This window comes from Ctenopharyngodon idella, chromosome 12 (genome assembly GCF_019924925.1).
Source record: "Ctenopharyngodon idella isolate HZGC_01 chromosome 12, HZGC01, whole genome shotgun sequence".
NCBI lineage: Eukaryota > Metazoa > Chordata > Actinopteri > Cypriniformes > Xenocyprididae > Ctenopharyngodon > Ctenopharyngodon idella.
In genome coordinates this window covers 23219043-23336525 of record NC_067231.1, presented here as the reverse complement: position 1 = coordinate 23336525, position 117483 = coordinate 23219043, and the positions used below count along the sequence as shown (strand labels likewise).

The window sequence follows — 117483 nt, the reverse complement described above, 5'->3', positions numbered from 1 at the left end:
TCGTATTGGTTTAAGTTTTGGAAATAGTTTAATAAAATCAAAATCTTAGTAGCCTATGGTTCACTTAAGTAGTCGTTTTGAATTATGAGTTGCCCAAAAATGCAACAGTAGGCCTACTAGAGAAAATCACAAACATTCAATAGTAATCAGAATAAGCAATTCTTCCTCCAAGTTGTTGTTTATTATTTAACTTACTACAGTTTGCGTTTACCTGTCAACGTAAAAACTTGGCGTAATAGTTACCGTTCAATTAAAGTAACGATCTGCGTTTATTGGTTGTTGTACGTCATCTTCAAACGTAGTTCATCCAATCAGAGCTCAAAGTCGAAAATATCCGTTTTATAATAAGCAATTATACAAGAATCCAGCTGTTTCCCCAGTACTCAAAAGTTGTGAATCATAATACAGTTCCGCGAATTGCAATGTACCAAAGAAAAGAATAATTTCGTTAAATATTAGCGTCAGTCACAGCTGCGCTTGTGGCGCAATCTCCTCCCCTCAGCGGATTCCAGCAGAATCAGTCAGCCTGAGATTCTGTGGTGGAATCGCAACGAGCAAGATGGCGCTGTGTCGTTCAGCACTGAACAGCTCCAATCAGGCTTATTAACAGACAATTCCACTGGGTTTAGATCATTCCAAGGAAACGAATGACAAAATTTGTCTCGGTTTTTCTTCTTCAGTCGGAGACATAAAGGTATGCTCCATAGGTCGCGCGCGCGCGTCGTTTGGTGCAGAGAAGCAGAAGAACCAACCGCAGAGACCCTCTCCTCGAGAATGACCAGAGAAGATTCAAATGAACACAGCAATGGCTTGCGGTGAGACACATCCATAATGGACTGCATAACCAGTGGATTTGTCCGGCTATTCCCCTATTCTAGCTCTATAACATGGAGGAGCGAGGGAATGACACGTTTGAACAGAAAATAAACTCTTTATTTTAACATCATAGACATCGTTGTTGGACTTCACGTTATCTTCAGCATGTCAGGCACTGTAACACTGCTGGTCATGTCTGCGTCGTTTTTCAACCCAAGTTTCGCGCTGAGCTCTCATTTTGACTCAGGTAGGCTTTTTATTTATGAATGTATCTATATTTTGTATTATTTATGCACGTAGTATCATATTGCATTCAGTAAAACCAGTTTCTGTGGAGATGCGCAAAATGCTCAGCAGCATCTGAAGGGCTGCTAGAATGAGATCTTCTAAAAGAAGCGTTTTGAATGAATGCTCGTTGCAGTTGTACACGGAAAACTCGTAATTTGACCGTTTTATTGTTTTTTAATGATCGATATCAGATTGTATTCTTATTTCAGAGCATAAGCCATATAGGTGAAGGCAAACAAAATGACTCAATTTGCCTCTCCACACGTCCACTGATTCACATGCCAGAGGTGAGAGGTGGAGGTGTAAGACTGGGAGATTGATGCACAGGTAGCCAATTCTGATTGGACAAGCAGGACACTATCAGCCTCAAGGGAGGTGTTTGTGTGTGTGTAGTAAGTGAGGAGCTAATTAAGAATATAATGACTGCTAATGAGGAAGAGAATAACCTTTGTGTCATGACAAGGTCAATTAATGGAATTAACGGGTTGTTTTAGACAAATACACACAGATATAGAATCGTATTTAAAATTACACTTAAAAACAATTAAATATGTGCATGAAGCATCTTCCACATATGCATATGTTTATGTATCATGTTTTGCTGATTTCTTGAGACATTTAAAAAGTTCTGTCATGAAACTCTAGATGGCACAGCTAGCGATTACATCATTCTCTAGGGCACAGCTGATTGGCTCCTGCTGTATCAGTAGCCAATGAGCTCGCTGCTCAACCTTCAAATACTGGTCAGTATTTTCTGTAGCAGTTGCAGCACACTTTCAGAAACCCTCCACCTTCCCCAGCTCCACATGTATAGATCTGCTACAGGTTATTAATGTATGCTATTTTGTACAGCAGCAGCATGTCTTACTTGCTCACAGCAGCAATAACCAACAGCAGCAGCAACATACTGTATCAACATTGTCATATCCATTGCCATGCCAAACACTCCGAGAATTATAATTCACCCAAATTCTGTTATTATTTACACACTTTGGTTGCATCAGATTAGAGAGCCCTTGCGTAAAGCCACATCATATAGCTGCAAAAAGGAAAAAAATAGCCTGAAATTGTTCATGACATTTATTTAGGGGCAGGGTTTCCCAATTCCAGTCCTCACGCCACCATACTCTGCACAGTTTGTATGTCTCTCTTATCTAACACAGCTGTTTCAGATCATCAGCTCGTTAGAAGAGAGCTCCATGAACTCGTGTGCGTCCAGATTGACAGGGTCCCTACAAAGTGTTCACTGCTCCCTACTCCCTGAGCACAGGTTATCTGTTAAAGTTCTCTTCATTTGACAAAATTTGTTTATTCGCAACATCCTGAAGTGTCAAACACGAAACTCAACTTGCACATATTAGAGGAGTTTATGGTTTGATGCAATAATATAGATACTTCTGTACATAAATATAAATTACCATACTTTCATTTAATATACATGTGTATTATACATCCATTTAAATATTAATTAATTATAAATTTCACTTAATCTAATCTGTCCAATTCAAAAGCCCTAAACTGAACGATAAATGTACGTTGCGATGTTTAATATGAAAATAAACGTATTTTGAAAATAAACATTACGTAATAAACGTAACATGTCCTTTTATCTTATTTAACCTGTTAGCATGATATTTGACTTGTAACTGTCGCGTCTCATTAATTTTACACCCGCATACAAACACACCTGCTTCGGATTGGAATCTCCCTTCAGATGGCGATATATCAACATGTCCTCCAACCAATACAGCCATATAGGTCACTTCCCTGAAATACGACCCATAGGAGCGTTTGCTAAAGTTGCACCCCTATCGACAACAGGACACTTTCATTTTAATGTATTGTACCCTTTTATCTGTGTCATATTTCAGGTTTCACGTAGCTCAGTTGGTAGAGCATTGCAATATGCAACAATATGCAATCGTGGGTTCGATCCCAGGGAACGCATGTGCTCATAAAGTGTATATGCACTATAAATCACTAAGGGTATGTTTAGGGTTGGGGTAGGTGTAGTTAAAAAATAAAAAAATGACTTATAGGGTTGTTTTTTTTTAGGAGGACAGTCTCCGATATATCCTTTTAAGTCCACTTCGTAGCACACATATGGTCGAATGGAACCCACCCCTCAACTGAGCATGCCAGATAATGGAGAGACATACAAAATGTGTAGAGCGGGTAGGCGCGAGGACTGGAATTGGGAACCCCTAATTTAGGGTGTGTTTTAAATAGGTTAAGATTAAGTTATTGCTTAATTGTAATGGAAAAATATACAGTACAGATGATGGTAAATGCCAAATGATCCCGCTTTAACAGTTATGCACATTACTTGTATTCACACTGTTTATTTTTTTAAATGAAATAAAATAATAATATCTCTAAATAAAATCTCGGCTGGCACTCATTGAAGCTCCACTACAAACCCTGATGTTGTTCCAAACCTTTATTTATTTTATTTATTTATGAAGAATTTTCAGAAAAAGATGTTGAAACAACAATTCAAAGTCTGTCAGGCTCCAGAAAGGACGAAAAAACATCATAGAAGTGGTGCACTATAATCCAAGTCTCCTGAAACCATTCAATAGTTTTGTGAGGACCAAACCTAAATTATTATTATTTTTTTCTGAAAATCTTGCCCTCCATTTTGCTGTCAAATCAATTGCTGTCTGTAGAGGCATGGTATATGGTTGGACATCAATGTTGTTCGGTCCCGAGACATTTGATGTCATTGACATCCATCTAAAGGCACCATATTCGTTCTCCACACAAAGCTATACCTTTGCGTTTCACTGGATTAAAAAACAACAGCATATGGGTTTGGAACAACATGAGGTAAAGTAAATGATGCAAATTTTGGGTGAACTATTTCTTTAAAGCCTCCCTATGGTGTGAAAATGAGCCATCATGTGGGTTGTTGCCAATGGTGAATGGTATTCCCTTCCTTCTATATTAGGACTCAGCTGTGTGTTTGTTGCCTCCTCACATGGTTCCTATGGTTACCAAGAGGGTCTGCACTCTGCAGACCTGGATTAAGGAATCTAAGCAGTGATTCCATTTCTCTGCATTTTTATTATTACCTTTTATGAGATATGCTATTCTTAACTATATCAAAGCCTATTTCCAGTATTTTTCAAAGTCTCCATATTAACTTGGAAAATGGAATTTCCGTGTTTTACAATTTTACATTTTCAATTTGGAGTCGCAGACCTCTTCCCCTCCTCCGAATTTAATTATGTCCGTCAGCGGCGATGAAGAGGGGAACAAGCTCTATCTGTCAAAGTGATGAATGGAAGTAGGACTCATCCTGGAGAGGCTGGGAATGATTAGAGGGAGATAAAGGAAACAAAATCTGCTCTTATAGTCCTGCTGGGCTTGTTTAAGTCCTGGGTACTGAAGTCTGATTCAAATTGATTCATTCGTATTCTTTCATTGAATCTGTGCGACATACTTGTAGACTGTCTGTCTTTCCAATAAATGTAATGCTGTTTTGTGTTAACCCTCTGGTGCTGCTAGCGTGGCAGTCAAAATTTTTTCATTTATTATAATTTCAATGAAATGAATGTACTATATTTTAGTTTGATAATGTTTTTTATTTATTTTTTTATTTTTTTTTTTTTAGGGGATTTTATGGTATTAAATTATATTTATGGAATAGAATAAAAAAAAAAAGGTGAAATGAAAATGAAAAGTTTATCCGCTTGTTAAGTCGTGACGTAAGCAACACCGTTTCTGGGTCCAAGCCTCGACTCATTTCACTTGAGAATGCCATCTTGACGGCCATTTATGAGCACTATTTATTCATATTAAACATTTAACATTTTAAAAAGTTAAACATTTAAAATACTTACAGTCTACACAACAGTCTCTGTGCTCACAGCTTCACAGACATTAATATTTTAACGATTTATAAAAGATGAATCACTGTCTGGCCGTCTGGGATTTTGGTATGGAGATAAAGGTTATGATTATAATTTTTTGGTAGTATTACACTACATCGTGTGTGTATATTAGCACCGTTTGTTGTTTTCTTGTGGTATGAGATAGAGCGTTTGACGTTTGAGGTGACGTCAGACTTAACAACCGTATTATTATAAAAAATGCATAAAAATACTCTTTTTTAAAAAAAATTATATGAAATATATATTTTACAAAACATGTTTTACTCTAAAACTGTGAGAAAATCAAAGCCATACATCTAAACAAGTTGTGTTCCAAATTTGAGGTTGATCTCTCAAAAAATTAGCTTTCAGTAAGATTTTGTTTGGGCGCAGTACCAAACATTTCCACTAGATGAAATTTGCTTCCCATTAGTTTCCAACGCGAACAGTACAAGAGTGACTATTTTTTTCAAGACCATTTAACCTTTTCTAATCATGTCCATGATTTTTTGTGTTTTCACATAGCAAGTGCCAAAACCTTTACCAAGTTTTGTACCATTCCAATAAAGTAAAAAAATCTAAAAAAAAACAAAACGTACAACACCAAAGGGGTTAAAAATGCAAATGCTGTCACACTGCTGTCTAAAATTTAAGGTCAAAGTTATCTGGGAAGATCCATCTTCTTTCCCCCCTCGCATTTGCATTTTAATTGCCTTTTTGTTTGTGTTTTACTAGAAGGTGAATGACTCACGATGACTAAGTAAGTCAACAGTTTTGACCATGAATCATGGTGATGCAGCACCGAGCATCATTACAGCTGGATCTTAATGGATTCTAAAATTAGTGGCTGTTAAAAATGCTATCATGATTTAAAAAACAAAACAGCATGGCTCTAGATAGACAGTTGTTCCTGAGGGTATGTTGAGATTTACTGCGACTTCTCAGTAATATAAAAACTGGAACGAATGAGAGGCTTGGCTATTGTAATGATGACATCATCTTTCTGGAAGCAGTGTTTGTTGGGTAATTGCTGGTGGTATTGGCGGCCATCCCATGCCAGCCTCCAGAGCTCAAGTTTCCTGACCGCCAGACAATCAGACTGTCCTGTAGCACTGGGCTCTTCCTGAAAGACCATTTGCTGTTCATTCCCTGCCTGTGAATCCCGCACACAAGATCTGACCAGAGACAGAAGGATCGGTAAGAAAACGTTACAGTGGATTATAGCAGATTATAGGCAAATTGAGATATGCTAATGGAGAAAAAGAAAACGGCGAAACATGACATTGACCATAATGAGATTTTATGTACATTGACAAATTCCTCAAACCATCTGAAAGAGTGTTTAGAATGTGTTTGAGATTGAGAAGAGAGGCTTATTTGTGCTCAGTTGTGTTTATGAAAGACGTAGCTGTTACAGGATGCTTAAGTGATGGTGAAATGGCATCGGATGTAATGTAAACAAGCTGGGATAGGTCAGAGTGTGGTGCGTGGCGCTTTGGTTTTAATGCAGTTTTGATTTATTTCAGGTTAACTGAATTATTTGGTACATAATGTACTGTTAAAAAGTTGTATATGTTCTTGAAAGAAGTCTCTTATGCTCAACAAGGCTGCATTTATTTGATCAAGAATACAGTAAAAAGTGTAATATTGTGAAATATTATTACAATTTAAAATAACTTTTGTCGTATTCAATATATTTTATTCCTGTGATGATAAAGCTACATTTTCAGCATCATTATTCCAGTCTTCAGTGTCACATGATCCTTCAGAAATCATTCTGATATGCTGATTTGCTGCTCAAGAAACATTTTTTATTATTATCAGTTTTGAAAACAGTTGTGCTGCTTACTATTTTTCTGGACACCATTGTATTTTTTTCAGGATTCTTTGAATAGAAAGTTCAAAAGTACAACATTTATTTAAAGACAATTTAGAATCAATTCAATGCAGTCTTGCTGAATAAAATTTAGCAAATTCCCCTCAGGTGTTCAGGATTCAGGTCTGGGCTTTGTGCAGAAGTGCGTTGTGTTGCTGGAACACAAGATGTTGGTCTAAGGATATTGCATGGCTGTTTGCTTGATTTTATGTACCATGCTGTTGAAAAAAGCCAAAGCTGCTAATTATAAGGGGGTGTCCACATGCTTTACCAAGCTTTCACTTTTCATTTGCTCTCATCAGTTCTATTCTAAGCAAAGCTCTCCACACCTACTCTTTGGCTCCAAGCTCAGTCATTTGTTCCTTCAGGTTCAGTTACAAACAAGCTCCCATGATTGTTGCTAATGGCCTGTGCCATTGCTGCAGAACTACTTTGTGCATGTGAATGCGTGTGTTTTTGGAGTGAGGAAATAGGAGTGCAGGAGATGGTGGAAGATAATCGATCCTGATTGAAAGTACGAGACTAGAGCAGAAAAAAATGGCATCCATTAATAGATGCCACTCTGCATGATGGAGTCTGCATGATAGTATTTTCTTGCTTTTTGTATTGAACTCTTTATTGATTAAGAATCATCATAATGGGTATGATTGCACCCAATCTTGGCTTTTAAAAACAGTCGACAGTCTATGCCAATCCAGTGCAACACTATTTTAAATGGTAATTAAAAATAAGAGGTATATGTTTGCTTTGACTCGGGGTAATTCATTGAAAATATTCAGACTCAAGGGAGAGTTTTCTAATCTGTTTGTTGTGTTTGTGTGTGTGTGTGTTGCCAGTAAATTTGAATGCTTTTCCTGCACTATCAAACTATATTATAAAATCTTTGAGAAAACAAGGCCAAGTGCAAGACAAGAAGACTATTTCAGGGACCTGCAATAATGCCCTGAGTGGAGCTATTCAGTCTAAGAGAAAAGGAGGATGGTGACCTAGAACAGCAATAAAGTACCCAAGATTTTTCCCCCTTGATGAGATGCAGTATAATCGTAGCGTTAAACAATTATGATTAATAATGATAAAAAAAAAAATGAATAAATATGTGCAGGCGGCATCCCACTAAACAATGTTAAATGCCATTTTATGCACAGAACATTAAGAGGGCTTTGAAAATCCCTTATGTATTTATGGGATTATTTCTGTTATCTATGATTAAGGCAGATGTTGCTACAACTTCAGTGATGAAACTGGCAGCAGTTTTGCAAACATATTAAACGAATCCCTCTAGATGGGTCATGACCCCCTGTAACCCCCTCCTGTTACTCAGTTTCTCCCTCTCGAGGTCTACAGGGCATCACAGCAGTAAAGGGGCTGATGGCCCTTAGTGTCTGGTTGAGAGAATTTGCTTGCCGTCACACTCAATGCAGGCTGCAGTGACCCAGAAAATACAGATGGATTGCACAGCAAAATCACTCACACAAGGTAGAACAAAATGCTGAAAGGGCATACTGTTGAGAAAAGACGTTTGACTGTAGGAGTATACAAGTAAAAAATGACAAATTGGCTGAGTTTGTACCCAAAGGTTAGAATGGGCTTGTTTTAAATCTTGGTTTGAGATTGTACCGAGGTGCACTGTGTATCTTGTGTATTGAACTATATGTATCAGATTTTTAATGCACTTTTACTTCTGTATCAGCACCATGGAGAGCTCCGGAGAGAGAAACAGAGGCCATTACGTTGCTCCCATCTCATGTTGAAGGACATCAAGGCTAAGATGCAAGCTCAATATAGAATCCATTATGATCGTTCTCTCTCTTTCTCCTGCTAGCATTCTCAAAGCATATTGTAGAATACAGACAGATATTGAATAAGATACAGGAAAACCCTAACAGCATAAAGGTTTTCTTGAAAGTCATGAATCTGAAAGAACAATAGGTTTTGAGAAATAGCATTCACCAGAGGTGATGGCTTTCTACTTTGGATTGATGTTGATCAGTTGATTTCCTGCTAATGACTCTTTCAAGAAATAGTTTTTTTTAAAACAATAATTGCTTAATGACCTTAAGAAAATGTTGATCATCAGCTTCAGGAGGTCAATAGGAGGTCAATAAATATTATATGAGCTTTTTTATTATTATAATTTTTGCAACTCTGATATCACAATTTTGGACATGCCTAAATGCAGTTTAAAATCCCATTTTTTCTGTTTTCCAGAATTAAGCTTAATTTATCTAATAGTATTAATAATATAACAATTATTATTATTATTAAGAGGTTTAAGAGGGTTGAATAGTTGTACATTGTTAAGTTGTTTATGTTAAGTTGTAGTTCTAGTTTTAGTTTTTTTAGTTGAGGTAAAATTATTTGGGACACAAATAAAAATCTAAAAATAGTTTTGCTACATTGAATCACAGTAAATGCCTTTTCAACAGATTATATCAAATTATGTTGATTTTGTGATTTTATTTGTTAGAAACATACAGGGTACAGACACTTGATTTGTTTAAAGGGTTAGTTCACCCAAAAATGAAAATAATGTCATTAATTACTCACCCTCATGTCGTTCTACACCCGTAAGACCTTCGTTCATCTTCAGAACACAAATTAAGATATTTTTGATGAAATCTGATGGCTCAGTGAGGCCTCTATTGCCAGCAAGTTAATTTACACTTTCAGATGCCCATATTTAAAACAGTTCATGTGAGTACAGTGGTTCAACCTTAATATTATACCAAAAAAACAAAATAACGACTTTTTAACAATATCTAGTGATGGCCGATTTCAAAACACTGCTTCGGAGCTTTACAAATCTTTTGTTTCGAATCAGTGGTTTGGATCGCTTATCAAACTGCCAAAGTCAAGTGAACTATTGAAATTGCAAAACACTTATGACGTAACGAAGCCTCGTTTATTGAAATCACGTGACTTTTGTGCTCTGGGCCACTGATTTGAAACAAAAGATTCATAAAGCTTCGAAGCTTTTGAAATCGGCCATCAATAGATATTGTTGAAAAGTCGTTATTTTGTTTTTTTGCCGCACAAAAAGTATTCTCGTCACTTTATAACATTAAGGTTGAACCACTGTAGTCACATGAACTGTTTTAAATATGTTTTTAGTACCCTTCTGGGCATCTGAATGTGTTAATTATCTTGCTGGCAATGGAGGCCTCACTGAGCCATAAGATTTCTTCAAAAATATCTTAATTTGTTTTCCGAAAATGAATGAAGGTCTTAGAACGACATTAGGGTGATTAATTAATGACATAATTTTCATTTTTGGGTGAACTAACCCTTTAAGGGTGTGTTCACACTTGTAAATCGGTTCTCTTGGTTCTTTAGATTCAGAACAAAAAATAAAATATACATTTATTCCTGGTTCATTTAGCATTCACACTGTCATGTTTAAGACCGAACCTAATCTAAACCTAATCTAAAAAAACTACTTTTATGATGTATATTTTTCAACAGAACTTACCTAAAATCCCAAAAAATGCTGTGTACTGGGCTAAATGCACTCGTTGTGTGTGCGTACATATGTTGGATTTTTTGAAACTCATGAAAAGATTATAAAATGTGTAAAGGAGTCAAAAAAGCACCAGGAGACCCTCCATTGCACACAAACGAAGATCTGCTGCAGGGAGATGGCGGTTCTTCTGACGCCTTTACCAAACTGTAATAAGCAACAGGTCTTTTATGATGAGAAAAAACATGTATGCTTGAGTATTCTGTCCTTTTTAGGGTTGCACCTTGTGACATCACATCCTGTTTTTGGTTCAATACACTTATTCAAATAAACCACACTAACAAAGCACCAGAGATCAATTTAAACGAACCAAATCTGCCAACTGTGAACACAGCACTTACCTTTTCTGCTTGGTAATTTTATATTACAATTTATCAAACATAAGTAACGCCTAAAAATATAAGTGCCTACTAACTGCCATTTTACATCCTGGCAGGCAGCGTAATACTTCTAATGATTTCTATGATTATGAAAGCTTGTCATAGAGTTTGGTAGAATGCTGAGAAATACCCAGAATTAATTTGCTGCATGCGATTAATGCGTGTGAGTGTATTTGTAATGAAAACACATGTAAGTGTCCGTTAGTATTTCTCCGTCTCACAGTAATTGTGTGATGAAGAAGTGTAAGACAGAAGCGTCACTGGTGAGTTTACACAGCAGATGCTCGTTTCTCTATTTCCATAGCAACTTGTGACACAGATGTCACACCATCCCATCATTTCAGTCTCATTAATCAAACTCTGATTGGCTTAGCCTGGAGCATTCATTCACCGGATGCTGAATCACCTCTGTCACCTCTGTCACTTCTGTCGCCCTGGGCAATTAAGGGTTGTTTATGATTTCTAGCTTATGAGAAGGTCAAATGAGGATGTTGGTGCTGGTAGTTACATAAGTAGTCATATTTTTTATACTTGTCGCATTTTATTTCTTCCCTGAAGTCACTATAATCTACATCAGATAAACCCACTGCAGATGGCAGTGTCTTTTCTTTTCTAATGCGCATTTTTAGTCAAAAATCTGTCTGCATGAGATATATAGTCCCTTTAAAGATAAGAGTATGGTTTGTGCATGAGAGAGATTAAAAAGGCAAAACGAAGAAAGCAAGAATGTACGTGGCAATCATGAGATTCCTTCATCTTTCCAGTTTTTCCTGATGATTTAAACATTCTTTTATGAAATATTCAGCCCATTACTTCACATAAAGACACACAGATATGCCCTATACTACCCTGCAGGCAAAAAACCTTCCAGGAAACATTTTTTTTTCTAGTAACAGCACCCAAAGTACAGGAATGAAAATAAACAGATTGTTTAGACTTACTGTATGTACAAAAATAGTCAAAGAGAGAGCATGAGTCGGTAAATTGAAACAAATAGTCAATATAGAATTCTATATACTTGGAATAATTTGAATAATTTTGTTAGGATTATCCCACAGATGTGTGTATACACAGTGGGATTTAAAAAATAAAAATAAAATCTGAGATCAGTTTTAGGATTTTGAACATTTGAACACTAATTAAGAGATTATGGGCCAGATTTACTAAACGGGGCAAATTAGCATGAGAGCGCAATTCCACAAATGCCATGATGGGAGTGGCAAGTTTTGCGCGTGATCTGCTGACGCGCAAATTAAAGAACACAGACGCAGTCAAATGATTTACATAATGTCCAACGCAATCTAACAAGAGCAGTGCAAATAAGCGTTGGGTCGCAAATAAGCAGAGCTGATGCTCATCAGGTGCGGGTCGACACAGGCGCAACTTGTTACATGTAATCTGACAAACACGTACACATATATAGGCCAACATAGCTTGGCAAACGATATGTTCGGATAACGTCTTCCTCTGGCATTCCAAAGAAATTGATATGAGTGGAAAATATTTTCTCCCTTCTACCACGTGCTCTCTGTTCTCTGCAGTGTCTCCTTCTAGCAGCGACAATTGCAGCCATGTCGCAAAATGGGTTAAGACATTCTTTTTTGGGCGTTAAATAATGGCGCAAATACCAGTAAATTGACTAGCACAAACATTAGTAAATCGCATTAAAAATGTACACACTCTCCTCCCATAAATATTGTGTCTGAAAGGAAAACTCCTATAAATGCATATGCAATAAGGTCAGCCACAAAAAACAACTCAGTCCACGCCTTTTCAGCGCTAATTTTGCACTGTGTCTTTAGTAAATCCCCACAGTAGTTTTTTAACAACAAAAGAGGGTTTGCGCTGACACAAGCTGTTAGTAAATCTGGCCCTATGATATTAATTTCAGTTATCCAATTAAACTTTTATTGTTATGCTAATAATATAATTTGTAATTAAACATTTTGTATTAAAGTGCCCCTATTATGCTACTTTAAAGGTTCATAATTTAGTTTTGGGGATCTCCTACAATAGATTCACATGGATCCAAAGTCAAAAAACACTTTATTTTTCTGACAATATACATTGCTGCATCGCTTCTTTTCTCACAACTCAATCAAGGATCCTCCTTTCTGAGAGCCTACTCTACTCTGATTGGTCAGATGGCCCAGTCTGTTGTGATTGGTCTACCGCTATCTGAATTTCAGCTCCGGAGGCTTCCTTAGCACTTGATACACAGTGATAAGAACAGTAACGATGGCATCAGTTTTACCATATCAATTCGAGCACAGGTTCTCAACCTTTGGAAGTGCATGCAAAGTGGATTTGCTTTTGCAGCGCATATCGACTACACAAACCAAACACTAACAGGCCAGTGTTTGAGGGAAAAAGAAGACCATAGGCGATCATTATGCAAATTTATTACAAACGTTTTAGGCAGTTCAGAATAGAATCTTTCTTTTCTGACGCAATAACTCCATTTGTCAAGGACTTTGATCTTTGAAACCTTGCAAATCTTTTGCATTCACAAACAGCTATATTACTACAGCATAATAGGGCACTTTAAAAGAGAAAAAATAGAAGCCATTTTATTGGTGGTCTCAGATTTAGACTGCACTGTTTGCTGTCACACGTGTAGCACATGTTCTGGTGAATTGAAGGAATGGTTACGTAAAGCTGCCGATCCAATCAACCAGGCTGGACGATTCTAGATCTGTTTCACTGTTGCTAGAACTGAACCTGCTATTTATGGATAATTGAGCCCTGACCTTCAAAGCCCACATCATGTGATATGCATTGAAATTAATGAAACATATGTAGCCTCCCTGTCTCCATGGCAACCCCTCTTCAGCATCCATGGCACAGTATGAGCACACTTAAGCTTTCGGTTCTCAGTGTGTAATCACACTGTGGCCATCTATAACCACGGCAACAGCAGGAAGACCAATTCAGGCTTTAAAGGAATTAGAGGCACTGCCTGAATTCAGGTCTTGTAAGTCCTTTATTCAGAGGGGAAGCAAATTTTTTCATTTTGCTTGAATTACATTGTTATTCTCCACCAGGTTGCACAAAGACCTTCCATGCTGTAGTCAGCATTCTAATATTATCATTTGGGATACTTATACTGCTGATTAGTGTGTTGGTAACTAGTATTGGACATTTCTGCTCTGTGGTTTGTTTGCTCCTTGGTAACTGTCAACTTAGAATCTTATCCAAGGTTTCTTGCACCAAAAACATTATTTATGTGTTTAAGACTATTTTTCACCAAGATTTACATTTATTCATTTACCTTTTTTCTGACCATTTTTGCTGCTATTGCTTTCAGACTACAATGTAAAACCTCTTTGCATTTGAAAAGAGAAACAGCACTTTCTACAACTTTTTGCAAATTTGTTGTTCAGCCCATTGTATAGTAGTAAAAAGCAATCTGCACTGAAATGTGTGTATGGTCCTTTGGTCCTTGTTTTATTATGAACAATTAATGGGTGCACGTTATTCTTAAAAAATGTGTATTTGTCTTTGCAATCTTTCTTCGAAATGTAAATTGTATTTGTAAATGTAAAATTACATTTTTCGTCACCACCCTTCCAGCCACCTTTCGTTTAGAGATAATTTTTCACAATCCAATTAATTCATATTCCTAGATAATATCAAGTATTGACCTAAATTTTTATTTCAAACCACATAGCAGATTTAATTTTGACAGCCATTTTGATTAGTTTTAGTCTTCATCTTCAGATGAATTAGTCTAGCTTATTAGACTTAGTCACATTTTAGACATTTTTGTCTTTCATAGTTTTAGTCGACGAAAAGTCATTGCATTTTTGTCAACTTTTAGTCATTACTTTTAGTCAAACTGCAGTTACCAACATTAAGTTTGGTAGCTATTTTATATGTATATGAAAACCAGGGTTTTCCAAACTCGGTCCTGGAGGGCAGAGTTTAGCTCCAACTTGCCTCAGGTCACCTGTCTGGAAATTTGCCTAGTAAGATCTTGATTAGCTGGTTCAGGTGTGTTTAATTGGGGTTGGAGCTAAATTATGCAGGACAGTGGCCCTCCAAGAGCAGGATTGGACACCCTGCTTTAGACCAATTCAAATAAGCTTATAAGAAATTTGAATCAAGGTTGGATTCTTATTTCTATCCCTTTTCCTTAGTTGGATATCAGCCTGCACTTTGATCGCACGTTTAGTCACAGCAAACAGCGCCAGCGGCTCATGACAGAAGACAGACTGACTGAATGACACTTTCATTTAAGCAGAAAATCTCAAATAAAGATCACTGAACTTCAGCTTACTTGTTTGTCTGTGTTTTCAGATCATCCGCACTTTTTCCGCAGCGTAGAGAGCGTGCGCTTGGGTAGAAAACATGTTCTTTTAACAGAAGAGCTCTGATTGGGGGATTTAAATTCTTGAAATCTGGCAACCGTAAGCATGAAAGCTAGTAAAAACGTTCTGTAATGTTTTGTCTCCTCCTTTATTCAACAAAAACAAAGAGTGATTTTGGTCAAGTTTTAATTTTTTAACCACATTTCAGTCTCGTCCTTTTTCGTTAAGGATATTGCATATCGATATAGTCACAGTTACTGTTTAATGACATTGGTGTCATCTCGTCATAATCTTAGTCACGGAAAAAAAGGTCATCAACGAACATTTTTCTTCATAGACTTTGTTAACGAAATTAACATTGCTACATAATTTTTCTCAAATACATCACATTACAGAAGTAAAATATGTTGTGAACACATATATATATATATATATATAAACTCAAGTATATGGCAGTTTAGGATGTTAGATTCTGTCCTTGATTACTTCTGATGACCTCTTTAAACTGGTTGATAAATACAAAGTTCTGTCATGAAACTCTATATGGCGCAGGCTGATAGGTCCTTAACTCAACCTGCTAGCAAACACATCATTCTCTATAGGGCACAGCTGATTGGTTCCTGCTGTGTCAGTAGCCAATAAGCTCGCTGCTCAACGTGCTTTCAGAAACCCTACCCCTTCCCCAGCTCCTCTTGTATAGATCTGCTACGGGTAATTCATGCACGCTATATTGTACAGCAGCAGCATATCTTACTTGCTCACAGCAGCGTGTCTGTGCATGTTGGCAGTAGCAAATCCCGTACTTGCTGAACAAAGCTGGACGATGACACCACTGTTTTCTGCAGAACTGCTTATATATATATTAAATGAACTAATTTAATAATCTATGATCATTCCAACAGAACTGAATCAACACTGAACTGACTTTAGCTGAACAACAGCTAAAATGTACCATTTTCCTGTTATCACTGTAAAGCTGCTTTGAAACAATCTGTATTGTATAAAATGCTATATAAATGAAGGTGACTTGACTTGCTCTGCAGCAGATCTATTCCGCCAAGACCAACATATTAACGTAGTCATTCATTACCATGCTAAACACTTCAAGCGTTGTCATGACAGAAATGTATGTGCTTAACTTCCAAGAGATATGGATGCATTGCAATTTATTAGAAATCTAACTAACTTTTAGTCAGACACAAATAACTCTTAGCCTGTGTTTATAATACAAATATTTGAATAAGAGAAATGGCTTGAGGCTGAGATAGTACATCTGCATATATTCCAGCTCCTAATATGAAGAAAATCAGGGAAAAGATGCAATTAAACTCTAACACAGAGTCTATCTCAGATACTCTTTGTCCTCATTTTATATTGTCTGTTTTTTATTTCTTCATCATTCTTTTATCAAGCTGCCTGATGCTGCAGCAGCTCTCGGGAAGCTTGTTACATAGCGCCATTATCTCCTACTTCACTCGTGTGTGTTTAAAATTTAATGTCATGTTCTTGTCCTCAGAGTTTGAGTATCCTCTCCAGATATGAGCATCCTGACCTAAACCAGCTAGGAGTGCATGGAAAGACATCAAAAGAGGCCTAGCAACGTTTGTTTTTAGTGCAAGTTACGTAACTTGAGTGGCACGTAACCATGCAGAGATCTGCGTCTCTGAGAGGAGATGATGTGGTGGGTGTCTAGCAGGATCAGACCAGGAATAAGGCATTTAGATTCCCAAGGGCCCAGCAGCTGGTTCCCACTACATAGACGGAGAAGATCAGAGGGAGAGAGTGTCAGTGCTGAATGACAGTGAGGTTGATGGATGAGAGATAAAAATCAGGCGCTAGTGAGCTGACTATATATGCAGCATTTTAAGTACCTCCTGTCTCCTGACTGACAAGGGCTGTTCCAGATGTTTCTGGATTCCTTTTGGACAAATTCTAAGGCAGTATTGCGTGTGTCCTTCACGAAGAAGGCAATCCCATTAAGCACTCTAGCAAGCTTAGTGAAAAAAATCTATCCAATATAACAGACACAGTGAAAGCAATGTTCATTATAAATATGCATGGGTAGTTACCATGTCCTGTGCTATGAAATATTGAACTATTATTTAAAGATTTAAGATTGATAAGATTTTTTGTTTGTTTATTATTGAAAAAATCTCTTATGCTCACCAAAGCTGTATTTACTGGATCAAAAATACATTAAAAAAAGTAATATTGTGAAATAATTTTCAGCATCATTACTCCAGTCTTCAGTGTCACATGATCCTTCAGAAATCATTCTAATATGCTGATTTGCTGCTCAAGAAACATTTGTTATTATTATTGATGTTGAAAACGGTTGTGCTGCTTATATTTTTGTGGAAACTATAATACATTTTTCTCAAGGATTCTTTAATGAATAGAAAGTAAAAGAAAAAACAGCATTTATTTGAAATAGAAATCTTTTGTAACATTATAAATTATCAATTTAATGCATCCTTGCTGAATGAAAGTATTAATTTCTTTACTTTTGAATGCCAGTTATGTACTGTAATTCTATATGATTAAATAAAAAATAGTAAAACAAAAAAACAAATACAAATTGTTAAATCCAATTAAAATTAGATTGTTTTACCCAATATTTGTGTTATTTTTGATGCTATTTTATAGTATCATGTAATTAGCAAAATTCTTTAAATGTTGAAATTAATTGTAAGTCAAGTTTCCTGTGTGCTTTTTTATGTTTAATGTTGTTGCTGCCTACGTAGAATGTTAAAAAACAGTCACTTATTTCAGTTGTGATGCTCCATACCACATAGATGCGTTTGAAGACAGTTAAACAACAAGACGGTCACTAGATTTTGGAACAGAGCCATTAAGTGACCGGAGGAGGGAAAGACAGAGCAAGGTGATTGATCCATATGTTGGGTTTATCTATTGATTTTGCATTTCTCTATCCATCGCTGACTCTTTTAGTAGCCGTACGATGTGTCCTCGCTGCAGGTGAGCTTAGAGAACGCACAGAGATGCTATTCCTGTCACAAGCATCATGTAGACCCGCTGACTTAAGGGGGTTTATTGATTAGACAGGCTTCTTACTGTGCACAGATAGGAAAAGCAGTATTCATGTGTGCACACATTCCTGTGCTATGACTGAACAGGAAGTCCAAGTCATCTTTTTCATCATCGTACCCTGCATATCAGTATTCTGAAGCTGAAAGATACATTTTGAGATCAAACAAAGTTCTAAAACTCTGTTAAAATGCTAATGCTGTTCATAGTGTTTGAGGGAGGAGGCTTCAGCCTCAGATGGAACACCCACAACCGCCCACAGTCCATTCACTGACCGTCTGATGCAAATTACATACAAAACTGGCAGAACTAGCAGAAAATGACAATTGCAGTCTGATTGGCTGAGCAACTTCTGGGAGTCTGGGGGTGCAGAATTCCGCCTAGAAACAAGGTTTATGCAACAAGCAACTTTGAGGAACAACAAATCACCGGATTAGCTAAAGTTTGCCAGGTAGTGGCATCAAATCATTTGAAAGATACTGACTTTTATTTGAGGCATTTAGTGTCTGTGAAATTAACTGTAACTGTAAGTAACTGCTTTGTTTTCTAAATATATTTCTGTAAAATAATGCATACTTATCACTTGCAGATGGACATAAACTATGTGTTTTCTGTTCAGTCATTCTTGGCATGGTTCTGTTGGTTTCAGCCTAGAGGGAAAAAACTGTTCCAACTAAATGAACAGCGTTTAATAGATCAGACAGGTCCATGAATCATATATCATAGATATATACTACATAGAGATTTGCTTTGCCTTGCCAATTTTTCCTTGTTTGCTCAGGAATTATATCGCTAGTCTTATTTGAAGAGAAAGATCTGGACTGTGGGGGAATCATGGGTCTTTGATCCATATAAACCATTCCATTATTCAAAACTTTAATATTAGTTTGCTTTGCTGAGCCTTAATCAAGAGCTTCTTGGATCTAGGTAAATTCAGGATATGCCGTAGCTTTTGAAAGAACACTTACTTTAAATGAGGCCTACAAAAAGTAAACATTAGGCGTAGATGAGTCTCAAGTCTTAATGAGAAAGTTAAGAAAATGAGATTCAGCTCAAAGGGCACGGTGGGAAAAACTTGATAGATTTTCTCTCTCTCTCCTTCTTTATATCATGCAGATGGCAAAGTGCCAACTAATAAAATAAATTAACTGTATTTTAAAGTAGGTGTAAAAGGATCAAGGGAATGGGAAGGACTTGCGGGTCATTGAGTTGTTGATTTAGCATAACACAAGCTACCAGTAAACCCCAAATGTGTTTCTGACAAATACACACACACACACACACACACACGTCTCTGCTGTATATCCGGCCTTCCAGTGCTGAAGTAAGCCAATCTGTGTCCCTGCTGTAAAAATGTGTCACACTAACTAGTGGTGACTGTACAAAAAGAAGGCCGTGAGTATTTGGGTCAGAGTTTCTACAAAGTAGGATAAATGACTTTGACTTGCACATGCTTTTTGCTTTTCGGGTTTTTCCCCCCAATCCATTTTATTTGTAAATTGGTTTAGAATAACTCTGATACTCTCTGAAAATTGTAAACCTGGAAAACAAATGTTACCCATTACATAGCATCATTTATCCTCAGCTATTCAGTTGCTGTATGGCAGATTTATTTGTTGAAATGAAAGCAAACTATGGCTAAAAGTTAGATTTATATTAATAAACTGTTTTTTTTTTTTAATTTGTTCAAAGCTGCATTTTCATGTGTAAATATATCGTATAAATATATTTTGGATTTTTTGTTGTATAAGTTTGTAATCTTCAAAAAGGGAATCATGAAATTTTGTGCACATTTTAATGGACTTAACGGTAAAAGATTGATCCTAGAGCTGTTTGAGAAGGAGTTAAACATGCAGGTGTACATTACAATTTTAAAGTGGTGGTGAAGTAAGGGATTTTAAGAAAGGATTGACTTTCAATTACTACACTTTTCAGTTTTCATTGAAGGTGGCATATTTCACTGGGAGTTACATAATCTCTACATTTGTGAGCCCAGCACGACTTCAAGAACTTCAAGCTTTAATGAAGACAGGGGCAACACGGGGCACAGACTTCACTGCAGCTACACAGATGCTAACGGACATGCTTAAGTGTGTGTGCATTAATAGATGCATGCAGCTTCTTAAAAATAGATACTTGAATAATTCCCTCATTAAAACCTATTTTGAAACTTAGTTCTTAAAGACGATGGGAAAACTGGAAATTTTGTCTTTGCTTGTCTAAGATAGCATGGCAGCACAGTGTTAAAATCAGCGTATCATCAAAAAGGATCATGGTTTCCACAAAATATTAAGCAGCACAACTGTTTTCAACATTTATAATGTTATAACTATATGATTTAGTGTAGTCTAAACCTGGCATAACATGGCAGCCTCTCAGTTTTAATTGCTGTAGATGTACGTAAGGAATGGCGTAAGGACTGGCTCCTCCATCACAATGGCTTGTGTGTGTATGTTTTTTATTTACTTCCTGTGAGTGCATTTGAGAAGAGTCGAAATAATTAGTGCTTTCAGTGATTAGAGACAGAGACTGTTTTTGAGAGTCGCCATGGAGACTAGATTTTGTGACAGCATGTTATTACTGTAATGCTCAAAACAGTGAGTACTGTAAGTAGCAACCCTCACTGGGCCTGAAAAAATCTTTAGCTTTTGAAATAAAGCACCAATCAGAGACTTCCATAAAGAAAATAGTAATTGTTTTGTATATTTAATTTGACTTTATAGAAAGCAATGACTGAGTATCATAAAACAGTAGTTTTAAACTGGTTTGGACATGGGACACACATTTTCACATTTTTTTGAGAATTTTTAGGAATTTGTAAGATTATCACTAGCACTGATGAATAAACAGTAAGATAAGACTATTAAATAGCAGCCCCAAACTAGTTTTTGTTAATACAATAAAGTTAGTAAGTTGGTATGAGCCACCACAGTCATCAAAAATATAGAAAACTACATAAAGTGAAAATAAAATGGTATTTTGGCTTAAGGTTATGGAAATTACAGTTATCATGGTAAATACACAATACTAACATGAACTGTTAATAAAACATATGGACACTGATCCTGATGAATAGAATTAGCATCATACCTGCACGCAAATCCTTCCCATTTTTCTCAGGCGCTTCACTTAAAATGCATCTGACAGAAAAATCAACAGCTATATATAAATAAAAACTATATATATATATATTCATTTTTTAAAATATTTTTCTAGTTCATAGGCAAAAAGTTTTATCCAATTTCATCAAATATTTATGGCAGCGGCTATTTACACTAAGTGAAAATAGCAATATATTCTATTTACTCTATATAAGAGTAGCAGTTCTTTGCAATTATATTTATTAAAATTATTAATTGGATGCCACCTTATTGGGACAGTAAAGCTCTCCCTACACCTACCCCTAACCCTACCTGATAAATACTTTATTATTAAAAACTCGTTAAGCACTTTATTTCCACTTTTCAAATAATTCTTTGTTTTTATTGAAAATAAATGCCTTTCGAGTTCGGTAAAAGCCGGATTCGAACTCTGGTCGATCGCGTCAAAAACTACTTTCATGCACCATACTCTCTACGGCCTATGCCACTGCAGACATTGAGTATTGCATGTGTTTTTTAATCTTGTGTAGCCCAACCAGACATTGGTGGGTGGAGTTAGTGTAAATAGCCTTTGCCAACAAGACAGGCTATTTACACTTAGTGTAAATAGTGTAAGTGTTTACACTTAGTGTAAATAGACACTCCGAATAATTATATTTTCTTTAATTTCAGCTTTATTTCAATGAATGAAAACATTTTAATAGTAGTATTAGTAAACAATAACAACACTACTGATTTGAGATAAAGAGGCAAACTTTATGATAACGTGTTTGTCTAATATTATTGGTGATTTGATGCCGAATTGAAACGTAAGTGGCAAAACCTCTGCAAATGATCTGCTTGGGGGTGTCACAAAGATGGCCGCCGATTCAGGACACATTTGAAACTGAATCTTGTCCTGGATGGAGCCAGTCTGTTTGCTTTGATGTGCTGATGTCTCCAGGGTACTGTGTTTCTCATGCACTCAGGCTGTATTTGGGGTCAGTCTGACAGAGTGAGCAGCTCTTTGGCCATATGTGCATTATGTCTATGTCCATTTCCAGTTTGTCTGTCATGGGCCGTGGTCCAGCTCCACCTCTCCACCCCTCCACCCGTCCCTCCATTCGCCTTCTGTTCTTACATTCTGTCTCTTCATCAATATTAGGCTTCAGCTTATTAGATTAATCGCCCGATCATATTTGAACAGACTGTCTCTCTCTCATTTCTCTGAGCATGTTTGGCATTCAGCCTCTACTATCCCTCATTTTTTTAGTCTCTCGCTTTTTGTCTGCTTTCGTGCTGACTGCCTAAAGCTGTTGGAGATAGTCGAGTGAGGGATGTAAGTAATGCCAGCACATTAAAACTACCTGAGAAGCAGTGTAAGGATAAGTATGTGTCATTTAGAGAGTTCTCTCAGCACAGTGTTTAAGCTGATGTACTGTCTTTGCAGCATTTTCTATCGCACTATTGTTTCTGCAGTAGCATTGAATTGCTTACTGTAGCACATGGGTTCCCTTCCCAATCCTGGTCCTGGGCTGTGTCCGAAACCATTCCCTATACCCTTATTCTCTATTCCCTACATTAGTCCACTAATACAGTTCACTTGAGGGAATGAATGAAAACGACTGAGCGAATTCGGACACTGAGTGTGTCGGAAGGGTTGCCCCTTTTGCATTGTTTGTGCTTGCTGTTTAATTATTTGAAACTTAGCAAACTGGCAGCTCCAGTATAAGATAAAAAGATTTAACTCTGTCATGGAAAGTATATAAACCTTAATTAAACAATTTAATAATCAATTAAAAAGGAATTTATACTTGTATGATATTATGCTGTAGCCACATTGGACCAGCGGTTTGGAAAAATGATGTATGGATGATTCAGATGCGGGCGCCATCTTCTGGCGAGAAGCAGGAATTCATTCAGCGTGTGACTATCACAGTGCATTATGGGTATTCTCTAGCTGTTGAGCATACATCAGTTGGGATTGAATTTGAAATGTGAATGTAGAAAAGTGCTTTGGTATATGTCAGTTCACGCTGTCTGATTTCGGCAAACAGACCTGTCACTCAGAGAAAAATCTGTGTGTGTGTGTGCTGACATGACTAGAGGCCCATTAATGCTGTTCTGGCATTTTAGTCATAAGTGAAAGTGCATGACCTGTAAGCACCAGACTGTGCCATTTAAATCGCCTGTCAATCATCTCCATGGAAACGAAATCCAGCCTTATGATTGGTTAACAGTTTGGGCTTAGTTTATGTTAAAGGTTCTGCTTGGGCTCTTTTGTCAAGCTAAAGTGGCTTCCCACCGGCAACAGGGTACACTTTTCCTCTATTTCTCATGGCTGTGCTCTGCTCTGGTTCACCCCCACCCATCTCTCATCATTTAGTCATTAGAGCTGCTCCTGCTCTCTAGCTGAGCTGACTGAAAATGGGTACCAACCCCTGAGCTCCTCTGGAGGAGAGAGAGAGCAAACAGCAGTCAGAACTTCATCTTATTTTTTTATTTTTTGTAACACTAGAGCAGATCATTACTCTAGTCTTCAGTGTCACATGATCCTTTAGAAATCATTCTAATATGCTGATTTGCTGTTCAAGAAACATTTCTTATTGTTGATAACAGCTACTTAATATTTTCTTTGTGAAAACTATGATATTTTTGTCTTTGTTACATTATGAATGCACTGTCATCAATCAATTTAATTTGTTCTTGCTGAATACAAGTATTAATTTCCTTTTAATATAAAAAAAAATCAATTGGTGTTCATTTAAATCATTATTTTAGCACATTTTATTATTTGTTAAATTTACCTTTGTAAACTAGGTTTTTTTATTTCAAAGAAACCAGCAGAAAAAGATTTCATGGAGTTACTAATTATTCTTTTATAGAATATCCTAATTAGGTCACTAATTATTAAAATAGAGAAAAAACTACCCAGTTTTCAGAAAACTATATTTAAAGTTTGAGTCCAAGCAGGCATGTAAAATTTGGCATTTAAAAAACATGAAAATGGCTGTATTTGTGGTCAACTGTCAATTGTGAAATTTATGGTGCATTGTCTCTGTCTTATAGGCACTAACTAGCTTTCTGTTTATTTTCAGCTTTCAAGCTTATTATCTAAAAATAGAGGCTCCAAGGTGCTTCAATCTGATGATTGCTGCTCATTTAGATGTTTTGTTTAGATTCTTGTTCTCTCATGGGTTCATTGTGAGCTATAAAACACTTTTAAGATGGAAATTCACTGTTAGTTCCAGCAAACACTTTAGACTAAAGTTTGATGGCAAATTGAGAGTTTGATTGGGCCAAATCAAACCTCAAAGACAAAAAAATTTGAGAGCACCTGAATCTGAAAGCTTTCTAATGGCTCGATGATACTGGAATGAGTCACCACGGCAGTCGCACTTTAAAAAGACAGTCTGGAATTTGAGCTCACAGGATCCAGACAGTGTGTTTCAGAGAATGTGTTAAAATGAAGATGGCCATCTCAGAAATAGCTTGTGTTGCGTGACTAATTTGACTATGTTAATGGGAATGCTGAATTCTAAGAACGAATAGTGACAGATATGCGCCTATAGTTCACACATCTATTCGTTGTTCAGTGTTCACTTGAGCAGAGAGAGGCAGAATCATTAGTTGATTGTAATGACTGTACAGCAAAGGTCTTTAGATTCTTGACTATTAGCACTTAAACCAGATCTTCTAGATCATTGTCTGTAGGTTTAAATGTAAACATCATTAGTTATTGATACTTTTTGCTTCACAAATATAAGGTTGTTTGTAGCAACTATTGACAATCATTTGGTATCTGAAATTGTGTCACTTTAGTCAGTGTACACTGGTTTGTACTGTGTTCTGCACATGACAGGTTTATGCACTCACTTATGTAACCAGTCATTATTTATTTAGTAGTACTTTTAGATGGCACTTTGCTATCCCCTGTTTCTTTTAGTACAATTGCCCCAAAAGAATTTAGACACTTGGATCACATTTGCATCATTATGAAAACATCATCAGCAATCTGCAATTAATGCTATTAATAGCCAACTCTGGCTATTTTTGTTATTACATTTAACCAAGTGGTACCAAGATGATTTTTACATGATATATGAAGTCACTTCCTCTGCAAGTTCACACATGTATTAAACTTTTAAAATGTTTTTGTAAGAAGTCTCTTATGCTCACCAAGGCTGCATTTATTTGATCAAAAATACAGTAAAACAGTAAAATTGTGAAATGTTATTATAGTTTAAAATAACAGTTTTCTATTTTAGTATATTTTAAAATGTAATGTAATCATGTGACTGCAAAGCTGGATTTTCAGCATCATTACTCCAGTCTTCAGGGTCACATGATCCTTCAGAAATCATTCTAATATGCTGATTTTCTGCTCAAGAAACATTTCATATTATTATCAATGGTGAAAACTGCTGTGCTGCTTAATGTTTTTGTGGAAACCGTTATGTATTGTTTTCAGGATTTTGGATGAATAGATGGCATTTTTTTTAATATGAAATGGAATTTTTTTAAACATATCTTTATTTTCACTTTTGATCAGTTTATTGCATCCTTCAATAAAATTGAATGAATTAGTGGACTAAAAGTAATGTAAATTTTAACCTTCTGTTACTGTTTTGTTGCTGCAACTCAAATACTTTAAGTAAAGGAGTACAAATGAATTGAGGGATCAGATCATAAAATGCATGTCATAATAGATGTAAACGTGTGGGGCTCTGTCGTATTTCAGTTTTGAAGTGTATGTGAGGCCTTCGGTTAGTAATATCTGTTCTCATTAAGAGTGGAAGGCTCTCGGGCCCTCTCAATGTCTTCATTAACACAGGACTCAATAGCATTGATCTAACAGTGAAGAGTATGTGGTTGTATGCATAGGTTTGGCAATACTTTTTTAAAAACATCCTCACAAATGTAGTGAAACATGTCAAAAACCTGATTTTGAGGACATTCAAAGTGGTTCTTACTATTTGACATTTTCATTAATGGGTGTGTGTAATTTTATCCCTCACCCTGGAACAACAGAGTCACTATATTTTTTCTTCCAAACAACCTTTTCTAATGAAGGGCGCTTGAAAGGGTCTTTGTCACTTCCCTTCTGTGTTTCATCACTGCATGTGATTTGATTCATGAATACTAATTTCAGCATTCATACTGAGCACTGTGAATCGTTCTTCAAAATATCCACATATGCTTATGCTCAGAACAAGACTAGATGGCTGTTAAATTCATTCTTGATTACCTGCTTTACCGAGCACAAAAGATGTAACCCAACCGCTATTCATTAGTGCAGGATCTCTATAGTAGTGGTTTAGCTGTATTTCTGGTGTCTCTCTGCTGGTTTAAACTTAATGATTTACATCTGATTGTAATGCAGCTGCAGTGAGCGGTTCAGCACCCAGAAAAACCTCCCAGCACCAGAGGGAATGAAATATAGATGAATGCATTTCATGAGACCTCACAACATATTGCTTATGGAATGTGCTAAGTACAAACACACTCACACAAAACCCTAATTATCCATATCTTTGCCTTGTTTTAGATAGACAGACAGACTGATAGACAGATAGATAGATAGCATGGATTGAGCGTTTTGAAGCCAACTGCAGATTTTACACTCATCCTATCCATTCCAGTTTCCACGGCAACTACTGAAGCTGAATTTTGAGTGAAAATGAGACCCTGCAAGTCTAATAAATAAATAAAGCTAGCAAATGCGGCATCACTGACAATAACAATCTGTCTTGATGTTGTTATTTTGTTGTCCTAGATGAAGAATTTGATTACATATTCCTTGTATTAATTATTAATTAATTATGCTCTTTATTACTTTATGTGCTTGCTCTAGCACTTCTTCAATAATATATGCGCCCCTGGCCTGCATATCGCAATATTAGATCAGACAGTTTAAAAAGTGAGGGAAAACAGTAGAATGTTATGTTACCTTCATTCAGCCCATGTTGTTTCTTTTGGCTACAGCATTTTAATTTGTTACCTGCCTGTTTTGCTTATTCCGAATACACTGTAATCAGAAGAAACTCAATGGTAAATTAAATTCAGTTTGTGAGGCCAAAAGTTTCTCATACAGAACCGTCTGCTCTCTAATCGCCCTTGCGGTACTTTGATGTTATACAGTATTTCTTACGTTTTATGTTAAAGAATAATGATCAATTTATCTCAATTCTATCATGCAGTTTTAAAGGATTAGTTCTAGGGCTGGGTATTGACACAATTTTTACGATTCGATTCGATTTCTATTCACATGCTTGCGATTCGATTCGATTACGATTTCGATTTCGATTCGATTTCTTCCTTTTCTAGAGGAAAAAAATCTCTCAACTAATGCTGTAAACTACACATGGGAGTCAGTTGGTACTACTTTACTATAATATTAAAGGTTAAAATGAACTTATTTATACACAAACACTTAAATTACACTCAATGATGTTTTTTTTTTATAATAAATAAAGTTTAGAATTACATAATTATATTTCTACTCCAATTAGTTTTTTTGAAATATAAACATTTAAATCGTGGCTGTCATAACTGATTTATTCAAACATGCATTAAATATTGAAGAACATTATAATGAATATGTAACGGTGCATAGCTATATTTATCAGAAGCTGCTTTCTAGACTTCACTTTTCTAGCTGACTAATGAGTTTATGGTCACTGAATATGTTTTTCTGAGGTAAATGTGACGTTACGTGACATTGTTTACAAGCTGTATTATTGATGTCTTTCCGAGGTTGAAACACTGATTGAGCTATTACACAAGACATGATATGGATTTCGGTAAGTTGTACTGTGTATTTTAACATACCTTCAGATGTTTAGTCATGTTTATTTCGCGCTGTAACTGGTATTAAAGCGGAGGAGAGGATGTTCACATTCGCTCCGTGCTGCTGCTTCTCTTTAACTGAGGCGCTAAAGCGATCTGTCACGTCACATTAAACAGCCCCAAAACTGTATTTTTTTTTTGAATCTCATAATAAGATGGACGTCATTTGAAATCTGAGACTTTGCTTCATATCAAAAGTATCAAAGCACAAAGATTATTGCGATTTATTGGATGTGAGGCGCTACATGTTCTGTTCATTCATCAAATGAAAACAGACTAGACTAATCAATTCTTGGGATTTAAGAATCGATATCGGTTCGTAAAAATGAGAATCGATTAAAATCGAGAAATCGATATTTTTTACCCAGCCCTAATTAGTTCACTTTAAAATGAAAATTACCCCATGATTTACTCACCCTCAAGCCATCCTAGGTGTATATGACTTTCTTCTTTCTGTCGAATACAAACAGAGTTATATTAATAAACACTTTATAATGGCAGTGAACAGGGGTCACGAGTTTGACCCTCAAAAAAGTGCATCCATCCGTCATAATGTACTCCACACGGCTCCAGGGGGTTAATAAAGGGCTTTTGAAGTGAAGCGTTGTGTTTGTGTAAGAAAAATGTCCATTGACTTATTACGCTACGCATAAGTTACGCTTTAGACGTGAGTAGAATCCGTATACCAGTTTGGCCAGAAGCTAGATATTTTACTTTATATAGTGTTAAATATGGATATTTTTCTTACACAAACACATCACTTCACTTCAGAAGGCCTTTATTAACCCCCCGGAGCCGTGTGCAGTACGTTTATGATGGATGGATGCGCTTTCTTGAGCTTCAAACTCGTGACCCCAGTTCACTGCCATTATAAAGCTTGAATGCATCAGGGTGTTTATTAATATATCTCTGATTGTGTTCATCTGAAAGAAGATAGTCATATACACCTAGGATGGCTTGAGGGTGAGTAAATCATGGGGTAATTTTCATTTTAAAGTGAACTAATCCTATAAGAGAAATAATAAAATACAGCTTTCCATACTATGTCCCCAGTATTACATTTATAATTATTAATAAAATCCATAAAATTCAGAATTAAATGAATAATTATTTTGTTAAAATGAAATACTGTATAAAAGCATAATTTCATAAAAGTTGTTTGACTTAAGAAACATATAAATATAATTAATTAAAAATTATAGGTAGTTGTTCCCAATCTTTTTGGCGCACCTATTGAATTTGACTTGGGACATACAATAAGCCAGGAAGTCCAGGACAATTCTAAAAAAAAACATCAGTAAAAAGTTATATTTTGCTTTTCATACTATTTAAACAAACTTAACAGCTTTAATGTAATGGCCAACCAGTTCAAATAGTTTAAATTCCATTTAAAACTACTTTAATCAGCATTCATATTGTATTATGATCATTGTTCATGCAGTTTTTATGGCCTTGTATTAATTTAGATTAATTTTGAATTCACATTTCAAACCAACTACTGAAATTAAAAGATTGGTTAAAGCAGTGAATGGTGACCAGTTACAGCATCTAAAAACACAAACTTATAGCATCATATACATTCCTTGATGTTGAAAAAACACGTCCCTTTGTCAACAACCTTTTTGCATTATGTTGTTGCATCTATGTGATCGGTCAGAATCATCAAAACAAAACAAAAAAAAACTAGCTCCCTCATCCTGTATTGTGATATTTGCAGTTAGTTAGTTTGTCTAATGTTGTATCTGTCCTGCAGATGGCGCTCCACTGAGTGAGCTGTCCTGGTCGTCCTCTCTGGCTGTGGTGGCTGTGTCTTTCTCTGGACTCTTTACCTTCATCTTCCTCATGCTGGCTTGCCTTTGCTGTAAACGAGGTGACATTGGCTTTAAGGTGAGACCCTCTTTCATAAATTCAAACATGATTTATAGGACCCAATCTTTAAAGTAAGCTGACTCGGTAAATGTCAGTCCAAATCAGAATATTCATATTCACAAGTTCGCCTGCCCATTCAGTCTGAATGGTTAATGGTAAAACAAACTTGGCTTGCTGTCCTCGAAGGAGGCTTGAACCCGAGGCTCGGCTCGAGCTCCGAGTTAAACCCCTGTATAACAGTAGTGCATGGAGGGAGAATAAGAGAAATAGAGAAGGAGAAAGGGAGGAGGAGGGATGCTGGAAGAATTGTCGCTGGGATGACACAGTGACTGCTGTATATATAAGCTCGTAATGATGATTGACAGGACTGAATGTTTAGGCTCCTCCCGAACCTACGTTTGGAACTACATATAAAATAAACAGAGTTAGTCTCAGGCCAATGAAATGTTTTTTTTTTGTTTGTTTGTTTGTTTTTTTTACAAATAATTAAAATAACAAAAAATCTTATTTTTTCAAGCTAGATTTATTCATGGTCATTGTTGAGTAAAAATGTAGAAAAAGACAGATGCATTCTAATAAAAAGTAGCTTTGTTTCTCAGCTAAATTTATCTTGTTTTAAAGATTTTTAAATATTTTTTCCTGGAAAACAAACAATATTCATTATGAATAGGATTTTCTGCAGTGATAAAACAACAATATTCTATATTGTACAGTAATTGCCCTGACTTTCTTAAGCTACTGTCTATGAATATGTAAAGCATAATGTGCATTAATAATGTGACGCATGACCTGTAGGCAAAGATTTTATTATACTTACCAAATAAGTAAATAAGTGAGTATGAAATATTAATTTAATTTGAAATCATTATATGAGGAGAAAGAGAGCATGGAGTGAAATGTGAGCCATGAAACTAGCTATGTAGGAATCAGTTATATCATTTAGCCATACGAAAAAAAAAATTCATTGTACAATTCCATGACTGACCAATCAAATACACTGATATAAATGCCACATCTATTCAGATTTAATCACGGTCATTGAAAGGTTTCTGGCTTCGGGAGATTTTAATCAAACTTTCCAGTCTTTTCAGCAATGAATTAACACAAAAACATCTCTCTCTATTGCAATTTCTTGGCCTGTTGCCATCCTGCAGTTATGAATGAAATTGTCAAAAGCATCATTCATGAATCACTTCTTGAGCCTGTTTCAGATCTGTAGGAATGCTTTGATCAGCTACTTGAAAAGTAGCACAATGCATATCCTCTTGCCCTTTTGAAGTTACAAGTCCAAGAGTTTCAGAGAAAAGCAATTTCTGCAGAGCAAACCACTTAGTCCTGTCTCATAAGGTTAGAGGAAACGCGGCAGAGAGAGCACAGGGACACAATCACTTTCCTGTAGACGTGTTTTTGTAGTGAGCAGCGGAGGCCTTCAAACGGCATATGGCCATAGATCTCGACGCGCACTGTGCATTTTTCAGCAGCAACTTTAAAGTGGGTCAAGGCACAGGAGAAATGAGACTCGTGTAAGTATGTGAGAGAGAAGAGGATAGCTCTTTCATGCTTCTAAGCACATGGTCTCCAGTAAAGACCAAATATTTGTAATTACAATACCTCAGTGGAACTACAGCTCAGCGCTTAAACAGCTGCTGAAAACGGACTCTTCCTTCTCTCTCTCTCTCTCTGTCTGTCTATTAGCTAACATAATTCCTGTCTCTACTTAACAACCTTTCATTCTTCTACACAAGCTGGAAGTCTGACAGGCCTGAAGATAATTGATTCATTCCCCTTTAGCATTCTCGAGGCTTCACACGCACGCTTACACAATATGTGAGCGCTGCAAAAAATTGTGTTGGTTAGGTTGAGGTGAGACTGTAATACACAAAGTGCAAGTGTGTTTTTATGCTAATATGTTGGGTGCTGTATACGCAGGGTCATTAATAAAAAATCTTCAAGTTACTCATTTGTTGTCTAGTAACTTTATCAGGTACTGCAAAATAAGATGCTTAAAATTAATTTTATAAATGATAATCGGACCTTTTTTGATGTAAGTGATGTCCACAATTCAAAGTTTTTAGACCCTATGTATAAACCTGCAGATTCAGTGTGGTTATCATTGTTCATTGATGTCAATCTGTTTTATGCAGTTTTGTTTATTTGTCTATTCTATTCCAGGGTACTGTTCAAAAGTTTAGGGTCAGTAAGATTTTTAAAAAGTTTTTGGAAGAAGCAGAAACAGTAATATTTATAAAAAAAATAAATAAATAAATAATAAAAAAAGCTTTCTCTTATATATTTTAATGTATTTTAACACCTTAACTGTCACCGTTCCGCTAGTAGGATGCTTGGCGCTCTTTTTTTTTAGCGATTTTTTTCATATCACATATTTTAGTAATCATCATAATTAGGTATCAATCGAAAGCTTACGAATTCAAAATTCATCCTGTGAAAACCGTTTTGAAATTGGACGTTGTTTCATGGAAATGGTACTCTAAATTCTTTTAGCGGGCTCCTCCCCTAAACTTTTTCTAATCTTGACAAAACACATATCATTGGAAAGGTCTGAGTCTCAAGGTTCCATATTTGGTGATTGTTTTGTGATAGAAGTGATATTTGGAAAGAAATTCATAAATTTGTTACAGGTGAGTGCATCAAAAAGATTTCAATGGAATGTGGGTGACACCCGGTGGATATTTTTGGTGCAGCGCCTAAACAAAACTTCAATTTTTGTGATATCAACTTCAAATTTAGAACACAACTTGGCTTTGATTTGATAGCAATTTTATAGTAAAAAATATTTGATGAAATATATATTTTATATAAAAAAATAATAAAAAATTTTTTTTAGTACAGTACATTTGATTCAAAGTAAATATCCATAACTTTTTCATACTTTTTTTTTTTTTTTTTTTTAAGTGCCTTCACTTCAGGAATATTCTGCTGAGTGTCTTCTTTAAAACAAGACCATATGTCTATATTCCAAATCATTCATGAATTACAGCCTTTTAGGTTTGGATAATGCATTTTCATGTCTCTGCTCAAAAAGGGTGTTGACAGTTAAGTGGTTAAAATGTAATGTATTCCTCTGATGGTAAAGCTGAATTTTCAGCATCATTACTCCAGTCTTTAGTGTCACACGATCCTTCAGAAATCATTCTAATATGCTGACTTGGTGCTCAAGAAACATTTCTGATTATCGATGTTGCAGTTGTGCTGCTTAATATTTTTGTGTAAATAAATAGTGATACTGTGATATTTTTTGTCCAGCATTTTTTGATGTCAAAAGAACAGCTTTTATTTCAAATACTAATCTTTTGTAACATTATAAATGTCTTAACTGTCAATTTTGATCGATTTAATATTTCCTTGTCGTATAAATTACTGTGCACAAACTTTTGAACAGTAATGTACTCTGATCAAAAAAATGGTTTGGTAAAACAGTAGGCTGAAATGCAAAATCTAACTTTTGCAAATGGATGCACATGCATATAGAACACGTTTTGAATATTTCCCTGGCTTTAATATGTGTTTGTACGTGAATGCAGGCATACATGTGAGCATGCTAATTGTGCCGATGGCCGGAGCAAGGGCCTGTCATGCACATGTGAGAAAGAATGAGCGCGAGGAAGGAAGGATGAAGAAAAAAGAGTGATGTCATAAGCACAGAATGTGAAAGCCTTTCCCTGTTAGATTTTTTTTTTCTTTTCAGCCTCACATTTTTGTGGAAGCGTCTCCACTATTATTAATCTCTGGTCATCCACACTCTCAGGGGAAGAACACAGGAACTGCCCCTCCCTGCATTCTCTCTCTCTCTCTCTCTCTCAAGTGGAGGATCTATTTGCTTTTTATTTATATGTTTTCTGGAGAGTTATCATGATGTATTCTCGAGACCTGGACTCTTCAGTTGCGCAGCAGCATGGGCTGGTTCCTAATGTTCTGTCCAGTGAGGGATCCGTCTGGGGTCATGTGGACACCTCACAGGTGCTCTGTGAAGAGCCCAGCGGTGCAGGTTCACGGGGTCGAAGGGAAGAGTTAAAGATTCAACACAACCGGTTAGATGTAACACGTGCATTAAGGGCAGGTAAGATGGGAAATCGTTGCACTTACAGAATAGCACTTTCTTCAGAAAGTTGTTTTAATTACTATAGAAGTGTGTATGCTACAATATATTTAAATTTAACATTGTTGTTAAATTACATAATTAAAAGTGTAGCTTACCTTATTTTAAATAGTAGATAGAGTGATCTGCCCTAGTGAAAAAAAACCTAAACCAAAATATATTTAAAATACATTTATTTCAAACCAAGTATACTACAAATCCATTACTGTCATATCGATTGAGACTTATTGATATAAATATTATAATTCAACTTTATTTGGAGTACTTCTTTATTGCACAATGCACATTTCTTAATATTAAGCCTAAAATGTGCTTTAATATCACTGTTAGTAAGGATAGTATGATCACTGTATAATATCAGTCTTTAAATGCAAGATATTTAAAGTGTAACTTAAGTATACTTGCAATAGTTCCATTTTAGCACAATCAAATATATATAAGTATTTCTTTAGTTGGACCTAAAGTACAATTGCAGGGTATTTATATGAATTACATAAATATGTAAGTGTATTTGTTGTATACTTAGCATAAAATATATGTATTTCAAATACATTTTGGTATATTTATTTTTCACTAGGGTGAAAATGTTTTATATATAGTACCATAGGAATCATGCATTGCTCACTGATGTTGGTGCACATAGAATGCAATATATAGTGCAGACCGGGGCTAGTTGTCACATGGGGAAATTGCCACATGGGCTTTGAATTAGAAGTCCAATTACATGAATGCTGGTTTTCTCTTGAAGTGGTTTTGAATGTCGGTTTTAAATATCTAGTTGTTTTGAATCATTTCTTAATTGTCCTCCAGAATTTTTTTTTTTTTTTTTTTTACATGTTTTTACTGAGATGTTTATTAGCCATTTCCAAAAAATATTTAGTCAAAGATGATTGCCGAATGGATGTGTTGGCTTGTCCTGAAAAATAATCCGTAAATACTAGGGGTGTAACAATATATCGTGTCACTATATATCGCATAATGAATCAAATTCGCATATCGCACAAAAATGCAGGAATATCATATCGTGGATAGTGACAATATGTGTTGTGCATAGTTCACCCAAAATGAAAATTACTGTGTGAGAAAAAATTAAAGTTTACAAAGTTTTAGTGTCAGTTCTACATTGAACTACTATATATAATGCTGAAAATAATGTATAATAATGCAATGGGGGAATATTTGTGGGTCCTGATAATGCCAAATGTCTTATGTTACCAGTAAAAAGTGGCCTACATTATTTTAAATATATCTAGTCAGTGACAGAGTGCTAACATATTCATCTAAAATGAATCGGTTTCAACGTGAGTTCAGTATCGTGAATCATATCAAATCGTGACATGAGTATCCTTACACCCCTACTAAATACTAAATACATTATTAGGTATTCTTGGAATGGAAATGTACATGCTTAAATCAGATGTTTCTGATTATTAGCCTGATGTGATAAAAAATGCAGTGCGATTCAGCTGGCAGGAGTGCTTATCCTGTGACTTGAGCTTAGCAATGTGGTTTCAGGCGACAAATTATTGAAGGCCTTTAGTTAGAATCACAGCGTGCCCTATTGGGAATCCCAATCAAGACAGTGTTCAGTAGCGCTGCCATGTGCTGGGCAGATCAGGAGCCAGGTCATATGGCAGCTGTGTGGGGCGTGTGAAGATGTGGACCATGGGGCCCCTTGGGGAACTTGAATGTTTGTGTGTATATGTCTGTTAGCTTGTGCTTTTAAGTGTGTGCGACCCCTCTAGGTCACAGTTTTCCATTTCTTCGAACCCATATCTCTGTACTCGCGTTCACAGAAAATGTTCTTGCATCTGGAGGAGCATTTCCGATTTCCAGATCCTGCCAAGTCTTTTCTTGTCTTTTCTTAGCACTGTCTCATCTCTCTTTGTAGTTTCACCACATCCATAAAGAGATGAAAAACACATTGGAACACAGAGTACAAGTTTGAAGCTCTTCAGATTAAACTGATGGCTCATTATTTGATCTGATTATGGTGACATGCTCTTTAATGGACTGTTTAATAAATTGTCATTTGTTCCAGTAAGCATTAAATGGTCTTTTTATATTAATTTTATTAAAATAATCAGGTTAAACACGGCTCAATTAAAGTAGCTACGGATGTTTCTTCTCAAAAGATCTTTCTGCTTGTTTATTCTTGTACATCAAGTCTCAAAACACACACAAATTTAGGTTTTCATGTTTTATGGGGACATTCCATAGACATAAAGATTTTTATACTGTACAAACTGTATATTCTATCACCTACCCCTAAACATACCCATCACAGGAAATTTTCTGCTCTTACATTTTCAAAAAACATCATTTAGTATGATTTATTAGCTGTTTTCCTCATGGGGACCAAAAAATGTCCCCACAAGGACAAGGATTTCAGATATTGCCATCTTTGTGGGGACATTTTGTCCCCATAACGTAGGGTTTACCAGGACCACACACACACACACACACACAAACTCAAACAAAGGGTCCTTGAATCCTTCCCACAAAGCTGTAATTGAACTGAGCAACATAATTTGACTATTGGGATCTCTTCTAAAAACAAAACATGAGGAAGAAAACATTTTTTTTAACTCATTTTGGAGGGAAAATGTTCTTAATTATCATGAAAATACTGCAAAAATCTCAATGGTTGGAACTGGGTTCATTTTCTTTATGCAAAATATAATTGACTATTTTTGTCTTTTTGACTTTGTGGTGAAAAATAACCTGGACATTTCTTTATGACATTCACCCACTCAGGTCAAGTGCTACCTTAACCTCTGACCTCTGTGTTTTTCATTGCTACCATAGGAGTTTGAGAATGCAGAGGGAGAGGAATACCCAGCGGACATGTCCACGCCGGCTTCGCCTGCATCTCACACCGGTCCCGACGTCTACATCCTGCCTCTCACCGAGGTCTCGCTGCCCGTCGCCAAACAACCTGGCCGATCAGGTGGGTTGTTGTCACACTGCATAATTTGATTATTAAGAAGAAGCTTTCTATATGAGCAGGACCAGATGTGTTAGCACTTAAGAAACTGATTGGGCCTGTTGAGGATTGCCTCCCAGTCCTGAATCCGCTCTGACCCCGCTTATGCAACTCCCAAACGGGTTTCACATTTTCTGGACTGAGGTTTTTTTTTGTTCCCAAGGATATTGTTTATGTGTTCAGTTTCACTTCCAACCCACAAGTTCTCCAGTGTAAAATCCAGAAGAAACCAACGCCCTGCTGCTGCCTCCCCTCTTCCCTTTCTGGGGTGGACACTGTCCCACAACCCTCCCTTGCTCTGGACCTTCAGAAGCCAGGCCAGCTGTTCCAAAGTGATGGCCATGTTTACAATTTATGAGTGTGAATTTGAATTAAATTGTCCACACCCTACAGGAAGCTGAATTGGAATTTGAATGGGAATGACGTGATGAGGAATTTTCCAATTTAAGTTAGTTTAATAAGTATGATAAAATATACAAACTAAACACAAATTTCTGTTTACTCTATGATTCCATGAAGAAACTTTGACATCCATGGAACCTTTCAAATGCACAAAAGATTCTTTATATTGGAAAAAGGTTCTTTAGGTTTTTAAAATGTTCTTCAAACTAAGAAAAAAGGGTTCTTTTAAAGTCCCCCTGCAGTCAATAATTGTATCCCTTAAAACTCATCTTCGATCACCAAAAAGACACATTTAAACCACCAAAATGTTTTTTCCTGTGAAAAAAAATTCTGTAATACTTTAGTATAGGGAGCACATATAAATTATTAACTATGACTTTTACCTCAATTAACTCATAATTTACTGCTTATTAATAGTTAGTAAGGTAGTTGTTAGGTTTAGGTATTGGGTAGGATTAAGAATGTAGAATAAGGTCATGCAGAATAAGGCATTAATGTGTGCTTAATAAGTACTAATAAATAGCCAATATTCTAGTAATATGCATGCTAATAAGCAACTAGTTAAAAGACCCTAAAATAAAGTGTTACCAAAATTTCTTCATGCCTTAAAATAACTTGAATGTAACTCTACACCCTTGCTTCATTTAGTATATGCGGATCTATGAATATGCTCATTAGCCCCGCCTCCACTCACTTGCACAAGCTCAGAGATCCACTCGGTCAACTTACTGAGGTAACACTTCACAATGGTATCGCTTTTTACAATGTCGGACACATAGCGGTTATTAATATGATTAGCCTTTTGCTTGACTACGTTATCAAACAGCTGATAATAATTTCTAATGTCAAGTCATCTTCATTTATACAGCGCTTTTCACAATACAATGTTACATAAACCATGTTCTCGTTCGCCATCTCAGGGTCAGACTGCTGCCTTCTAACAATCAATATCCTTAGAAACGCTTTGAACAACGTCAGCGGAGAAAGGCATATTCATCATAACGTTGTAATATACATCATACACCCGCTATATTGCTAAATCTACCCAATTTGTCATATCAACAGAAAAATATACCTGGATAACCTGGCTTCTCTTGAGACTCCCCTGCTTCAGAGCGGTCATAGTTAATGATATGCTAAATCCTGCCGGCACATTGACGTGATTGGTTACAAGGTAGTTTGTGACATAAGAAACACCAGCGATTTCAAACCGCGTTTTTAGATCACTGCAGTTTTAAAGAAAAAATATTTAATAATATTTTAAATAATATTTATTTAAGAGTGTAGGTGACATTTCAAACAATACTAGTCAAATGTTTGGCATTAGTAATATTTTTTAATCTTTTTGAAAGAAATCTCACTTTGACAGATGTTCACCAAGGCTGCATGTATTTGAATATACAAAAATACAGTAAAACCTGTAATATTATTACAATTTAAAATAACTTTTTTTAATTCTAAAATATTTTAAAATGTCATTTATTCCTGGGGTGGTCTTCAGTGTGTCTGTCTTTGGCTTTTTAAGCTTGCTTTTCTATTTGAAAATTACAGTTTGAATCTTGAATCTTTGAATCTTGCAATTCATTTTAATTCGACTTTCTTACACTAAAATTTAAATTGCAATTGCATCCTGTTTTCCACCTCAATTCAAATTCAGTTAAAATTTAGACTCTGAATTAGAATTTAAAAGGCATTTTCAATTCAAATAGTGCACAACTTTGAACCACGAAGAATAATTTTGGTTTGCTTTGGTTCGCATATGGCCTTCAACCATTTTCTTTCTTTTCTCTGTCTCTCTGAACAGTAATCTATGGATTGCTTCTAGACCACAAGTGAGCCAAATACGTTGAAGAGAGACAGACTGGAGTCAGAATTTGCAGAGTTTGTGCACTTCACTGGTGCAGATTCTCAGTATTAATCTACATTTTGTCTTTTTTTCACTAAAAACATCCTTAAAGTTTAAGACTTGTTTACTTGTTTCATTAATTAAGTTTATTTTTCTGACCCCTCTAGCAAATTGTTTTAACATCCAAACAATTCTTCACTCCAGGATTTTTATTTTTGTCTTTGTTTTTCGGCTTTCTCTCTCTTATTCAGTCTTGACCAGCACAAACATCTGCCTGTTGCATAATGCCGCCTCAGCCAGCCTACATAAATGTGCCCTGGAATCTGAGGAATCTGAGAGACGATGTGTACATTCCAATCCATCTCTCTCCCTCTTTCCCATAACAACATCTCAATTTATTATAGTCTGACCGTGATGCTAACAGCTAATGTGGTGCGAATAGCAAAGGTCAGAGGTTAAGAGGTTGTGGTTATCCAGATCTAGCTCACAGAGCTCTCACACAACTCTCCGATGTGCCATTTCATTTATGCGATAAGTGAAAAATAGATGCAGTATTTTGCCACCTGACAGATAAAATGATTCTAATTTCATCAAAGTAAAAATCCCACTAAGATTTCCTTTATGGTATAGTCTACAGGGCCCATCTGTAAAAAATGTCATAAATGGCCTAGTTTCAGGCGTGGCTGGGATGATGTCACTTCTTAAGGATGAGGTTGAGGTAAGATATACAAACCTTCTGCCAGGAAGTGCAGGTCTCAGTCATTGTGACACAGATAGCATCTGTCTATAACCAGACGTGTCTTTCTTCTCATGGGAAGTCAGTTAAACAAATGAAGAAGCTAATTGTAGTGTTTATCATCCGATTTGAGAGGTTTCAGCCAAAGGGATCATGTATTGCACTCTGGTGTGCAGTATCCACCCCAACACAGCTGTGCTCATAAACACACCCTAACACACACACATATACCTCTGAGCTAGCGAATGCTTTAAAAACCACATCATTTCATATATACCATGCGCACACACCCTCTTTATCACACTCACTTCATCAAACTACATCACACAAATATTATTCATACTAATTTGCATTGCTGGGAAAAATAGACTAGAGGGACAAATAAAGCATGACGTGCGCAGCAGCAGTAAACACGTTTCACCGTGTTTGATAATGTATGATAATTCTATTTGGGAAGAGTGGAGTGATTTCTCATCATTATTTTCCTAACGATTGCATTCCCAGCAGCCATCTGGCCAGCGTGTCACTGTCACTGACCAACACTGTGGTAATGAGCAAGCCAAGTAGTCATTTATGTATTCAAATACACATCCAGCAAATCCTGACACGTGATGTGATTTTTGTTGACACCTTGTTGTCATACTTTTGGCAGACTTCAGTGTTTTTCTGTTCAGCTCTGTTTTGATTATATTTGGTCTTTTGACTAAACTACTCTTATGAAAATTAACCATGGTTTTATTATAGTAAAAGTGTAGTAACTGTGGTTTTTGGTGGATTGATTACCATTTGTATAACCACAGTTTTACTACAAATACTGTGGTTAAACTCTGGTTAGTGTCGTAAAACCATGGTTAATTTGTGGTTACCATCATGTTTTTTTGGTTTTATTTGTAGTAAAACCATGGTTAATTTTCATAAGGGTATAAAGCTGTGTCCAAAACCGCTCCCTATCTCCTTTATAGTGCACTATATTGGTTGTCAGCCACTTCAATCCCTACATTTATTCACTCCTTTATACCCACAATGCAAGAGTACACTGGATGTACACTTGCTGAAGCACTATTTCCCAAAATGTAGCGATTCTTTTCGAAAAATGTAGCGATTCTTTTTGAAAACGTAGCGATTCTTTTTGAAAATGTAACGATTCTTTTCGAAAATGTAGCGATTCTTTTCAGAAATGTAGCAATGCTTTTTGAATAAATGTAGATTGTTTTTTAATAAATGTATCGATGCATTTTGAATAAATGTATAGTTTTTAAATAAGTGTATTAATGCTTTTTAAATGTAGCAATTACTTTTGAAAAACGCAAGCTTAAAGAGAGAGAGAGAGTGCGAGAGAGAGCGGAAGCAGGAGAGTTTGAACTTGAGTTTTTCCAAAGTAAGTTACAAGTAAGATAACAGTAGCTACATGTGGCGAAGCTGTTTCTGTGACAGCTCCAGCTCTCTGGTGTATAGCAGCATCCACATTCTTCCCCAAATAGTGGACTTAACTGCCTTGCACTATATTTTAATTAGTGAATGAGTCAACAAGTGAGTGATTTCGGACACAGCTTAACACTAACCTGCTGAAAAACCCAGCTGTGTTTTGTATCATTGTAGCTGGCAAGTAGAGACTAGAAGATGTATTATCATCTGGAAATTGTTATTCAGTTTGGAGTTGTAATGAAATTTTGTTGTAAGCAGTGAATGTGACCATATTTTTTGAAAGTGAATTTGGTTGTAGAATGTGATTTTCACTCCTGTAAATGACAAAACTAGATTGACTTGCAATAGTGACTTGCAATATTGCATTGAATTGCAATAGTTCTGTTATATGTTCCAAAACACAGCTAAAAGCTCAAACAAAAATACATTTTTAGCACTATTTAAATACTATTATAGTATGTGTTCATATTTTGAATTAGCTTTTATTTTTATATTTAAATTTTAGTTTAATTTTAGTCATTTGCACATCATTTTAAAAATATTAGTTCTATAATTTATTTTTGTTTTAGTTTTAGTAATTTTAAAGTAAACTAGGCAACATTTCTAATTTTCATTTAATTTTTTAAAGATTTTAATCTAATTTAAGGGTCATAAGGGTAAATTAAAAAAAATAAATTGAGATTTATACATCATCTGAAAGCTGAATAAATAAGCTTGTTAGGATAGGACAATATTTGACCGAGATATAACTATTTGAAAATCTAGAATCTGAGGGTGCAAAAAAATCTAAATATTGAGAAAATCGCCTTTAAAGTTGTCCAAATGAAGACCTTAGCAATGCATATCCTCTCACAAAAATAAATTTGTGATGTATTTACGTTAGGAAATGTACAAAATATCTTCACGGAACATGATCTTTACTTAATATCCTAATGATTTTTGGCATTAAAAGAAAAATCGATAATTCTGACTCATACAATGTATAGTATAAAATATACCCGTGCGACTTATGACTGGTTTTGTGGTCCAGAGCCACATATATATTTTATTTCAGCTGTATTTCAATTACCAAAAATTATTGTGATTGTTTTCAGTTTTAGTTAACAATAACAAAACTTGTATAATATCTAAAAGTGTTCTTTCTGTTTGGTTTTGTGCTGCTAATGATGGATATACACATTGATTTGATTTATAAATGAATTTCACTTAATTGCAATCCATGCAATTTGTAACTATATCTAAAGTATTTTCATATTTGCTGTATGGCTGTTTGCAACCCCATTGTAATATAATATTTCATATCCCGCACTCACATTAAACATTCTGATTTGTTTACCGGCCATTTGCTTTTCGCAGACTTAGACTAGAAACCTCAGGAATAATAGCATTAGTGTTTCCATCCTCTCAGTGGTACCAAGCAGCACCGCCGGCATGACAAAGAGCCCAATTCTCCCCAGCGAGGGCTCTCAGAGAGGGGGCAGGCTGAATGAACAGCCTCTACAACACCACATGGGCGTAAAATATGGCTGCTGCATAAAAAGAGGACAGGGAGTGAGACAGTATGTCATGCACCCTTACAATAAACTGTCTGTTTGTGGGCACGATGAGATGAGAGAAAGAGAGAAAGGGACTGTTATGGCTTTTTGAGATGATAGAGATATGCAAGGATCTGTCAGACGGGAGGTTGAATGGTACAGAAAATCACTGGTCAGATCCATCCTTACTGCGGCAGTCTTCATCCATTCCCTGCCTTCTCTGACTTCTGCATTTTAGAAAAATGCCTTTCAAGCGGTTTGATAGATCGCAGCGAGATTTTGAACTCTTCAGACAGGCTCTCGAATTTGTTTTTTTGCCGTTTAACCTCACTCTTGTTCAGAAGATTGCTCACTGCCTTTTGGAGAGGATATTTGGAGGATGATTTTTTTTTTGCTGGAGGAAAATCTTGATGAGACTTAATGCACTTACAACGCTCAGTTGTGCAATAAGGGTGTGTTATGTTGGAACAGTTGAAATAATGTTTATTGCTAATTTCTCATCATTATTCATATTAAGTGTTTTTGTTGTTTGTATTTTATTTAGGTTGTTTTTTTTTTTTGTATTTTCTTTATCAGTTTTGTTTTTATACGTTTGCTTATTTGACAATCCAATGGATCTGATATGTATTAGATGCAATAGGGGTCCAATATTTTGATAATGCTGCTGTTCTGCTTTTCTCTATTTTAATACATTTTTTCATTTCAAATTATATTGTCAACATATGATCATCCTGATGATCGTTCTTCTCCAGCAATAGAATAGAAGCAAGAACATCTGATCGTCTGCACAATAGAAGTATTTCTTATTCGCGTTACGTCATTTTTCTTTTCTTTTTTTAAATCCTAAACCCTTCTAGTTTTCATTGGTTTTTAAATGCCTCTGTTCCAGTTGCCAATTAATATCTTGTTCTGTCTCCTTTAGTCCAGCTCCTGAGATCCACAGATCTTGGCCGCCACAGTTTGCTTTACATAAAAGAGATTGGACATGGCTGGTTTGGCAAGGTAAGTCTAGTTGGTCTATTGTTCATTGTATATTTGTTTTGAATGTGCACCTCGCAGACATGGATGCCCTAAGCGTGTGTACTGCTACGGATCAAAGGTTTAGCTCAGTTTAGCACTGTAATTTAGTCCCAAGGATGTAAAAATATCTTTCACGCTGCCTTACCTTTGCCATGCCTCAGTAGTACTTAAGCTTTGATGTGGGACTCGTGTCTTGACTGTTCCCTGCGAGAATTTCTGTGTAGCAGTGAATTCCAGAAGCACTTTAATATTTCATAAGAATTATTGTGCCTCTTTCATTCTCATTTTTTCTCTTTCTCTCTACCTCTTTGTCTTTTTGTAACACACATACATAAACATACACACACACTACCCCAATTATCCCAACTTTCCATTGAATGGGTATGTCCATCTGTATGTCTGTCTCTGTGGCTGCATGTTTACCGATGTCTCATCTGGTTTTGTGTTGTTTCGTCTTTCTGCATTTCCTTTTGAGCAACTTTTCGCATGATTCCTGGACTTGATTTAAATCTTTTTGGGTTTGTTTGTGTGGAATATCTGTCTTCGATTTCCTTCCTTCCTTCCTGTGTGCCCATTTCCTTCTTGTGCACATCTTTTTGTGTTTATTTGTGTCACCCTGTCCATAATTGTGTGTGTTGTCCATTTCCCCTCTGTTCATACCTGTATGTGTGTTTCTGTTGTCTTTCCCTTGTGTGTTTGTGTATATGTGTGTCTGTGGGGTGTCGTTCGCAGGTATTGTTGGGGGAGGTTCACTCTGGTCTCAGCAGTACCCAGGCGGTGGTGAAGGAACTGAAGGCCAGTGCCAGTGTGCAGGACCAGATGCATTTCCTGGAAGAGGCTCGGCCATACCGGTAAACAAATCATGCATTGTGTGGATTTCATTTATATCTTTTATTTAATTTTTTTTGCAAGAATGAATAAGGTGGTTTGTTAATTGATAAGTTGTTCAAATTCCTCCTAGGGTGGCTGACTTTATAAAAATATACTCTAAGTTGCTTTGGGTAAAATGTCTGCTAAAATGAGTCATTTGTAATGAACAAACTAAAATGTAGGACATTAAAGGTGCAATATGTAAGAATTTTGCAGTAAAATATCCAAAAACCACTAGGCCAGTGTTATACATTTTGTTCACTTGAATACTTACAATATCCCAAATGTTTCCAACTATTTGTAAATCGTGAGAAAATTGCAATTTTAACCAAGTGAGGAGTCGCCTGTCAGTTGCGTCATATCTGCGTTACCCCCGGTTTCCGGTTTTATTTTGTAGAAACCATGAAAACACCAAAGACGCTTTAATATATTACATGTTTTAATAGACAAGTGAACAACTGTTTTGATATATTTATAGACAGAAAACTAATTGTTGTTATATAGCTCAACACGTTTAGTCTTATTGTCTAATTTTCTTGATTTTTTGCGAGTACCATGCTTTACCATGCCTCAGAGAAAAAAACCTATTTTGTGAAGTAGCTAACATAGCATAATCAGATGCAGCTTTATATTAAGTAACAGTAATACAGAATTTTCTCCATCATACAATACGTTTTAAAATTAATCTCACGCCATTTATCAACACAAGCCATCCAGCATTTAATATGCTATTTTAAAATCGATCTAGCTTACTGCAGTGTGTCTCAAACAAGTGTCTCACAGCAGCCGCCGAGCGAACGCACAGAGTAATGTTTTTATTTTCAGCACCCATAAATGTATCTAATATGATAAACAGAGCTGCGTTACCTCATACTCATTACTGGAAAAGCGGAAGCAGCGCCGGCGACTGTGGCATAATAAAAGTTCCGCTGCTCGTGAGGCGTGTGTTGCGCAATCGCTCCAGCAGCCTCGTTCAGCTCCCACAACACTCGGTCCTGCTCTGCTTCATACTACAGTAACGTTAATAATCGCATCCATGAACATGATTTCTTCCTGAGTCCTATCCCAATTCTATTCCACCGTTGAAGACCACATGTCCCAAGATTCCACGCTCAAACTTGGCATCATCAAGCCACGCCTTTGTTTTGAATAGGCCTCTAGCAACCTCTAGCGGACAGAAAATATTACATAGTGCACCTTTAAATGGATAGTTCACTTAAAAATGAATATTCTTAATATTCTGTTCAAAACCTGTATGACTTTCTTTCTTCTGTTGAACACAAAAGAAGATATTTTGAAGAGAGTTGTTTCATAAAACGAAAGTCAAGGGATTTCAAAACAACACTGACACCACTGACTTTCACTGTATGGAGAAAAAAACAAAACAAACAGAGACATTTTTCAAAATTGTTCTTTTGGGTTCTACAACAGAAAAAAAATTAATACAGGTTTGGAACAACATGAAGTAAATGATGACAGAATATTAATTTTTGAGTGATCTCTTTAAAATCAATGTGGAGAATGATTGTAGTGTATTGTAGTGATGACTGGGGTAAAACTCTTTCTGCAGGTCTCTCCAGCATCCGGCGCTAGTGCAATGCCTCGCTCAATGCACAGAGGTCACACCCTACTTAGTGGTCATGGAGTTCTGCCCACTGGTTAGTCTAATAGCACTGTCTTTCTGTTTTTATTTTATTTTGCCCTTTTTCTCTGTTTTTTCTTCTCTAAAACCTCAGACCTTTAGCGTTATATTTTGGCTCATCTCATAAACACGCAGATTTGAAGGGAAGGAGTGTATTTTACAAGTAAAGCGAGTTACATAATCAGATTACATTTTTCAAGTAACTAGTAATGTAACGCATTACTTTTAAATTTACAACAAAATATCTAAGTAAATAAGTAACAAAAGTTACTGTTTCCACATTTATTGACTGACTTTGCATTTCCTTTAGCCTAAGGCTTATTCATTTCACTTTTGTTGTGAAAGGGCCTTTACATTTGCCAAAAATTAAACTTTTTTGTTGTTAAAAAACAAACAAGCAAGCCCAGCCCAAAAGAGAAAAAGTAACGCAACACATTACTTTCCATAAAAAGTAACTAAGTAACAGAATTAGTTACTTTTTAGGGAGTATCATAGAGTCTTAATAGAATTGGGCCAGTAAGCATCCTACCATTGCCTACCTAGGTCACATGTGCTACATCATTTTTTTTAAACAGATCAACTCTTAGCAACAACATCAAATGTTGCTGCCCTCATAATGTCTTGTTATATAACGCCCCCCAGTGGATAGCTGAGGCAAATCAAGCTGACAGCACACTCTTTTGAAGATTATGCATACTGATTTGAATTTATGCCTTACCTTTGTATTTTAGCATTTGTTTTATGTTTCTCATGATGACAGGGTGATGTTAAAGGTTACCTGCGCAGCTGCCGGGCAGCAGATTCCATGACCCCTGACCCCTTACTGCTTCAGAGAATGGCGTGTGAGATCACTTCAGGCCTGCTTCACCTTCACAAAAACAACTTCACCCATAGGTCAGCCAATGCTTTCATACATACTTTAATGTATGGAATTCTGTTTTAATGTGCAAATCATTGTTTAGAGAACCTTTGAATCCTTTAATTTTAGGAAGTATAATAGTTATCATCATTATCATTCTCAAATAGACTATTTGGAGACTGCCATCAGATTTAGAAGTAGGAGTATGAAGCTAATGAGTGTGAATATCTGCTTTCCCTGCTTCCTGTTTCATGGTTTCTCCCTGCAACAATCTCCTGATGCTGCCTGAGTGTTTTTACTCCACTCCAGCATCAGTGATTTTGTTGCCGGGGGTCACCACACATCTTCAAGCAGCTTCAACATTTCCTTGCCAAGATACTTTGAACAGATTCCTGAAGACAAGAGAGTTATTTTTGGAAAATAACATCACAATGCAAGTGAAGTGATGGCTATTTCTGGCACTGTATCTGCCATACTTTGTAACTGTAGGCTACTGTTAATTTTATGCGTGGTTCCAATTGAGTAAATAACATCCAGTTATCTTTGAGCTAGCTATCGGTATGAAAACGTTTAGGCCATGTTCTATTTTCAGAAGGTGCTTATCATATGTTTATTTATTTATGTGGCTCTGATTTTCTGCAGTGATCTGGCTTTACGAAATTGCCTGCTAACATCAGACATAAATGTCAAGATTGGAGACTATGGACTATCACACAACAAGTACAAGGTATGTACACTTAAATCTATACATTTTTTATACATAATATATCTATAATATCTATAAACTCATAAACATGAAGTTTAGATTACATTAATCTACTTTTGAAAGTTGATTTTGTGCTTTTTCACTCTTCATATCTGTTCATTCCCAGGACGACTACTTTGTGACATCAGACCAGACCTGGATTCCTTTACGCTGGATTGCCCCTGAACTGGTGGATGAGGTTCATGGTAACTTGCTGGTGGTGGACCAAACCAAGGAAAGCAACATCTGGTCAGTACCTTTACACAAGGCTAGAACAAATAACACATTTTTCATTCAGTGTGAAGGAAGTATAACATAAATATAATGTTGAATTTAGGCCTTTGTTTTGCAGTTAGGCTGTTTAGGAAGAACACACCTCTTAAAAGATTAGTTCACTTTAAAATGAAAATTACCCCAAGATTTACTCAAGGATAGGACCTCAAGCCATCCTAGGTGTATATGACTTTCATCTTTCTGATGAACACAATCGGAGTTATATTAATAAATGTCCTGACGCATCCAGGAGTTATAGTTTAATATAGTCCCGTTTACTACCATTATAAAGCCTGGATGTGTCAGGATATTTATTAATATTACTCTGATTGTGTTCATTAGAAAGAAGAAAGTCATATACACCTAGAATGGCTTGGGGGTGAGTAAATCATTTTAAAGTGAACTAATCCTTTAAATAACCTTTATTATTATAGTGTCTGTATGGCTATGTAGATAACAAGTCATTATTGACTGATGCATTAATTGCTATTAGTTACCAGAATACATTGTACTTTCTCTCTGTAAATAGGTCTCTTGGCGTAACCATCTGGGAGCTGTTTGAATTGGGGAATCAGCCGTACCGCCATTATTCAGACCGACAGGTTCTTAGCTATGCTGTGAAGGACCAACAATTGAAGCTGCCTAAGCCACTTCTTAAGTACCCTCTTGCTGACCGCTGGTGGGTGTCTAATAAACTTTATGTTGCTCTTCTTACTCATTTCATTAACCATTACCTAGAGTTAGAGCCCTGAATTTTCACTTCGCTAGAGCCTTTAAATTTTCACCCTTTCTTTTGGATTTTTAGGTTTATTTTTACTGAAAAATAGATGAAAAGACCTAGAAGCTCATTAAGATGTCATTTTTGCAGTGTATTTTTAGAAGTGTTTGCCCTAAAAGTGTTTGTGTTTCTGTTTCACCAGGTATGAAGTAATGCAGTTCTGTTGGCTTCAGCCTGACCAGAGGCCCAATGCAGAAGAAGTTCATCTGCTGCTTAGTTATCTTTGTGCCAAAGGAGCCAGCGAGGCAGAGGAAGACTTCGAGAGACGCTGGAACTCCATGAGACCAAACACAAGCCATGCTAACCTCCATGGAGCTGGTGCGCTTGCAATCAACATGCCCCTCTCATCCACAACTTCCTCATTCCCCCTACTGGAGCAGTTCCCCACTGGAGACGGCTACCATTCAGAATCTGGAGATGACATCCTAACAGTTACCGAAACCAGCCATGGCCTCAACTTTGAGTACAAGTGGGAGCAGGCACAGGCTGAACAGCACTACCATTCCTCATCCACAACAGGCACTTTGGGTCAAAGCAATCCCCACTGTCAGGAGGTCTACTACCCTCCAGGCGGAATAGTGGGGGGCTGTGCTGTTGAAGGACTCGCCCTAGGGGTTTCTCCTTCATATTATGAGCCCAAACAACTACATACCCCTGCCGTGGTACCAGTCCTGAGTGCTCATAGTCCATCAGTGAGTAATGAGTACTATATCCGCATTGAGGAGCCAATACAAAGCAATATTGATATGAACTTCACCATGTGTGCTTACAGCCCAGAGTTCGGGGGGAGCAGTGGAAGCTTTCTAACAGGTAGTGGAGACTCTAGGGAGTGTATGAACTGTCCCCCTGAAGCTAAACCAGACATTTACTGGTCAGCAGATGTCCATAAAAGCAGTGCCTATGATTCCGATACCAGTCCTTCCATGTCTCTAACTATGGAGCCTCTTTTGGGACATGGTAGCCCCCTTAGGGCATGGGAGTCTGGTCACTATGTCTCGTACAAAGACAGGGATGGAGGTTATTACTATGAACCATCACCTCCTAAGGTCATGGAGCACTACCTGATACGAGACCCAACAGAGACTCCACAAGAGAGCTGGGGGTCTCGAAGCCTGAGACAGGCACTTGGGGAACTGGAGGAACCTTTAGGCATCTCACCATCACTCGGAAGTCCCCCACAAGGCTATGCTGATCCTTACTTGGAGAACATTCAAGGCTCCATTATAGGAAAGAATGTTACAGGAGGATACTATGATATGATGGGCTCCTTAAGGAAAACTATGCCAGGTAGCCACTCAGTTTGTATTGACATGGCGTCAGGCGGTGCTATATTTGTAGGACGAGATGACAGCGACTCGGATGAAGAGGAAGACATCTTTGTGGAGAGAAGAGGAAGAAGCTGGTCCACCAGCAATCCAGCAAATACAAACGCAAGGACTTTGCGTCAGAGGCAGGGGTCTTGTCTCCAGGATTCGTATGCAGACTTCCACTACACTATGCCAATGACAGACATTGAGGATGCGTGGCCAGAAGAGCAGACCCTGCCGTACCATATGGCTAAACCTGTTGACTACTTAGAGACAACGGTCAAAAGCACCACTTGCTTGGTGCATGGAAGACACATAGCTTCAAACCCTTCACCCGAGTGCAACTCGTATATCCACATGTGCCATGAACCCAGAGAGGCTGAAGTATATCCTGTACCATGTTGTCAAGCTTTGAGCAGTTCACATTTTGTAGACCCTCTAACAGGAACACTTGTGAGGAACTGCTTCATGATCGACTGTATTCCAGGGAAAACCATGACATTGCCCCCAAAAGACCAACATCTAGGCCAAGCACCTTTATCTGCTGGACATATAGTCTCCAAAATAGAGTCATCAAGGGAAGGAGCCAAACAGTTTGACATTTCAGAGCAATATGTGGATATTGTGGTAGGGGAAACAAACTCAAAACAAGAAAAAGCTTTGCATCAAGATGCATCTCCAGCAGATCCTAACACTGAAATTACTGCCATCCCTTCACAGTTGGAAAAATCCCCATCAGAGTTACCCAAATCAGAGCCAGAGTCAGAGTTGAGTAAGACAGCAGACAGTGGTGTGGACCGTGGACGCTCTAGTATCAGCCTGGTAGAGATTGATGACTGCAGCGATGACGACATCACTGATGTAACCTCAGGGATTTTTGGTGAATTCACAGTAGAAGCAGAAACTGTTGACTATGCCAATCCAACATTTAAGTCATTACAAAAGCAGGTCGGTACCCCGGACTCCATGGACTCTATTGACATACCTTCTACAGCATGTTCTAGTGAGACACTCAGCCCTGCATCCATCCATCCATCAAGCTCTCCCAAGACTGTGGACAGTGGTTATGACACCGAAAACAATGAATCTCCAGAGTTTGTCCTAAAGGAACCCCATGAGCTACAAGATTCCAAGGCTTTTATCCAGCCCTTGGGAAAGATAACATCTGGGACTAACGTCAGCGAAGAACAAGAGATTAAAAGGGCAGAGGATGAGAAGCTAGAAGACAATGTTAATACTGTAATGGCCTTGACAACATCTGAGAGCAATGATGGAGAGCTGAAAGCACTTAGTGAAAAAACTCCATACAGAGATTCGGCCTACTTCTCTGACTATGATGCGGGGAAAGATAAGGAAAGCGAAGAGGACATCAATGAACTTGAAGATCAGAGTGATGGACCAGAGGAAATTATAGATAAAGAGGAGCTACTTTCTCCACAGAAGGAGACAGATGGAGATGGAAATCTTTCAAAGAACCATGAAAAAACTCCTGAAAAGGCTGATGATGCCACCTCAAACATTCCATCAAAGATAGATGAAGGTGTGTCTGCTTGCGACACAATTTTTTGTTCGTCTATCTCACCTCCTGATAATGAAGTGTCTGCCATAAAAGATCATTTTGATGATGATGATGAAAATCTTGGTGTAGATTCAGATCTTTCTGCAGAACTTGCACCACCCGAATCTGAAGTATCAGATTCAAATGCTTTGCTTGGTCCCGATGTAAAGCAAGAGGAATCTTTCACACAAGTTGGCATTGAAGATAGTCTGTCTCTTGAGCAAGTAACTTCTGAGGGCGATGTTGCAAACACCAAAATTGAGTCCATTTCAGAGGTCCTCATTGATGAGAATGAAGAGGCCATAGTCAAAGATGTGAGCTGTACCATTTTGTCTGAAGAGGAATTAGCATCTCAGAAGGAAACAGCAGAAAGGAACAGTTCTATTACTCATGAGGGGCTGGAATCCAGGAGGAAGGACTGTAAAGAAGGAGGATGTAAAAGAAGCTCCATACGTTCTGGCTCTCCTCCCCCTCCACTAGAAGGACGGGTATCTCCCACAGATGGAGAGGAGGCAGATGAGGAAGATGGCGACTCTGAAGACAGTGATGAGTCCGATGAGGAGCTGCGCACATACAGCATCCAGGAGCAGAGCGAAGAAAGCGAGGATGAGATCTTGACCGTTCCTATTATTGTGAGCGACTGCAGTGATGCACACAAACTCAGAAGCCTACTTAAGATGCCAACACTGCTCAGTGATTCACTGTCTGAGGAAATGGAAAGCAAAAAGAAGGTGGTGTCCTTCTTTGATGATGTCACCGTCTTTCTCTTTGACCAGGTATTTATTTATTAAGACGGTTTTCGATGACATATTGAATCACGTTTGAGTACTTTTGAAGTTTAATCATAAAATTGTGTGTCAACGCCTCCAGGAAAGCCCAACCAGAGAGCTGGCAGATCACAGTTTTCCCTTGGGTGGAGAATCAAGCAAACCGAGTGCAAAGAATAAAGTGCAAAACCAGCAGGAAAAAGTCAATGCCTCCGATGACTCTTCTGATGGAAACATCTCAGAAGAGAGTAAGAGTCTTTTTTTTCCTTTTGCTTTTTGCTGCACAAAAGATTTAAGTATCTATCATTAAGTATCTACCATCCTGCTTTGTCTTTGATCTTAGGTGCAGGGTTTGAATGGGAAGATGATTTCCCATTGCTGCCCCTTCCCACATCTTCCAAGGGGTCTCCTCCGGACATCACTGCAAAGCCGAGCCTTACGACCAGCAGCACTAAACCTCCGGCACAAGTCTCCCGTTTTACTGTTTCTCCATCCAATGTGTCTCGTTTCTCCATTACACATGTCTCAGATTCAGATATGGATTCTGCAGGAGGTGAGACAGCATGTTTGAAGCAGTGTTTTTATCCTTAACGGAAGCTAAATTAAAAATGTTTATATACAATTAAAACATATACATTATAACTAAATATAAAGCTAATGTAAATATGTGTTTTACTCTATTTTAAAGGGAGCAGTGAAGACGGGGAAAGAGAGTAAATCTGCCAACAGTGAGCTGCACTGACAGACCCACCTTTTTCTTTTTTCTTTTTCTTTTTTTGATCAAGGAGACCTCAGTAAGAAGAAGGTTTGGATCTCTTTGGAAGTTTTTGGATTCTCTCAGTGACAGTGCCTCTTAATGTCAGCAAACACTTCAGGGCAGCCTTTTTGAAAAAGGCCCAGAAGGAAAAACATGGAAATGACTAAACATATTAAGAGAAACCAACAAAAATTTGGCATATAATAAATGAAAGAGATTTTGGATGGATCTGCTTAGTTCATATGGACCTACTGAAAACTGACTGTGACTGTTTACAACATCAGATACTGTATTTTTGGAAAGTGTTGAAAAAAAGACGCTAAAGGTATCACTGCATCAAAAATTGAATGAAACCATCTTAGCGAAATGTAACAAAACTAAACCGAACTGATTTTTACTGTGAAATATCAATGCAGTGTTGTTTGTCTAGTAATGGAGGAGTTTTAGAAAGGAGAGGGTATTTAAGTGTTTTTATGACTAAAATGAAGTTCACGACACACAGCTGCCTTGTGTTTGTCACCTGCCTGAGAGTAGCATTGTGTAATGGTGACATGGCATTCTGAACCCACTTTTATGATTTTATTAATAATCATACTTGGATTTTTATTGTCAAATCTCTTTCTTCATAATTTGCTTAGTGTTCTAGATCATGTTTATTTACTTATTATCCAGTGCTTCAATTTAAATCAATTTGCAAATTACTTTTTTGCTGTTATAGCAGGAATCATGTTCCCTTGAGTTTGACTTTGAATATCTGCAGCTAAATCCATGAAATAATATACAAAAGTGATGATTACCCTTTTAAAGTATTAAAGTTTTAAGAGTAGGCAATTAGAAAATCTTCATAATACTCAAAAATAAATATCAAACAATATATAATTGACAACATATTATGTAATGGGGTATTTCAATGAACATGTATTTAATGATGTATTTAGGGTGACTACAGGTGAAGAGGGACACTTAAGCTAAATCATCATCATTAACATTAATGTAGCCATTTGAATCATTATTTAAAAAAAAGAAAAAAAGACAAAGGTGATTACAAATGATCAGAAAGTGTTGCACTTTACCTGTATTCACCCTATTAAAATGATGCTGTACATGCCTGCTATCTTTTGAGGATTGAAGCCGGGTTGTATTATGATCAGGGTGTTAATAGTATACATAAAGAGTGTTATTTATTAGCCAACACATGTTTTATATTTCCTTAAACTATGAAGAACAGATAAATGCTTTTTTTGCATTTCAAGCTGCAACGCTTAACAGACTGTCATGCTAAACTAGATGTTGGACTTATAATTGACCAATAGGAACAATTTAAACTGCTGAACAAAATGGACATGATCTTGTGACTTTTTCTCTCAAATGGTTTGGAAACAACACATCGGACGTGATCAAGGAGGACGAGCCTGCAGATGTGACTGAGAACAGTGTACAGTGAGGAGGGACTCGATGCTACCTGCACACTTCTGTGTGTTAAATCTCGATACGCTACTCTCGATATGTCCTGTTTGTTTGCCCGTGAAGGCGTTTATTCTATGTAACTGTCTAGCTTAGATTGAACTAGACAACAGTCTGTACTATTTTTGTATTTGATTCAACAATTTTAAACTACTGAAAGATCAAATGAGAACTCAGGAGGTAAAGGAAAAGGAAAAATATGTGTTTTCTGCCAAAGAAATGTATCACGTGATGTGGCACAAGCCGGATTGGTGTCCCGTGTGTTATTCTGATTCAGAGCGGCAGATTCACTGATTTTTTCCTGAAATATTTGCCTGTACGATGGTTTTAAATTGCAGTATAATGTTAAGCGAGAGTGGTTGTAAGTCTGTTCCTCAAATGTGTCAAACTTAGTGAGAAAAATAAAACTATTCTGTTTGACTGCTCTCTCTTGCATTTTTGTTGTTGTTGTCTTAATATATACACTCTTAGAAGAAAAAGGTTCTATATAGAAACAGGCTCAGACTCGCATTCATGACTGCGCATGCGCATTGGCTGGTCTAACATGGAAAAACAAGCTTTTTTAAACACTTTTGAACATAAGAAACAAGCTTTATGAGACTGTAGACTGTCAGATTTCAAATATGAAATTTAATTGTAAGCTTAGTGAGCAGTTTTGGACAATTTGATGTTTCCCTATTCAAAAAGATAGGAGCTGCACTTGGATGCCCGAGAGGCGTTTCAAAGATGGCCGCCAAGTGAAATTGTCTTAAAGGGACTTTGCTGATACTTCCCTACACCGGATGTGAGCGTTTTGAATGTATACAGTACACAGCAAAATCCCCAGAGTTAAATCAACTCTGCTCAGAGAACATCTCCCTCTCTATATAGAGTTAAAATAACACTGAAGCAGAGTTAAAGTTAATGAGATAATATGCTGTTTGTGGAGTTGTTTAATCAGATCTTGAGAGATTTAATGTCTTTTATCTTCAGTTGAGTTCATCTTAGACTGTGGCTGGAACTCAGTTGTAGTTCCTGTGTTTCTCTTCAGTGATTCTGCTTGTTAACAGCAGGTGTTCATCACTGCTCAATCATCACTTAATCACTTAATTATCTCATTAACTTTAACTCTGCTTCAGTGTTACTTTAACACTGTATAGAGAGGGCTCTGAGCAGAGTTAATTTAACTCTGGGGATTTTGCTGTGTATACAGACTCCACATGCGAGTCTGCTGACAAGAGTGAACTAGAAAGAACATTTGCTTTAACGTGACCTGTTTAAACCGCTCATTTGCTTATTTCTGTAGATTCTTCAGAAGCATACCAGCGTCGGGAAGAAGTGGATGGTTTATATTTAATGGCGTCATGGATCGCTTTGGAGGATTATATGTTTGTTCAGAGAATTTGACCCTTAAATGAGGCACAGTCAGTGTGATGGAGAGTTCGCAAAGAAACTTTTGTTGACAGATGAAGCAGCCAACTGTATTGGGTCTGACAGCAGCTGTATCACAAACTGTAAGTAAATGACGGTTTTATATGGATAATGTTTTCAAAAAACGTACTCACGTGGAATAGTGAGTGGATGTTGATACTGTTTCCAATGCAATGACATTAGCCAATCATAACAGTGTTATGACTTTTACTGACAAGCCTTAAAGGAGCCGCCACTTAAAAACTGATCATTTTAGACAGAGGGTCAGAATGAGGGTTAAAAATAATTGTTTTTCCACATACATATTTTATTTATTTATTTATTTATTTTTGAATTTGTGCAACAAACTTTATTATAAGTGAACCTAAAGGAACATAGGCTATTAAAGTAATAATAAAAAAATCCATGTCATGACCCCTTTAAGACATATTTCACACAATGATAGTGTTTTAGCAGGATAAATAAAATAAATACACAGGTAACCCTCACTTTTATACAACAGGCCGCTTTATTAGATTGTATACAGATAGCCTACTATTTGTGCACATTGTTAGATATGAGACATACAAGTGCAAAATCAAAGAAAATGGTAGTAAATACATCTAAAAATTTTAATTCTGAAATGGGTTATCAAGTGGCATATACAAATTCTAATATGTAAATGCAGGATAAAATGATTCCAGTGAAATACAAAAAAAAAAAAATAATAATAATAATCATAATTATCTCTTAATTTTCCATTCTCATATAATATTTACATAATATACATATAACACACGTAACCGCTGTACAGTGTTCATAAACAGTGGGTGTTGGAAGTTTGTATTATATCATATAAAATGTGTGATATTAAATGAAGAGGTGCATTTCTGTTACTTGAATCACTTTACTGAGTCTAAACCTTATTTTGAATGATTCAAAGTGCAGGAGACCACAACAAGTGTGGTACAGTGGCAAGAGGGCAGAAAATGTTTTGTATGAGACTAAAAGACATCACAGAAAAGATCATACTACATATCATACTATATATGTTATCTGGTCATTTGAGCAGATTTCTTCAATGGACCAAACAGACCTATCTAGAGGTCTTCTAAAAGTAAAAAGGTCTTACTAAATACATTTACATGTTTAAATATCATGTGATGGATTCTTCCAGTCATAGATGGAAATCAACCTGTGATGATCTATATGATCCATATTATGGCAATACTAGAACGAAGAGAAGCTCAGGACACGTTCTGTTTTTCTGACTGTGGATTGTGGGTGTAACATAAGGTTCTGTACAGTAGCTCTAGCCCATGTGGACTGCAAAATGTGTCCTAATAATGGAGTCGAGATCCAAGGTCTTCAGTTTTGATGAGTTTGGGTTTCTGCTTGCTGACGGAATTGCTTTGTCTTTGGCGAGATGTGAGTGCAAAAGTGGTGAATTGGAGAGGGTCCGTCACTCTAAAAAAAACATACAAACCATAGCATTATATAAAGGACAGACGTGCCATAAGCATGCTTAAACGTTTTTACCAAAATTCTTGGACAATAAAACATGCAGCATGAATTTAAAAAGAACGATTGAAGCTCTATATTTGATTGAGTGAAAATGGAAGGAAATGAAGAAAAAAATATTGAGATTATGCATGCCATAAAATTTGATATGCTGATTATAATTCAATTTTAGTTTCTCTTCCCTGAGTCATTTACGCATCCGTGACTGCTTAAAAGATTCATTTCAGAGTGACTATATTAACAGTCATGTCAGGAAATGATCACATCATATTTTGCATTCAGATATGAAATTGTATGTGTAAATTGAATTCTTTAGAAAGCTGGAGCTTTATCAAATGGACTGGGGAGGAAAAAACTTGAAGCTGAAGTAAAATATGGCACAGTCATAACCTTCAACATGCTGTGGATGGAAACACTTAAAACCAGCAGTGAATACAGAGACCCCAAATGTACATACTGTAAAACCCAACAAGTTAAGATAGCTCATTTCATTTGATGAAACTGATTACCTAAATTCGGTTAAGTTAAAAAAAAAACAATAGTTATGAGTACTCTGAACTTATTTTAATTGATTCCACTAAAACAAGGATATTTCTTAATATACAATTAAACTTTACACTGCATTTAAAGACTTTATATAGCTGAAACTTCACTATATTGAGTAAAACCAGTGAAATTACAAACTTTAAATGAACTCCAAATGCTTGCAGTTAGTGCCAGTTCACAATAGCAGTAAAATCCAATAAGTTAAGGTAACTCATTACATTTGATGAAACCAATTACATTAATTTAAGTTAAGAAACAAATAGTTATGGGTACTCTGAACTTAATTCAGTTGAGTTCACTAAAAAGATATACATTGCTGTTTAGTAATTAAGTGATTAATTAAGTGATGATTGAGCATTAGTCATTCACTTCATATTCACTGAAGAAAAGAGAAACAAGACAACTGACTTCAGCACAGCCTTAGATTAAATCAACTGAAGATAAAAGAAGACATTAAATCCCCCAAGATCTCAGCAGAGGATTAAACAACTCCACAAACATCATTACCAGCTTCACTTATTACTTATGTTATTGAGAATTAAAAGAGGTTTAGAAGTTGATGATTGAGTATTGTTTAAGGTCACCATGACGGAGATCAGCAGTTGCTTTATTGGGCTCTTGACCCTTGACTTGATAACATAAGTTTTTTTTTTTTTTGATTGCTGTAACTGTGTGGTTATAAAACACATTTGTTATGGAACAAAAGCCCAAAGAAAATAAGGTCGGTTGCAGATGGTTATGTATTGATGATACAAATCATTGTTTAGTGGTTTGTTTTGCTGATCTTTTCCACTGCATAATCTCTGATTAAACAGGCAATGTAAAAAAATTGAATGAATCATTATATTAGACCTGTGGTTTTTCAGTGTAAGTTCTTTTGTTGTGACAATTAGAGTTTAAAAACCTCAATGGTCCCATACTGACTCACACAGATATCAAGAATCAGCATATGAACCTCAACAATGGTGACAATTAACAAATTATTCAGATAAACCTCTGAACATCACAAAACAAGCAATTAAAATCATAACAAAAACAGCAAAAGTAAAAGCAAATAGTAAGAATAATGTAGACAATTCACCTGTATTATTTATTCATGATGCAATGCATGCTGGGAGCCAATGGATGAGTTTTGTACTACGCTAGTACCCAGCATGCATTGCAGCATGAATCATTTTTTAATGGTCACCATTGTTGAGATTCATATGCTGATTCTTGATGTTTGTATGAGTCTGAGTGATTCCATAGATGAAAACTGTCTGTAAAGTCTGACTGCCACAACACTGCTGTCCCGTAGGCTGTAGAATCACAGTTTCACTATAATCAAGAAAACTAATTATATATCATCCATTTAATCAGAGACTCTGAATGAGAACAGTGAATCAGGACACTAAATGATGAACATCATCAATACTTAGCCATCAACACCTGATCAAATATTTTCTAGGCTCTTGTGCTATAACAAATGAGTTTTATAAACACTCAATTGCAACAGCCAGAAGAAAATCTAATGTGGAAAGGGTCAAGAGCCCAAATAAAGCAACCGCTAATCTCAATCATGGTAACTTTAAACAAAACAGTAAATCATCAACTTCTAAACCTCTGTTAATTCTCATAAGAACTTCTGTAGATGTATGACAGAAATAAAATGAACCTGGTTAGTAATAACATAATGCTGTTTGTGGAGTTGTTTAATACTCCTCTGCTGAGGAGAGAAATCGGACAGATCTATTTAATGTCTTTTATCTTCAGTTGATTTCATCCAAAGCTGTGGCTGGAAGTCAGTTTTAGTTTGTGTTTCTCTATTCTTCAGTGATTCTGCTTGTTAACAGCAGGTGTTCATTACTAATGCTCAATCATTACTTAATTAATCACTTAATTATACAATTATTATCCAATTATCATGCTGGGAATTATAATTTTCTGTAACTCATTCAGTTTGAGTTCTGTTTCAGTTATTGTGTCCACATAACTTGCGGTAATATTTGAGTGCAATGAACTTAGTGCATATCACTGTTAGGTTTTACAGTGCACTTAATGTCTGACAAATTGTTATTCTAATTATATATATATATATATATATATATATATATATACACACACTACTTGTTTTTATATATTATTTAATGCAATGACATTTAGATATTTTAAGCATTCAAATACTTTGTGGGGTCACTTTATCAAGTGGTGTCGTAAGCATGCAATCTTCTTTTAACTTTTTCCCCTATACATCAAAAATCATGGAGATCATAGAGATATACTATAGTTTTATAGTTTACTCACTCAAAAGCGTTCGAATTCAGGAACTACACTGAAAAAAAAAACAAGAACATGCTAGAAATTTGACTATTTGCCTTTAATGAAAGAAACTATAGGCTACTATTAATGTTTAAATAATTGTTTTTCTAAAAAATGCAACAGACACTTTCACTGAAACTACAAAACAGAGCCTGTAACATTACAAAATATTATATTATAGTATTAAATAATGTGCTTAACCTTAAGAAAATGAACAAACCAAACGAGAGCAACTTTTTACCGTGAACTGGACACAAGTTAAGCAGATTGTCACAGTTATGACATCTAATAGTTTTTAAAATGCTTTTTGATCTTTTTTTATTATTTGTTATTAACTCTTTCAGCACCAGCATTTTTTTTTCATTCTCACAAAACTTTTATGGCCACCAGAGTATTTATTTATTTATCTTTTTTTGAATGTGGGTAAGTTTCATTTAAAAAAGCAACATTTTGAAAAAAAAAAGCTGAGAAAACATTTTTGTCAAAATTTACATCCTGATTGGGTTCAGAAAGAATTTGTTACTGAATTCATTCAGTAACATTAGGCAGTTTTGTTGCTATTTAATGTTTGATTAATTCAAACCAGGTTTTTTCATGGTTCTTAAGGGGACATTTGCAAACCGGACCATGTTTAATAACAGTAAAATGAGTGTGAGCACAGTGAAAGCTGAGTTTCAGATGAAGAATGTCGGCTAATAGTGTTACACTTCAGATTGACAGTGTCTGCAGTGATCAATCTGAGTACTGACAATCACCAAAAACTGCACAGGTATTAAGATGGTGATGATTGAAAGACTTAATCAGTTATCATAAGATGACAATTTCAGATCAATTTAGAGACAAACTGACTAAAATATACATAATCTCATATTCAGTTGATCGGTCTCATGGCAAGCCTATAGAAAGCTTAACATGTAATTAAGAAGGAAATTAAATTATGATGAGACGGGCATTAAAAAATCTACACTGCTTAAATCTGAAGAAATGTTTATTCATCTTCTCAAGAGTAGAAAGTCACATGATCATTTAGCAACGTTACACAGTTCTAGTGTCGCCCAAAATACATGCATATTACAGTGCATATATACACTTTTCTGTACAGTTATTGTAATTTCTTTCCTTTTACATCCAAAAGTGGGCATTCCAGAAGAAGAAAAAATGACAAATAACATGACAGAGGTGGTCAGATCTCAGATCTCTCAGCGTGGCGGCTGTACCATGGCCTTTACTTTAGTGCAGAAAGAAGAAACACTGGCACTGGCTTCCATTCCTTGACACCTTACTGCTTTTGTCTCTAAATTCATCAAAACAGAGATGGAGAGTGTTGGCAGGGCTACAGCAAGATGTTGGTTTAGTTACACACAGAAATAGACAAACAGAAAGCAAAAGAAAAAAAAAAAAACTATAGGAGGAGAGACAGACACAAAGCACCTGTTAGAATCTGTAGTGCAGGAAAACATGAGAAAACCTTTAAGGGAAAGTGATTGTACAATCTGGACTTTACTTAAGGTGCATTTTATTTAATTGTGCATCACCTTCATGTACAACGATATATTGGCATTTCAAGTACAATACAGAGAAAATGTAAAGCAGTGCACCTTTAAACAATTACTGTTTGCTGACTAATAGACAAGCACTGTAGTGTTTCTATCACATCAGAGAAACATCAACCCTATCGCCTCTTTTATAGCTTAATCATTATTTTGTTTCTATAAAAAGACATTTTCAAAGCATTTAGTCAGTTCATTACAACACTGGAACTAAAAGACTTCTTTCACTCCTGTGAAAAAGGCTATAAAATTCACACAAGTGGTGTGTAAGTGTATTATAAGCATATAAGAATGTGTAAAAAAAAAAAAAAGAAAAAAGAGATGGTATCAAATTTGATTATTGCTAGTGTTTACATATGTTTTGAATCAAAAAGCTGTACAGGGATCTTGTTGATCCAAATAAAATAAATGCATTCATGTCAAAAGAAAATAATTAGAAATATTCATGATTACAATTCAGCGTTTGATTAAAGTTATGCTATTTACAAATATTATGTACTATGTACAAGGCACTGAATCACATGGATTATATTAAGACTTGGCACATCAGTAAAATGGATGAAAAAAAGACAATTCCGACTCTAAAATCTGATTGGATGAGCTGACCTTTATCTATATTAATAAAGTTGAGATGTTGCTTGGCAACTAAACAACCTATACTAAAACTATATTGTTTTCTTCCTTTCTGCTTTTATTTAAATGAGCAATGAGCTACTCTATGCCATGCATTACAGTGATTTACCATATTAAGGGGGTTATACCAAAGACTTTATTTATAGAAAGAGGGTGCAATTGTATTTTTATGAATGGGGGAAAGTACAACGCGCAATATGGCGGATTAAGTCCCGCCTTCTAAAGAGCCAATCACAGATTGGTAAAGTCACGCGTCACTGCAGCGGCCGTTTGAAGCTCCGGTTCCTATAGAAACAGTCAGACGCGTTAGAACCGCGCATGCGCATTAGCTTGATCTAGCCTGAAAACTGCCGTTTTTTGTCATAATTCGAGAGTTTATAAAGAATATTTACGAGACAGTTGTTGTCAGATTTCATTGGTGATTTCAAATATGAAATTTAATCAAAAGCTTGGCAAACAGTTTTGGAGAATTTGATGTTTCCCCATTCAAAGAGATAGGAGGTGCACTCCTGAGAGGCGTTTCTAAGATGGCCGCCGAGTGAAATGACTTGTCTTAAAGGGACTTTGGTTATACCCCTCATCTGTGGTGAAATCACTAACATACAGCTTCTCACAGCTTATTGCATCACTTGTGGTTGGTGAAGGGACATGGAAATGTAGGTACCAGTTGTCTTTTCTTTCATGCATGAACCATAAATTCCAGAAACAACCAACTTTTGTCATTTATATTTGTTCCAATTCAGCTTCAAGGCTTTCAGAACACAACAATCTTCACTTGATACACCGTAAAGGTGAAGTATGTACTGCACATTAATTCCACATGTCCTGCTCTAATCAACACTTGACGCATTTAGAAAACAGATACTTTATTGAAGGCACTCCAGATGAGATATGAGATCACGGAGGCCCTTTACATCAGCAATATAAGATGGAAAAACACTGAAAGCTGTTTAATAATTACATCAGGTTCATTCAATTGTACAATGCAAATTAATAATTCAAAAACATCTGAATATAAATGTATTTTTTTCTTAAATCCTCAGCTGTTTCATTATTAACATTCGTTTGTACTTGGATAAACTCATTATTGTTACAAACAATAAATTCAAACATAATGCCACACCATTTTAATTTAATTTTCCTTTTTTTTTTTTTTGTTCAACAAAAAATGTAATTAATTTATTTGCCCTCATGGCGTTCCAAGCCCATACAACATTTCTTTTTTGCATGGAACACAAACAAAATTTAGATTTCTGAGCTTCTCTCTTACATAAAGTGAAAGTGGATTGGGACCAGTTGCTGTCAAGCTCCAAATTACAAAAAAAGCACCATAATAGTGGTCCATATGACTTGTGAAGCCATCCAATAGCTTTGTGTGAGGAACAGACAATCATAGAAACAGAAAATCTTGCTGTACAGCTTTGGTCACCATCCACTTTCATTGTAAGGAATATAAATCAGCTTAGATACTATAAGCCTTTTTGTGTTCTACAGAAGAAAAAGTCAGTAAAATTATGCAATTCATGACAGAATTTCCATTTTCTGGTAAAACTAAATCTGTGGACCCTTAGATGGCAAAAGTGATGCACTTAGTTTATACATTGCTGACATGTACATGCATGAAAGACAGGCAAGAGATACATATAGACAATTTAACATGTTTATTAAAATAAGTTCAACATCCTCATGATAGGAACGTATGATGAGGAAGGTCAACATGGAATATTCAGCATTCCGGTTCCATTAGGCTGCCTCCAACTTGGATAAAATAAGGGAAAGTGAAGGAGGGAAGGGTGGATCTAGATCCTCTTCCTCTGAGGGTGGAGTGAAGGGGAATGGATTGTTGAGAGATAAAGGAAGACAGGGAAGTGAGTGTGGACGGAGGGGAGGGTGGTGTCTGTGTGTCTGTCTGTCCTCTCACACTGTCGAAATCAATTTGACCTCCGCACTGTGGAACAAACAGAGGGAGATGCTGCCAGGCTGGCTTTGGACACAGACACATTGAAGCACAGAGAGCATAAAGCACTAATGTTCAAGGAATAGTTCACCCATAAATAAAAACTGTCATCATTTACTCACATGTTCCAAACCTGTGTGACTTTCTTTGTACTAGCACTGCAGTTACAATGAATGGGGACTGAGCTTATCAGGCAAAAGCACCATAAAAGAATCATAAAATTAGTCCATATGAATCGTTCACTATACTTGAACTCAAGAAACGAATGAGTCTGGTTCATGAATTGATTATTGAACCTGGTTTCGTGAGCCAGTTCACAGAAAAGATTGGAATCAAAAGAATGATTCGTTCTTGCGTTTCTAGAGGGTGATGTCAAGATTATCAGAGAATAAAGATTTAATTTTTAGTGTGTTCTTTATACAAAGCTATTGTATGGCTTCAGGAGACTTATGAATATAGGAAATGAGTCATTTAGACTACGTTCATGGTGCTTTTTGAAGCTGAAAAGCTCCAATCTCCATTTATTTCTGGTGTTTTAAGGAAGGAAGAAAGTCCTTTGTAATAATGTGAGGGTGAGTAAATGATGACCGAATTTTAATTTCTGGGTGAACTATCCCTTTAATGTTACTAATTTAATACTAATATCTATTAAAGCAGGTTACAAACACATGATGGGCTGCATTTCCTGCAAGACACGTGTGTGTGTGTGGTTCAGAAGTTAAATGAAAACAATTCAATCATATACTAATCAGAATCAGAAAAAAACTTTAAGACAGATTCATACACTTGTATTGTGAAAATGGAGCCCATTGTTTCAAATGCATCATGGGAGTCAAATCTAAATGGTGTGTATAGCAAGGTGTAAAGTGAACTACAGATTTAAAATACTCAGGGTAGCACACTTCTCAAGAGAATTTCCCTACAGAAAATTAAAAGTTGGAACAAAAGACACTTAAAGACTAATTAAGACAGACACACATGGACAGCAAAAGCAAGAATGGGATGGAAACATAAATGGATAAATTAAACCATTTGAAAAATGTACTTTCTACCTACATCAAAATTTGGGATGCTAAGGAATTTGGAATGATCTGCTTCCCCATAGATGACCCAAAAGGGGTTATTTACTTATTTATATTGATGTCACACAAGGTGCTTAAAAAAGTGAACTCAAATTGGTAAAGTACGGCTACACTATGTTTGAGAGTAGATATGCCTCTCATCTATGGGAAATGACCATAAATGATTGACTATATTATTGCGAGGTTTATGAAACCCATTTAAACAATCAGAGGTTTCTCCCTTGTTCAATATGGGTTTAGGTGCCCTGTTTGGTCACCCGCCCACCTTATGTTTTGGCTAGACCTTCAGAAACGTCAGCTATGTTCGTCTGCTCCTGCTGCAGGTCAAGCAAACAAGACTTTTTTGCTTGCCGTAATTGCCATGGATTTAGAATATTTATGTAACATTTTTAATTCAAACAAAACCAGAGAGGGATAATTCAAATAATAGGAAACAAAGAAAGAACTTATAGACAAACTAAAATGCTATTTTTTTAAAAAATATTGTGTCACTGTTCAGAGTGTGTATGAGTAAATAAAAACTTTGTCTTACCTTGTTTGGAATCGAGACTCATACTCCTCCAGCCGTTGCTGTGAAGGAAGAGAGAACATCTTTAAGTAATTTACTTTTCCTCAAAAGTCCAGTAGATGGCAGTAGAAGAACACATAAGACTTATGAACTGCAGTATTGATGATACTAAAGCTAAGCATCTCCATTGTAACAGGGAATAAAAAGGGGGTCATTGAGAACAGAAGCAGTGAGCAGTCTATTTTTTTTTTTTTTACAAGCATGACAATAAATATTGAATGCACTAAGGAGGGGACCCTGGGGTTTGTTGCTGGCTTTGTTACATAACAAAGCCCTACTTCTGAAATCATGACAAAAGACGCTCCTCCACACCCCTGTGTATGAGATTGTGATGCATTTTGATGCTATACCCAAAAGTATTTACATGCTTACTCATATACTGAAAGTCTGTAATGCCAATGCAAGTGGATACTTTATATTTCAGTAAAGTTTAGTACAAAAACAGACATTTCATGCAAACATTTCTCAAAAATAAATGTTGGGTTTTAAATGCCAAATCATAGATTTTGTTTGTTTTTACATGCTGAGATTGTTTTTACATCCTTCAGGGTTCAGGGTAATGTCCTGGAAGGTTCAGGGTAATGTCCTGGAACGTCCTCTATGCGGTTAGCTGGAGATTGGGCTGCTGTAATCGAACTGTCGCACCGCTATATTTCAGCATGTCTGATAAATGTCTACGACAGGTGATTAATACTATGGTACTATTAACATTTTTATAGAAAGCTATACTAATACATCTGTCAAGTTTAATCTGTGTGTACTGGATGTACGATTGAGAATAGTCAGGGTGTGTGTGCATAGCTTACTTGTGAGAATCCTGGCACCGCCACGCTGTACGGTCTCTGTCGGCTGTGTGATGTGCTCTGCTGCTGGGCGAGGAAGCGTGTGGGCATGCCGTAATCAGGTGTTGGCAACGCCATCTCTCTCTCCAGAAGATTTCCGGTGCTGCTGCTCCTGCTATGCTGCAAACTACAAACACATACATATACACACCATTCAAGTCAACATGATTTGCCATTTGCATTTATTTGTCTATAATGTGACATTTTCGAATAAACGAGGATATTGAATTGAGAAGTGTAGTCCAGGACTTTTATCCTTTAGGAATTGATTGGATTGAGAAAAGAATAGAATGTAGCCAAAATGAATGCTAAAATAATAACTAAATAATGTCTAAACATTGGATAACATTATCCAAGAGACATGAGTGAAAAGGAAAGTCATTTCAGAGGAAGAGCAAAATATTACATTTCGATTAAAGGTTATGTAAAAATTATTTTCTTGGAATAACATGCACTGATCAAACACAATAAGATTATGAATGTTCATGAATAAAGGTTAGTTTTGATTCGCCATGGCAACGTTAATATCTTTTATTCACATGCATCAAACTTTTCTCAATTGCATGTTTTTTGGTGTTATTCAGCTCATGACCGTAGTTCTCTAATTGCACTTCATAGGTTGAGCCAGCACAATATAACATGGCATTTAGACATTGAAAGGGCTTTTGTAAACTCATTAATATTCCGACAGACTCACCTGACGTGGAGTTTATTGCTGTCAGGTTCGGGAATCACACGGGTGTAAGAGAACGGGAACCAGCCTCTCCTGATAAGACACATACAACATGGCATTTGAAACAGATTTTCAGGGTTCATCAATTCACTTTAAAACTCATTTTCATCATAAAAAATTTTTTTCTCTACAGTAGCCCTGAGCAACTTTTATTGTGATGTTAAGCATAAGATACTTACATTCTGTTCTTCTCGTTTTCACCGTAATGCCAGCCGTCTCGGGCTTCAGGCACCAACAGTGTGATGATGTCTCCTTCCATAAAGCTGAGGAGAGTGCTGTTGTCCCCGGCGGCATGGGAGAAGAGGGCCTGAACACGTGTCCGGCCATTTCTCTCCAGCCCAGCTGCCATCGAGCTTGACCTGGGCAGGGTCTGTGTCTCTGCTGGGGTCAGAGTTCAGATATTCAGGCTGAGAAATTCTTTTTTTTTTTTATTAATTATGCATAAGAAATGTCAGTTTATAAATAAATGTACATTTTATTCAAAGTGAAAGTGAAAGTGACATGTAGCAAGTATGGTGTCCCACACTCAGAATTTGTGCTCTGCATTTCAAGGGCATACACACACCGTGAACACACACCCGGAGCAGTGGGCAGTCATTTTTGCTGCGGCACCTGGGGAGTGATTGGAGGTTAGGTGCCTTGCTCAAGGGTACCTCAATTGTGGGTAATGAGAGTGGAAGAGAGCACTGTTCATTTACTCCCCCACCTACATTTCCCACAACCTTCAGTTACAAGTCCAACTCTCTAACCATTGTATTGTACCTAATATTTGAGCGTATATATATTTTTGTGTTTAGAATATTTGTGTTGTCAAATGCTTGCTGCATTGAGACACCATTTGAGTTTCCCCTCTCAAATCGGTCACTTCCGAGATTTTGTTTCAGTTAGTATCCTGCTTAAGTAGGCAGTAGACAACAAGGCAGCTCAGTAGGTTTAGGAATATATTTAAAATTGCAACTAAAGGTCATGTACAACACTCATTAAGAGTGCTCGTTTCCGCTGCTTCCTTCAAAGAGAAGCTATACCCTTCACCTATTTTCTATCCATTTTTAAAGCTGTCCTCTATTCCCAGCTGTTCTGCCCTGTTTTCATTTCCAACAGTGTTTGCCCTGTTATTGTCCACTCACTACTCACTACTTTCTCAAGGAGAAAGAAAAACGCACAGGTGCACCAACACTGACACAGCTATAAATGCAGGTGGTGCCAGGTCGAAATTAAGTTATATAGAGAAGTTGGGTATTGAATAAACAGCACTGAAAACTTCCATATGTGATCACACTCTCAGAAAAAAGGTGCAAAATCTGTCACTGGACCAGTACCTTTTGAAAACGTATTAGTATGTACCATTTAGTTACTAATATGTACACTTTAGGTAATATTATGTTCCTTTAAGGTACTAATAAGGTACTAATGCACCCTTCAGGAGTAAATGAGGTACAAGTGTACCTTTTGAAAAGATACCACCCCACTGACAGCTTTTGTACCCTTTTTTCTAAAAGAGTGCAGAGAGTTAGATGCAATGGGAGATGTTTTGCTTGTGGCATTGCTGATATTAAGTTCCTTAACTTACCCAGAGTGTTTTTGGGCTTTACAGGAGCAACCTTGCGGACAGGTAGGGTATTGGAGAAGGTCTCTCCACCATGTCTGTGAGATTGCAGGGACGATTTCTCGTGTGCAGCTCTGGTATCCATCCAGTGTTGGTAATCTTCTCCACCATGGACCCCTGAGCCATTCACTATGGGCAAACTATCTGCTCCCATCATCCTCTGAAAGTGGATTTTTTAGGAACAATTAAGATACCTAGTTTATATGTGTACAAACAAACACTTTACTTCCACTATACAGTAAATCCTTGCACCAGATGTGCCTCTGTGATAATAAACTGTAAACTAAAAGTTGCAAGAGCCTGCAGGTTTCAGATTATTCTTTTCACAGCATCGTGGTCATTATCAAACAGCATTTTAATGACTTTATATCCATCTTTCTCTTTCATTTGGCCGTGAGTGGTTCTCACGCCCCCAAACACCCGCAGGACTTAATTATACACATCATTAATGCAACCATTTACAAATTCTCTAGCTGCAGTTGAGACATTGTATCATTTTGTGGCTCGTATTGTTTTTTTTTTTGGCCGAACTGGGTTTCTAACTCACCGACTGTTGGCTCCCCATGAGAGCTGCCAGCTCAGGTGGCACAGGAAGTGGCTTGGCCCCAGGGATGGGGTCTGAGATGGTCAGGTTAGATTTAGAGGTGTGGTGTCCCAGCGTCCCCGTTGCTCCTGAGCCCATCTGCTGAGCCAGAAGCATGGCCCGCTCTGGGAGTTTATTTGGGTCGGCACATGCTTGTTGCCACAATGGGATCTTCTGTGTTAGCAAGTCTCTGCCCTAAAAAACAAACAAACAAACAAGTATTAGCACCCAGCATGAGTGACACTAGCTTTACACACCTGCGAAAGAACAATTTAGATTAGTCCAGAAAACCCATGAGGGTAAATCATGGATAACAGACCAAATACAGGCTGTCTATGTGAAAATAAACTTCAGTTCTTGCACAGCTGAGGTTTCAGGGGTGAGCTCTTCAACTGATGGACTGATAGAGAGAGGGAAATGCGATAAAGTGTGATAAAGTGATCCCTCCTCACCTCCCGTTCCTCTGAAGCTCTGAGACATCCCTCTCTATCCTGACAACCTCCCCTCCCTGTAGGTTGAAGCCTGAAATAGCCTCATTACTCTGCCCTGTGCACAGGCAGTGAGCCTGGCTGAGCGCTATGACCAGTAGCTGTAAAAGACATGAGGATGCCTAGAGACCTCCGAATGTAGAGCACAGGAAGTGCGATTTTATCTTTGGACTCTTTTCTGTAATTCAGATCATCTGCTTGAGCAGTGCATGGATGCTTATTTAAAACTCTGAAGACCCACATTTGAGAGAGATGTGGCAAATGAAGTGTTAATCAGCAATTTGATGTGTTGTGACATTTTTTTGTCATTTTTATATAAAGGGATAGCTCACCCAAAAATGAAAATTGTTGTTATTTACTCACCCTCATGTCGTTCCAAACCAGTATAAATTTTGGTTTGATGATCATAAATAGTTGTACTAGTTCGCGCCAAATAATTGTACTTAAATACTAATTAAATTTTTCAATTGTATATACTTTTATTTAAGTGATTGCTCTACTCAATATGTCAAATACATTTATGGGCTCCATCTTATGCGCCTCCGTGTTCGTCATTGCGTCATGCGGCGGGTCAGAGGTTATTCTTCCACCGCAAATCGATGCATACGGCCATCTGCCAGAAGCTAGTTATTGTAGTTAATAAAGTTTTAAATATGGATATTTTTCTTACAAAAACCAATCACTTCACTTCAGAAGGCCTTTATTAACACCCTAGAGCCGTATGGATTGTTTTATGATGGATGCATGCATTTTTGAAGGCTTCAAAATCACGCCCCCCATTCACTACCATTATAAAGTTTGGAAGAGTCAGGATATTTTTAAATATATCTTTGATTGTGTTCATCTGAAAGAAGATAGTCATATACACCTAGGATGGGTTGAGGGTGAGTAAATCATGGGATAATTTTCATTTTTGGGTGAACTATCCCTTTAACATAAGTGTGATAAATGTACTACACATTGCACTAAGTGAAATGTCTTCTAAATCATTACTTACTTTAAAAAATGTCCTTGAATCCAGCTTTTATAGCCTTTTAACATGTCAGAACCTTTCATCTAATCTTTGTTCTTATTCTCCTTCACTCTGTACTCATAATACCTCTGCAGTCTCTGTTTGGCCAGCACAGGTCAGTACCGCATCTACTGAGCCCCATGGTCTTTTTCTAAGTCACGACCTCATACCACCCCACCCAAAGCAATTATCACCCGCCTGCCTGTCCGGCACCTGCAGACTCTGTCACGACCTCATTGGGTCCATGAAAGCAAAAACACTATCACTGTTTTCATTGCATTGAAAACAACTGTCAGAACTTAAAGTCAATTTACCCATGCACATCATTTTTAAAATTCATGTGCCCAAGCGCAATTTACAATTCATCATGACTTTAAATGCTGAAAAGGTTAAGAGTGGCATGACATATTGTATATAATCACAAGATTCAGGAGTCACAGATCATTAAACTATTGCCAAGTTGAAGTGTTTGAACATGTTTTAAAAGGGCTAGTTCACCTAAAAATGAAATTCGGTCATCATTTACATGTCTCATCATCTCACATGTCGTTCCAAACCTGTATGACTTACCTTCTTTAGTGGAACACAAATGCAGACCAATAATAATATCCTGAACTATTATTTCCTTAAAGTCTCGCTGTATGCGAACCATTTAACTTCCAGCCTCATCTTCAAACAAATGTATTATAAGGCCTTAGAAGATTATTAAAAAATAATGAATTATTCTGTGAAACATCTTTTGTGCTCCATGGTAAAAAAAAAAGAAGAAAAAGAATGTCATATAGGTTTGGAGGGACAATGTCATTTTAATTTTTTGGTGAACTCTGGTTATTGATCACCATGTGGCATACTGGCTATAAAGATCAGGGCTACTAACTGGTATGTTGCTAGTTCAAACCCCTCAAAGAGTAAGGCACTTGATTCCAAGTTGCTCCAAAGGGACTGACCCTGCAATAAATGTACTGTAAGTCACTTTGGATAAAAGAATCTGGTAAATCTTGCTGCCTTTTCACACAACTGCAATTCAGAGACCACTACTAACTACCCATTAGTTCCCAAGAAATTAGAATCCTTCAAATGTACAAATTTTATTATATGTTTAAGAGGTCTCTTTTCAATTTTCTTCCCAGTGGTAAAATCTCTTAGTCATCCGAGTGTGAGAGAGACTCTTTATACTCTCTTTGTTCCTTCTGCCCTCAGTTGCAGACGAGTGAGTAAGTATCAAGTACCGTTGCTATTGCGTGACTGGCGTGGGCGACAGTGTTAAGATTCGACCATGACGAACTCTGGCAGATGGTCAGTTTAGTTCACATCACTTTGTTCTTCCTGTTCTCACAAAAGTAGTTCATAAAGGTGAGATATGGCCAGCATTATGCTGAATAGACCCCAATACAATTTTACCCTGTGAAGTAATGCCTTTTTGTTTTAAATATTTCTCCATTTGCCTGCAGAGAAAGAGTCTTCCTACACATACATGAAAACAGTGATTATCGTCTGAACAGTTTGTTCTTGTAAAAGTGGGCCACTCTCTCCCTGGCCCTCCCTTTTTCTTCTTCTTCTCTTGCCATCGTTGCTCCCAACGCTCTGTCTATCACCAACTCTGAAGCGTGGGCGTCACAGTAGAGGAGTGAAGCTCACTTACGCGGGAATGACTGGTGTTCTTCTGCATGCTGGTGAATCCACCAGATATCACTCATTCTCTACTCTATTTTTGATCAGTGTGAATGTAATGTCCTAAAAAGAATAATCATCCTTCACGGCGTAATTGTGTTTGATGTATGGGTGGCACCACCTTGATTAAATCTCGATATGATAGATAAGCAATCAGATGTAGTCTTGATTATAAATCATATTGAATTGTAAACACAATTTAACAGTATTGGCATTAGTGACCCAAATTAAGAACTTTCCCCAGTATACATTCAAGCACATTCTCTAGCAAGCATGGTGGAATGATCAGCAATGAAATGCAATGAATGACTGAATAAATGAGACTTGGGAGCAGAAACAACTGAACACAAAATGTGTGGAGTTGTCCATGTATATAATTTACTTGGCAAAATGGATACTTAATTTATAGTATATGATCTGCTTTAATGTTTACATTACATGACTGAAAGGTTAAAGACAACATGAAATCAAAATTGAACATACTTTCTTAAATGTCTTCTGTAATGTAAAGTTTTTCCAGATTATTTGATCAAATGTAATAATTTTCATAATGTAGCCAAGGCCAAGTTGACATAAACGAGGCTTTATCAATAATATTAAGCAATAATATTAGTTTAACTGAATAAACGATCCAACCAAATATGGATAAAATCAAATTAGTCTTACTGATTATTCAGCTTCACTGAAAATATGTCACATTGCGGAAGCTAAATGTGTTGTAAATTGCATTTAATGTTGTCTTTAACATTAAAATGTGCAAATAATGGCTAAAATGCATGCTTAGTGCAATTTTTACTTAACTTAGCTGATTTTCAGTGTTTCTGCAACCCAAATTTTCTTCAGCATGATATGGATTCTCACCTTGTTGTGGTAGGTGGTGCTCGATTTGGCCACTGCACATTGACGGTCAACAAGGAAGCAATACCTCCGTCTCTCTTCAGACAGGGCGTTCTTGTAGCTCTCAGCGATGTAGTTATCCAGCTCATTTTGTTTGCTGCTGATGGTCTCGACGTACTGGGGGACAGGTAAGGTGGCATGAAGCAGACCAAAAAAAAAAAAAAAGGCAAACAATGCCCAAGTCTGACTCAGACTGATGTAATGAACGGCATGCTTGGAGAAACCACACATTTCAAATGACAACCATGTAGGCTTGCTGTTAATGCTAAAGCTCAATGGTCCATAGCACACAAAGCTGGTGAGGGCTTATTCAGCCGGCCGATTGAATCCAAGTAGCAAAGAAGGTCATGTTCATTATTAAGCATTCAATAAAATAAAATAATTAAATATTATCCTAAGAGTCCAGTATAACAACATAGAAATGACCAAGGCTACTACCTCGGTAGAGATCACACTACAGCCAAAACATCATCTAACAAGGACATACGCCTTGCAGGAACTGGATGTGATCCAAACGCACATGACACCTTTCATAAGGTTCTTCAACCTGTGTAGGCATTGTGATATCACAGTGAGTTATGCTGATTCCTTCCCACCAAGTGTTAATGAAAAAGGCTGGAATCACTGTTTGCAAGTCTATTATTAGTCTAAAGTTAGAAAAGGTCATTGCATCTTGTGAAATCATGTCACGGGTTCATAGTGATGGATGAATACAATATGAGTACAATATGTTCACTCAGACTCTCAATCTTTGACGTGTCATGAGTTTAGTGACTTGCACAACTGAAATGAATAAAGCAATGCCTCATCCAGAGTTTAAAACTCATTTGGTACACATCCAACCAGCACCAAAACAGTTTTGTAGGTTTAGTTACTATGATGCTCATCAAATGTATATCAGATAATACTTTAGCATTAAACTCATATGGGAAAGAAAGTGAGGCAAAAAAATGAAATGCTAAAGAGAAACACTAAAAAAAAAACCATCCGCTTTGACCGAGAAACAGATGTTATAGTGTCAAACATAAAAGCAGATACTGAGTTGTCAAGCTAGTGTACATGTAATCAGCCTGTAGGTAAAACACAAGATGTAAATGTACCATTTCCAGAATTCTCTCTGATCATGAGTGGGAGTTTGGTCACACCGCTGACAGGTAATATGCTCAGCACACAAAAACAGCTGAACACAGAATATTTCTGCACACAGCATCAGCCCAAAGTGTCAGTCACATCACTTTATCAAGCTTGAAAGACTTTTTCTTCTGACATAACTTTATTTAAAGTAAAGTGGGAATTACTCAGCAAAATATTCTGGGTGACTGAAAAGAAAATGCTGAGGGCAAAGCATGGTGGTTACACTTCTCCTCAAATATCCTCTGCTCTTTCTAGGATCTTACCAAAATAGAAACAACATACTTGGCAAAAAGTTTGAAGGCATTTCCCTCTTTTTTGGAGTTCGGTTCTTGAGTGTAAACACCCTTAAAGAGAAACTCAAAATTCATTTTTTGTAGACAAACTAGCATATACTGTCAGGGTTCTGTTACTTTGGTCTGGTTATTCTTAGTTTGGTTTTCTTAGAGCCCTGACACTCCGACCATCTTGTCTTTGTGTGGGTGTGCAGTTTCGAGTTTGCTCGAGCCGTACGCTTTTGTGTCCGCATGTGACGTTGTATGTGCGGAGCGCGGTGTTCGGATCCTGGCACTTCGGCCTAGTTTAGTTTCAGTTCAGTGTCGGGGTTCGGACACATTCATGGTCCATGTTTTGTCTCTTGTTGTGAGCACACAGTTTGAGTGTTCATTCACTCATTGCGCGCTTTTGTTGCATGTGTTTTTGTCGAGTGCCTGGTCTACGTGTTCATTGGTCAGGCATTCTTGTCTATTCCTTCACAATACCTGACATATACACTACTGTTCAAAGAGATTTCTATTTTAAATAAATGTTCTTTTGGACATACAAAGAATCTCTAAAAAATATTTCTCGCTTTCCACAAAAATATTAAGCAGCACAACTGTTGTCAACATTGATAATATGTTTCTTGAGCACCAAATCAGTATATTAGAATGATTTCTGAAGGTTCAGGCTGGTGTAATGGTTGCTGAATATTCAGCTTTGCAATCACATGAATAAATAACATTTTAAAATATATTAACATAGAAACCAGTTGGTTTAAATTGTAAAACATTTTTTTTTAAAAAACGTACCAACCTCAAACATTTGAATGGTATATAAGCTTCTACCATAGCTGTATATGTGGGCAGCAGTAATTTAAGATGATTGAATCTTTATTTTTTTGAACATGTCGTAGCCCACATATGCATGTGTTTATGCGCTAATGGATCAGATATGACATAGAATATGTCTTTCTCTCTCTGGATAATGACAGCACTATACTGCAGGATCTTCTTTGTATTTAATGACCCATGGTCAAGACCCCTTTTCTGCTCCTATTAAATGTTCTTTCAGTGTCTGAGTCACGAAGAGTACATTTACATGTACAGTTCATGTACAAGCCACAGGCTAAGATTAAACCTTGTACACTTACACAACTGTAGAGGTAGAAACAGCGCAAGTCCGTTGCCACATACGAGTACAAAAATATATTGTCACCAGGCAAAGCTTAAATGCATCATATTTCTGCATCTTATAGTTACCAAACTGCCCCTGCACTAGTTAGTCTGCACACAAAAGGGTTTCAGTAGCAAATGCTGACAGTAATTTGCTTTATTTTATCTAGTGATTAAGGGTAAATGTAAGAAAACTAGTGTTTTTTATGTCAGCTTTGATAGATTTTTACTGCAATACAGCCTGAGGCAATATGTTCACCCATGATTTATTTAAAACAACCAAAATATGTATACTATATTTTCACCATCAGACATTAAAAGTACAGGAGCATGGCAAAAAATTCAACATCTATATTTACAATCTCCTATAGTGATTCAGGTAATAGACAGGCAGTGTGATTAGCATGATGTTAAGTACTACTTGTGAAGTAGCTGACATGATCATACTCAACTAAGCAACAGTAAACACTCTTTAAATAGCTGTCAGGTTAAAAACACTGCATTCAACAGGTTTATACAGGTACTGTACTACTGCACTGTCATGGTGTGTTTGTATTCTGGGCAGTAAGTAGCCATATGTCTCATTATGGTGGGGTCAGGGTAAATGGGTTCAGAAATCATATTCAGATGAAAAATCCTGCACTATGTGCCTTTAGTTTGGTACCCAAGGGGAATAAAAATGTACACACATATACGCACAAAGATGATGTAATGTGGGTCCATATCCTACACTACTGCAGCCTGAAATCATAAGTGACACTGCAGATCAGATCAATCTGCCTGCCCTCTGTGTGGCCTCATTTTAACACGTACTGAATATGAATGCAGGGTACGTTTGTAGTGCATTAATATGATTCCTCAAGGAAACAAAAAGAGAGAAATGAGTGCATTAGATTAGTCACGGTATTAATATTGACACCAGTTCTGCGGGGGAACTGGAACAGACCTGCGTTTCTCTCTAGTAATCAGGGAGGAAATTGAAACGGCATTGTTTCTTATATAAAACAAAACATACTATTATGTTTTAACAAGTGTGAAAAATTACAAACTTAAAATTACAATTACAACAGCTGATTTTATAACAGAAAATATTAACTAGACCGATATATTGACATTTTTGGGGCAAATTGAGATTATTGGCAAGTAAAAGGTTAATATTAAAATTAGATTTTGTCTAAATAAATTTAATTTTTTTTTTTTGTGAATTTACGCATCACAGTATTATAATGTAGAGTTTGAAAATGAATATTAATTTGAGATTATAAAGATTCCATTTCAAAATTATCAGTATTTTTAAAGATTAACTTTTACATTTTCTGTCGTCTAATGCTCACTTAATCTACATGAAAAATAGGGGAAATAAGCATGCACAATTAAATATGATAAAAAAAAAAAAACAGAAAAAAAATTCTCTAATATCAGCAAATTATCAATATGGTACCACTGTAATTTCATGCCATCAAGTGTTTGAAAGATATTCACTATGGCTTGGTGTAGAGTGTTTTGCAGTGTTGTAGCCAGACTCTCCACAGCATGATGCACAGCAGGGACCATGAGCCCCACATGTAAAATTCATCTATGGTTCATACTGAGCTGCTAAGTAGAATGAACACACACACACACACACACACACACACACACACACACACACACACACACACCTATAAATAATTGACAAAAGCTATTACAGAAAAAAATATCATATTCATTGGACATTTAAGAAATCTCATGAGAGAGTTGCCACATATAGGGAACCATGGGAAGGGTTTACACATACACAGTGTTTTCTCAGGGGTAAATCTCAGCTTTCACAAATAGTAAACTGCAAAAAAAAAAAAAAAAAAATCCTGGGGAGCGTCTGGTTTATGGACCGAGGCCAGAGACAGTTTGACTTACAGCTCCAAATATCGATTTTTTTTCCACCCTGAAGCCCTCTGCCACTCAGAGCTGTGAGGCACAAGCTAAACTAACAATCAGAATGTGATTTCCATCTGTTTTCTAAACACACTTCTCACTTCAGAGCTGCATACACACCAAACTTTTGGCCTTTGATCACAGGTCAAGAAAATATGTAGCCTTTGTTTTTGCTTGGCACTGAATCTGTTGAGGTCTATGGATGGCCAAAAAAAAAAAGCATAGGGTGGTTTAAGGCAGTAGACTTAAAATGAAAATGAAATTCAAAGAAATTCCTATAACTGCTGAAAATGTACATTTCAATAATTAACTGGTGAAAGAACACCAGAATATTTTTCCCAAATTATGTAATTTTCCAGAGTGCTTTAATTTAAGTTTTTAAAATGGAGCCAAAAAACATGAAGCAACTTCTTTTAATTACATGTAAATTCCTTTTCCTGTCATTCTTTTTTAAATTTTGATTCAATTTTCTGTTGGGTGTGGCCAATTTATTTCAATTTTACACTCATGAACACTCAAAGGAAACTAATTCCTAAATTATGAATGTTGCTCAACCCTGATATAGAATAACAAATCACCTCTGTTTGGTTTACTATGATCTTCCTACAGCTTTTGTTGGGCTCCAAAACAGGAAGTTGCCTTCAATGTGTTCACTTAATTCATTTAAACAACCCACTCATCTTCCTTCTTTCTGTGTTTTATCTTATACACACCTGTGGAGAGTGTTTAACAAGCAAGCAGAGCCCACAGCGTTTTACACAACAGCGTGTTCCCACACCTCTATGAGGAGCACACCTACAGCTAATGGCATGAACTGACCCCAGGTCAATCCACAACATAACACTCCCACTTCCCCCTGACCTCGCACCTGGTGACGACGGTAGTGAGAGGCGTATGTTCAAAACAAACAGCGGCCCCGACAATTCAACCCCCGTACAACGAGGCCTCGGTGAACAAAAGCACAAGGACTCCACACACAATGAAACCCACACAAAACTAGTACAATATTGTATGGAAGGACTTCAGCCAAACAGAGTGGGATTTTCTTTAACACCTAAAGAGCCAACGAGACTAAAACTGGAATATTTTTTCTGTTTTCACAGCTTATTGTCTGATTCGGTGCAAAGCAGAAGCATGAAAAGAGCAACAACATATCAAAAAAGGAAAAATACACCTTTATCGAAAAATAAAATAATGATAATATTTATAAACCCTGTGGATCCAAAATGTGTAACAAGTCTTGTAAAGATTTTAATACATTCTGAAAAAATGCCTGTGCAAAACTCACCGCCGACATGGTTATTTTTAATGAATATTTCAAATCAACTCACAAATATTTGTAATAAATATATTTGTAACAAAACAAAAATATGTTGGAAAACATGAATTGCCAATGTAAAAATGTGATCATGAGCATGTTTAAATTATTATATCCTCTCAAGTGTGTTCAAAGTTGTATATTCAAACTTTGAAGAGAGAAAGAGGCGGATTTATGGAGATTATTTTTAGAGGGATTTATGGAATTCCCACAATATTCCATCCCAGCAGGATGACTCATTTGGATATCACGGATTGCACACACACATCAAAAACAAATTCAATGCCTAAATTCTGGAACATTCCAATCTACTGCCAAACTCAGAGAGAAGGGACTTTATTTATTTAAGAATTGATTTATTGATTTCTGTACTCTTGAGGGACATTTTAAATAAATAATTCATCAAAAAATAAATTCTCTTATCATTTACTCATGTTGTTCCAAATCTGTATGACTATCTTCCATATAACAAAAAGGAGAAAACATGAAGAATGTACTGGAAACTCTTTTCCGTGCAATTATAATGAATGTGGACTGACTTTGGAACAACATTCTTCAAAACATCTCCATTTGTGTTACACAAAAGAAGATCATATGGGTTTGGAATGACATGAGGGTGAATGTTGACAGAATTTTTATTCTTGGGTGTAATTGTTCAAAAAAAAAGTAACTACTTAAACGTAATTATCTTTGTTGAAATTTGAAGAGCAGAGCTAACTCACCTGCATCTCCTTGTCTCCATATTTGGAGGGGTTCTTGCTGCCCTGACTCTTCCTGCGCAGTTTCTTCAGTTCGGCCTGGCACTTCTCCAGACTCTCTCCTTTACTTTTGTGTTCCATCTGATATTTCTTCAGAGCTGCCTGCCAGACGAAATAACACAGCTCTCATCACAATCAGCAGCTAAGAATATCCAAATGGACAAGACGAGGAAATTAATGGTCGTATTTCAAATATCTATATCAAGCATCCATTCCAGAAAGACCTCAAGTGGATGAATGCCAACTAGAATGGAATGAGATGGGGCTCTTTCGTAGTATTCTTGATAACTTTATTCTCAGGACATCCTGAGGTTTAAAGCTTAAAATAAATAGCATGCCCACCCAGTCAATTGTTTAACTGAAGTGAATCCAGAATCAAAAAGACCTGAAGGTCGCTTTACTAATGGGAACTTGGCTGAGTCAGCCCAATAAGGTATTTTATTGTCCTCAAAGTGTCTTCCCAGAGCTCGCTGCTTCATGGATTCATTGTGTTTCAGACCAAGCTTCTTTGTTTCCCCTAGTTTTCACCGCCAAAGCCTTCTGCTACATTTGACTGAGCCTAATGCAGTTTTATTTTTCATCCTTGCTATGTGTGAAACAGAAAAGCATGGGAGCATAGTTAATTATTTCTGTCAATGCTGGAAATGAGTGACCGAATAAATGGGCCTTTGATTTCTTGCCAAGAAGCTGAGGGTCAGTCTAATGCATTTACAAACAAGCCTGTTAGAGACCGCAGTAAGAAGACTTCTCAATCCGTGTTGCTGAAAGCCTCGTTTCAGATGCTCCGCTGATCTTTCATCCATATAAACAGATTTCTCTCAAGTACAAAAAAATCACTTTTCCTCATACAGGCGAGAAGACAAGCCTTTTAGAAGATGTTTGGGTTAATGTTGGTAATATTCTCGCTTTCATTACATGCAGTAAACTCAGTTATTGCTTTTAAAAGAGATGTTATTGGGGGGTGGATAAGGCCAATTAGGTAAAATGGAGAATAAATCTAGTTATGCTATTGGAAGAGACTAGTGTTTTAAAACAATTAAATGAAGAAACGAGACAGAAAGACAGCGCTTAGCTTGACTGAGTTAGAAAGAGGATCTCGAGAGAAATACAAATTATGAATTTGGAAAAAGTGAACATGCTGTGCCTTTATGAAATTCAACTTGCAAAAATGATATAAAAAGAGAGTTTAAGGCACTCTTTTATCACGAGTAACAAATGTCATAAGCATTACAACTAAATATTAATTTTTTCCTAGCTAAATTACTGAATTAGGGGAGTATAGCATGCGTCATATTTTCAATAAAGCATAAATATTCTGATGAAATATATTTGTCCTGCAAATTTTTGTGAGGGAAATCCAATTATTGCGTTTAGGAATTTCATGTGAAGGTGAAAGTTCAAGTTGCTCACATGAAAATTGAAATCTGTTTAGTTTGAAAGTGACCTTTGTGTCAAAAAATTAATATTTTTTGCCCACAAAACACAAAACACATTTGCTTAATGTGACCATACCATAAGTAAGGTTTTGTGTATGCATATATATACTTACGTTTAAATAACGAACATCCAATTCCACTTTTTTCTCCAGTTCTGTGAGTAGTTCATTGTGGAAAGATTTCAGCTGAAAATTACATTATATTATTATATACACACTCACTCTACATTACAACAAACCAGCAATATTCCTCTAATATGACAAACAAGGATTCTGCATTTAATTACACATTTCACACACCAATCACTCAGTCATTAACACTACTAGACAAAATAGCCTTACAGAACTAAAACTGATATCCTATCAATAACTCTAGCTAGTTTACTCCTTTTTCTGCCCTGTTATCATGTTCAGAAGGACTCAGATATGGTTTGTTTAACATCTGCAGCTGTGTCACATAGCACAGGAAAGTCTGTGTTCTGTCTAAGTTAGTGTGTTTACGCATGTGACCATGGACTATTGTCCTCCATGTATATACGGAAGCGTCTGAGTCGACGTGACATTTTGAGACACCACTCCCTTCCATTTCCCTACCCTTGAGGCTAATGGGGCCTCTTAGATACAACCTGATTGTCTCAGCCATGTTGCGAGAAAATGTAATGAGAAAATGTGAGCCTATGAGGCAATACGATCTTCATCACATTAATGATACTCACCATGTCCTCTAGCTGCATTTGAATTTGTCTGTGAACCTCTGCCATCTGAAACAGTACATCCCCTTGAGAGAGAGAGAGAGAGAGGGAGAGAAAGATAGGCAGAGGAAATAGATGAAATTGTCATTATAATGCTTTTGCACTTGATATCAGAACACCATGCAGTCAGACAAGGGTGCAGGGAAGAGAAAAAGGAGGTAGAGAGAAAAATTATGAACAAGGTGAGCCGACAGTCAGAGCCGGCGCCAGGGCACATAAATCTGGGGGGGGCAGCGGGAAGCGAAATCACGCATTTGTAATCGCTTTCAAATGAGTGCTCGCTTTTTACTTTTGCTTTCAAATTTGCTCGTGTTCAGCGGGGAGGAGAGGGAGGGGGGCATAGTAACTTATTTGGGGGGGGCATGGCCTGCAAATGTCCCCCCTTGGCGCCGGCCCTGCCGACAGTCAAGCTATAGGTGCAAGAAAGAATCTGATAAACACAATAACTCAAATAAAATAAAAAACACCACAAAATATTAAACCATATTGTTTAATAAAAAAACAAAAAACGAATGAGATCACACTGAAAAAATAATATTACTGAAATATATTTTTCCATGACGATGCATAACAAGCAAAATAAAAACAAAATTATTCATGGGAAACAGTAAAAGCAAATCGCAAGTGCATGTTTAATAAACATGAGAAGACTGAACAAAAAAATGATAGAAAAGATGTCAAAAAGAAAATGTTGTTAGCACACAATTTTCTCAAATCAACGTATCATTCTGTGGTACAAGAGAGAGAAAGAAGAAAATCAAAAGAACAGGACGAATAAAGAGAGAAGAGGTGAATCATGCAGCCATTTGAGGCGTGTGTGTTGTGTTGTGCAGTGTCGGGATACCTACATGCTGCCTCTTCTGATTAGGCAATGCATTGTAAAAAAAGGAACAAAAGACCTAGTTTGAGCAGGAACAAAAGTACAGAAGACCTTAAGACAGTGAGAAAGAGTGAGAGCTAGCCAGAGTGAATGAGTCAAACCTCCCCAAACACTAAATGCATAGCACAGGCCAGAGGGCTGCCCTAGTCTGATGGACACAATATCAAAGCAGTGTTTCCTTCACCGCTATTTGTTGCAGAATCCATAACGCCACAGTGAAAAATTAAAGCATTAAACCACAAGGGCCATCAAAGTATGCAAGTGTTTTTCAAGTCTTTGAAGGCTCTAACTGGCTGGTGGCATCATTGTAGGTGTGCGTGTAGAGTCTCAAATCATATTACTTAATCAAAGCAGCCCTAAAACAAAACTTCCATTCATTATATTAGTAATGCACACATCCACAGGGACAGAAATAATTGTAGAGTGCTGAGACATCTTCCTTCCATCCATCCAACATACGCTTGTCTAACTCTGCATTAACTCTAACCAGGTTTGAACTGGCTTAATAAAATAATGAAATAAAATAACAAAAAACGCACACACAGTATGCAACATAGAGGGCAGCATCAGCCGCAGACACTTTGAAAAGACAAGGCATTTACACACACAACTTTTTAGCAATAAAAGAACAATGACAGACGTTCACGTTCATGCATTCGCATGACATCCAATGGGCATGATGTCTCTCTACCTCCTGAACTGGTAATGGACGCAAGTCTTCATGTATAGTGGTGTATATGTGGAGGCATCCCGCATTGTTAGTGCTATGAATGATACCTCAAATTGTGCTGCCTGTTATTTTCCATATCACTAGATATTAAATACTTTCAATACACACTTGTTTATATTTGAAATCCATGCACATCCCTCATAAATCTGAGCTACTGAGCCACACAGTGCGTTTCATAAAGCATGACCCTGCCTGTCTTTGAATCCGTCAAGCCGGACCCAGGACAACTGCACCAGCCTGCAGTACATATCTAATCAAGCCTTTCTCTTAAGCCCTGCCTTCTGAGAAATAGAGGGACAGTCTGTTTTATACAGTCGTTTCAGTTCAAGGTCAGCAGGGGCCACCCAACGAGTAACGTCCATCGAAACAGAGAGATTAATAAGGGTGGATATGCAAACACATATTATAAATATGCTGATCTTGCTGTATCCAAATTCAGTCAGTTTGTGGTAGAATGAAGAAAAGATTAACAGTAAAAGGGGGAGCAGGCATGAATGTGACACTTTCTACTAGGTACTAAAGGACAATAGCCATTAGCTATGTTTACATGAAAAGTTGGGAATTTAACGTGCGCATATTTGGAATATCGCATAAAACATTTGCGAATAAAGCACTGTTTCCATCCAGTGAGTCGAAAAGAACAAAATCGTCACTTCCTGATAAACTGGCACTAAATATCACTAAGAAAAATGAAATTTGCTCAGTAAAAGCCACTGTATATAATAATTTTTGTATATAATAAATTGCGCCTCAGAGCGCGGAGATGAAACACAATAAATGCTGTCATGTTATCTTGCATTCAGATGCCTGGAGTTTGTGAACGCAGTCGTGTGAGGTGCTTCTGGGAGGGACCCGATACACTTTAATGACAGACTTTGCTCAGGCATTACAGAATAACCAAAACAGCATTTCAGACGCTGTGCAACAAGATCGGTCCGCTGGTTGGTCCGGTTATGCTGTTCTATCGCAAAGTCTTTTTTGATGCACATCAAGGAATTTATTCTGTAAAAGTGTTTCCATCATAGTTTATGCACACGTTTTCATATCGCATAAAAAAATAATCCTACTCATTTGAGTGCATACGTTTTTTTTTTAGAATTTATGCGCATCTTGACATTTCCATCCAGTGTTTTTTTATGCTATATCATAAAATGCACATAAAAATAGGTGGATGGAACATAGCTATTGTTATCCAATAGGAACTCACGGTAACACTTTATTTTAGGGTCTTTTAACTAGTTGCTTATTAGCATGCATATTAACAGAATATTAGCTATTTATTAGTACTAATTAAGCACATATTAATGACTTATTCTGCATGACCTTATTCTACATTCTTAATTCTACCCAATACTTAACAACTACCTTACTAACTATTAATAAGCAGTAAATTAGGAGTTTATTGAGGGAAAAGTCAAAGTTAATAGTTTATATGTGTTCCCTATATTAAAGTGTTACCGAACTCACTTACTCAATTAACTTAATTAGATATGATGGTTATGTATTACGTGCAAGTGACCCTGTGATTACCAATGTTAAAAAAAGAGGGGAAAATACAGACCTCTTCAATTGAATCATTTTCATAAAAAAATGTTGGTTTCTCTTTCATAGCTCTGAAGACGTAATGGAGATCTCAGTTATTCTTCATCTAAGTATCTCAGATGTTTCCTTAAAAATTCTTTAGGAGAAATAAACGAGGCAACTGTCTAAATACAGTAAGAGTACAGTGATATAAAATTAATGTGGATAGCATAGCTCAGATCTTTTGGCATGAGTTCATATTAATATCTCTAACTGCCAAGTCTGCAATCACATTTTGTGACAGACAACAGTTTGTGACATTGTTGAGATCTCTTCTGAGACATGTGAGAGCAATCTAGGCTGTCTAGGAAAAAACAACTGAGATATTAAATGTAATCTGTGATTTTTCTTTCCTATGGGTATCTATCATGTTCATATAAAAGTGTATGTGTACTGAAGACCCTCAGTTGCTGACCATGCCCTCGCCTCACCCTGTTGTCCCCAGTCCAGATCTCATCTGTAGGTCGACACACTCTCATTTCCTGTCTAAGTCAGCACAATGGTCTGACACCACTCCCCGTCCTCATCCTTCCCATCCCCGATCTCTCTGCTGCAATTCAGCCATGCTCGGCAGGGCTCTAAGCCGCTTACCAGTAATCAGCACGGATCACAACATCTGCAGCTTTGAAAGACTTAAACATATTGTTGTCCGCTCTTAAAGGGCCGAATCAATTAGGGTACAGTTTAAAGAAACACTGGGGCATCTAGTCAGCACCCTAAAAAAACGAACTACTAAAAACATTTTGGCTTGTTTGACGAAAACATCAATCATCAATAAATTATTTAAATAAAGCACTGAGGACTTAGTAAGGAATAAATACAAAAAGATAAAGAGATTAAAATGAGAATGATTTTTGATTTGCAGTGCACAAGTAAAGTCAACATGAAACGCCTTTCGCAAAGAGAAAGATGGGCACTCGAGTTACTGACTCAGACTCGAGTCGCATTTTAATTGACTTCAGACTTGACTCGGACTCGACCTGAAATTACTTCAGACTTGACACAAAGGACTCGTGAGTTTTAAAAACAACTTTTAAAAGTTTTAAAAGTCTTTTATCCTTAACTACTGATATAATGAATAAAGAAATTGTGTTTTATAATATCTGCGTCACATATATTTTCCTACGTGTCATAGTAGATCGGACCTTTGTCATAGAACTTGTCATAAGAGTTTCATGAAACATGACGGAAGCCACGGGTGCCTTATGTTCTCACATTTAGGTTTATTAACATGTCAGATCGGCTAGATGTAAAGAATGTGCGGAAAACGATTAAAGACACCGGAACGACAACATCGAATTTTAAGTGACATCGCATCTACAAAGGTTAGTCACATTAACTCACACAGCTAGCTATTATACTGTGGTGTACCTGCATGGCTCCTTTGGATCGCCAGCCTGGTAAAATATGAACAAAAAAAATCTAACCTTTAAACCTAGAACTACGTTTTATCAATCTTTTCATAGTATATGCAGCTTTTCTCTCTCTTAATGTGTGTCTATGAGAGAGAGATAGAAAGAGATGCTAATCCATTTATTACTTAAAGCTCATATTTTAACGTATCGCAATCAGCATGTGTACTGTTTTCTATTGACTTAAACATTCTGAGGTTTGATATTTTCTGATAATGATTGTCGTCAATAACGCCGCTTTATAACAAACTGCTGTATAACAAAACATGACACACTCAGCGACTGTATTGAAAATGTTTTTTGTGCATTGTAATGGATTATAAAGTAACAAGCTGGATGTACATTATCCCTTACATCTTAGGAGCTTTATTACAAAAAAACACTTTTTTTTAATGACATGAGACTTGACTCAGACTCGAGACAAAAGACTCCAGACTTGACTCGGACTCCAGATGAAAGACTTGTGAACATCTCTGGTTCCCATGACTTAATTTGTTTCCTTGTAACTTAACTAAAGCAAGGGAATGAATTAGTACAATGTGACCATGATTTAACTAAAACAAGGAAACAAATAATAAAACATGGCCACAAATTAATAAGTCATGGGAACGAATTCTTAAGTTGTGCCCACTATTTTTTTTTTCCTCCACAAAACTTGATTGGATTGTGAAAAGTGGCTTTTTATAGCATGGTTGGTGCAGCACAACAGCAGCATTGCTGTATGACACTGTAGATTCTCATTGGGTCATCCTAACCTTTCAAGGGGAAGATGAAACCCATAATGTACTCTTATCAGAGAGCAAGTGAAAAAGTGCTAGAAAACCTACTCATCTTTTTCTTTTTCCATTCTTCTGTTGTCCTGTCTCTTATTAAACTAACTCAATTCTCCCTCTCCATCTCTTGTTGTTCTCAAATTATTTCAGTCTTTCTGTGACCTTGGTAGAAGTAATAAACATCAATATTGCGGGAATTATACAGCACACAGATGGATGTGATAAACTTTAGTGCCGTTGGACTGAAGTCTCCCCTGCTGAATTCTCCAATACGCTGGAAGACACTTTGCTGTAGAACTTTTATCATTAAAAATGACGTAAACCTACAGTGCATAGCTCTTTCTTTCTATATATCTATATATCTGTAGGCAGAACAAACAAAACAGTCAAACTGATCCATATGCTTCCATCCAGTCATATCTGAAACTGTAAAACTCGGTGACCCAAAATGAAATGCGTTGATGCCTCATTTAACTTTAAGCCCCAAGGCCTTAATAATTATTTTGCGGTCATTACTTTGTGGCACAGGACTGTACACATAACTATTAGAGAGCAGCTGATGAGGTCATAATGGAGATTGATTACTGCAGCAGAACAGATTCAGGGAGGGGGGCTGTGGGTTGGATGTGCTGGGCAGCCAAATTCATTTGATCAAATATCGAAGTATTGTTATCATTGTCCATGATTATTGAACTTTATTTAGACCTACAGGTGGCTAAATGATGAATAATTTAAAGCAATAGCTTATGAGTATTAATTATGAAATATCTCTATTCCCAAACCTAGTGAGCTGCATTACTATTATCTACACAGGCGTCTACCTTCAAAGTAAAATGGAACCTCATAAGTAACTGATTTAGAATGCTCTACATTGGCAGCAACTGTGCACTTAAAAAATAGCACATTGAAAACAACTAATTCCAGTGGAGTTGGGCATTAGAATGTTGCTAAGCTAACAAAAAGATACTCTAATGAGAGTTAAAATGCAAAGCACACCCAAATTTTGAGTACAATAGTCTTTGTGATATTCAATTTAAAAATCAACACTTGTCTGCCATATTAATATTATTATTCAAATTTGTATTCATTTTGAGGCTTGCCGCAATTCATTCTGGGATGCAATGCACATGCATTTTGGCAAAAAAAGATATTTTAGAAGGCAAGTGTGCTCCCTTCCTACATGATGCCTTAAAATGCTGTCTAGGAGGGTAGCTCATAACTAGGTAGGTAGAAAACATAAATGTATTAATATTCAGGAGCAAATGAGCACAACTTATTAATTTGTCTACCAGTGAGAGGATGAAATGCTCTTAAAAAGAATGTTCTCCAAAAAGTTACTCTGATGCAAGTCACAGCAGTGGATCCATTGCCAAGCGACTCTTCTGTTTGCAATGGCATTTGTAGCAGCAATTATCAGCTCTGTGATTCATTCCTTAGAGGTGTTTGAGCCATTTGCCTTTTTTTTTGTAAGCGCGTTTGTTTGTGTGTGGAGGGAGAGATACCCAGAGGGTGAGACAATGGCTTTCAGTGTGGTTAGGAAACGCTCAAACCATGTTATGACACTACAAATCCCACCTACTTGGAGTGAAAATGAAACTTTGTCTGTGCCAACCTGCTGCTGCGCTCCCAACATCAGAATAGAGTCAATCACATAATAAAGTGCTATTTCAACTCTTCCTGTGGTGAGTAGGAATTGAAGGTTTGAGAACTAAGAGAGAGAGACAACTGTGTCTATCTATACAGAAAAATATTTCCATGGTTCTTAAATGTGTTGTTGAATGTTTATTTTCTTTTTATTTGTTTTTCAGTTTATGCTATTCTATTCATTTTTTTTATTGTATATTCTGCAGGTAAGAACATATTGACCTATTCTGTAAACCAAAAAACACGTGACACGCAGTGCTCCATTTAATGAGGCAACGTTTCTAAGAGGTTACAAATACGAAAAACATCAAAAATAAATATAGTTTGAGGTCGGTTTTAATGTTTCTTTAAAAAAAGTCTTATATGCTCACCAAGGCTGCATTTATTTGATCAGAAATACAGTAAAATAACTGTAACATTGTGAAATACTGTAATATTGCCATTTTAAAAAAAACTCTTTAATATATTTTAAAATGTAATTTATTCCTGTGATGACAGCTGAATTTTCAGCATCATTACTGCAGTCTTCAGTGTCACATGATCCTTCAGAAATCATTCTAATATGCTGATTTGGTGCTCAAGAAACATTTCTTATCAGTATCAATGTTGAAAACAGTTGTGCTGCTTAATATTTTTGTGGAAACTGTGATACATTGTTTTCAGGATTCCTTGATGAATAGAAAGTTCATTTATCTGAAACAATTTTGTAACAATTTAACAGTGTAAACATCTAATGTTTACTTTTGATCAATTTAATGCATCCTTTCTGAATAAGAGTATCAATTTCTTTAAAAAAATTACTGACCACAATCGGTAGTGTAGAAATTGAAAAAATAAATAAATAAATAAAAAATAATAAAAATGTAAAATTTAAACTCTTTTTTTAATGTTATTTATATATATATATATATATATATATATATATATATATATATATATATATATATATATATATAAATCAATCTCTTAAACATTTTTAAAGTGTTTTTATTCCTTCTTTGGTTAAATTATTTTATTACTTATTACTTATTTTCTGCCCAGTATGGGCAGAAAAGGCTAATGGTTTTAAGATGTGTCCAATTTATCTTCACTCTAAATTCATTTAATGAGGGATTTAGCCTTCGAGCCATTCTCCAAACATGAAAAATAATATTTATTGTGGTGTGCCACAGTAGCAAATAAGCTAAACATACAAATGCTTGATGTTTGGACAGGAAATCTGATCTGTGAGGCATATTTTGAAGGATTTATTTACATAGCTTATCAAAAATGAGACCGGATGTGTTGCTGGAGCATTTCAGTTTGCACTAAGATTTGCCAGCATTAATTATTCAAACACCCCAGAGTTATTTTGTGACTACAACGAGAGCAAGATGCTTGCAGACGCAATTAATCGTGTTTAGTCAGAGAACACAGTTGCCTTTCTGCAAACATTTGTGCTCGAGCGAGAATATCCAGGATTTAGACTAATTATCAGAATAAATGGTTGTAATTTGATGGAAACTCCCACAGCTAAAACTACAAATGTGAGAAGACAACAACCTGCTGGTATCTCACATCCATGACGACTGATACCCATATTTGGGCAGGGGGAACAGGAAGCTGTTTAGTATTCCACACACTCGTGCAGCATTGAAGAGGCAGACAGGAGAAGCTGTTTTTGGAAACACTGACATCACCAAGGAGGCATTCTGGGACTCTAAATCCACAGCACGGGCCGCATTCACATTACTCTTGCTCTCTCATTCTCTCTCTAGCGGAACTTCTCCTGTTAAGGCAAGTGTTTCATCTATTTTTAGCTCATGGCTCCCTCTCTCTCCTCGGGCCGGCTGGGTTCCTGCATCAGTGCGTGGGCTGACTGCGGGCGGTGGGTGATGCGATACGCACAAGTGCTGCATTGAAGAATCACCGTGTATCTCTCTTCACAGTGAGAGATCGCAAGTTATTCAGAGTTGAGGATGCTATGAAGAGGAAGATAACGGCACTTAATCAAATCTCCACCATCAAGAGCAACGAAGCTCTTGCAATGATATAAAGGAATTTCATAAATGTTGATTACTTCCGCTCATTTAAGTTTGTAACTAGACTGATAGGATTTAACCCTGACATCATTATATATATATATATATATATATATATATATATTGTAAATCATCTAGTGGGTGTGTTGCATGACTGACTAGTTGACTTATCATTCTTAAAGAGATATTTCCCTGAAAAATTTAAATTCAGGCATCATTTCAGTGTCAGTTTATTTATTTATTTATTTTTTTCGAACTGCGAAGAACACTAGCCAACCAATGAGATTTGTGCTTTTAGTCACATGCCCAAAAATGGCATGAGGGCAAAAAAATGACAGAATTTTCATTTTTGGGTTAAGCATCCTTTTAAGGAAATTCTGTTTAACTGGGCTGGTTTTAAAGGGTTGGTTCACCCAAAAATGAACATTCTGTCATTTATTACTCACCCTCATGTCATTCCAAACCCGTTAAGACCTTCATGCATCTTCGGAACACAAATTAAGATATTTTTGATGAAATCTGTGATTTTTTTAGGCCTCCGATAGACTGCAACGTTATTCCCACTAACCCTTTAAGTTCACCTGACCCTTGCATTTCTTACAGTGTAAGATGTATTTTTGCATTCAAAAACTGTACAACAGAACAGCGCAAGAGATTTTTTTTTCTTTTTTTACTTTCCACAGTGTCTTAAAAACACAACACTAATGGCCTGCGATGCAGTGTTGCTTCATTTAAAGACAAGAGGTTAAATATATTTTAAAAAAATAAAAAACATAAAAATTAAATAAAAATATTAAAATAAATACAAAATATAAATTCAAATAAAAAAATACAGGCCTGTTCTACATACATAAACTAGTCATCTGCACTAATCAACTAGGTTGTCGGATGACTAGTCGACATCCATAAGCAATAATATAACATGGGGACAACAAGTGCACACACACCTAGGCATGTGAACTGTGCTACCCATTATGCTTTAGGTCTTACATTATTAATGTGGCTGTTGTGCAACATCCTTTAAAAACCCTCCAGTCCATCTCAGAGACATGCTAACAAGTACATGAAGACAGGAACATCTTGAAGCTGACTGTGATGGGCAAAAGTGTTTCAGTGAGATTGTGTGACTGATTTTAAGGTTTCATGATGATCACTGAAGCCTCCCATCTTCAGAACTACCTTCTTTATTGCATTCAATTATACTAAAGACAGAAATAAGTCTGGATCAATTATTAACAAAGGGCTAAGACCTCACTTAAGAGATTTATTTAGGCGTGCAGCAATCGGTTGGGTCCACATGGCTGATGCTATGGTTCCCACGTGCTTAAATGCACACACCCTAACACACACATATGTCTGAATGAGTAAAAATTCATAACACAGACTCATTCTGCCTGTGGCCAAATTGGATAAAAGTTTCCACTTCATGCCGATGTTCTCTTGCAGGCTCTTTCAAAGCCTCTGGCACCTAAATAACACTGACATTCAACATATACTTACAGAACAGACCTGATCCTAACAAAATCTGTCACTCAAAGAGGAACACACACTTCTTTGTCTCGCTCACGGAAATCAATCATATATCACTCAGACAACAACCAGACAAAGAAACAGGTATGTTTCAGCGGTTATGACATGCATCTGGTATGCTGTGGAATAACGTAAAGGGAAAGAGTCTATGCCACCTTTTATTACTGTCAAGAAATGTAAGACAAGAACACAGACACATGCAACAAACTGCAACAACCAGTGTGAAGCACTGTTGATTAGATACTTTAAAATGTAGGGGTGTACCAACATTTATATATGTTCGTGATATGTTTATGATATGTTAATCTATTCGTATTAAAAGCTGCATGATAATGGTGATGTACACACTTACATATGACATGAAGGTATAAAACAAACACAGATGTGCTGTAATTTGTCTAGTGATGAAAGTCTCCAGTGATGACACTTACATTCTCATAAAACTTTTCTCATTAAACTTTTTCATTCACAGATATTGCAGCTTTTTAACAATGCTGAGACAGCAGCACTCTAGAAATAGCTCTCCTACAGCCTAAAATATAATCTCATAAGGTCTCCAGCTCCGCCTGGCTGTACTGTTTAGATATTGAGAATGTTGTAAATCAGGTAACTAATCTCAGGATGAGATGAAGCTGAATTCATTCAAATAATAGCCTCTTACTGATCAAATTAGAGCTGGGACCGTGATCTCGATTGAAAATGTATTCAATGAGACACCAGCAGTGAAATGAAAATGTGAATGCTCAGAAAAATGTTTCTGAGATAAATAATGGAAGTATAACCAGCTTTCATGTCCCCTCTGTAAGCCTCTCTCCTCCAGTCCTCTTCTAAAATAAAACTTCTACTCATATTTGCTGCTGTGACTCTGATGTGCTTTCAGCATCATCTTGAAGATTGACAGATTATGCAGTAGATTCTACAGCCAATCCTATCGAGAGTCTCACATTCCACTGAAGTCCATGTAATCAGACTCCAACTCTACTCAGAGTGATGCACTGGACACACAATTGGACAACAAGGCTTGCTTGTTTGAAGCACTGAGGTTCACTGAGGTTCAAACCCACACTTCTGGTCAATAAATTTCCCCTTGGAGATCAAAAAATCTTAGTCTAACCTGATATAAATCAAATGATATTCAGATTTACAGGTCTAAAATGCTCTTTTCAGAAAGATACCAATACAATAGAACAACACTTCCTGGAAAGGTAAATGCCAAAAGATTTATTTGTATGTTCTGATATTTGGTGCATCCATTGGTTGCTATGGTGTTTACTGCACAGTTAGTTACTGCTAGCTACAAGGCACAGTCACTTGTAAATAATGAATGGACAGCAACATTACTGAGGAAAGAAAAACATACTTGTGCTGTGGCTTCAGATATGTTCTCTGAATGTCATCTCAGAAAGGGTTGGCATATTAAATTTTTCATGGACATGTTGCGCAATCATTTGTAGGGCATTATTCATATAAGGGCTGGAGCAAAAACAAATTATTCACAGATGCCTTCTAAATGCACAAAGCTTCACAGTGAATGAATTCAAAATTTATATTCATTTTAAATTGATTAAATGGGAAAAACATATGCAAGACAAAATATTATAGATAATAAAAAGGTATCATGTGATGTGCAAAAACTCACACTAAACTGAAATATTTCAAGAATATGACTTTACCTAGCAAAGATGGGAAAGATGCCATCTGAAGTGGCATGCTGAGAAAAAAATTACACAAACTTTTTGATATATTTAAAGGTACCATTAATGCATTTACATAAATCACAATTGAAAAAAAAAGATGGTTTGTTCTCATGCACAGCCGAATGGCAAAGTTTAAGGTCATAAAAGAGCACAGCAGGTAACTAGATTTTCATATTTTTCTGCAAAAGAAATGCACACTTAGACTGTTCGTAAAAAGTTGAGATGCGTCAAGAATGGTTTTATAATCTCATCATGACTCCCTAAATCTAAATCCTAATTGTAACAGTTGGATGATCATTCATAGAAAGACACAGAAATAAGACAACATGATAGAATGAACATAATCTAAACCAATCACCAATGAGCAAATGAATGAATCTGCAGAGTGTGTACATTTGTACATGTGTGTTATGTCCAAAGATACAGTCTTAGATATGCTGTACTATGTTCTCATACATCCAAAGCCATTCACACTGAAACCATAAGTTATTCTCTTTTGCAATCCCCCTCCCAACCACAGGGGGCACTGCAGCTACAGTCTATAACTCACCAAGATCCTTAGAGCCGTGACTCTCGCTGGCCAGCTCTCCCATCCGCACCAGTGCGTCGAAGTAGCCTTTTGCTGCAAATGTCACACCTGGAAACATGGAAGCATTGGGGACATAAGAATCGGGGTTGTGCTAACTTGCTAACCCGAAGCTTCCCTCAACCCACAGGTGCAGCATCTATGAAAACAGGAGTGGTGGATGGGAAAGCTTTAAGCTCTATATGTTCTATGATGTCTTGGCCAGAGAACTGGGGAGGTGGGGTGGAGCTTGTGATTGGTGAGCAATGAATAGCAAAAGTACCATTACTTTAAAATAAAAAACAAACAAAAAAAGTTTGATACCTTCCAAAACTGAACATTCACATCAGATAGCGCATTACTGAGAGCAATCACTCATTCTGTGTGAGGTCCCGCCACAGGGACAGCTGTGCCTCTTCTGCGTCACCATGGAAGAGAAGGGCTGGCTCTGAATCAGGCTCAAACAGAGCCAGAGGATCATGGCAGTTTAGCGAGTCGGGAGAGGGCCAAGAAGCACAAAGTGTCTTGGAGCACAGTGAAATTTAGAACCAGAAGGTACCGAGCAAGTGGTTAGCGAAGGTTAGCATGTGTAGCAGTAGAATAAGCCAAGTTCTGCCTTGACTTCAGTTGATAGACTTCATAATTTTAAGTAAGAATCATACAAATCAACACAGCATATTTAATTTGATGCAAATGTAAAAGGCTGTAAGAGATAGAAGTACATCCAATATAGGAGCATAGGTCATGTCTAATTCTCAATGCACGTTTTTTGAGGGGTTTTTTTGTCCACTGGAAATATTTTGTAAAGACTTGCTTTCAGTTTTCATTGGAAGAACAATCAACACCCTGGTACATTTAACAATATGGCCTGAGACATATACTACGTAAGTATGAGAACAAAGATATTTGTCGCTATACACGCTTATTTCGTTCATTGTCTCAAAATCCTGCAATTCTAGGGATGCACAATGTATCTTGTTCCAGTACTGAGGAAATTTTATTATCGAAAACACCAGGGTTGGGGGTGCTTGCTTTTTACTTTTACTTTCGAATTCGCAATCACGTGTACTTTGTGTAGGGAGTGGCAGTATTGACCACACATTTTACACAATATGATATTTATCAATGATGCTCAGGATCTGTTGCGCACCAAATCCTCCGCCATCGTCCTGTCAGTCATCTCATCTCTCACTCTCATGTGATAAGTGAAATCTGACTTCTGCTGCGACTCTGCAGCTCGTGCTGTATGAAGCAGAGCAGAAGCTTTCAGTTAATATAATAAAAAATTAAAACAACAGTGGGAACGGTGTCGCGATGGGCAAGTAATGTAATCGGTGTATAGTCGAACACCGTGTAACACCGGTAACACCGACTACCACAGCAAGCCTTCTGTGAATGTTTATTTTTACATTTTATAATACCTTTGGCTTTGTCACCATCTAACTTTGACATTAATCATTAAAACACAAAAACTTGATAGCACTGTAAAACATTGTAATCTTTAGCAAATCTCAAAATTAATATAATTTTTTCATACTGTATCCATTATAATGTTGTGACATCTAAATTCACTTGATTTTAGTGTTTTATTTTTAATTTATTTAGAAAAATAGTGTAGAATTTTAATGAACCATTTATCAGTTATCAGCCATAAAATGAAAAGGCATCTAATTCATTATTCAGTCCACAAGCATTGCTTTCTCAGCGTTGACACGTGTACTTGTGTTGTAAGATCTAAGATCTATTTCTGTTTTCTGACATTTTAAACAAACCGTACTTGTTGGTCTGTTTAAAACAGACTTTAGACACTCACATGAACTTAAATATGCTGTATGACCATCCCAATTCACTGCAGAAGGAGTGTTTGGGTGGAGGTGGTTAGACTACACCAATGGCAGCCCAGTCACGTATGAATGTATAGACTTATTTGCTAGTGTCCGCGCAAATCCCAGGCTCAGGATAAGGTGCGTCCTGGTTGTGAGGGATTAGAGGGGGAAATCTGGGGGCTTTGGTGCTCCAGCGGTTAGGCTGAGTGGTGAGGGGTAAAGAAACGAGAGAGGCAGCAGAAGGAAAGAGGATTACAGAGGTTTGAAAAATAGGACAGAAAGTCTCTCCAGCCATCTCTGAGGAAACACTGATCAGCCACAAGAGGCAATCCAAAGTTAAAAACCACAGAAAAGCCCAATCTATATCCAGTTATCACATTGCAAGTATATATGTGATATTCTCCTGCTTAGTGCAGACAGAAGTCTTCATTGAATACAGATGTTAAGGTCTTTGGTCACTAATTTTTCTTTTTCTAATTCATTTTTTAACCTCCTAACCCTTTTTAAATCTTTTATTTCCAAGAGTCCTCCAACACTTCCAAGGAACAGGCAAAGGAAGGAGATACTTTAGGCTTAACAGCTGCTTATGCACAAGACATCTCAAAACAATCATCTACTTTAGGGCATGCAAATAGAATCTCCTTGTCTGCAAGCCACTGTTGAACATTTGCAGCCTATGTTTCTTTTTTGTACTAAGATATTTCATTATCTTCAAACAATCTATTAGTTTCACCATTGGTTACTTGCATTTGCCAAGCAACCCAAAAACTTTCAAATGCCCAGTGGCCACCATCTGCACTAGTCATTAGAGGGTTTCCACTCTGCTGCCTGCAAGACCTGGCATATTTACAACTCCGGCAAATTCCCATGATGGATTCTGCGAACCTCCGTAGCTACAGCCCAGTCTGATGTACAAAGATGGAAGCACAAATCTCACTCTAGTTGGGTCTATTTTTAACTTTATCTCTCAGACTTCACACTCTCGCACACATACACACACTCTCGTGGTCTACCCTCCAGAGCATTGGTCTTTTTCTTGTATTTTCTGCCTCATAAAATATTAGATGGACTCCGGAATGGTGAGTGAAATGATTGGTTTTCTGCAGTACTTGGCACAGTGCTAAAACTCTACAGGGATTTGTCCTGAAGCTTCTGTCCTGCCATGGCTAAACTGAACACAGGAACTCTGCACACATTATACCCTGAGATTAGACAACGTGGCACCATTATTTACCTGATTTTAATGCAAATCCTCTGGGTTTAGCAATCTGTTTAAATCTCCCTAACAATGTGTTCTAACCAGAAGCGACGTGATAAAAGAGACAAGTAATTTAAAAGTTAGGCTATCACTTTCATGTTAATCTGAATTTTTCTCACCTGCCACGATCGCAATGAGTGGCACCAGATTTTGTCTGCCGGTTGTTGTTGTTTTTTTTCTCTCACGCCATGTAGCCTCACCCTCATCGAAATCTCCCTGGACCAAAATACTACTCATACATATTAAACATCAAAGATGGATGAGGAGAGACTGTGCAAGTTTAGAGTCTGATATTATATTGAATATTAAATAAATAACAAACAGAAAAAGCATTAAAATACAAGGTTTGTGTTCTTATTTTTATGCAAAATTGTGCTGCGAGTGCAAGAGAGTGCACGACCGGCGGAAACTGTTGTAATTGGCTGTGTTTTGTGATTGATTAGATCGCATGTTTGATTTTCGTGTTCAGTATGGATAGACAACCTGCTTGTCATCTTGTTGCGTCGCACCTGGTTAGGGTTTGTCATAAAAAGCTGTTTTTGAGTGTTAGAAGTTAAAAATGAGACAATGTTAGTAAATTATTATTCTCAGCATAAAGCATTGTAAAAGAAAGAGGTGATGCAGAAAAGAGCATTTAAGTGTTGCACTGAACACCAAATACTTGTGCTACCTATTGTCAGTTTCACCATATTTCGTCCTCCTTGCAATGACGTACCATTCTTGTCCTGAATATACATCTTTCTTGTTCCCTTTTCGCTCCCTCTGCGGGATTGTGTCTGCTCCCAGAGCTCTCTCTGGCCTATTTATGCCTGTTCTCTGTTCCATTTTACTCTCCCTTCCTCCCAGTGCATATTTTTTGCCCTGAAACGCCTACGTCCTTGTCCTTGCCCAGTCAACATCTTGAAAACACACACAGAGGTCCGCACATATAACAGAAATACATCATCGAGTGTCATTGGTTACATGTATGTGACAGCTCTGGAGATGCTACATGCATGAACCAGATGGATGTTTAGGGGGTTTCAGGGTGCAGATGGATTTGGACATGTAACATTCTATGACATCATCAGTACATAGGAACAGGAAGCCTTCCGCCCCACAAACAAAAACATTAATTCTTAACAAACATTCAACAAACATTTAAACAACATTCTACTAGATTTCTATACAAGAATTTGATTTGAGTTTTTATATTAGTCGTGAATATGTATGCAACCAAGGAGTGTCAAGGAGCGGAGCTCCCCGTAAGCATGAATTTCAGGCAATTTCTTCTCAAAAATTAAAGCAGACCAATGAAACAAGAGCTTGAATAGCTGGCTCATTGCCTGCAAGAGTGATAATGAACAAGCCGCTGATGTACTCACTGGAGAGGGCCTTCTCGTAAGTCTTCCCCATGGCAACAAAGTTCCTCAAGCAAGGGTTGAACTGCTCCATGATGGACTGCAACAGAAATAGCACAGCTTTAGTCAGCACAACAGCAACAGTTTAACAGGCATACTCACCACTACCAAAAACATCAGTGGGACAAATACAAGAAGTTTTATGCCTGCTACAGAGTGTGCGATTTCAACAATCCTATAAGATCATTACAAATCACACTGTACGACATAGATCTAATAAACTTGGGTACGACATGTATGTAGACTATACGATGATGACACCTATTGAATCGTAGGCTATGACGCAAGTTAGTATAGAAGAATAAAACATCATCAGCATGCTAGTGGTAAAACAAATTGAGCAAGATGAATTGCACTTTGGCAATCGTGGTTTTTATGTGAGCTGAGAAAAAGAGGAAGCGAAAGAGAAGAATATGGACGGGTCATAGCTAGGGAAAAGAGGCCAACTTGGCATGCCGATTTTGCAAATGGAGCTTGAGGTAAATAGTTTTAAGGTCGTAGCAGCAAACACTGTGAGATGATCATGCAAAATTTCTGACACTGTCGCAGGCTAGCTTTGGTTGCAAGACCGTGACAATAGCTGTCTTTGAACATCTCTCACTGTACGATGCAGGACCACTGTTTAGGAGCCACGGCCACACAAGTCACCACGATTGATCATCTTTCCTCTGGGACAGTCCAAAATTGTACAATGTGAAGTGGGCATAATGGGAGGTCACATCTTTAAGGATGCAGATAATTGAACAGGTGAACTTCTGATTCAAAGTCTCAACTCCATATTAGTGTTGTCAAAAGTACCAATCACGATACCAAGTCGGTACTGAAATTTTAAAAATGTGATACTTTGAGCGCTGTTGAGCGGATTCGTAAACACCTCTGATTGGCAATTGTGTTCACGCACTAATCAGATATGTCTGTGATTGGCTACAATGATCAACGCTTCAAAAACATGTTGTAAACAGACATCAGTGACGCTCTTCAAAGAGCGCTTACACAGATACACATGGGAGCATTTGAAAGCAGGCATCTATCAGCGGACCGGTCCCACTTTCAAACACTTTCAAATTCAGACGCTCCCGTGCGTTGATCATTGTAGCCAATCACAGATATATATGTTAAGCGCGTCAACACAATGGACAATCAGAGGTGTTTACGAATCCGCTCAACAGCGCTCAAAGCGTCACATTTTTAAAATTTCAGTACCCACTTCGTATTGTGGTCGGTACTTTTGACAACTCTACTCCATATTACAATAAACTGTCTGTCTATTGGTGATAAATGTGGATATGAAGATGCAGTACATGTGCAGATACCAAGAAAGATGGATATAGAGAGAGAAAGAGTCAGAGCTCTCACGCCCCCACCTTTGAGAACACTCTCATTAGTGGGACTTGGAGGGCATCATGCCAGCTGGGATTTGCCGTTCCTTTGTTGCTGGTGAGCACAGGATTGTGGGAATATGTGGAGATCTACCCACAGCCTGACTCACCTAATCCAACATTAAGAGTTGCCCTTTAAAATCTATTCATTTTCTGTTGAAACTCCTCATGTTGAGGAGACCTCATCCTCTTTTTTAAAAAAGAGCTTCGCTACTCCATTTAAAGTAAAATCTCTCAACTTGATGAATTTGTTCTGAGCACATTTTCCCCAATGTCACGTTGTTCCTGTTTTCACAGGCTTTATCGCGGCTTCAAAAATAATAGGGCGGCGTATAAAGAGACCAAAAAAGGGTTCAAAAATAGTATACCAGGAGACAGAATCTATGAAAGCCAAGAAGAACAGAGGATGTACAAAAAAAACAGCAATAAAGCACTGTACAACACAAATACTGTAGCAGCTAAAGAGAGAGAATGAAGCTATGTGAATGAAAGTCTCCACTCAAGGTTTTACAGAATTGGAGTGAAGTTGTTTATGTGCTCAATTAAGGTCGACAGTAATATGATTTCTTGGGAATATCCCAAATCCCCCCACCCTGTGATCCAGTTACAATGAAAGCAGGTTTCCAGTGAAAATGAGGACAAAGACAGAATGTTTTTTTCCTGTAAGTGTGTTGCTGCAGAGAAAATTGTGATTCAGAAGCCTTTAGAAATTGACAAAACTCAGAGAACATGCAATTAATAACATTTTTAGCAAACTAGTAAAAGGACATTGTATCTAACCAGGCTAGTTACTCAGATGCTTTAGCTCTTTAGACAACAGGTATTGGCAAATCTCTATGCCCACTAGGCCAATTAACAGAATTGCACATTTGCCATTTTTCAATATTTCTCTGTGAAATTTTGTGTAAGTATTCTTTCAAATAAATGTTTAATTTCAAACTTTCCTAATATATGCCAAACTTGCACAAAGCAAAAAAAAGATAAGGCAACTAAATCAACTGCAAGTGAATCATTCATAAACCTCCTTATCTTTCTCTCACTGTCACGTCTTATCTAACATCTCAACTCACAATTATTTCTTATGTAATTCATCATCTGCTGCATACAATCATACAGCGGAGTCTGTCCAGGGTTAGTAATCTTTATTATAGTCTTTATAAAGGAAAGAGGAAACACAGACCAACAAACAAACACCAACAAAGGAGATGAGACCAAATAAAGGCACAGGAGAAATTCATGGTTGGATGCAAAGCAAGAACAGCTGGCATGTTTTCATCAAGTAAGGAATTACACAATCATAGTGTGATGGATCTCACTGCACCACATTCCTATGAGATGAGAGCACATGATCGTATGCATGAGGTGAAATGTGTGACTGGTATTCATGCACGGACCAGGGGAAGATTTGCATGTCAAGTTTTGTTAAAACATAATGGTGAAGTGTATAATTTCTGCACATTTTAAAATCCATTTATGATATCTGTATAATATATGTCCAATTTAAGTGCTATGGTTACACATAAAGCAATAATAAGAGTGCAAATGTCAAGAATGCATTGCATTGCAAACCTTAAAATCTCGTCCATTCTATGTGGACCAAGCCAATAAATTTATCCAAACTGCTTTTCCTCTCCTCAATATTTTCCACAGAGCTCCATCCTAGAGAATTCATTATTATACATGAACCAGTGCCAAGCTGATGTCCACCCAACATCTAATCATTAAAAGCATTAAAAACACTCCGCTGGGAAAACTCTCTTTCCTTGATTAGTCCCACAGCAATCAATCTATGTTTAACAAGCATGAACGAGAGCAACCAAACCCCCGATTAGGTGTCATTTTCTTCTCTGTGTGGCTCTGCCAGACACTAAACACAGATTACCATGTAATTTTTCAGCACTTCATTACAGACATGTTCATTAGGATGTAATTAATAGTCTTAACTAATGAGCAAGATTTTATATTGATGCATATTCAATCAGCTGGACTGCTAGTTCAAAAACCGAGGGGAATTGTATGCTCCCTCCTGAAATTAAGGTGTGCATATATTACAGTATAAAGTACAGAACTAGATATGAATTGTTTCATTGGATAGACATATATTGCATTATAAACAGATAGACATATATTACAGTATAAAGTGCAGAACTAGATGTGAATGGTTTTATTAGATAACACAGACGCTCACTGGAGAAAATATATAATTTTCCCTTTTTTTTTTTTGTAAAATAGTGCAGAGGATCAAATGAAGCACCATTTCCACAGTCCATTAACAGATATCCAACCACATCAGCAGAAATGTACAGCATTTGTGCCAAAATTTTTTGCAACTTTTAACTTTACCCTGAGAATGCCTTGATAAACCAACTAAAGCATAAGGTGCCTTTGATAGTATGAATGAGTCCCTGCTCAGATTTTCTCTGTGCACATGCACACAGACTTGCTTTTTCATGGTAATATGAGAAGAAGAACGGTTAGTATTTGTTGAACTAGCAAGGTTGTAAACATGCCTCATTTACCACAAACACACCCGTATATCAACATCTTATGTGGTATATAAACCTGCTACAACACAAACCTGTGATGTGAAACTAATGCAGCTGCAGTCTCAGACAGCTTAGAGTAGATTGATGAATGTAATCAACTCTTGTGTCTCTATGTGTGTGTGTGTGTGTGTGTGTGTGTGTGTCAGTCCTATAACAATCTATGCTACAGTGTCAGGTGGGTGCACTGCACAAGTGCCCGTTTTCATCTTTATGTCTTCAACATACACAGTAAAACATGGTTAAAGCAGCCGTGTGTCCACTGATGTGAGTTGCAGTCTGGCAAAAGCTTCCTGCTGTTCAGCGTTATGTAATTCTCTTGAGTCCTATGGCCTTAGGACAATTGAGTAGCGCAATGGATAATGATGATGTGTATTAATCAGTGTGTCTGAGTAGGTTTTTGAACCCAAATGTCAGGGTTGATTTTAAATGGCTAACCTTCTGTTCAAAGCATTGCATTACACTGTCCATTAATTATATTAATCAATGGTGAAAATAAACTAAAAATAAATACTAAAATTATTACACTTATTAGAATGATACACAGTTGGCCTCAAAAACTATTTGGACCCTTACGTCACAGTGCATAAATGTCACTGCATGACGTTCATACATTTTTAAGCGTGGCTTAAAATTATTGGGGCCACTATAATTTCAAAGACACAAATTTGCAACTTTATGCCATTATTCTGCAAGTACATAGAGAACAACAAACTAAACGTGGGCAGGGAAGTTTCACTCGCTAAATAACTACAAGCTCAAGGTGACCCAGGCTTTAAGTGTGTATTTTTCCAACTAGAGACGCTTTCGCTTAATTGTTCAGAAAGAACGCTTGCACCCTGAAACACTGTAATTTACATATTATAATATTATCTAGTAAACAACTATGCATATATATGTGTGTGTGTTACAGTATACATACATATATTATTCTGTAACAAGATAATTAATGTCAGAATTAAATGATAATTCACCCAATGTAATTTCAAAATGCATGTTGATGACTTCACTAAAAATAAAATGTTTCTTTTTTTGACCTCATAATTCTCAATCTTCCGGTGAAACAACTTCTCTGTGGTGATGTATGCCAGACTTCTCCAATCTTTTAGTCCACTTAAACCTCGCCCATTTCTAACAATCAACTGACCCTTCGCAAAGACCCGCCCCCTCCTTAATTATTGTTGCTTTGTCCAAAGTGAAAAATACATCGCGGAGCAAAGAGGACACTGACAACACGTCGACAGACAAGAGCAGGTTACTTATAATATGAAACAAAGTCCCAGCTTTCAAATTGTGTTATTTTTTAAGAAATTCAAACAAGAAAACCCATTTTGTGGCTCTTTGTGTCGTGACAGATCACTGTAGCGCCTCAGATCAAGCGGCTTGTGAACCGATCATCTCTTCCTACTAGTTAATTTAAAGCATCAAATAAACATGAATGAACATGAGAAGGAATGTTGTTTCAAACACGGAAAGACGTCAGTACACACTATTTTTCAAGTTCAAGTCCACCGAGGTTAATCTTCTAACTCCTGACTGCTTTGTCAGACAAAATGGTGGATTCGGCGTTATGATTGGTTAGATCGCCTGTCAATCAAACTCCCGGCGAAGGGTCAACTGCAAGCTGACCAAGTCAAAGTTTTTCTTTTTAGATAATCTATTTCATTCGAATGTATGTTACAATACTGAAGAAAAGATCTGCTACTTCAGTTTCATAGTGACTTATTTTTAACATATGACTTCCTTAATGTTTAATCAAGTAAAAACTATCACACTATCTGTGGCTGCACACACATTTTCCTAGCTTCAAGACAACACTGACTCCAGATCAGTTTTACCATTTTATTACACTACGACACTAACAGCAAGAGTATTAGGCCCTGATATGGGATGTGGGTACTCTGCAGAGACTGCCTCCAGCTTCCCACATGGACAAAGATCTTTCTGTGTCCACTGCGGATGCTGCATGTCATTTAGTTACAGCTGTCTCACTCCTACAAGCCGCCCTGGCGCTCATCTTACCAATTTCCATTTCAGATGAGCCCCTGTCTGTGTACGTGCGTGGGTGTATGTATGCCTGTGCGAGTTCACCGTGAACATCAGCACTGCGTGTGCATCCCACTTCAGAGTGAGCTTGGAGAGGTGAGATGGAGAGAGAATTATTTCCTTGCCCATATATGGTTGTGTCGGAATTCCCCCGCATTACTCTCTGCTACAGTGCATTCCTATTCCCAGCACGTTTGGATCATACCATCTGATAGCAGCAGGAGGGGGAGTTTGTGCACCTAGAACTCATTACCTTTGACTGATGGAACACTGTGTCCCCCTCCGTTCCAACACCTTAATCCATTCACAGAAACGCCGATGAGAAATGAGTGAATCACAATTTCAATTTCAATGCAAGGAGACAATGATGAATACGGCTGAGATGCATGTGCTGGTACATGTGCCTATGTATAATGAATGTATATAATGGGGCTGTGGGGGGGGGGTTATGCACACATATACGGTTTCGTCTTCTTGCTGGTGTACGGTACCCTCCCATGAGATCTGGGATGAAATGTCACTGCAAAGATTCTCCTCCTGTCTCAAACACACACATACGCATCAAATTGTTTCCCTTCCTTTCACCTTCGAAGAATGTCTCTCATTCTATTGTATTTCCTCCTCTTGCCCTCTCTAACTGTTAAAGACACCAAATTATATTTTGCATGAATAACAGAAAGCCTATTTTAGGTAAATTATGTTTTTTTTTTAATTGTGAGATATTTATGAAATGAACATTTTCCCCCAAATTCTCATTACCATAATGCAAAAAAACACATTCTTATTACTGCAATATAGTTAGTAATGAAAATCCTATTTAAAATCATTTAAATCTGCATAAAGTCAATAAAAAAATACTATCATGATATAGTGCAATTGTACAAATATATATATATATATATATATAATATTATATTTGATAATGTATCAATAAGATGTAACAATAATTGCTATTTATTTAATAATATATTTTTTTCCAGTATAATATTTTATACTATTCAGAATTTTTTGTATTACAGTAGGCTACCTAGAATTGGAAGCAATAGTATACAATATATATATATATTTTTTTTTTTTTTCTTTTGATTTGGGTGAAATGTGATGAATATTCCCAGATATTTCTTGACAATTTGCATTCACTCTGTTATACTGCTACCATATCACTTGCAGGGCAAATTTGCAATTTTCAGAATGATCAAGACAAATATAAAACATCTTCACTGTAACCTTACACATTTGTGCATTAAGGATATTGTAATAGGTTTCTCTCATTCCTTGCCAATTCCATCCTCCATCCTTACTCTGGTACCCACTCAAACCACTCTGCCTGGCAGGCATGACAGTAGTATTTTTGCCCTGTGTTTAATCATAACAGGCATGACAGAAACAGACTCCTCTTCAATCATAATAACCTCCATCATGGCAGCCAAAGGACCACATTAACCCATGGAGTGGAATGAGGGGGGCAGAGCCAAAATATTGCCACATAAGCAGATCACCTTTGGGTTTGAGACAAAGATATCACAGCCCTGTGATTAAAGTGATGCGTTCAAACAAACTGTATCTAAGGACCAAAATATAATAGACATGGGAGTAAGTAAGAAACCAACCAATACTTTTCTTCAGAACATGTAAAAATCTAGTTATGCTAATATAGTTACTTTGCAGATCTGTGTAAGCAATTTGTACCATTAGATATTTTCCATCAATAAATCATTCTTAAATGGTTCTCATCATCAAGCTGTTGTGAGATACAAAATGTTATTGTTTTAATGAATTCCTTTATAATCATTCAGACTATTAAAGTCTAAATGATTATAAAAGAATTCATTAGATCACACAGATGTCTCTGTTTAGAGCTCCAGGAGTGTATCTGTGTGATTTTTTATAAAAGTACAACAACATTTTGTGCCTACGAGGATAATCTGATGGTGTGCTGCGGGCAAAATAAAATCTTTCCTCCTCTTTTTCTCATTCACTCTTTCATCATCACTGGCCAGCCTTCATTCAAACAGCTGGCCAGCCTCTCACCTACAAATCACACAGAGACAACAGTGCAGTCTCTCTCCATCTGGATGCACACATAAAACTATTCAATCTGGTTACTACTATAACCTCTAGCTTTAACCATAACACTTACATTAGAGCACTCACTAAGCCTATACACGGACTTTAATTTTTACATAAACTAGATGGCAGTAATTGCTAAATGACAGGCCCACATGTAAGACCGCTGCAAATGCGCGAGTCAATCAAACTAAGAGCACAGCATGACTCATGACTTATTTTATAATTATATTATTATATATAATACAATCAATATATTGATATGAAATAAGAAGTAAAAAAAAAATGTTTAATTAAAATATTTTGTGTTATTTTTAGAACTAATATTCGTTGAAATGACAAGTCCTGATTAACAAATGTGCGTCTATTTACTAGAAAACCAACACATTCACATCCAATGCACTGTGAAAACATATTTTCAATGTAGAAAATCAACAACACAGGTCACTGTGCCGTTCCGCTTCAGCCAAGGGTCCAGAAAGCAGGACATAAATTAATCAATAAAACATGGCATAATGAAGGAAGGCAGCACACTCATAATGCGGCCATCTGTAAGTACCAGGTTTCTGCATAAAGTCATAAGCTTTGCCCTTTACGGAAGCTTTTGTGATCTACTTGTCTCAACTAAGAATCCCATTCCCTTCAGAGGTATCACAGACAGTCAAAAAACACAAACGCAAACACACAGTCCAACAGCTTTCGTCCAACATGCTGTTAAGCTACCATCTGTCTTCTATCTGACAGCTTACAGCACAAAAACAAACAAAAAAAAAATATTTAGGACAGATTTTTAATGACATCTATATTCTTTTAAGGCTCCCCAGATGACTTGGAGTAAGATAAGAGGAAAAGTAGAAATCAGGACTTGGTATATAATGCCAAGGGGACACACACTGTGCTTTTCTAATTGCTATGTATACGAAATGGGTATTAGAGAGAAAACCCAAAACCTCACCCAAAACTCATAGCAAGCCTATAAAGAAATTCCTGCTCCGCCCTGACAATCCACTTCATTTCATTGACAACCCAAACCTAAACACAAAACAAACACACACACACAGATAATGTTGATTTTGGAACGAAATAGAGATCCATCAAACAAAGGAACTGTTAGGGTGGATATAAACACTGTTTCGTTGTGTAAATGTGATTTAAAGGTGATCTTTGACAGTTTTACTAGCTGTACTAGTCTCTCGCCTATTCAGCACCACTCTCATTAATGGTATGACCCCAAAGGAACAGTGAGTTTAAATCAGGGGTGTCAAACTCAGGTCCTGGAGGGCCACTGTCCTGCAGAGTTTAGCTCCAACCCTAATTAAACACACCTAAACCAGCTAATTAAGGTCTTTAGGATTACTAGAAACTTCCAGTCAGGTGTTTTGGAGCTGGTTGGGGCTACACTCTGCTGGACAGTGGCCTTCCAGGAGCGGAGTTTGACGTGGTTTAAATGTTGACTAAAATATTAGTAAATTAAATTCGACATCCCATAACTCCTCCATCTGTTAGGAAAGACAGCATTCCTCTTAAAAACATACAAGAGCATAATTCAGCCTGATATCTACATCTACCCAGCACAAGGCCAGTTCAGGCGTGGACATGTGGTCAGGGTGTGGGCATTGCAGCGTGGTACGAAAAAAACAGCCTCCAACAGATGACAATGTCTTTGAGGTCTGACTGTCCTACTCACCGTGGGCACACACAAAGTTGAACTCACACATAACCCCTACGCTTTGGCAGAGGCACATTCACACGATCAGACCGTTCGGTCTGCGAGACACTACCCACACACACACACAGACAGAGGCACATGCACGTACTGACACACATAATCCATTGGCCCGTGAGACACTGCCCACACACACTGGCAGATGCAGGCTGAGTCACTCGAAAGTGCAGACGGGTGGATTCGAGCTCCCAGGGTCCTGTGAGATTACTAAGCAGCTGCCCGGCGTACACACAAACATACATATCAACATGCTCCCAAAATCACACATGAAGTTGGACAAAGAATTGCCATCAGGTCCAGTTTTACATGAGACATTTTACATGGAATCTGTGCCCGCAGAACTCCATTGAAAGATTTGCAGATTTCCACAAAATTGGCAGGACTGAAGTTCTTCACAAGCTTTGTACCTTCTGTGTTTATTAAACAGTTTGATAATATTTTTTACACATAATAGTGTAGTACATCTCCATTCAAAACATTCTAGCACATTTATAATCAATTTCACAGATTCCTCCCCCAAAATCAGTGTAGAAAATGTGTAGTTAAAAAAGGCATTAAAAAAGACAAAGCAGCCATGCAGTCACATGAATCTAAAAAAGTGTTTCTCAACTAGATTTGCTTCAGAACCCAGATTTTACTTCGGACATCAAGTAGCAACCTAACACATTAGCAAAATTGTTTATCGTACAAAATTTAATAGGCCCAACAACATCAAGCTAAATTATAAACATGACATAAGCTGAACAGGACAATTGAAAATGTCCAATATTTCAATGCAATCAAAACACATTGCAGTCAGCACATACTATGTCTATTCTAGAATTCTAGCTCAAGTTAACCAAGTTAAGAAGATGGTTAGAGGAATCGAGGATAAAGGAAGTAACCCGTCCATTTTGGCATCTGTCTAATTTGACAGCTTCTACTAAGCGGCAGATGAACTTGTATCAAAATACTAGTGATGCACCAAAATGATTTTTTTTTACGAAATTGTTTACCAAAAATTGAAATGAAAAACCGTTTGGGTAATTAAATTTGGTACTTGTCATGTTCTCAGGTGATAAATTGTATTTCAGCCCTCAATATTTCAGCCAAACAAATCTTACATATTGCCACTCTATCATTTTCAGTCACAGTGAAGAGCGTCCACACATTAATATGATACCTGTTGTACTTTATGTTTACCTTATCCACTTTGTGTGTGCACAGTACACACACCGTTGAAGCGCGTCATCAGGAAAGCACTAATTAAACATCATAGTTTCGGTCAATGGTTTCAGTCCTATGGTTTCACTAGAAAATACTATAGAGTTTTAATGGACTCTCAACATTTGATGTCAACAACAAAATATAATAAGATAACATGTTACATTGCATCTTATGATTTGCATTTAACAAGGTTTTCCCATGCTGTCTGTCATAAAACAGTCCAGCGACCCAATTCTGGATCACGACCCGCCAGTTGAGAATCACTGATGTGAAAGATGATGTCTGATGATGTCAAATGGCCCACTACTTTGTTCTTCTATCTGTGAGTGCAGTTTCCTGCTCCACTGCATCCGCTCTCTCTTTATTTCTTATAATAGAGAACCCCACTGAGGCCTCACAATACCCATAATTATACAAATCACAGAGCCTAAAGAAGACCCAATGAGGACCGAATATTCTCCCACTTAAAGTCTGAAAGGACAAAACAACCTCAATGCTCAAATCTAAAGGTAACATTGGTCGTGACTTGAGTTCCCACTTCTCACCGCTCATACACTTAATACAACATACGCTACAGGTTATCGAATTAATGATACCCAACAGAGGTTTTTAAGAGTCATTATTCTTGGAGCTGTCTACCGCTGAGTACTTTCTAAAGTGTCTTAATATGGGTTTATTGAAATAGTCAATTCTATAAATTATGACTTCATCCTGCTTAAAATCATCCTATCTATGAGAGAACATTGGTAATATGTAAGCTTGATGTCTTTAGTTAATCCTGAAACAATCAATCAAGTACAATCTAGCTGGAAAATGTCGAAATTTTCATCAAAGGCCATAATAAAAACATGGAGATGGTTTCACCGTAAATACTCTGAAACTTCTGCCATCGACAAGAAGATAATACTAATGCATGCAAAATAATCCTGAAGGAGGATTATGTGGTCAAGAAACGTCCAGTTATTAAACTAAAGCTTTTCTTTTGGCCGGTTACACAACTTCTCCAAGCTCATGAAAAATGTATCTCCATAAGTAAGACTTACAGTACAAGAGAAATAACTTCCTCTTTTAGGACACGAGATATTATAATGACCTCATTTTGACTTCAACTTCACATGAGCCTTTCCAATTTAGAGCAGCTTTCCTGTTTGTTCACATACTGTATGCTTGTCAAATGAAGGTTTTCATTTCCTCATAAACACACATGCACATGTGACTACTCACACGCCTACAATTAAAACTACCATACATATCCTACCAGAGGTAACAAGAATTGCCAAAAAAAGTTCAAGAGAGCACTAAAAATGCATTTTGTATACATGATATTATCTGATATGAAAAATTATACAACATATAAAGCAGTGTGACACACAGTTAATCTAAACCTATTACTGTTGATGTTTGTTTACTTTACTCATCTTTACTCAATATTATCAAATATAATAGTATATAGTATTATATATATATATATATATATATATATATATATATATATATATATAGTACTGATATATAGTATTATTATCCCTCTTTAATGTGAATGCTATTTGTCAACCCATATGCATGGTCGAAATGTACTGCATATGCCATCTCATTTTCACATATCACATTAAAATATTGCCATTAAAAAGGTGCATTTGCCAACATGGTTTCAGGCAAAAATACTCTCTGAACCCAAAGAAAAGTTAAAAGCTCAGAAAAACGCCACCCCTGCCCAAGTAATAATAGTGTCCTTTCTTTCTCTAGCCAAGGATATTAGCTCCATGGGTTGGAATTAACAGCCTAAACATTAAAGTCCCTTAACAGATGTCTGCAGGATTGGACTAACACGCTTCACTGGGTCAGCCTCAGCAGCCACCAAGGTTTAGTTTGGTGAGTCAGGTGGTTTCAAAGAGGTACACTACAACAGACGTGAGCTCCACGAGGGAAAAGCTGGCAGAGAAAAGAAGTAAATGTACGTTTGTATGCGCATGCCGTGGGGATCCATGGAAGTGCGTTAGTCACTCTTTCCTGTTGGGACTGATATGTTCCATCTGTTTTACACAATCAGTTTCTTACCACATTACAAACTGAGAACAAAACAAATCCAAACAAGGCAAACATTTACATATTATGCTTTTCACAAATTCCAAACATGAAAGAACCACAAAACTAGAGGAAATGCACAAAAGCAAACTTTTGAAACGTCTTTATGCTCTTCACATAAGTGATGAAATCAGACTTTAGGCACCCGAAACTCACATGTCTCCCAGTGAGTTACAAATGAGATGACAGGTTCAAGTATTTGGCTAAACTGGTTCTACACTGAAACCAGCTATTTCTGCCTTTAATTACATGAGCCTCTAGTCTCTATCATTTAAAGGGATAGTTCACTGTAAAATATGATTTCTGTCATCAGTCACCCTTCACTTTCATTGTAAAAGATGCAATATAAGTGAATAGTGACTGAGGCTGTCAGTCCCTCACAATCTCAGTTTGGGTCCCAGAAAAGAAAGTGACAGGTTTGTAACAACATGAGGGTGAGTAAATGATGACAATGTTCATTTTTGGGTTAACTGTCCCTTTAAGCAAGTTATTCATCAGCAAGCAACTTTAAACGAGAACACCTTTACATTTACATTTTATATTAAGTTTGCAATATGAATAAATAAATCTGACAGAGAATATATAAAATACAATCAATGCAGAATAATTACAAATATAAAACTAAATAAGTCTGTCTATACAATAATCACAGTGAAACTCACCTTGTAGACATTCTCCGTTATACGGTGCACCTCATCGGTCCGGGACATTTTGGAAGCTTGAGTCAGAACCATAGACGAGAATTTTAATTTCTACTGCAGGAAAATGTTTCCGAGAAAACACAGGAGGAGGAAGAGGAGACACTGTATCATTCAAACAGAGAGTGTCAGAGGCTGAAGAGGATGCGGGAGCTTTTATATGGAACTCTCTCACTGATGCCCACGCGCAGCCGCCGGAGTGGCGGGAATCCACCGTACGCGTTTATCCTCGTCACTGGAACTGCGCTTGATATTCGAACGGACTCCGCCTCTCCTCTTCACCTTCTACGCTGCGAGCAAGCGGCGCGACGCGACGCGACGGAAGAGCTTTCTTGGTTATAATATAAAAAAGACAGTGAAAGAGCTGCAGATGTGAGACCATTTATTACCACATTACGTCGCGTGCTTGCATACATTGTAGACTGTTATCATAATTGCAGCGTTTATGTTTGGCGCGTCGTTACGCTGTGTAGAGGGGTGTCAGGAACAGTCTGTCCTTCCTTGGGATACCATGTACTGAAACTCAGCTGTGTTTAAAATCGCCCCCAATACATTCCCTACATTACTCCACTAATATAGTCCACTTGAAGGAGTGAATAAAAACGAGCGAGCGTCTTACCAACATCGAGAACAAAGCAAATGTATAATTTTCTCTTTTTTTTTTTGTAAACAGGTGGGCACGACTTTAAAGCTACATCAAGATATAGAAAATATAATCAATAATAGCCTAAATCTATTAATAAATAATGTAAATATAAATAAAAAATATTTTATTATGTATAGGCCTACATATAATATAAAAATAATTTAAATTACGTAAATTACGTTTTTACGTTATTTAAATTGTGTACTTTTTATTCATACGACAGGACTCACCTGACGAACGGTCAGCAAGTTAATTAATCCTCGCTAACAAGACATGATGTGTTCATACCATGTGGTAATTACCGTAGTCTCGAGATCACAACACGTGACGTTCTATTTGGCGCTGTGGACTGGGAATTATGTGTTTCTATGGCAACACTATCAACGCCTAAATGAATCTACAGTGGTCACGTGGTACAAGTAGGAGTTCTCAGAAAATGTCCATGTTACAAGCTGTAATTACGAGATCTGCGAGGACGTGAATGGTTTTTACATTTTTTACATTCGTTTTTTAATCTCGTAATTATGGCAGCGCTGCTCAGACCGATCAAAGTACGGCGAGAGCGATTCGAAAACATACGGAACCCTCTTGCTCTCTAATTGACCATTCGCAAAGACCCGCCTCCTTTAGTTACTGTTGCTATATCCGACAAGCTGTGCCGCTCTCACGCCACACAGTGAAAAATACATCGCTGAGTAAAGAGGACATCAGCAATGTAGCCTATCGACAGACAAGACAGAGCGGGTTACTTTTGATATGAAACAAAGCCTCAAATTTAAAATTTTGTAGTTTTAAAAGACATTTAAACAATAAATACCATTTTGTGGCTCTTTAATGTGTCACGACATATCGCTGTAGCGCCTCAGATCAAGCGGCTCATGAACCGATCATCTCTTCTTACTAGTTAATTTATATCATCAAAAAAATATGAATGAACCACATTTCAACTGCAGAAAGATGTCAGTACAAATCATTTTTTAAGTTTAAGTCCACCAACGTTAATCTACAAGGCCCTGTCCCAAATGGCACCTTAAACACTCACGGCCTTCCTATGAGTCCGCACTTTCGTGACGTAACGTCGCTTTGACTGTCGGGAAGAAGTCTGCCGCAGAGCTCGCACCAGTGCGGGCTCAGCAAAAGTGAGCATCGAGGGCGCATATCGGCCGCAAAGGGGGCGCTCGCGAGCACCCTTCTGAAGCCTAAAATTGACAAATGGGACACCCTACGGTCTCGTGGACTTAACGGACACGCGCACGCGGCAGCCATTGTAAGTCCACAAGACCGAAAGTGCAAAGAAGTGTGCCATTTGGGACAGGGCCTTAACTCCCCTGAATGCTTTGTCGGACAAAATGGCGGATTCGGTGTTATGATTGGTTAGATCGCCTGTCAATCAAACTCCCGGCAAAGGGTCAATTGCTCTCACGGTACACCTTTTACTTCAGTAAACAAAAAAAGAGTCCGTGCATGGAAATGAATTTGAACGATTTGTTCGCTTCAAAGATTCATTATCACGCGAAAGTATGATTTTTGGGATCTTTGAAACAATACATATCGTGAAAAACTTCATACAAATAAATTTAAATTGAAACGAGACAATGTTAAATCGAAATTTGGCATGGTCAGTTAGAAAAATGTCATGGATTTCTTAATATTTTATAAACAAGCTATTAGAGACATTTAATTATGGATTTTTGTGTAAAAATTAGAAATAAAGCTCTAAATTGGAGGTTAGATGAGGATTTTTTCTGTTTTGAGAAACATTTGCTTCAGCCTATAGTTGTATTCCCAGAATGAAGCATCATGACTACATCACTCATAGTACAAATATCACCCAAGGACTGGAGGAGGATCAGATGAGATGAGTACAGTAGTGGGCACTGCGCAATTCATGCGTGGGTCTGTGCGTGTGATGTAGGCAGGGATTCCTTTATGGATCTCTCAGCAGCTTCTGCCCACACCACCAACACACAGTTTTTCCCTGCTGCACTCTCCCTCTCTGTACTAACTTATAATGGAGAACTACACAAACACAACCTCATATTCAGGATTGATCAAAACTGATGATCATTTAAGATCTCTACCAATGAAAAACACACATTGATTGACCACTATACTGATCGACCACTGAATATTGTCCCCTTCAATGAGTGCTCACAAGAATATTTCTATATAAATCAAAATTATATATTTTTTTTAAAGTCAGTATTGTTTTTTTTATCCCCCATAGAAAGCAACATAATTACCACATTCAAGGTCCAGAAAAGTAGTAAAGGCATCGTTAAAGTACTCAACGTGACTATTTTAGGCTTCTAGGTTCTACGTCAGAACACCGGCTCATTATTGGCCGGCTCCTGCTTCAGCATCACACGTATGCGTCGTGCTGCTCATGTGAACAGCGGGGGATAAAAAAAAACTTCTTGGATTTCATCAAAAATATCTTAATTTTTGCTCTGAAGATGAATGAAGGTCTTGCGGGTGTGGAACGACATGAGGGTGAGTAATTAATGACAGAATTTTTGGGTGAACTAACCCTTTAAGCCAATATTTTGGGTTCTGTTAATCCAAATTAAACAACTGTTATGTGGCTGCATTAGTTTGAATTTTGGGTCATGTAAACACAATATTCAAAATATTTGATGAACATTTATTCATAAATGA

The 117483-nt window shown here is 37.0% G+C and overlaps 2 protein-coding genes across 14 annotated transcripts; one reads left to right on the top strand and one right to left on the bottom strand.

The window, feature by feature from the left end:
• Nucleotides 1-520: 520 nt before the first annotated feature.
• On the top strand, nucleotides 521-55420 carry aatkb (apoptosis-associated tyrosine kinase b). 5 transcript variants are annotated; one of them, XM_051915595.1, is made up of 14 exons: nucleotides 521-1063; nucleotides 29793-29926; nucleotides 36834-36975; nucleotides 43878-43957; nucleotides 44708-44826; nucleotides 46416-46503; nucleotides 47248-47381; nucleotides 47989-48073; nucleotides 48219-48340; nucleotides 48894-49043; nucleotides 49285-52783; nucleotides 52878-53022; nucleotides 53118-53327; nucleotides 53463-55420. In XM_051915595.1, exons 1-14 carry the CDS (start codon nucleotides 982-984, stop codon nucleotides 53489-53491), a joined length of 5019 nt encoding a protein of 1672 aa, XP_051771555.1. In that variant the 5' UTR covers nucleotides 521-981; the 3' UTR covers nucleotides 53492-55420. The 5 variants fall into 5 exon arrangements, with proteins under 5 accessions (XP_051771555.1, XP_051771556.1, XP_051771559.1 ...); XM_051915596.1 differs by lacking the exon at nucleotides 521-1063 and adding an exon at nucleotides 6025-6176; XM_051915599.1 differs by lacking the exons at nucleotides 521-1063; nucleotides 29793-29926 and adding an exon at nucleotides 33706-33986.
• A 1498-nt stretch (nucleotides 55421-56918) lies between these two features.
• On the bottom strand, nucleotides 56919-114394 carry baiap2b (BAR/IMD domain containing adaptor protein 2b). 9 transcript variants are annotated; one of them, XM_051915637.1, is made up of 14 exons: nucleotides 114144-114394; nucleotides 100394-100469; nucleotides 95931-96017; nucleotides 83077-83138; nucleotides 82475-82546; nucleotides 80890-81027; nucleotides 74336-74488; nucleotides 70268-70498; nucleotides 69685-69880; nucleotides 68294-68495; nucleotides 68079-68147; nucleotides 67346-67508; nucleotides 66504-66541; nucleotides 56923-57851 (listed from the first exon to the last, which is right to left on the bottom strand). In XM_051915637.1, exons 1-14 carry the CDS (start codon nucleotides 114213-114215, stop codon nucleotides 57725-57727), a joined length of 1686 nt encoding a protein of 561 aa, XP_051771597.1. In that variant the 5' UTR covers nucleotides 114216-114394; the 3' UTR covers nucleotides 56923-57724. The 9 variants fall into 9 exon arrangements, with proteins under 9 accessions (XP_051771596.1, XP_051771604.1, XP_051771597.1 ...); XM_051915641.1 differs by lacking the exon at nucleotides 95931-96017; XM_051915644.1 differs by lacking the exons at nucleotides 95931-96017; nucleotides 100394-100469; nucleotides 114144-114394 and adding an exon at nucleotides 83961-83979 and having other exon boundaries at nucleotides 56922-57851.
• Between the last annotated feature and the right edge of the window lie 3089 nt (nucleotides 114395-117483).

Bases quoted from the DNA above. Each gene is read 5' to 3' on its own strand.
- aatkb (XM_051915595.1), top strand. From the start codon at position 982: ATGTCAGGCACTGTAACACTGCTGGTCATGTCTGCGTCGTTTTTCAAC. The intron at 49,044-49,284 runs GTGGGTGTCTAA...CTGTTTCACCAG, and splicing joins TACCCTCTTGCTGACCGCTG to GTATGAAGTAATGCAGTTCT. The intron at 52,784-52,877 runs GTATTTATTTAT...CAACGCCTCCAG, and splicing joins CCGTCTTTCTCTTTGACCAG to GAAAGCCCAACCAGAGAGCT.
- baiap2b (XM_051915637.1), bottom strand. From the start codon at position 114,215: ATGGTTCTGACTCAAGCTTCCAAAATGTCCCGGACCGATGAGGTGCAC. The intron at 70,499-74,335 runs GTGAGAATCCAT...TTTGTTTTTTAG, and splicing joins GCACCACCTACCACAACAAG to GGCAGAGACTTGCTAACACA. The intron at 57,852-66,503 runs GTAAGACAAAGT...TGTTTTTTTTAG, and splicing joins GAGTCTCGATTCCAAACAAG to AGTGACGGACCCTCTCCAAT.